The sequence below is a fragment of the Lemur catta genome, chromosome 11 (genome assembly GCF_020740605.2).
Source record: "Lemur catta isolate mLemCat1 chromosome 11, mLemCat1.pri, whole genome shotgun sequence".
NCBI classification, from domain to species: Eukaryota; Metazoa; Chordata; class Mammalia; order Primates; family Lemuridae; genus Lemur; species Lemur catta.
In genome coordinates this window covers 87,776,210-87,897,397 of record NC_059138.1, presented here as the reverse complement: position 1 = coordinate 87,897,397, position 121,188 = coordinate 87,776,210, and the positions used below count along the sequence as shown (strand labels likewise).

The following is a 121,188-nucleotide window of genomic DNA, read 5'->3' as shown; positions in this document are numbered from 1 at the left end:
CTCCAGGCCACAGGGGAGACAGATATGGTCTGCCACCGAATGTTTACTAAGCTCTGTGACCAGCTATGAGGGAACAGGGACGTCAGAGCAAGTGAGGCACAAGGATAGGAGGATACTTGGGAAGGAAGGGATCACAGCCAAAGAAGACAGGATGCAGGCAAGCCAGGTAGGAGCTCTTGGAAGTAGTGAGGCAGGTGCCCTTGTTTTGAGACTGCCTCCCCTGCAGGGGCTTCCCAGAAGCTTTACTTGTCCTAGAGATACCCTTGCCCAGCTAGAGGGCTAGAGATGGATATGTAACCACTATAGCCAAATGCCAGGAATTGGGAATTGGGACACATGGTGATTTAGGCCAGTGGCTTGTCCTGTTGGTAGCATCTTTATGGCCATGTCATTACCTTGTAGAGAAAACAGGAGAGGCCGGGCGTGGTGGCTCACGCCTGTAATCCTAGCACTCTGGGAGGCCGAGGCGGGTGGATCATTTGTGCTCAGGAGCTCGAGACCAGCCTGAGCAAGAGTGAGACCCCGTCTCTACTAAAAAAATAGAAAGAAATTAGCCAAACAACTAAAAATATATAGAAAAAATTAGCTGAGTGTAGGGGCGCATGCCTGTAGTCCCAGCTACTTGGGAGGCTGAGGCAGTAGGATCGCTTAAGCCCAGGAGTTTGAGGTTGCTGTAAGCTAGGCTGAAGCCACGGCACTCACTCTAGCCCGGGCAACAGAGTGAGACTCTGTCTCAAAAAAAAAATAAAACGGGAGAAAGTCTCCAGAGGTGGTGAACAGTGGCACACAGGACAGCCTGGGAAGGAGTCTCTGCTTCAAGACCAGCATGCACCTCCAACGGCCTCAGGGATCTGGGCCCCATGTGAGAGCAGAAAGGAGGTTGCAGAGGAAGGGCGAGAAGAGGAGGTGAGCCTTCAGAATGGCTGCACGCATCAAACACAACCTAGCAAACCATGGCAGTGAGCACAAAGGGAAAGCCCTAACAAGGATACCACATCGCAGGGCCGCAAGGCTGAGCCCACACCCAGCCACATGGTGCCCCAGGTCTGAGCCAATGAACCAGTTGTCCCTATTGCCACAGTGATTGGTTTATGGGTGGGCACGTGGCCCATGAACCAATCAATGCAGGCTACCTGCCCGCCATCAGTAGGCTATCCAATCAGAGCAAGGCCCAGGACTTTGACATTTGAGAAGAGAGAAGCAAAGAAGGTCAGTGAACCCCAAACAGGATAAATACAACATTTGGTTAAACATGGAAGAGCAAATACAGACGTTACATGAACTCCTTCCCAAATATCCTCCACTATAATGACAGAAGACAAAGAGCAGGAGGAGAACAATTACAAGGGGGAGTGAAAGCTGCTGGGTGGGGGGAGGTATGAGGTGAGGAGGTGCTGCAGGCTGTGGGGAGGGGTTGGGGGAGGGGTGGGGACCAGTGATCAAGAGTCCAGAAGGACCAAAAGAGGCAGGGGTGTCCTGAAGAGGCTCATACCTGGAGAGGGCAGCTCCCTCCCACCTGCTTCCCGGATCCTTCAGCCAGGAACGTACCACTATCTACCCCACACCAGGGAAAATGGAGGACCTTCCTTTGGGAGAACTGAATGGCTCAGAGACACTGCCACTTTGCAGTCCCCAACTAAACCACTCATTGTTTCAAGTAGTCCCTGTTGGGCAAATGTCCCCCCCGCCCCATGAGGCCACCCCAGAAGGCTCTGGTAGTGTGTAGTTTGGCTGCCCTTGGTCAGGTGACATTCCAATCAACTGTGGCCAGGGAGGGCAGAACCACATGGCAGAACCTGGGACTTCTGCATGAAGGACTGTGGTAAGGAACCCTTAGGGGGATGGTGAGTGCAGAAGGCCCTACAGCCAATCCTTTAACCTCCTGGGCCTCAGTGACCTCATTTGGAAAGTGGTGATAATACCACCCCTGCCTGCTGACCCAGGTTGTCTGATCATAAAGTGACAGAATGAATGCAGAAATACTTTGTGAATTGTAAATGTTTTCACCAATATTTGTTATAATGACAATTTCTCCTTCTAATAAATATATTGCCTTTTTTAAGGAATAAATCTAACAAGAAATGTACAAGATCTATATGAGAAAAATAATAAAGCTCACCTGACGGACACAAAAGAAGACCTAAATAAATGGAATAACATATCATATTTTTAAATGAGAAGACTCAATATTATAAAGATGTTAGTTCTCTAAAATGAATCCCCAAATCCACAAATTCAATACATTTCCCATGAAATTATCAACAGCATATTTTCTGAAATGGGATAAGTAGATGCTAAGATTTATATGAAAGATAAAAGGTACATGGTAGAAAAACATTTGTAGGAAAAAAAGGGGATTCTTGCCCCACTAGATAATAAAAAAAATTAAAAAGTTTTACAGATGGGAAGACTGCAGTATTGGCAGAGCCATGAAAAAACTACCTAGCAAACAAGGCAAAGACAAGGCCAAGGCCCACCTGACTCGGCAGGTAAAGTGCAAGGAGTCTGTTTTACATACTGACAAGTTATTACTGACACAGGAAGAGAAGAAAGAGTGCCCAGGAGTGCAACTCCCTGAGTCCTGTTCCATACTCCAAAAAGTAAGACACTAAAACAAAAGGGGCTGGATGCTTACAACATCTCCTCTTGCTAAGGAGCCAATTCCAGACTGCAGCTGTACCCTGAGAGGGATGGGAGGAAAGCCTCATGCTATTCCATCAGAACCGGGAGACAACGAGAAACTCTCCTGAGCCTCCCAGGGGCATGGGGAAGGGAATGGGATATGGCCTTGTAGCAGGTCCCCACAGTCTCCCAGAGGATCACAGAGTGTTCTGTCAAGACTCAGATCAGCTGTGGTTCCAGTCTTTGCTCTCGTGGCCTGAAAGGTGGCCAGAGCAGAGTTGGTTCCATACAACACAGAAATAAAACAATGGAATACAAACTGTGGGTACAGTCAACATTACAAATCAATGGGGAAAGGATAGCTTCCCCAACAAACAGCCATATTGGACTCCTGCCTCACACCATACACAAAAAGCTGCCTGAGGCCCATTGAGAGCAGAAAGGAGGATTTGGAAGAAAGGTGAGAATGTGAAGTGTGCCCTCGAAATGGCTGGGCACATCCAACACAGACAATTTCAGAAAGATTAAAGTGCTGAATGTATTTTTAAAATGTAAAAATAATAGGAGGAAATGTGAGAGAACATTTTTACAATGTGGGAGTGGGAAATGCTTTTCTTAACAAGACGTAAAGCTCCAAAGCAAGAAAGCAAAGATTGAAATTCATAAAAAGTAGATACTTCTGTATGATGAAAGACACTATTAATCAGGTTGTAAGTTTAACAATAGACTGGGGAGATATCACAGCATATTTAACAAACAAAGGATTAATATGATAGATATTATAGACAATATAAAAATGGTTTCTACAAATCAATAGGTAGAAGATAATTCAATAGCAATACAGTTTAATAATATAAGTGAATCATCCTTAAAAGAAGAAGTGCAATCACCAATAAATATATGAAAATGTGTCCAGCTTTTTGCAATTCAAACAACAATGAGATGACTGATCAGCAAAAATCCATAAAGATTTATCATCTCAAGGATCTGCCAGGATATAACCGAACTCCCAATGTTGGTGGAAGTACTAATAAACTGGCAAAGCCATTTGAGGAGGTGATGTAGTCCTATCTACCAAATGGTTAAATGTGTACAGCATTTGAACTTGCCATTCAGCCTCTTGGAGTCATCCAGAGGAAACACTGGCACATGTTTACTTAGATGAAATACAAAGATTTCTACTGCAGCCTTGTGAAAATAGGGAAAAACCCAAGTTGCCTCAATGATTATCAATAGGAAGTTGATTTTTTTTTTTTTTTGCCTGTTCCTCCATGGGTTGAACAGTTGATTTTTAAATGTCAGAGTATATCCATCTGGAAAGATCTCACTGGTCACTCCTCCTCACTCCCCCTGCTGACCTCTGGATGTCAGTGGCCCAGGGCTTGATGTGAGCCCTCTTTGGCCTACACCAACACTATCCAATATGGTAGCCACTAGGCACATTGAGCACTTGAAAAGTGGCCAGTCCTAACTGAGAAGCACTGTGAGTGTGAAATACACACCAGGTCTCAGGGTCTTAGGCCAGAAGCTCGTTTTGTTCCAGACTGTTGACTGAGCGTCTGGAGCCAGCAGCCGAGTCGGCTCCGTTCTCTGAGTCTCCCTACTGCGCAGGGCCAACCTCTCCAGGGGCGCTTGGACTGGGAGGATGAGAGAGGGCTGAGGCTCCCTGAGCAGGGCAATCGGAGGACCCAGTCCCTGTGGGCCCCTGTTCTGGCAGTGCCCACGTCAGCCTGGCCCACTATTCCGGTTCAGGTTTCCAGACAGTAGGCGGGGAAGGCAGTGACAAAGCCCTCTGGTGGTCCTGGCCCACACGGCTATGCCTGCGGCCAAGCTGCCTGCTCCCTTTCCTCTGGTTCCCAGACTCGTGGGCGTCTCTGCTCTCAGGACATGAGTGTGGGAGATCCTGAGACACTGCCCTGGGAACTGAACAGGTGGCAAAGTCTTAACAGGCTGGCAGTCACTGCAGTGACAAGGTGATTAAGCAGTCACCATGGTGATGGGGATGGAGGCCTTTTACCACCAGTCCCAGTTTTCTGCATGGCAGCAGCTCTAATGACAGGATGGTCAGCCCTGCTGAGGCCACTCCTGGTTGCCATGATAACCACAGGCCCTCTCTGGAGCACAGAAGCCCTGACTGGAGAATCCCCGCTCCACACCTGGCCAGAGCAGGCAGAGCGCTGGAGAAGCAGGCTGGGGTGTGAAAGATACAGTCGCCTGAGGCCTCATTACTCAAAAGCTGTCCCCAAGCCTCAGGAGGGGAGAGGACCTTTCCTGCTGAGTCTGTCTAAGGGCACCGAGCCCCACAGGCCAGCACAGCCCAGAGAAAGCTGACCAGTGCTGAGGACGCCGCCCCAGAGGCGAGCGATGGCCCTGCCTGGAGGACAGCCGGCCTGACAGGCCCCCGGGGGGAAGCGTGCCGAAGAGGCGCTTGCCGAATTGCTGGAGAACAATGAAATGGAGGACACCGTGACTGAGCCTCAACCCTGAAACCAGCCCGACGTGGGCCATATTCTCCCAGAGGCCCGGTGCGGGCCCAAGCCTTGGATATTTCTGCTTGAGAAACCTGTCGGGAAGCTGAGGGGCCCCAGCTCCCCGGGCTGGCCGTTGCGCAGATGCTGGACGACAGAGCCAGGATGGAGGCCTCCAAGAAGGAGAAGGTAGCCCGCCGCTTCGTTCGGTCTTCTGGAAGTGTTCGTTTGCATGTCCCCAACACTCAGTGGTTTGTTTTGCACCTCAGAATTTGATTTTATGCACAGGCTCTTTGAGAAGGATCTAGCTGGAGGCTCTTGTGGGGCAGGACAGCCCTCACTGCCTAGCAGACCTGTCCCCGCTTCAGACTCTGGCCCTGTGACCTGGAAGGCAGGCTGCCGGGAGGTCTGGGAAGCAGCCTCCACTGGGAAGAGGGTCTGGAGGGGGGCTGGGGAGTTTAGAGCCCCAGCTTGGGGGTTAGGGGGCTGGGGTCTCAGTGCAGAGCCTGATTTTGGGACAATGCTCAATAGACATGGTGACAGGGTGAGGACAACTGCACCTCCTCGCAGGAATCACTCCACGGGGAGCCTGAGGCTGCTGCTCCCTGGTGAAGAGAGAAGGGCAGTTACTTTTTCCAAAAACAAAGAGAAATCCAGGTGTCCTCTGAGCCATCCCTGGGCCCAGCAGTGAGTGAGGAAAGAGCTGAGGACAGAGGACATTTGCTGTGACACTTCAGGGTGGGGGGTTGTGTGCCCACATTGCCCACGCTGGGGGCGCAGGCAGAGTGGGGGAGACAGGAGTAAGTGGGCAGATCCAGTCACTTTGGGCATGTTTTCCTCTCGCCGCTGCGTGTGAAATGGCGAGGTCAGCACAAACACCGGCTGGGGCTGCTCTGGCCGCGCTAATGATGTTAGGCGGAAACAGCCAGCCCAAGCCGGAGGGAGGCACACGCGGCACGGGCAGCTGGACGAGCCACAGCCAAGTCCCCTGTCTGCCTGCCACTGGTTCTATGGCAGCGATCTGGAGAGAAATCCTGCCCAAAGGGGCCCCTTCAGGCCACCTGGGAAGGAAGGTGGAGTCTTTGATTGGCACAAGCGGAGCAGTGGCTCAGAGACAGAGGGACATGGACGTGTGGACTGCAGAGATCTGGCGCTTTCCCCAAATGGGGAGAGAAAGCACAGTCCATGTGCGTGCATGGGTGTGTGTGCTGCAGAGAACTGGTGCTTCCCCAGACAGGGACAGAAAGCACAGCATGCTTGTGTGTGCCACGCACTTGTGTGAGTACACTCTGTGTGCACGTTTGCACCTGTGCATGCATCTGTGTGCACATGCATACCTGCGTGTGTGCCTGTTTGTGCCGGCATGTGTGCACAATGAATCACTTTAATAAAGGCTGCAGCATAGCTGTCCCCAAGCTTCCTGCATCCACAGTGAGCCGCCTTCTTAGCTGGGTGTCCGTTCCCTGACGCTAGGGCTGCGCACCCCCATCCCATTTCTGCTCCACATGGGAGGAGCTGCTGTTCCCGCCAGGGCCAGCTACGGACCCCAGAGCCTTGTGGGGGGGAGCAGGGGTCTCTGACACCCTGGTCAGGGACAAGAGTAGAGCAAGGCACCGCCTTGGGCACAAACTTTAAGGGGGCACCAAAAACATCAGTCATTAAGATACATACCATTTTAATGCAATGTTTTAAAGAATTAATGCCAAATATTCATGATGCACAAAATACCAAATTCTCAATGAAGGCAGGGTGAGTATCACTGACTCCTCCACTTTCCTGGACACTGTGCCGGCCGCTCCTCCCCCGCCCGGGTAGCAGGGGGCCAGGGTCGGGTGAGGGAGCTGCAATATCCACTCCTCTCCTGCTTGCTCTGGCTGCACCCCTTGTCTTGGGGGAACCTGGAGTGGTTTAAAGGTCATCCTGAGGGTCTGATATTTTCCATGTGGGCCGGCTGCCCAGGCCCTCCCAGGTCCAGTTCTGTGTCCCCTGGGAAGTGAGGTGCTGCCCCCAAGCCGGCGTTTGACCTTGGAGCGAAGAGCAGAGCCCTCCTTACACTTTCAAAGTTGTCTCCAAGACGTCAGCTGTGGTTGTATCTGTGCAGACTCCCAGGGGAGATGTCTTCTTTCCGCTTTTGGTTGCTTTGGAGGGGACTAAAGCGTTGCTGGTTTCACTCTTTCCATTTTTGTGGTTGGGAGCAGCCATCTTGCCTATACTGACCTTCCAGATCTTACCCATGGTCACTCCTTTATAATCTGCAGGATCATGTGGCCTCAGTACTGTGTCCAGTGGCTTCCCCACGTGGATGTCCAGCTTCTTAGGGGCAGACTTTGCCCTACTGATGCCACCGCCACTGCAAAGCCACTTCCCACTAGCTGGGGCTGCTTCACTGTCACTGATTCGTGCCTTTGGCATTGAGCTCCATCCCTTAGTGTGGCACTACTTCTGGGTGGTCTGAAATTGGGCTCTGGGCATCCCTCTTGGGGACTTTCTGGTCTATACTTTCCCCTTCTTTCACGGTGGCTCTTCTGCTGGTCCAGAAAGCAATTGGATAGTCCACACGCTCCACAGAGCATTGGCGTCAGGATGGCTGAGGGCTCCACAACAAGAATGTTAGCTTCACATGACGGGTTCAGTGAGTGCTTTTCAGGAAGGAAGCTGGGAAAGTGACATTCTAGGTGTATTGGTCAGCTCAGGCCACCGTAACAGAATACCATAGACAGGTGGCTTATAAACAACAGAAATTTATTTCTCGCAGTTCTAGAGGCTAGAGGCTCAAGATCAAGGTGCTAGCACGGTCGGCTCCCAGGGAGGGCTCTCTTCCCGCCTTGCAGATGGCCACCTTCTCCATGTCCTCGTGTGGTGGACAGAGCAAAACCAAGCTCTGATGTCTCTTCTTATAACGACACTATCCCATCATGGGGGCTCCACCCTCCTGGCCTCCTCTAAACCTAATTATCTCTCAAAGGCATCACCTCCCAGTGTTGTCACACTGGGGCTTAGGACTTCATGGGGGGGACCGAATTCAGTCCATGACACCAAGAGGGCACCCGGGGAGAACCTGACTCCCTCCATCCAGGGAACCCGGCTGCCCTGGGCACCTTTGCCCCATTGAAGGCTCAGAAGTGGAATGAGGCTGTGTCATTCCCACATGCTTGCCCAGTTTCCCTGGCAGGAACTATTCTGGGGCCCCAGCTGGACAGATGACCCCACCTCCATGCTGCCGTGTCTCCTGCTCTAAGACAGAGGCTCAGGTGCACAGCTTCAGGTGGCCCCTGAAGCAAGTGTGCTGGGGACAGGTCGCAGTGTGGGGAGGAGCAGGCAGCCCCACCGGGCAGACCAGTGACAGGGCCCTGAGCTCGGGGTATGGCTCCCTGTGGGGTCTAGGGCTGGGGCTGTGCCTATGGGACAGGGCTGTGGCCTCAGCCCAAGCCTGGGCCACTCTCATCAGAGGCCCCAAGAAAGACCCACAGGAATCCAGGGTCACCCGGCAAGGCCAGGCTGGAGGCCATGGAAGTGGGGGCTGTCCCAGAAGCTCTCAGCTGCCTGTGGCTCGGACCTCTGGGGATAGGTTCCCCTCAGAAAGAGCATTAAAATATGGAACACGTCTTTGGGGCGGCAGCTGTGACTGGGAGTTCCCAGGGCAGGAGTGGGCCTAGGGGGTGCCAGCAGTGAGATCCAGGGGCTCGATGGGCCACAGCAGCCCCAGTGTGAGCCCCTCCAATGCGCACAGCCAGGCCCAGCGGGACCCCAGGGGGAGGGGACAGACGGAGAGAGGCACAAAGTGCTTTTGGCCTCTGCCCCGAGGCCACTCTGAGGCAAGAGAGATTAGAGCTCCTGTTTAAGGCCCTTCAGGGAATGTTCTGGCCCATGTGACAGCGTAAGCCCCCACTGAGGGAGATGTCCTCCCTCAGCCAGGCCACAGCCTTTGGGCGGCAGCCGGGCACATTCCCCATCCCAATGCTACTGTCCCTGTGTCGGGGCATCCTGGCCTGTGCCCTCCTTTCTGCCTCTCTCTTCCCTTCCTTCTTATGGGTACACACGCCTTCCTTCCAGCCCTCCCAGGAGGACGAATTCTCTGTCCCTCTCAGTCTCTGTCTCTGTGTCTCCCTGTCTTTCCCTTTCTATCTCTCTGTCTCCCTCTCTGTCTCTCTCTGTCCCTCTCTCTTAGTCTCTGTCTCTGTCTCTCCTTTCTCTGTCTCTGCCTCTGCCTCTGTCTCTCTCTCTTTCTCCCTTGTGGCCCTGGGCAGACAGGGAGCCCCACGCTGTGTACCCGTGGGCCGGCAGAAATAGCACTGTGGGAAAGTCCTTCAAGGAGAAAGATGAGGGAAGGAATGCACGCCAGTCATAACAGAACCCTTTCCAGGGGACACTGAGCCACCCTGCTTCCTGCCCCTCCCACTGTGACACTATTACCCACAGACAGGCTTGGGTTAAACCCACCGCATGGGTGCCCTGTGGCTCCCAGTCTGGCCTTGGCACTGCAGGTGCCCAGCCCTGCAGAAGGCCCCAGAGCAGCGCTGTCCCAGCTGGTGGGCCCCTTCACAGAACACATGGGAAGAAGCCCAATCCTGCAAATTCAGTCAAGGCAGGTGTGCCTACATCGGGGGGCCAGCCTGTTGCAGCCCTCAGGCTCACCTGCAGAGTGGAGCGTACCCTGACATACCCCAAAAAACATGACACATGAAGCTGTAAAGAGAAAGTAAGGAAAAGCTATGATAGGCGACTTCATCCTTATCAGTTATGGCCCACAAGAAGCCTACTGAGGAGTGGGGATGCCAGTTGATTACAAAGAAATGGCGGGTGCTTCTTTAATGACCCAAACACACACGCATGCGTGCACACACACTAACACAAATATAAACTCATATAATCAGTCCCATGCATCGCTTGCTAATTACTTAGGAACCATAATAATGGTGGTTTCCAATAACTGAGCCTTAGTCCCTGCCCAAGGGGAAGTTTATCAAACACACAGGGGCATTGCAGGGGGACAAGTGACCTGCTCCTGGGAGCCACCAGCCTGTCCCATCTGTAGTGAGACATGGTCTCACTGCTTCTACACCTGAGGCCACCCACCACCCTGTGTTCCAGTCGGAAACCTGCTCTGGGCAGCAGTGCAGCGGGCTGTCCTCCTGCGCCACCCCCAGAGCCTCACACAGCAGGGAAGGAGGAGCAGCTCCCTGGGAGGTCAGCAGGCAGGGAGAGGTGCAGGGGGCGGGGACACCGTGGCCCGGACAGCACTGTGAGCTCGCAGAGCCCACACCCCAGGGACTCACATTGCCAGTGACTCCCAGTGAGAGGTTCCTGTGCCCCCCACGCCCCCCCACCAAGACCCCTGGGGACGGTGGGGTCCGTGCACTGGCACAGGGAGCTTTGCCAGCTGCTGAGCTGACCCAGGGCTCGCCGCGCCTCTGTGTCCACACCACCTGGCCTCTCCTGGAAGCTCCCACTCCTGCTGCAGGAGCCTCAGACAAACTTTGATCTTCTCAGGAACCAAGTCCAACAGACTCTAGAATGCAGTGCAGGTAGGGCTGTTCGCCTGTCGGGGACAAGCCAGCAGCACATCGACATCTTTCCCAGCCACCTGTGGGTACTGGGCCCCTCCCTGACATCGCTCGTGGCCTGGGCCTTGCCCTCTGGAGAAAGATGGGTTTTCTTCTATTTTTCTTTATTCTTTTCTGTATATTCTTAATTCTTACCCTTCCTCCCCAAGACAACTGCAGACAGTGTCAACTTTCCCTGAAAGTCTGAGGGGCTCACCGGCCCCTCCGCAGCCGGCCCAGAGGTCAGCTCAGCCGCCGTCTCTGCTCTGGTTTCCCTGGGCTCCCCAGGGTGCCAGGGGTGTTGCTGAGGTGCGTGTGTGTTTGGGCGGCATGTGTGTCACCTGAGTCCCGTGAATGCGCGAGGTCTGGCACAAGAGAGGACTGGCCATGGCCAACGTAGCAAGGAGCTGCCGACAGGCACCGAGCCCGGTGACTGTCTCAAGAGCTTCTAGCTTCTCTGACACCCATCTGCCCTCCCACATCGACTTCCCTCTTCCTGCTTCTACCATCTACCAGGTGTGCAGACTCCTGGGTACCTGTGGCTTCTCCTAGGGCCTTGTCACCCCCCAGGCCCTGCCGGATGGAGCCCATGGTCCCCCCAGGCCCAGTCTGTGCAACACCCTCCTGCTCCCCTGGCCACACGCTGGTCTCTCCCTGAGCAGGTGAGCGCTGGGCCTCGGAGTGGACAGACAAGCTGCTAACACCTGGGCTCTTTGGGCCTGTGTGCTGGTCACTGATTGCGAGTGATAATGACGTTCACCTCCACCAGCTGCTGCAGAGGAAGGAGAGCCTTCCTGTCACAGTGATCAGCCACAGACAGAGGACATCGGCGTGAGAGGAGCTTAGATGAGGGGGAGGGGTGGACACATGAGAAGTCAGGGAACTTAGGCTTTCGGCCTCCACAGTGACCAAGGGCTGCACCCTCTGGTGCCTGCAGACTGGCAGGTGCAGGTGGCCCTCTCCTGCCCGGGCCTCTCCCACAGCTCAGCTCATTTGTGCTCACAAGCACTCTAAGAGGTGGCGTGAACATCTCCCTGTCTTACTGATGATGGAGTGGAAGCTGACAAACGTCATGCCTGAGGTCATACAGGTTGGAAAGTGCAGAGCTGGGACCACAGCCAGATGTCTGGATTTTGAAGCCACACGCTCTGCCCCATGGCCACCACGACTCGAGGGCTCGCTGTTGTGGCCGTGGGCAGTGACTCTGCCAGGTGGCAAATCTGGCCTTGAGGTGCCAGCTCCAGTGCGGGGCTCCCCGTCCCCCGTGACGGCACTGCGATTCCTTGCAGCACGTCCGGGAGCACAGTGCTCTAGGTCCGCATTTAGCCACCCAGACGCTCTGACGCAGTGGTAGCTGTGAGATAAAAGTGTACGTGCCTGTCCCTGTGGATGGGAGCCTCCTACTGCTGCCGTAACAAATCGCCACAGACTTGGTGGCTTAAAGCCACACACAGTTATTGTCCTACCATTCTGGAGTCTACAGTGGATGTCCTGGGGCTAAAACAGAGACGCCGGCCTTCTGGAGTTTCTTGAGGAGAACCCATTTTCATACCTTTTCCAGCTCCCAGAAGCTGCCCACATTCCTTGGCTCCTTGGCCCCTTCCTCCATCTCCAAAGCCACCCACTGCATCCTCTCACCCCCGCTTCCTCAGTCACACCTCCTCTGAGTCTCCTGCCTCCCTCTCCCACCTCATGGGGACCTTTGTGACGACACTGGCCCACCGGATAATCCAGGATAATCCCCCATTGCAAGTCCTTAACATGATCACATCTGCCAAACCCCTTTTGTCACAAAGGAGACACACTCATGGGTTCCAAGGGTTAGGACATCTTATGGGCCTGTGTCTCTGCCTCCCACACTGTCCCACCCCTACCTCGGAGGCCCCCTCAACAGTGAGCACCTCCTGGTTCTCTCCTGTGGTCCCGCCCCCCTCACACTTTGGCTGGCTGTATTTGAAGACGTTTTCTTTTCAGTAGATACACACACACTTTTAATCAAATCCTTACCCTGAAATATTACAGAAGGACCACTCAGAACTGTTCCCTTCTGGGCAGCACTGAGGGTAAAAGAGGAGACCTGGTCAAGCCCAGGTCAGCACGAGGTCACAGCCTGCATTGTCTGTGCCAGAGTCTCCTGCAAGGCCTGGGGTGGGTGGGGACAGGTGTGCAGTGGGCAGGAAGGGCCTGGTTGGGGGAGGAAGGACCATGAACAGCAGAAGGAAGGGTCAGAGAACGGGGAGGGCTCCTGGCGTGTGTGGATCTTAGACAGTTTGGAGCCATAACGGGATACACAGCCTCAGCCTCCCTTTCCAATCCTACCTTTCCGGGCACATTGGCTCAAGAAGGCTCTGCAGAAAGTGGTGTTGTCCCAGGGCCAGGGTGGCTCCATGAGGGCTCCGAGGCAGGAGGAGCACGCAGAAGTGGGCACGTGGGGTCTGGCAGGCCCTGAAGCGCAGGAGGGAGCCACTTCAGCTGGGGGAGGGGAGGAGGAGCCCACCCTTCTGGGTTGTGAAGGCGAAGAGATGGCACTGCAGGGATGACCGGGCAGGTGCCCACCTGTGCCTGTCACTGGTCCGTGGCCATGTCTCAGGGCTGGGCTGGTGTCATGGGAGGAGACTCCTTGAAGGTGTCAACAGTCCAGTGTAGGCACATGCTCTGCAGCAATGTTACCTGAAGGAAATTTAATATGAGCCACATATATAATTTTAAGATTTCTAGTAGCCAAATTAATAAGGTAAAAAGAAATCACTGAAATTTATTTTCATAATACTTCATTTAGCCCAGTATATCCAGAATATTATCATTTCAACATGTAATCAATATAAAAATTAGTACTGAGACGTTTTGCATGCTTTCATTCACATTGTCTTAAAAAGCAATATCCTAGTCTGCTCAGGCTGCCGTAACAAAACACTGCAGACTAGGTGGCTTAAATGATAGAAATTTATTTCTTTTTTTTTTTTTTTTTTTTATTTCAGCTCATCATGGGGGTACATAAGTTTAGGTTATATACATTTTCCATGTCCCACCCATCCCCCCGAGTCAGAGTCCCAAGCGCGTCCGTTCTCATTCTCCAGACAGTGCGCCTGGCACTCATCATGTAGTCATACCTCCATTCCCCTCCCCCCCCCCAACTCCCCGGGTCTGCACCTTCAAGCATGACCATTCCCCAGAGGGTGTGCAACGCACTCATCATGTAGGCATACACTCACCCCCTGCCCCCACCCCCCATCCCAGTCTGATATCCAATTGGTATCCTTCCCCGATGTACATTTAGGTGATGATCAGGGAAACCAGTTTTCTGGTGAGTACATGTGATGCTTGTTTTTCCATTCTTTGGATACTTCACTTAGTATAATGGGTTCCAGCTCTCTCCAGGAGAACCAAAGAGATGTCGTATCATCGTTATTTCTTATAGCTGAGTAGTACTCCATGGTATACATATACCACAGTTTACTAATCCATTCGTGGATCGATGGGCACTTGGGTTGTTTCCACATCCTTGCGATTGTAAATTGTGCTGCTATAAACATTCGGGTACAGGTGTCTTTGTTAAAGAATGACTTTTGTTCTTCTGGGTATATGCCCAATGATAGAAATTTATTTCCTCACAGTTCTTCTAAGACCAAAGTGCCAGCAGGGTTGGTGTCTGGTGAGGGCTCTCTTCCTGGCTTGCAGATGGCTGCCTTCGTGCTGTGTCCCCACATGGTCTTTTCCTGGTGTGTGCATGGGGAGAGGGAGAGAGAGACAGAGACTGAGACAGAGAAAGAGAGACAGAGAGCTCTCTGGTGTCTCTCCTTAGAAGGACACTAATCCTATCAGATCAGGGCCCCACCCTTGTGACCTAATTTAACCATAATTACTTCCTTAGAGGCCCGATCTCCTCAAACAGCCACACTGAGGTTCAGGGCTTCAGCCTATGAAGCAGTTAGTCCATAATCAGCAGTGGGTGTTGTGCACATACAGCATGTCTTCATCAGGACTTGCCACATTTCAAGTGCTTAAGAACCGCCATAGCCAGTGGCGTCCATGCTGGGCCCTGCCAGTGACAGCAAGTGTGGCAGGTGGAATTGGTCTGGAGTCCCTGGCCACAAACAGCACAGACTCAGTGGACCCAGGGGGTGCACAGCTCGACATGCGGCGTTGAGGCCGACACTGGGGAGCAGACCCTGAGACACAAAGGCACCCAAGACTTCTCCATTGTGCCTCCCTCTGGGGCTGCCTCACGCCCAGCTGACCGTGGGTTTTCTCTGCGTGGCAGGGACATGCTCCAGGCTCACGGCCTGACAGCCTTACGATCAGAAAGGAGAGCTCTTCCCCATGCGCTGCAGCCAGAAACATCCCCTGCAAGGATTCGGGGGTTCTGCTGGGGCCACACACCCACACAAGACCCAGCAGGGCCACCGAGGCACTGTGTTCAGCTGCCCCTCAGGAGGCGTAGGGCTGGCATGGGTCTGGCCACACTCGGCCCACACTCCTCTGTGCCCGTCTGGCCAGGCCTCCCAAAAAGCGCAATCAGGGAAGCAGGGCTTGCACGCATGAGCATTCACCTCTGCTCCGACTCCAGTCATGGTCCCGGCAGGTGTCTGCCCCAGAACAAGACAGGATGGGGCCACCCCATCTTCCTGCCAAGGCCATCATCACCAGAGCTATCCCTCAGCCAGCTTGTCAGAGTGACCCTGCCACCCTCCTGAGCTTACCGGCTCCTGCATGCTGTCCCGCCCCACCAACTCCCCTTGAAAGCGTGTCTTTCCCACACTTTCAGGGAAAGCAAATCCAGGCATGTCCTGCCCTGCACAGACCCTCCCTGGCCCCCACAGGCCCTCAGACCACAGCTGCACAGTCAGCCCACGGGCTGGCCTCTCAGGCTGACACTCACAGCCACGCTCTGGCCACCCAGACTCTGGGCCCTTTGCTCCCCTTGTCCAGCTTCTTGGCCTCAACTTCAGGTGGTGCCTTCCCTGGGACTCCCTTCCATGTCCTCTTCACCTCCCTCTAAAAGTGTGGGAACATGCTTGGGGAGGCTGGGGGACAGGAGAGAAAACAGAGGAAGGCGGTGTGGGGTGGGCAAGGCACTGCCCCTCAGAGGCTGAATTCCTGGGCCTCCTTGGTCTCCAGGGTCCCCTTGTCTACTGGGTCTCCTTGGCTTCCTTGGCCCCTGGGTCTCTTGGGTCTCTTGGCCCTCCTGGGCCTCCTGGATCTCTTGGGTCTCCTGGGCCTCCTGGGCCTCCTGGGTCTCCTGGGCCTCCTTGGCTTCCTTGGCCCCCTGGGTCTCTTGGGCCCCCTGGGTCTCCTGGGCCTCCTTGGCTTCCTTGGTCCCCTGGGTCTCCTGGGCCTCCTGGGTCTCCTGGATCTCTTGGGTTTCCTGGGTCTCCTGGGTCTCCTGGGCCTCCTGGATCTCCTGGATCTCTTGGGTTTCCTGGGCCTCCTGGGTCGTCAGGGTCCCCTTGGTCTACTGGGCCTCCTTGGCTTCCTTGGCCCCTGGGTCTCTTGGGTCTCCTGGGCCTCCTGGATCTCTTGGGTCTCCTGGGTCTCTGGGCCTCCTGGGCCTCCTGGGCCTCCTGAGCCTTCGGTTTCTTGAGCCTCCTGTGCCTGGATGGGGCAGGACTTGATTCACCCTTTCTTGATCCCGGGATGGAAGTCTCTGGCCTACGTCCTCCCTGTGTCTGGGCCAGCTCAGCTACAGGGTGGGCTAGGACCCCTCAATAGGTCCAAGCTTAGGAATGGGGCTGAGGAAGACAAAATTAGGTAACCTGAGGCAGGGGCTTAGTTCAAACAGTGCCTTCTTGGCGGAGCCTTCTCCTGACTCACGTACCCGCAAATGTTAGCCGAGGACCGTCGATACGCATGGTGCTGCTCCGGGCCTGGGACACAGAGGTAAACAGAGGTGCTCCCTGCTCTCAGCACGTGTATCCCCTGGGCTGGCAGATGACAGAGGGTGAATGAAAGGCCCCATAATTTCAGAAAATGGCTACTGTCATGAAGGAAATTACTCAGGAAGATACGATAACGAAAAACTAGGGAAGAAGCCAAGAGATCACACAGGCTGGCTGAGAGGGTCTCACTGGGCTTGACCTGAATGAAGGAAGTTGTTGACCACGTATGCGTCAGAAGGCACACGTCTTGTTTCAGGAGCAGAAGAGAAGGCTGTGTGGTTCAGCGTGAGGAGTGGGGAGAGCGGGGAGCACAGAGGCAGGGCAGGAGCTGGAGTCGGGCTGGAGGCACCAACCTAATGGATGGGCCATGTAGTTAGTCAGGCACCTAAGGAGTGAATATGGATGCAGAAGAGTCAAGCGTCAGGGGCCTCCCCAAGCAGACGTGGCTCCTCCCTCCTCTGTACGTCTAGAGCACTTTGCTGTGGCTGGAATGTTTGTTTGCGTTTTCCTGTCCCTAAGAAGTTGTGAGGGGCCGCAGAGGCCTTAGTCACCATGAGTACATAGTTGGTGCTCAATAAGTGCTTTTGGGTGAATGAATGAATGAATGTCATTCAATATGCCCGGGGGCACCATAGCAAATGTAAAATCTATGCTCTCTGTCCTCACAGGATGTTCAAGCCTAGCAAGAAAACCAGACACACAAGCAATTACAGAATTCCCTGTTCTACTTTTTTAAATTCTAGTTTAAAAAAAAAACGTATACAAATATGCAAGAATAACTGAAAGTTGTAACTATTGATATTGGGTACTGGGTTCATTATACTATTCTATTCAAGGTTCATTATACTATTCTACTTTTGAATATGTTTGAAGTTCTCCATTAAAAAAAATTGAACACTATGAAAGAAAGGAAAGGAAAAGCAAACGAGGCTAGGTTTGACACAATTTACTCTTACAGAACCCGTCTCGGGTCCAGGAGTCACCTTACACATGCACTTACAACCTGGAGTGACATTCCAGTATCCTCGCCAAGTAAGACCTGGGCATCGGCCCTCCTGATGGGATCTCTGCTGTACACAACCAGTGACTCTCAGCCCTGCTAATAGACGATTAGGAGAGGGGAGAGGTGCAGAGGCTGAGAAGTGGGATCCTCTGCCCTCCAGGGCTGTGACCCAGAGGGCAGAGCTGTGAGACCAATCTCAATGAAGACTCTGTCTTGGAAGGACAGGGATCCTCCTTTACCTGAACGCTTACTATCTGAATAGTCGCTCTAATGGCTTGCAAAGTCGTTTGTCCAAAATGCTTTCTCCAGATGAAAAGTGAATATGATGAATCAATGTCCAAGTTGCACCTGGGTCCCGAGAGAGGGTATGGGTGTCATATCCCAGCTGTTCCCCCAGGAGGACGTGCCTCGGGCTCGCTGTCTGCATGCATCATGTGTCTCTGCTGCCGGGCCTGTGCAGTGTGAAGGGAAGACATGATTTGTGTCTGTTTTAGGTCAGGTGTTCAAGAATTAGAGCCTGAAATTGGGATTCTTGGAAATGGCTTTTGAGGGAGTACTGTCAGCAGAAACAGTGAGGAAGCGTGGGGACAGAAAAGGGGAGGGATGAAGCCAGGTGTAGATGTAGGTCCAGCTTCAGTTGGCCTCCGTCTGCTCCTACTGGGGCTCTGATGCATGAAGAACCACAGGGTTGCCCCTCCTGGAAGGAAAGGGCCAACCTGTGGTACCTGTAGCAGAGTCATCAGCTGAGGGCCACAGCGAGGGACTGTCCTCCAGCACTTCCTGGGAAGTCTCAGAAGACGGGTGTGGCTGTGAGCAGTTAGCCCCTGGGGGCTGGGTGTACAGCCAGGTCAGGCAGAGGGTGCCAACAGCAGGCTACATACAGCCCACCCTTCGACTGCTCAGTCCCACCTGCTCCCCATAGTAAGCTTGTTCCGCCAGGCACAGCTTCTGGGGAAACTTACAATTGGAGGGACAGAGGGACGTCTTCTATTTCTGCGTGTGGTCCTGATACTGACTCTGATGCTCATCACCGCCCCCGTGCATTCTAGCATCCCCGTCTGCCTGTCTCATGCTGCGAGTCTAGGTGGTTCGCCTGGTGGGGCGACCCAAACCCTTATCCCTGGGTCATCTCAATCCTGGGTCCTCTTATCAGGCTGTGGTTGTTCTAAATTGTCTATTCCCAGTAACAGCTGGGTGTGGAAGTACCAAGAGACAGGCCAGAAAATCGTCTGAGTGCAAACCATATGCTTTCCTACTCCACTATGTGGCTGTAGTCCTACCTCCTCCTAATGACAAGGGTCATTTGCCACACATTTGCCACACTGTGTCCCTTATGCCAGGATGATGATATCTTCTCTACCTGCTTGGCTACTGTCACAGGAGCACAACATGACCAGGAGGCAATCATAGCTCTACACTTAGTAGCTCTACTGTATCCCCCGGTGGAAGCACCCCCCTTTTGAGAACTAGGACTTCTAGATCTATAAAACCTAAAGTTGTGGGTACAGGAAGCACAAGTTCCCCAGGTGGGTCATCAGGAGTGATGAAGAGCTCTCAGTTCCTAGATCTTCGCACGTCACCTTTTAGGAACACAGCACCATCCAGTGGCCATCAGAGTGTAATTGCATCTTGGAGGACAGTGGCCCCTCCGCATAGGGTGTCAGCTCAGTTGTGCCTTTAAGAGGATGTTCCACCACGCTGTCTGTGGTTCCTCAGCTAGTGGGACTGGCGGAGGCACTGGGGTAGGAAAGGCAAATCCACAGCTGGCTGGAATACGGAATGCATGTCAATCTGGCCAAGATGAATTGCTGCCCCTTCCACAGTGGAAAGGGGACAGTATAGTCACCTTATCACCAAGTAGTGGCTGGTTGTTCTCCTTGAGGGATGGTGCCATATTGCTGGCAGTTCATACATTCAACAGCAACAGAAGCTAGGTTGACCTTGGTAAGAGGGCACCTTTGCTTTTTTTTTGTTCCCAGCATACTGTGGGGGTATAAAAGTTTAGGTTACGTATATTTGCCTTGCCCCCCACCCCCCCGAGTCAGAGCTTCAAACGTGTCCATCCCCTAGACAGTGCACATCATACTCATTATGTATGTATACACCCATCCCCTCCCCCACCCACATCTGCCCGACACCCGATCAGTGTTATTCCTAAATGTGCTCTTAGGTGATGATCAGTGAAACCAATTTGATGATGAGTACATGTGGCACCTTTGCTTTTGGGCACATGCATAACTTCCTTCTCTGCCACTATGGTTATTCATTTCTGAGTGCATTGTGCAAACACGGAAGTAGCTGACTTTAGGAGCTTCCTAGCCACGCTGTCCACATGATTATGTATTGCCTCTTCTGCGGCAGTGGTTTCTGGTAGTCATTAACTCCTCACATGTTGCACCCACTCCCACAGATGTATTTGTCTGTATGCCTTCCTCCATAGCATTCCTTGCCCCCAGTCTTCTAGTCTTGCTTCGTCCGAGGCTCTGAACCACCAGCTAAGCTGTTCACCCCCGTCCACGAGTCTGTCTTTACCTTGGGTCACTTCTGTCTCCACGCAAAGTGAATAACCAGGTGTATGTCTCAAACCTCTATTGAGAGGATTTCTTCTCACCAATGCCTTTCAGAGCCACCCTGAATGGGGCTGTAGGGCAATAGAAGTCCATTTCCAGCTTGCGGCAGCGTGCCAAACCGGCTTATCCACCATGAAAGCATCGGTGGGATTTTTCCCTCCCTTAGCAGCTAGGCAAAAGGACTCCTCCCCCCACCAAGAGCCCATGCATATGAGCTGAAAGAGAGGCACAGGGCATTGGTGCAAGAGTGGTAGGTGACAGGTAGGTCTGGGCCACCTATCCTTGCAGCTTGCCTGTGCCCTCGACCTGCTCGAGACTGATTCCAGATGTTCCACTCCCATCTCATGATGGATGGCTGATCACCTGGTGGGTCTGACAGCACCTAGTTCTTAATGGGCAGTTATGGCCACATGGTCACCCAGTGTTCCGTGGTCAGATGCTCTGCCCAGTGGCATGCCAGGAAATGCTTTGCAAGTGGTGTTTGGTTCTCTGCTGCAGGTGGCATGACCTTGGTCCACAGCTGTAGGGTCTGGACAGTGACTCCTGTTGGGGCTTACCTCACATCCCATGCAGTGTATACCTCACGTGTCATGGGATCTGCCAGATGGCATAGCCCAGGTGTCAGGGCTGATTGTGGCACCATCTGGACCAGCTGCACCCTTTCTTTCTCTGGCCACACTTCTCAGCCTTCTGCATCACCCAATATACAGGTGGGAGCAATATTGCCAGGTGGGGAATAAGCTGCCTCTAAAACCTGAATAGGCCTATTGAGCACTATGCTCCTTTCTCAGTGATAAGAGAAACAAGACACGATAATTTGTTATTTACTTTAAAGAGATTGTCCTGGCAGATCACTTTACCCCTAAAAACTTCACTGCTGTGACAGGCCCCTGAATCTTTTCTGGAATGTATGTGTCCTACCAGGACATCCATGCCCCTCTTGCTCAATAGCATCAACAGCAGAATGTCCTCGATGTAGTGGACCAGTATAATGACCTGTGGAATGGCCAGATGCTCCAGTTCCTCCCAGACTACATTGCGACAAAGAGTAGGAGAATTCACATCACCTTGGAGCAAGACTGTAAATAACGTATATTGTTGTCCATCTCACATGAGTGCAGACTGCTTCTGATTTTCTTTCCTGAGGGACATTGAAAAAACTTAATTTGCCAAATCAGTAGCTGCCCACTACATACCTACCATAAGCTGTGTTAATCTGCTCTAGAAAAGATACTAGATCCAACACATCAGCTGCAATTGGGTCTGCTGTTTGGTTGAATTCGCAGGAGCCCACTGTTATCTGTCCTGAACCAGCCGTTTTTGTAGGGATCAGACCCAAGCATGAAGTGTTGATGTGATGTGACCACATCATCCGACATCCTTCAGGTCTTTGGGAATGGCAATAATTTCCACCACTCCCCCAGATTTGATGTTTTTCTATTTTGTCCGGGGTAGGGGTGCTGCATCTTAAACTTGGCCTTTGCTATAAATGTTCTTATTCTATAGGTCAAGGAACTACTGTGAGGGTTCTTCCAGTAGTTAAGTATGTCCATTCCAATGACTTCTTCAGGGTGCAGGGCAATGACCTCTGCATGGACACACGAAACCAGTGGATCCGATGTGAGACAGACCTGCGCCAGAACCTCACCCCAATAAGCTCCTCTAACGGGGGCACCATGATGGCACTTTGAGACCCTACATATCAGTGTCAGTTGCTATGAAATAGCCATGAAAAGATCTGACTACATACCTTTACCCAACGCAGTCAAATAAATAGCCACAGTTTCCTATTATATACACTTGCTGTGTTGTTATAAGGTCCTTTCTTATGGGAACCCAGTTCCTCTTTCAATCAGCAGGTTCTGGATCTGAGAACTGGCTCGGGTTTGGGAACTGTGCCTTTCCCCCAGAACTTTCCACTGGGGTGGTTGACCTCAGCCTTCTTCTCGCCCTTCCTGGCCCCTAAGAATCCAACACACTATTAACCTTCTCCTTAGATGCCTGTGGGCTAACGCCCTCTGGTTGTTAGTCGGACCTTGGTACCCCATGTGATAATTATCCCCACTTTACTTTTGATGTGCTTGGAAGTGCTGCCTTCTGGTCTCTGCCATTAAGGGATCTGTCCTCCCCATTGCCAGTGAGGAGAGCAGCTCTGAAACAGCAGTGCCTCCCACCAGCCCGGGTCTGCAGGGGACAGCCCTACTGAGCCTCTCGGCAATGTGCCCCTCACCAGCAGGTTCCTTACAGCCACGGAAACAGGGGCTCCTCCCCGCCTGCCCAAGAAACATAGCCAGCTCATGCGGTTTCTAATCTTAAATAGTGGATCAATTTTACTTTGCCCATTTCTTTTATCCTTTTGATCACTTCCTCTATGGCCCACCACATAAACTCAAGTGTCTCATTCAGCGTGGGCTGTTGTTTTTTCCAAGCTTCCAAGAGCCACCCCAGCAATGTATCAGAACCATCTCTTGGGCCCCTTGCCAGAGTCTAAATCCTGCACCGCAGTGGAATGTTCCCGCAGCAGCAAAGTCTGCCTCATCCTCTATATTCTACCTGCCTGGATCCAGCACCTTCAGGATCCAGCCTCCCACTTCCTACGAGTACACATCAGCCAGGGCCTGCTGTTCGTTTGGCACATCATTCTTTCCCTTCCTTAGCAGGTCCAACACTGCCCCAGTTGGGCCATGCTGAGATTTGACCCTCCTTATGTGGCCAGGAGGGGAGGTGGGGGCAAATCCGGAGGGCATGCACTGTGTCATAGGGCACAGGCCTCTTTGAGACATCTTCTCTTCAAGCCAGAGAAGTTCTTACAGCAAGACTACTTCCGTAGGCCCAGGGGGTTCATGGGAATCTGGGAATTCAAACTTCTCGACTGTGCACCTACCCACATGTCAGAAAGCCTGTTGTGCACGTCTCCTTCCAAGTCCTTGTTCAGTGACACCATGTTGGTAGCTGGAAATTGGCCATGGTGGGAATATTTACACCATGAAAATCAAAAACTGCTATAAACCAGGGCATCCCCATCTGCAGAGAGCCGGTTGTTCACCATTTGCCAATGGTGCGGCACACACTTCTGCCTCGTCGGGGCCCTGGCCCGCCTCGGTGGAGGACCCAGCCCTCGTCAGAGTTTCGCTGCTCTTACAGCCCTGCGCCTGGGCTCCAGCTCTGCCTGCCTTGCTGCAGGAGACAAGGGCTCCTTAAACCCTGCCAAGCAGACCTGCTGGCTCTCAGACTTGGCTTTAAACTGAGAGAACGGAGCCTGTCATTTTCTCTTCTCTTTGCATCACACCACTTACTGACAGCTGCTCGGGTGCACGGTCCTCAGGGTTAGCATCCCCCTACTTTCAGAGCCAGAGACATGGAGAGACCGAGTACCTCCCTGTCCACCACCCGGCCCAGCTCCCCACAGGCGGGGTCTTGGCGACACAACTGCTGCTGTGTGCCAGGGACTGTCAGTCTCCTTCCACCAGAGAAGGGTCCTTGTGTTGTCCACCAGGGAGGTGATTCAACTCCAGAATCCCACTGTCAGGGGCTGATTTTTGGGACCAGCCCTGGTACCAACTGTCTTGGGTCCTAGGAGCAGAGCCTGAGATGAGGATTTAGTGGGCGAGGCTCTCAGCATGAGGTAAGAGTAGAATTAGACAAAGGTATGGGTTCAGCAGAAGTCGACCCTCAGTCTGACCCCATAGGGAGCTCTGGAGCATGAATGACATCACAGTGTTGTCCCTCCGAGGCAGAGGCCGGCCTTTGTCCTCATACATCAGTCAGCCACTGGCTGGAAGTCCCTGGAGGGAGGCGAGGGCTGCCAGATTTAGCAAATAACAATTTAGGGTGCTCGGTTAAATTTTAATTTCAGATAAACAACAAATCACTTTCTAGAATATATCCCAAATACTGCATGACATATTGTATTTTCTCTGCCAACCCTAGGAAGAGCGTAACCTCCCAGGTATTTCTGGGTGAGGCGACTTCATAGATTAGGAGAAAGTCCCAGAAGAAGAGCCCAGCTGTGAGCTGGCAGCAGCCAGCCCTGGGCCGCGGGCGTAGGTGCAGGGCCCCAGCAGGCTCCTACAGCATCTGCTGCGGGTTCCTTACGTGCCACATACAAACATACCCACTACTGAGTTCTGTAGGGGGTAAACAGTTAGGTAGTTGGTGTTTTAAATGCTTTGTATTATGGGGAAATCCTTGGTGGATTGCTATAAGTAGAGAGAGTTCTAGTGATGTTTGGAGAACTAGATGGGGTTTTCAGATGAGCATCAGACTTTTTCTCATTTAAAACCACAGAGTGTTGTCACCCTAATTTACCGCTCCCAGTAAATTAGCTGTCCAGTACATTTTCAAAGTGGCTGCAAAGGTCGTGAATGAGGTTCACCCACCCGGGAAATGCACCCAGGCGGCGGCAGCCGGGTTCGGCTGGCAGGACAGCTAACGCGGGGCTGTCAGCGGTGGGAGGGACTGCTTCCCTCAACCCTTCCAGACACAGCCCAGCCCACCCTGCCAGGCCACACAGGTGTGTTCCCCATGTGAACTGTCGCCTCTCGAGGTGGGCTGGGAGGATCGGAAGTCAAGGAAATTCGTGAATTGGAGCAGGGAAGCCTCGGGGTGACTCTGTGACGGATCCCAGGGTCGGAGCTGCGGTTCAGGAGCCGGGTTAGCGTTTCAGATTCTCCGGACTGTCCCCTCGTGGCTGCCAGATGCTGCCACAGGCACCAGAGGTACAGGCAGACCCAACAATGTTCTGGAAGCAAGAAGGGGTGGGGCTGTTGTCAGCTGCTGGGTTGTTGTCAACTTCGTATTGAGTTGGAAGAATTCTCTATATGTTCTAGAACAAGGCATTTTATCAGGCATGTGTTTGCTGGGAGGTGAGAATGGTTCTACACCAGTCCTCCCAAGTCCCTGACTGTTTCTGTGAGCTGGGTCCCCACGCTCTGCCCCCTGCAGCCCGGCAGCTGCCCTCAGCCACTGCTGCTGCTCCTGCCAGGGCGCCTCAGCCTGTCTGTCCCTCCCCTCAGCTCCTCCAGAAGCAGGATAGCTCAGTGACGCAGACAGGGTGGGTCCTGAAGACAGAGTGCCAGGCTTGGACCTCGTATTAGCTAGGGCAACAAGGGAAAGCTACTTTCTCTCTCTGTGCCTCAGTGTCCCCGTTGAGTAAAATGAAGATGCCTCATAGGGCTGACATGAGGATTAAATTAATTAATCCATATAAAGAGCTTAGGACAGCACCTCGCACAGAGTATACATGAGCTATTATGATATCATTCCCCCAGCCCTGTCGTTGCTCTGTTGCCATAACCAGGACAACCTTCCACTGTGCAGGACTCAGTGTCCCAGCTCTGTGTCTCCCACGTCCATCCCCAGACAGCTGACAGGTCTGGTCTGTACCCACCTCATCAAATAAGCTGGGATTCAGCCTCTGCTGGGCCTTGCACTGGGCATTTCCATACCCACATTATTTCTTTTAAAACTAGCTGAGGCCGCTCGCAGCAGCTCAGACCTGTAATTCTAGCACTTTGGTAGGCCAAGGCAGGAGGATTGCTTGATGTCAGGAGTTTAAGACCAGCCTGAACAGCATAGCAAGACCCCATCTCTACAAAACATAGAAAACTTAGCCGGGTGTGGTGGCTCATGCCTATAGTCCAAACTACTTGGGAGGCTGAGGCAAGAGGATCACTTGAGCCCAGGAGTTTGAGGTTGCAGTGAGCTATGATGGTGCCACTGCACTCTAGCCCAGGCAACAGAGAGAGACCCTGTCTTAAAAACAAAACAAAACAAAACAACAAAAAACTAGCACAGGACTTGATATTCTTGTTAGGGGAAGGTTTTTCGACATCTATTAACTTTTCTTCTATTGTTATCCATTTGTTCAGGTTTTCTGTCCTTCTGAGTCATTTTGATTTATTTGTATTATTTTGAAAATCACCCATTTCCTTTAGACTTTAAAAATTTATTGAAGCGAGCCTTATATATAACTTGCATATGATTTTTCAGGCTCCCCTGTAATGAAGTCCCTTTCTTTTTCCTGAAGTTGTTTATTAGTGTATTCTCTGTTATCCTTGACCAGATTACCAAGTGATTGTCTATTTTATGGATCTTTCTAAAGAACTGGGTTTGGGATTTGTTAACTAAGTTTCCTGTTGCATTTGATTGTGTGTTTTTCTGTATAGTCTCTATTTGTGTCGTTATCAATTCCTTTATTCTGATTGTCCTTTTCCCTTACTGTGTCTTCTGTGTGCCAGAACCAGGCGCAACGACATCCTCCCAGATACACAGGAGGCTGAGATGAGAGAATCACTTGAATCCAGGAGTTTGACTCCAGCCTGGGCAACACAGTGATCCTCCATCTCAGAATAAACAAACAAATTTTAAGAAAAAGGTATTCATTCATTTATCTTCTGTATGCTGGAGTTTTGAGCATCTTGAGAGAAATACTTTGCTCATTGATTTCCCATTTATTTTCTAGTAAGTCCATTTAAGGGTGTAAATGTTTCTTTGAGTGCTGCTTTGGCCATTAGCTGTGCTTTTTATGTCTGGTACACTCATGGTTATTCATTTATAAAGGGTCTGTAATCCAATGCAGGTTTCCTCTTTGACAGAGGAACTTTTCTCTTTCCAAGCAGACGGAATTTTTCGGTTCCCTTCTGCTGCTCTTTTCTAGTCCACCTCAGCCTCCTTTGCTACATGAACCCTCAGTGCACTTTCAGTCTGAGCCACTGTGAAGTACTGTGTTTCTCCAAACACCCCTGACACTGCCCTGCTGGCCCCTCTGTCTGGAATGTCCTTCCCTACCTGGCCACTTGCCACTCAGGCATCAAGGGCTGCAGGAAAGAGTTAAGAAACCCTGTGCTGTTGCCTCCAGAAAAAACCTGCCAGTCTCGTTTATGTTCCCCAAAGACACCATAGCTTTGCCAGGATCCATTTGTTTGTCTCTTCTGCTAGATGGTAAACTCCTTAGGAAATTAAAATGAGTCACTCTTATAACCTCAGACTGAGCACAAATTAGGTACTCAATAAACACTGAATGAATGTGTGATCCAGAAGCTGCTTCCAACCCATCTTTGATCATTGATACCATCATTCTAAGTATCAATAGTAGCCAATACACCAAAACACAAAATAGGCCTACATTGTGGAATTTTATTTTTCATCCATATAATGACCAAATGCAGCTCTTCACCAGCTGGGAGGTTCTCCACATGGTCATTTAGGAATCCAGGCTTCTTCCATTCCTGGACTCCACCCACCCACTAAAACATCATCATTATCTGCATCTAGCCCATGGAAAGGTGAGAAAGTACATGGAAGAGCTACTCTCAGCTTAAGAGCCAGGACCTGGAACTGGTATGATGTGCCACTCTGCTCAAACTCCATGGAGACAGCTCAGTGCAAGGGAGGCTGAGAAATACAGGAGCACAGGCTAGCTGGGCACAGGCTCTGCTACGACAATGAAAAAAGAGGACCCGATTTGGGTCCATAGCTGGCAGCCTCTGCCACAATCCATTCCTCTGGCCTCCACATACCCACGTGCACCCTTCTTCTTACACGCGGAATACACGCTCATCCCTCCCCGAAAGAGATTACCCACTACCCCATGCAGTCCCTACCTCCAGGTCAAAGTCCAGGGTCTCAGGGCAGGAGACAGGAGGTTCAGGCCTCTCTATCCAGTTCCGATAATGCTGCTTGTGGTCCAGTGGTCGGTGAACTGAGGACGAGTTACCTGTCCATCATGGAAGAAGGGACAGTGCATAGGGTATCCTTAATAAAAATTCCTGTTTGGAAAGGGGAAGAACAGAAAACAAAGACATGTCCACAGCAGTGATGAAATCTCACCAGGTGGGGACTGGGAGATCTCCTTGCCCTGGGGGAGTTGTTGTTCCTTGATAGGACCCTGGCTCTGTCGTCTGGGGTAGACTCAATTGCCCACTGTCCTCAGCAGCCTCAGGCCCCCCTCTTCGGGAGATTCTTCTCTGACCACCATCCTTCGCGGCCACCTGAAGTGGGCAATACCCTTTAGCCACTCACTTCCTGCTGATAAAGGTAAGGGGTCCAAGGGTTATTTTTTGGCTTGAACACAAAGGCTTTTTCAAGCCAAGCTTGCAGGTTCTTTTCCTCTCAAAAACTAAATAGGCATCTCATCTATTTGCTTACTGGCAGCAAAATGTGCCAGTAACCGCAACCAAAATTCTCTCCTAGACATGGTTTTTATATCTACTTTATTTCTTTCTTCTTGGTCCTTATCCACCCCTTAACTTGATGGCAGGGACCTTGAGGTGTCTGGCACTACAAAGTGAGGTGGAGAGCCCCCATCAATCCATCTTTGCCACAGGCTGATCCCTTTGTTTATTGCGATGTCTGAACTGGCCTTTACCAAAATCTTCCTCCGTTTGTCTCCAATTCTGGAGACGTTCAGGAGTAGTTAATTCCTCTCACTCTCTCCTAATAGCCACATCGTGTCTACAGCTGTGCAAGGCACCTGCTGGTAAACAGTGTTGATTGAATGAACGAACAGTGTGATAGAGTGACGATTCGATTTGGGGAAGTAAAAGTCTTGCTTTTACTATGAAAACAGGCCAGCTTGTTAGTCATTCTCTCTCTTTCTTATTGTGGTAAAATATATATAAGAAAATTTTCCATTTTAACCATTTTAAAAGTACAATTCAGTGGCATTAGTTACATTCCCAACCTTGTGCAACTGTTACCACTATTTTCATAATAGTTTTATCACCGTATTCCGGAACTCGGTAACTCCCTATTCCCCATATCCCTAGTAGCCACTTATCCTAGCCTGTTTTGTGCTGCTATAACAGAATATCTGAGACAGGGTAATTTGTAAAGAACAGAGATTTATTTCTCACAGTTCTGGAGACTGGAAAGTCCAAAGTGGAGGGGCTGCAGCTGGTGAGGGCCTTCTTGCTGCATCGTCCCACGAGCAAGGCGGAAGGACAAGAGCACAAGAGAGAAAGGGAGGGAGGGAGGAAGAGAATGAGATTAGAGGCTGAAACTTATGTTTTATCAGGAACTCACTCCTGCAATAACTAAGATAACAGCATTAGTCCATAATCTTAATCACCTCTTAAAGGTCCCACCTCTCAACACTGTTGCATTGGAGATTAAGTTTCCAACGCATGACCTTAGAACAGACCATAGCACCATTATTCTATGTTCTGTCCCTATAAATTTGCCTATTTTATAACATGTAAGTGGAATCATACAATGAAGCTTATTTCATTTACCATAATGTTTTCAAGCTTCATCCGTGTTGTAGCATGTATCAGAACTTCATTTCTTTTCGTGGCTGAATAATATTCCATCGTATGTACATGCCCCATTTTTTTAATTCATTCACCTGTTAATACACAGGTTGTTTCCATCTTTTGGTTCTTGTGAATAATGCCGCTATGAACATTGACATACATGTATCTGTTTGAGTCTCTGTTTTCAATTCTTTAGGGGAATATACCTAGGAGTGCAATTGCTGGGTTATATGGTAATTGTATGTCTAACTTTTTGATGAACTGCTAAACTGTTTTCCACAGAAGCTGAACCATTTACATTCCTACCAGCAATGTGTGAGGGTTCCAATTTGTCTCCATCTTTGTGAACATTTGTTATTTTCTCGTTTGTTTGGTTTTTTTTTTCAAGATAGCCATCCTAGTAGGTGTGAAGTAGCATCTCATTGTGATTTTGATTTTGATTTGTATGTCCCTAATGACTAATGTTAAATGTTTTTTCATGGGCTTATTGTTCATTTCCATATCTTCTTTGGAGAAATGTCTGTTCAAATCCTTTGCCCATTTTTAAATTGGGTTGTTTGTCTTTTTGTTATTTAGTTGTGGGATTTTTATATTAAACCCTTGTCAGATCTAAGATTTGCAAATATTTTCTCCCATTCTGTGGGTTATCTTTTCACTGTCCTGATAGTGTCCTTTTGTGCACAACATTGTAAATTTTGATGAAATACAACTTATCTACTTTTTCTTTTGTTGTCTGTCCTTTTGGTTTCATATTTGAGAAGTCATTGCCAAATCCAAGGTCATGAAGATTTGCCACTATGTTTCCTTCTAAGAGTTTTATTAAAGTTTTAGCTCTTAAATTTAGGTCTTCAATCCCTTTTGAGTTAATTTTTGTGTGTGGTATAAAGTGAGGGTCCAAGTTCATTCTTTGCACAAGGATATTCAATTTTCCCAGCACCATTTGCCAAAGAGATTGCTCTTTCCCCATTAAATGATCTTGGCACCCCTGTCAAATATCAAATGGTCACATACGAGAGGGTTTATTTCTGAGCTCTCTATTATTCTATTCCATTGGTCTATGTGTCTTTCATCATTTTAATATCAAACTCTTTTGATTACTGCAATGTTGTAGTAAGTTTGAAATTGGAAAATGTGAATCCTCCAAATTTGTTGTTTTCTTTCAAGATTGTTTTGGTTGTTTGGGGTCCATTGAGATGCCATATTTTAGGATTTTCCACCTCTGCAAAAAACACCATTGGGGTTTTCATAGGGATTGCCTTGAATCTGTATATAGTTTTGGATAATATTGCCAACCTTACAATATTACGTATTCCAATCTCTAAACATAGGATGTCTTTCCATTTATTTAGGTCTCCTTTTATTTCTTTCAGTAATGTTTTGTAGGTTTTGTTTTGTTTTGTTTTGTTTGAGATGGTCTCACTCTGTTGCCCAGGCTGGAGTGCAGTGGCACAATCACAGCTCACTGCAACCTCAAACTCTTGGGCTCAAGCGATCCTCCTACCTCAGCCTCTCTAGTAGCTGCGACTACAGGTGCACAATACCACACCTGGCTGATTTTTAATTTTTTTTTAGGGTCAGGGGTCTCACTATGTTGCCCAGGCTGGTCTTGAACTCCTGGCCTCAAGCAATCTTCCTGCCTCAGCCTCCCCAAAGTGCTAGGATTATAGGCATGAGCCATCACACCCAGCCATATTTTGAAGTTTCTAGTGTATAAGTCTTTGATCTCCTTGATTAAATTATATAAAAATACAACTGATTTTGTGTGTTGCTGTTTGTATTCTGTAACTTTGCTGAATTAGCTTATTAGCTCAAACATTTTTGTGGATTGCTTATGGTTGTCTACAAATAAGTTCATGTCATCTGAAATAGAGAAAGTTTTATTGTTTCCTTCTGTCTTAGTCCATTGGGGTTGATATAACAAAATACCATAAACTGGGTAGCCTAAAAACAACAGAAATTTGTTTCTCACTGTTCTGGAGACTGAGAAGTCCAAGATCAAGGAGCCAGCTGATTCACTATCTGGTGAAGACCTGCTTTCTGGTTCATAGATGGCACCTGCTAGCTGTGTCCTTACAAGGTAGAAGGGGCAAGTTTGCTCTCTGGGGTCCTTTTAATAAGGCACTAATCCTACTTATGAGGGCTCCACCCTCATGACCTAATAACCTCCTAAAGGTACTGCTTCCTAATGTCATCACATCGGGGAGTAGGATTTAACATGTGAATTTTGAGGGGACACAAACATTCAGAGCACAGGACTTTCCAGTTTGGATACTTTATTTATTTTTCTTCCCAATTGCTCTACTTAGAAATTCCAGTATTCTTGTCTTATTCCCGATGTTAAGGGAAAAGCTTTAAGTCTTTCACCATTGAGGAGGATGTCAGCTGTGGGGTTTTCATATATGACTTTTATCATGTTGAAGAAATTCCTTTCTAGAGTGTTTTGATCATGACAGGGTGTTGGATTCTGTCAGATGCTTTTTCTGCATCAATTGATATGACCATGTAGTTTCTTTCCTTTATTCCATTAATGTGGTATATTATCTTGATTGATTTTTGTATGTTGAACCACTCTTGCACTCCTGGGATAAATACTGCTTGATCGTGGTGTATAATCCTTTTAACGTGCTGCAGAATTTTGTTTGCTGGTATTTTCTTGAGGATTTTTGCATCTGTATTCATAAGGGATATTGGTCTGTAGTTTTCTTTTCTTGTAGCATCTTTGTCTAACTTCAATATCAAGGCAATGCTGGCCTATTGAATGAGTCAGAAAGTGTTCCTTCCTCATCAGATTTTTAGAAGAGTTTGAGAGAATTGGTCTTAATTTTTCTTTAAATGTTCTGTAGAACTCACCAGTGTAGACATCTGGTCCTGGGATTTTCTTTGTTGGTAGGCTTTTAATTACTAGTGCAATTTCCTTACTACTTGCATTAGTCTAATCAGATTTTCTATTTCTTCCTGAGTTAGTTTTTCTGGTCCATGTGTTTCTAGGAATATTTGTATTTCATCTAAGTTATCCAGTTTGTTGACTAGTAGTTCATAGTATTCTCTTATAATCCTTTTTATTTCTATAAAGTTGGCAATCATGTTCATTCTTTCATTTTTTATTTCAGATTTTAGTAATTTGAGTTCTCTCTCTCTCTCCTCACCTCCACCCATTGGTTGTTTAAGAGTGTCTTGTTGAATCTTCACACATCTGTGAGTTTTCCAGTTTTCTTTCTGTTATTCATTTCAAGTTTTATTTTATGTGATCCAAAAAGATACTTTGTATGATTTCAATCTTTTAAAATTTATTAAGATGTGTTTTATGACTAAAATATGGTCTATCCTTGAGAATTTTTATGTACATGTGAGAAGAATGTATATTCTGCTGTTGTTGGGTTGAGTGTTCTGTATATGTCCGGTCAGCCTAACTGGTATTATTCAACTCCTCTTTCTTTATAGATCTTTTGTCTAGTTGTTCAATCCATTATTGAAAGTGACATATTGAAGTCTCCAACTATTATTGTAAAACTATCTATTTCTCCCTTCAATTCTATAAATTTTTGCTTCAGGTATTTTGGGGTTGTTTTGTTTATAATTTTAATATGTTCTAGATGGATCGAACCCTTTTTCAACATGTAATGTCCTTCTTTGTCTCTTGAGACCTTTTGTCACTTAAAATCTATTTTGTCTGATGATAATATAGCTATTACAGTTCTCTTTTGGCCACTATTTTCATGAAATATGTTTTTCCCTCTCTCTACTTTCAAACTCTTTGTGTCTTTATATCTAAAGTGAGTCTCCTATAGACAGCATATAGGTGGATTGTGTTCTTTTTATTCATTCTGCCAATCTCTACCTTTTAGAGTAGAGAGTTTAATCTATTTAATTATTAAGTAATTACTGATAAGAAAGGAATTACTTCTGCCATGTAGCTATTTTTTTCTGTACATCTTATATTTTTGTTGTTGTTCCTCAATTCCTCTATTACTGGATTATGTTTTATTTATTTGATTTTTCATTTTGTTACATTTTGATTCCCTTCTTCTTCCCTTGTCTGCATATTTTTTAGTTATTTTCCTAATGGTTGCCTTGGGATAACAATTAATATCTTATAACAAGCTAGTTTGAATCATACTAACTTAGTTCTAATAGTATACATTCTACTTCTGTATATCTCCATCCCTTTTCCTTCACATTATTATTCTGATAAATTACATTTTTATACATTGTGCATCCACTAACATAGATTTATAGTTACCGTTTTCTGCATTTGCCTTTTAAATTATATAGGAAAACAGGGGAGCTACAAACCAAAAGTATACTAATATTGGCTGTTATATTTACCTATGTAGTGACCTTTACCAATGTACTTTATTTATTCATCTGGCCTTGAGTCACTATCTAGTGTATTTTTATTTCTGCCTGAAGGTCCCCCTTTAGCCTTTTGTGTAGGGTAGACCTGCTTGCAATTAATTCCCTTAGGTTTTATTTACCTGATATGTCTTGATTTCTCCTTTATTCTTGAAGAATAGTTGTGCTGACTATAGAATTTTTGGTTGACAGGTTTTTTTCTTAAAGTAACGTTAAATATATCATTTCACTGCCTCCTTATTTCTCCACAGTTTCTAATGAGAAATCAGCTGTTAATCTTACCAAGGATACTTTGTATGCCATGTGTCACTTCTCTCTTGCTGCTTCCAAGATTCTGTATTTTTGTCTTTTGTCAACTTGACTATAAAGTGTTTCAGTATGGATTCCTTAGAGTTTATCCCACTTGGAGTTCATTGAGCTCCTTGGATGTGTATTTTCATGTTTTTCATCAAATATGGGAAATTATTTCACCATAATTTCTTCAAATATTTTTTTCTTCCCCTTTTCATCTCTCTTCTCCTTCTGGAATTCGGAATTCCCATTATACTTATGTTTGTATGTTTGATTGTGTCCTACAGGTCCCTCAGGTTCTGTTTATTTTACTTCTTTCTTTCTTTCTTTCTTTCTTTCTTTTTTTTTTTTTTTGTCTTGCTCTGTATACTGGTAATTTCAATTGCTTTATCTTCAAGTTTCCTGATTCTTACTTCCTCCTTCTCAAATTTGTCATTAAACCCCTCCAGTGACTTTTTCGTTTCAGTTATTGTACTTTTCAGCTCCAGAAATTCTATTTGGTTCCTTTTTAATAATTTATCTTTGTTGTCATTGCCTATCTATTCATACATTGCTCTCCTGATTTCCTTTAGTTCTTAGTCCCTGGTTTCCTTTAGCTCATTAAGCTTATTTAAGATAGTTGATTTAATGTATTTGATTAGTAATTCCAATGTCTGAACTTCCTTACAGATAGTTTCTTTTTAATTCTTTTTATCCTGTGATTGAGCCATATTTTCCTATTTTTTTGTATGCTTTGTAATATTTTGTTGAGAACTGGACATTTCGAGTAATATAATGTGGTAACTCTGGAAGTCAGCTTCTCCCTGTCCTTAGCAATTGGTTCTGTGGTTTGCTGAGGGCTGAAGTTGTCCATTTATCTGGTGATTTTTCCAAACTATTTTTGCAAAGTCTGTATTCCTTGTGTGTGGTCACTTATGAGCCATCAGCAGGCTCTCCCTTCATGAAGCACTCCCATGTTTGCTGTAAGTATCCAGTCAGGTTCTAGAGTTCTGAAATAGTTGACTTTTACAGGTTTTTTTTCCCTAACTTAATGGTTGTTTAGGTGGAGGGACCCAACCCTTGGAATTTCCTACTTTGCCATTTTTCATTACATCATCCTTTAGTCATTCTCTTTTCAAACAAAAAGCTCCATTGATTTAGGTAGAACTAGCCTCAAAGGGGCTGTACCACTTGGTGTGTCTCCTTAAAACAGTCTGAAATAATCAGTCAGCATTGGAGTGGAAGTTTGGCATTAGACCTTCCATAGATCAAGAGCTTGGGACAGCCTATGTCTTAAAATCTGATCCAGGAGCTAAAACATCCTTTGGTAGCAACAGTAGCTACATACTATTGAACAACTTGTATGTGCCAAGAGCCTGATGTGCATTATCCCACTGAATCCTCTCAACAGCCCTGTGAGGTAGGAAATTTGTTACTCCCCTTTACTGATGAGGAAACTGAGGCCTGGAAATATTAAGGGACTTGCCCAAGGCCCTAGAGACTGCAAGTGGCAAAGTCAGTCTTTGAAACCAGGCCGGGGGCCTCACACTCCTGTGTTACCCCAGTGTTATCCTGCCTCTCCTCATGGGGTCTTGGATGATTCTCCGGCCCCTCGGCCCCTCCCCAGGCAATGCACAGAACTACTCCCTGCTCCCTCACCCAGACTCTGCCCTTCTCGCCCTGTGGAGCTGACCTTAGGCTTCAGCCCTGACACCCTGCCCTGTCTGCTGTCAGAAGTAAACACTGAGGCAGAGCAGACTCTGTGGCTACCACTGTGCCTATCTCCACCAGCTTCAGCTGAAGCCTCTGAACATCTCCAGCATAGAAGCAACCCCAGAGAATATTTCCTGCTGCCAGCATCTGCTTGGCCCTGAAACATTCCCTACATAGTCAAGAAGACTAAACTGTTAACAATTCTGGAGTTGGGATGACCTGGGGGTGAATCCTGGCCAAGTCCCTTGGAGCTGTTGCATCCTAGTATGTCCCTGAACTCCCACAGACCTCAGTTTCCCCATATATAAAATGATAGGCCACAGCTTGCAGTCCTGTTGCAATCCATGTAAAAGGTCTGGCATAGCACCTGGCATGTGGAAGCCAGTGGGCATACACTAGTTGTGGTTGTTGGATCCTGGCATGCTCTGCTGTCTCTCAGCTCATCTTCCCCTTGCCTCTCTTCCTGACATCCTGGTCACAGGCCACCACCCACTGCCTGACACCCTCCCAGTCACCAGGCCCTTGGCTTGCCCCTTAGCACAAGAGTACAGCCAGTCTTGGGTCTACCCTGCTGTAAGCAAACACTTGCAACACCATACTGACCTCTAGGCCCTGTTGCATCAGTGTGCCCATACCTGGTGCCCAGCTGAAGCTGAGGGCAGTCAGGGAACAGGCCAGTTGGAGAGGGGCTGGCACTTTGGGCTCCCTGACTTCCTGGTCACCACTTCTTTCCCACTGGCATATGGGGGCTGGCAATTTGGCCCATTTAACTGTGAATCTCCATCCTTTAGAGTTTGGGACTCTGAGCTTCTGTGCAAACTAGCAGATGAGGCCCAACCTTACTTTTTTTTAACTTGATTTTTAAATATTACTTCATCAATACACATTTATTGCAGAAAATATAGGAAATACAGATAAGCAAAAAGGAAAATAAAGTCACTTGTATTTCCAACATTAATATAATTACTGTTACCATTTTGTTGCATTTCCTTCCATATGTATATTATCTATTAATATTATTAATATATCAAATATACATATATATGACAAAAATAGATCATACTATGTTTTCTGTTTGTCCCCTGTGTTAGTCATCTATTGCTATGTGACAAAGCTTAGAGGCTTGACCTTTCAAGCATGTACTATGGTGATAAGAATGTTGTATCATACTGTCCTATATCTGGAACATATGCTAAAAGATATAAAATGATTTCTAAACTGATAATAATAAAATTTTATTTTACTAAATGCTTTTTTAAAAAAAGTAGTGGCTTGAAACAACAAACCTTTATTATCTCACACAGTTTCTATAGGACAGGAATTCAGAAGCAGCTTGGCTGGGTGGTCTGGTTTGATCTCTCCTGAGGTTGCAGTCAAGGTGTTGGCTGGGGCTGCATCATCTGAAGGCTTGACTGGGGCTGGTGGATCTGCTTCCACTGTGGTCCACTCAGATGCCTGGCAAGTTGGAGCTGCCTATTGGCAGGAGGACTCACTTCTTGGTGGACCTTCCCAGAGGACTTGAGTGTCCTCACAGTATGGCAGTTGGCTTCCCCCAAAAGTAATAATCCAAGAGAGAGCACAGCAGAAATTGCAATGTCTTTTCTGGCTTATCTTCCAAAGTCACACTTTATCATTTCTGCATTATCCTATTAGTTACACAGGCTAGACCTACTCAGCGTGGGATGAATACCAGAAGCAGGGCTCATTGGAGGCCACTTTGGAGGATGGCCACCACGTTCCCTTTAAATAGCATGTCACGAATACCTTTCCATGCCAATAGAAGCAGATCAATTTTACCATTTTTAATGACTGCATATGAGTGTAGCATAATTTATTTGCCTGTCCCCTGCAGTAGGATATTGGGTTGTGTCTCATTTTTTGATATGAATAATGTTGAATATCTGTCACTGGACTTGTCATATTATTTTCTTGCAATAAATGAAAAAGAAAATCAAGTCATGCCTGTCGATCAGCTCCTTGAGCAAGGGGCAGGGATACCCCTGGGACAAAGAGTAGGATCCCTTCTGACTCTGCTCTTCTGTCTCCCCATTGAACAGGGAGCTCACTATCTTCTGAGACATGCTAGCCCATTGCCATTGTTTTTTTAAAGAAAGTTCTAAACAGAAGCAATGTTCACCCATCCTCCTCAGGACAGCCCTTGAGACAGCGAAGACTCGAGTATGTCCTGGGCATCCCTCACGAGCCATGGTCTCTGAGGCCCTCCTCTTCCTGGCCCCTCCTCTCGGGACAGGTTCTGGACGGACTTGTGTATCCAAAATTCCTTGAAAGCAGGAACGTCCCCCTGCCACGCTCTCAGCTCTAGTGCAGTGCCAACACATTGGCTTCAGCCCTTCACCTACAGAGGAAGCACTGAGACAGGATAGGGTGGGTGCACGGGAGGGCTGGCATGGTGTGAGAGTCTGGGCCTGCGGGGTTAGCCAGTGCGGGGGATATTGCACCCCTTTCTGCCCTCACAGGTGCCAGTGAGTGCAAGTAGGAAAGAACGCTGGGGAAGGATGCATGTTGCCTAAAGTACAAGTTAGGCCTAAGGAGAGGGCACTGAGGGTCCAACCAAACACAAAGGGGGCCCATTTGCCTCAGCCCCAGCCTACATCCTGGCCCTCTGCTTCCACTCCCAGAGCACAGAGCTGGAGGGTTTAGATTCTCCTCACCTGTGCTGTATGCTTGGCCCTGGGAAAGGTCAAGCCCCCTTGAGCAACTGCGTCTTGGTGTGGCTGGTCCAGAAGGTGGCTCCCACGCCTACTCCAAGGCTCATACCAAGAGGTACGAGCCCTGCCCCCACGAGCAAACAGTGGCTCGGAGCCCGGGGCTGGATAGGTCAGGGACCTGTCACACGGGGTCTGGCGAGGCCATCTTCGCTCTATTTTGGGAAAGGGATCAATCGTGTCAAGGGCTTCCTCAGGGGTGACCATGCTGGCCACTGGCAGGAGAACCTGGCATTCTGACAAGGCCCCTCTGTACCCTGACCCACTTGCCAGCTCCGGCTAATTTTAGCAGGGTTCGGCAGGTGCCAGAAAGTTCAGGGTATGTGGGCGTCACTCCCAGGTAAGCCCAACGAGGTGACAGGGCCAGAGCCTGGGAGACATGGTCTGTGTCTGGATGGACGTGCCCAAAGAGAGCCCTAGGCCTAGAATTTACAGTCACAAAACCTCAGGATGACCTCCCAGTTTTTTGTTTGTTTTTGGTTCAAGGCATTTTGAGACAAGTCGATGATTTACAGTTGAAGAGTGCGTCCTGACTTTACTTGGGGAGATGTGTTGGGCACAGCCCTGGGGACCTCCACCTGCTCACAGAGGCCCCATGTGGCCGTGTGTGCACCGCCGAGCTAATCCCTTGGCCCCATTGGCTGGAAGGTTTGGACCTGGCCTTCCTACTACTGGCCTGCCCCCACCCCCAAAGGCCATGCAGACCCCTGGATTGTATGAATGTGCATTGGACCTCCCCACAGATGAAAATCCACCAGGGATCCCCATGACCTCCAAGAGCAAGTCCAAACCCTCCCCGGCACAGGCCAGGCCCTGTCAGTACCCCTCCCTGTCTTTGGGCATTTCAATGAGCACTGCCCCCAAGGGCAGGCCAGTGACTTCCCACCTGCACAAGTCCGAGGAATGGAGGACACACTGGCTGGCCCCACACTCCCTCCCCTCCCCCTGGGCAGCAATCCCGACCGGGTATTCCACAGGCATGACAGCTTGCCCTGTGGCCCTGTCAACCCTGACCCCACGTGGACCTCCTCTGCCCTTCCAGCCCTGCCCCTGACCCCATGGCAGTGGGCAGAGTATTTCAGCAGCCACCTGCCGGGCCCCCTCAGCACAGAAGCTCTGTGCTGTCTGCCGTCAGCAACTCTCTGGCCAGGCAGCCCTCGCCTGCCACAGGTGAGCCTCAGACTTCAGCGTCACAAGCAGGAGCACCTCTACCTCCCAAAACACCTGCCTCTTGTCCCCTCGGAGAGATGGCAGTGGATGCCACAAGAAGTGAGTTCCAGATAGCCTTGACTCTGGTAAGCGTCACTCCAAAGCCAGGGACTCTACATTGGAAGAGAGGTCCCCAGGGTGGCACGCTTGGTTTTGGAGATTACCCAAACCAAGGTTGGGGCAGGGATGGTGAGTGGATGCCGGACCCCTTGGAAGAAAGCACACAGGCCTCAGGGGTCCTGGCTACGGCAGCTATGCCTGCCACCGGCCCCTCTCCCCACTGCCCACTCTTCACTGTAGCTGTCTACTGTCCAGCCTCTTGGGAGTTCTAGGGAACTTGCTCCTGGGGCTGACAGTGACCAAGGACAGCAGTGTCTGGTGCCGGGCTTGGAGCTTTTATGGGGGGCAGCTGGCTGCCCAGTGCTGTCGGCTCTCAGGAGTTCTGTACAACAGTTCCAGGGGTTGGTGGATCAGGGATTCTTTCTCTGGAGAATGTGGGTGGCTGGCCCAGGGTCACTCACTACTATGTACACAGCCACCTGAGAGCCCAGGAATGGAAGAGGCCAGGCTGCAGCTGGACACATGGCTCAGAAATGGGCTCTGGAGCCCACGGGCCTGCAGCACTTGCCCAGGGGCTGCGCTGGCCCTTGGTCATGTCCTCTAGGCTGGCCCCCCATGCCCTCGGGTCTGTCAAATGCAGCACTAGAAGGTGTCCTTCCTTTTCACCATGGTCTGGGGGTGGGATCTCAAAGCACCGTTCACTGCGTAAAGGGGCTGGCGTCCTCCCAGCCGACTCTGCAGCCCTGCCTCGCCCCTCCCACTTTGCTGTCCAACTGTGCGACCAGTGACCATGTTCAGGCCTGTGGCTTCAGGACTGTCTCCATACTGATGGCTTCCAAATTTATGTCTCCAGCCAGACCCTCCCCTGGACCCTGGCCTCACATAGCCAAGTGCTACTTGGGATGACCCTCCTGTTGGTCGGCCCCGGCCAAGTTCCCGACTCCCCCACCCACCCGACCACACCTCATGAGCAGAGCCCCTCCTTCCCGACTCTTCCTTTCCTCTCACCCCACCCCAATCTGTGGGCAAACGTCACTTGTCACCTCCCTTTGGAATAAATCTGGACTCTCACCGGCCTTGCGCCAGGATCGTTGGGGCAGCCTGGCGCCCCGCTTCCTCCCCAAGACACTCCACTGTGGATGCCTCCAGGCCTCACTCCCTCCTGACCTCAGCGCAGGCTCCTGCCCCTGTCCCTGCTTCGTGCGCCTCCCCTGACCTGCCCCCAGCTTGATGATTCTTTCCTGCTGCTCCCGCAAGAAGGGCTGCTCCTGCTCTTGCTCTCGCTCTGCCCCTGTGCCCCACACCCCACGTCGTGCCCAGGTCGAGGTGGCCATCTACCAGGGACACGGGGTTCAGTTGCCCTGCAGGGAATGTGAGGAGTCCTCAGGCAGGAAAAGCCCAACATTTGGTTGTCACTGTGGGCCCTGATTACGTGTCCTCAGCGAGAGAAACCTCTGCCTCCCGGAGGCCGTGGGGTAGGGTAGGTTCCCTCTGCACTTTCTCCTCCCGAGGCCGCACCTGGGGGACCAGGCGGCACTCACATTTCCTAAGCTGCTTGAGGAAGTCCTGTGAGCCGGCACAGACACCCAGCACGGGGCTCGTCAGACAGACACTGTAGCAGGGGTCTGGACTCCGGGAACGGCTGGGGCCAGGCCCCGGAACCAGACAGGAGGCGCCTCGCTGGGTGTGGGGGAGGCTCAGAGCTGGTGCCTGGGTTCGAGCCCCAGCTCGTGCCCCCTGGCTCTGGGGGTTTGGGAAGGGTTTGTTCCTCTGTGTTCAGTTTCCTCACTTGTGAGAAATAGAGATAATGACGGTACCCGTGTTCCTGGGTGACTGTAGGAATGACGAGGGGGTAGTGCCCAGAGTGGGCCTGGCCCACAGGAAGCGGGGGTCGGCTTCAGTCCCTGCTCCTGGAGGTGTCCAGGGGGTGTGTGAGGCAGACATGATGTGATCCCCAAGGCTGTGAGACCAAGCCAGGTCAGAGCTCCCGCCTGTGGGACTGCACACCCACCAAGCGCCAGGAGCGCGGGCGTCTGCAGGCCCCAGTGCGCCCTGAGGAAGAGGCTTGTGCCCCCACGGACAAGGCTCGCCTTGGGAGGACGCTCCCTTTGAGCGGTGAATCCCCAGGTCTGCCTGTGGTTGCAGCCTCAGAACCTTGCAGCACCTGTCCTCCCACCTGTGCCCACCGGGAAGCGTATGTGTGTGACGAGTCCCTACGGCCCCTGTGACGTGGACAGGGCAGGGGGACCCTGCAGCACCTGGCTAGGGCAGTGCACAGTATGAGGCGACTCCAGCCAGCTGCCACCAGTGCTGGGAACACGCTCCCCCACCCAACACACCCTGCCTCCCTATAGCTCCAGGGAGAACGCAGACCTATTTTTATAGAAATCCAGATTTTTCTATAAAAGTGTCTCTATTTTAAATAGATTTTAAATGTTGGCAGCAAATGTAAGCTTTTGAAAATGTTATACAGGACTAATCGGATCCACAGGCCAGATGCAACTTTATTTACAGAAATGGGATCAGGTCACCAGAGTAGGGCCAGCCAGGAAAAAACATAAAAAAGGAAGAAATGCGATCAGGTCCTGGCTAAGGTCCCATCCCACTCTGTCACTTACGCCCAGACAGGCCTCACGGGGCGGGCCCTACCTCCCTCACTGCACAGGCCCCTCAGGCCACACAGGCCTTGTGCTACGTGCTGGTGGCCCACTGGTGGATACAGGGTCCTCACTGTTGCAGTGGGGGCAGCCTCCTGTGAACCTTGTGAAATGCTTGCAGGACTCTTTCTGCAGAACAGATTCTTAGGAGAGAAATTGCTAGATCAAAATTAAATATTGATAGAAACTCCAAATTGCCCTCTGAACAGGTGGTATCAGCTTGACGTCATGCCATGCCCAGGATTCCTCAGGGGGCACTGTCTGGGCTAGAACCGGCAGAGCTGGGACATCATCCAATTGGTGGCAGGGCCCCACACGGGCCTGGGTGCAGACGGTGAAGACTGGAGCCTCCCCCGCAGTTTGTAGGGCCCTACGGGCCCCAGCGCCTGTGATAACAGAAACAACAGCCAGCATTTCTTTCGTTCTTACTGTGTCCCTGCAGGGGCTGGGCCAGCTCTCCCCACAGCCCTTCGAGGGAGGGCCACTCAAGGGCCCTCGTCTGACAATGTAGCCATGCTCTGCCTGGGCACAGGCTCCACACCATTGTCCTCCCCTGAGACCTCAGACTGAAGTGTTGGCTCCTCCCATGAAAAGCCTTGGGCCTAAGGCCATAGTCAAGGCCCATGGCCACCAGGTTGGCCTGCCAGGACAGAGGGCCAGGCATGGAGCCCAGTGGGCCTACGGGCTGGACTCTTGCAAGATCAGTGTCACTTTCGTTAAGAGCCCACAGATGTCTTATAATTGGGTCCCTCTGAACAGTTTCATCTTAGAAGAGATGCCAGGCAGGCTGGTGAGGACTTCCTGCCAGGAGTCCCCACGCATGTGGCCCTGGGCACTGGCCCCACCGCAGCATGCTGGCTGCATGTCCTGCACAAGTGACTTCTGTAAGCCTTTCCTTGTCTGCAAGATGGTGGCACCTCCTCCCCAGTGCTGCTGGGACAAGGGTGTAGGGTGCGAGGCAGCTGTGGACAGCACCCAGCTCGGGGCCTGACATATGGAGGAATTCAGCAAATGTTAAATGTTATTACACTTAGTTCCTGGCATATTCTATATTGGCAAGCGTAGGAAAGAAAGACAGGAGGCAAAGGTCACAGCTGTGGGCCTTTGAGGATGCTTGGATTGTTCTACAGAGCGCTGGGGATGTCCCCAGGGGTGTGTTCTGCAGGGACAGGTGGGGAGGGCTGCACTCCCACCCCACTGTCTGAACAGCTCCTGCTCGGACAACACGAGTGTTTGATTCTGTGTCTTCTGTCACAGACTTTGTCAGCCCCATCCCTTTCTGACCTTCCCTGGATTGAATTTTACATATGGGGCCTCGCCTCGTTAAGAGAAGTAGTTCTTAACTAAGGATCTATACCCATTAGGAATGCTTTGGACTGCAGGAAACCAAACAGCTGACGACCTGCGGCCTCAGCAGTTAGCATTTGCTCCCACACCTCGCACGTGGAGGCAGGTGGATCTGGCATCAATCTCTCTTCTCTGCCATCCATAGTTTGCTAACAGCTTTTTCCCTACAGCCTTGTCTCCTCGTGGTTGCAAGACGGCTGTTGCAGGGCCAGTCGTCACGTCCTTATACAGCTGTGTTTACAATTTAGGAGGCACTGAAGCTCCCCCACTACTAAAATCAGGCTTCCCTTCAGCTGCATTGGCCAGGACTGGGTCACATGCCCAGCTCTAGACCTACCACCAACAACAGAGGATAGAATTGCTGTGCTTGGCTTAGCACAGCCATAGTTTAATGTCCCCCCACTCTCTGCAAGGCAACAAAATCTGGGTTCTAAAAACTAAGTAGAGGCAGAAGGCTGTGCTGCCTCCCAGCTGGAATTCAGAGCATCTCCAACGCCCGAGCTTATGCGGGAGACTGTGGGCAAAAGAGTGTGAGTTTTTGTAAAGAGTGGATCCAGCAGCTTTTATCAGAGTATCTTTCATTTTCAAGAAATGAAATATGGGAAAAAAAAGAAATATGGTTCAAAAGGAAAATATCTTTATGATTATCTTTCTTACCAGTGCCCAGAGATAACCGGTGTATCAACACGGCCTTTTCTCCGTGCATATGCGCTGCTGTGCCAAGGGCACAGACACACGGCTGTCTACCTACAGGGTCCAGCTTGCTGGGGACACAGGGACAGAGCCACAGCTACATTCAAGGCCCGTTCTCACGCCACCATGTGCAGGGCAAGCTGCCACACCACAGGCCGTCCGTACTCATGGGAATGGCAGTATCAAAGCTAAACTTCGTGTGCACGGACCTCTCTCCCGTCAACGCATAGAGACCCTCCACCCTCTGCGGCCTCAGAGGGTCCACGCTATGGGTGGCCTTAGTTAGCAGACACCTCCTGATAGATGGCAGTGTTCATTCCTGGCTAGGCCCTTACGCACGCTTGTGCAGACTGGCCTGTTATTTCCTGGCATAGGTCCCAGTAGAATGACCGGATCTTTCAGACAGTGATGCCAGCTGCCCGGCGCCCTCCAGCCCCAGCTCACCAGCCTTCCCTGTGGGCCCCTTCCTCTCCCCTTGTCCCAGTGGGAGGGACAAATGGAGGCATTACAAGACATTGTGCCATAAGAATATTGACAGGGACAGAAGCCACTCTGCCCTCTGCCCCTCATCCCTCCAAATATATCCCAGGCTAAATTTGTTGAATTTTTGAATCTTGGAATTCAGCTCTTCTGACTTTTTAGCTGGTTTTAACTGTGGTGAATAGTTTGATGGGTCATCCTGAACTTGGAGTCAGAGGACAAAAGAAAACTCAAGGCTAGACTGGGCACGGTGGCTCACGCCTGTAATCCTAGCACTTTGGGAGGCCGAGGCGGGAGGATCGCTTGAGCTCAGGAGTTTGAGACCAGCCTGAGCAACAGTGAGACCCCAGTCTCTATCTTAAAAAAAAAAAAAAGAAAAGAAAAGAAAACCCAAGGTGCGTGGGAGAGACGCCCGTGAGACCCTTGGTGTGTGGGCGTCTGTGACAGCCCCACCCGGCCGCAGCTCCCATCGCCCTCCTGTGCAGGTGGAGCAGATCCTGGCGGAGTTCCAGCTGCAGGAGGAGGACCTGAAGAAAGTCATGAGGCGGATGCAGAAGGAGATGGACCGTGGCCTGAAGCTCGAGACCCACGAGGAGGCCAGTGTGAAGATGCTGCCCACCTATGTGCGCTCCACCCCAGAAGGCTCAGGTATGGCAGGGACAGGACCCACACAGGGACTGGCTCCTCATCCAAGGCAGCTGTGGGCCAGGCCCCACCCTGGGGCGGCACTCTAGGCACTTCCAAACCAGGCTGTCCCCAGCCTCCCTGGCATGGGATCCCTGGGGTGCGATAAAGTCTCACCCTTGGCTCCTGTGGTCCAGCCCTGGGGCACTCAGGCCCACCTAGAGCCGGCGAGCCTCAGGAAAAATGGCCTTCTTCATCTTGCTGCGCCCCTTGGTCACTTAGGGGACCCCTCCCCCAGCCCAGCCTGAGTCCGGGCCATTGCACCAGGTCTCAGTTGATCCCTGGACTCCAGGTGACCCAGTCCAAGGCCAGGATTTCCCATTGGCTTTTCCCCAGTTTCCTTTTGACCCCTTGACAGTTTGCTCTGGTGTCCCCCAGATGTCTGGCAATGGCAGCCCCTTGCCCACTTCCCTTGGTCCCCCCATACCTTCCCCTCCTCCTCTCTCTGGTCTCCCAGGGGCTGGCCACCCAGGTCCCACTCAGCCCAGGGCCTGTCAGTCAGTGCCCATGATGCACTTCTCCCTGTGCCTGCAGAAGTTGGGGACTTCCTCTCCCTGGACCTGGGCGGCACCAACTTCAGGGTGATGCTGGTTAAGGTGGGGGAGGGCGAGGCAGGGCAGTGGAGCGTGAAGACCAAGCACCAGATGTACTCCATCCCCGAGGACGCCATGACGGGCACCGCTGAGATGGTGAGCAGCTTAGTGGGCCAGGGACGAGGGGTGGGGGGCTGAGGCCGTCTAGGATCTCAGGGCTCGGCTAGTCCATCCACCAGAGGCAGGGGGAGCTGTGGGCAGGAGGACCCCCAGCCTCCAAGCACCCAGGAAGGCAGCTCAGAGGCCTAGGTGGGTAGGCCAGGTGTGGCTGATGTGCCCCAAGTCCCACAGTCACCATCTGGCCAGCACTGGGAGGGGTCAGTGGTAGAAGAAGCCCCAGCCAGTCACACCCTGTCCAATTTCCCAGAGGAAAAGCTGGGAGGTAAAGACAGAAATGTGACGGGGCAGCCAGGAGAATGTGCTCGTCCAGCCTCACGCAGCCCGTGCAGTCCACCCCTTCCTGGGGCTGCCCTTGCCCTCCGCCAGCATGGAAAGTGGGGTGGCAGCAATTGCAGGATGAGCGAGGCAGCAAGGACCCCTGACCATGGGGAGGACAGGAGGTGGAGGGCATAGAATGAACCCTGGGGGGAGGCCGGCAAGGCCGGAGTCCCAGCTGACTCCCAGAGGGGTAGAGTTTCAAGGCAGGAGGCTGGTGGTGCCGCCCGTCCCCACACACCTGCAGCTTGCTGGTCTGCCCGTCAGGCCGGGCAGGAATTAAGGCAGAGGAATGATGTGGGTCTCGATGCTCGGCAGGGAGCTTGGTCAATTGGCAGAGCACTCGGCAGTGGGCGTGGACAAGCACATGTGGGGGCAGTGGGGGCTGGACTTTGGCAGGGGTGGGGCAGCCAGGACACCTGGAAGTAGCAAAGCAGACCCCAGGTGCTGGAGACAGAAATTGCAGTTATGGCCACGGATGTGCGTCCAGCTGGAGCCTCAGGGACAGCCAGCCAGGCCTGAGGCTGGACCCCATCGGGCCAGCTGGGGGTGCTGGGGACCAGCCTACCCTGTGTCACTCTGTCCCTGGAGCTGCTGGCAGCAGGGCTCTGGCACCAGGGGAGGCTCAGGCCTGAGCCTCCAACAAGCAGCTGTGGAAGAGGAGAGGGGAACTGTGGACAGGCCGCCGTTCAGTGGTGGGCATAGAGGCCAGTGCTTTCCTGGGGCCTGGTGGCTCAGCAACTCCCCATCACCTCGGTCGTGGCCCCAGGGAGGGCTGCTGGCCGGCCCAGCCCCGTGGCCTAATGGCCACCTTGGTGTGCGTCTTCCAGCTTTTTGACTACATCTCTGAGTGCATCTCTGACTTCCTGGACAAGCATCAGATGAAGCACAAGAAGCTGCCCCTGGGCTTCACCTTCTCCTTTCCCGTGAGACACGAAGACATCGACAAGGTGGGCCAGGGAGAGGCACGGAAGGCAGACAAATGGAGGGAGGTGCACCCAGAGGAACCCCACCTTCAAGTGCAGCCCCCCACACACCGCGAGTGGAAGGAGCCCAAACTCCAAAGGGAGATCTGGATTCAGATTGTGGCCCATCACTGTGAGGCTTTGGAAAAAAGCATAATATTAGCTGCTTCTTACTGTGTGCCCCAAGCCTCCGCACAGCCCCGTGAGGCACGTGCTGTGGTCATCCCGCTACAGTGGGAAGTGGCAGCTCAAACTCAGGCAGCCGGGCTCAGGCTCACCCACAGACCACGGGGACACCACACTGCCTCTGGCTGAGTCAGAAATGCGAAAGGACTGCGATTGTACCCTACTTGCAAGCTAGCAAGGTAGCCTGCCACTTACATCTACATACATGCACAGGTACATTATACATGTGCATGCGTGACACGTGAGACCTCTGGGTCAGAGACAAAGCTAGGTCATCGCTCATGGCAAAAGCAGCAGCCCAAGCAACATCTGTGGTTTTCCAGGCCCCAGTGCTCACAGAGATGCCATGAGGGCAAAGTGGCACTTTCACATGCAGTGGGGTGTGTGCAGCAGAGAAACCCTGATCTTATGGAGAGCTTCTCCCCTTGGGACCTGTCTTTTTACTCTGCAATGACGTCTCAAATACTCTTAACTTGGCTGGGACTCAGCCCTGCAGAAACATGAAATATTCGCGGAGAATCGTCCCCAACACCTCTAAAAGCTATCAGCCTGCTCTGAGCGTGTTTCCTCAGCTGTAAAGTGGGCTGCATATTCCTGTGGCCCTACCCAGGAGCTGGTGAAGGGCCCTGCCCCAGTGTGAGTCGGCAGCCATAAGGCCCTCCTCTTCCCACAGGGCATCCTGCTCAACTGGACCAAGGGCTTCAAGGCCTCGGGAGCAGAAGGGAACAACATCGTAGGGCTTCTGCGAGACGCCATCAAACGGAGAGGGGTGAGGGGGTGCCTGTGTCTGCGCAGGGGCTTCCCTGGGCCCCCCACCCCAGTACTACCAGCCTTTCTCCCTACCCCCATCACTGCAGCCTCTATGCTTCTTGGCAGGACTTTGAGATGGACGTGGTGGCGATGGTCAACGACACAGTGGCCACAATGATCTCCTGCTACTACGAAGACCGCCAGTGCGAGGTCGGCATGATTGTGGGTAAGGGCTTCTTGCACCCCTGACCCTTCCAGACTGCTGAGGTTCCCCGTGTTCAGAAGGCTGCGCAGGGGCCCTGAGGGGTGAGGGCCAAAGTACCTAACAACTGGTGATGTCAGAGCAGGGCCTGGTACTGGAGCCCAGGTGGTCTTGGGGTGCTGAGATGCAGGCACTGCTCAGTGGTGGGAAGCATTCCGACGCGGATGCAGCATGACCGCATCAGATGGCACGCCAGCTGCATATCTGCCTGGCCCATCAGGATTTAACTAAAACACTTTATCTGGTAAATTGGCCAAACTGGAAAGACGTGTCCAAGTGGAAAAGAATATACAAAAATGGCGCCATCCCTTCCTGGATGGCCTTACCTGGACCTGCCCCTGCCCCTGCCCAAAGTGAAGGCAGGTAGCAGAAAAGGGAGCAGCATCCCTTCCCTCCCAGCAGAGGGGTCTCCCACACCAACGTCAGGCCTTTCTCAGAAGTTCCTGGGGTTGTCATAACGAGCCTCTACTGAGGAGCGATCCAGTTAGATCAGTTATCTGCTGTGCACACAGCATGTGGGTATTTTTCTGGACTCTGGGCCCTGGGTACCCAGAAAGTCAGTGTTAAAGCTGTTTGTTTTTATGGGCCCTTCAGAGCCAACTCTGAAAGTTTATCTATTTGTGTTCTTACCCATTCAGAATTGTATTCCACTCCCTAAAAAATAGAATATATGTGTTTTCTTAATATATTGTACACATGTATACCTATGCATACATGTAACACAAACATACATACACACACATCTTCTACGCTCCAGCCTGACCTTGCTTTGTTGCATGTCTTGTTTCCTACTTTTATTACTTCCATTCTCACCTTTCGGAGGGAAAGTTGTCTTTAAGTCCAACATCTAAACGTGAACCCCAGTGTCCCTAGCTGTGCTCCCTCTGCCCTCGCAGCCCTCTCCTCCGCAGCTGCCTGTGGCTCCCCAAGACACCTTGACATTGAATTCTCACCAGGCCATGTCACAGCCACTCGTCCCAGGCATACACCTCCAAGAGCAGAGGTGGCAAAGGGTGGCTCATGTTCACCCCAAACACTCTTGGTGACCCTGTTCAATGTTTAAAAACATGTTTCTAATAATTACCAAGATCTAAAATTTGGGAGAATTCACATCAAAGTCTGGATTTCTGGGGATTTTTGTGGGGTTTGTTGTTGTTGTTTTTGTTGTTCACAAAATGCTGGAAGGCTGGGCATCACTGGGCCCTGATTCCTACCCAGGAGCTTGACTGACTGGCATTTGAGTTGCTGTCCCTGATGGCTTCATGTGTATGCAGCCCATACAGGTGGCTGGTTTGATGCTCTGCTGTCACCATTTTGAAACTGTTAATAGTTTATGAACAAAGGACTCCACATTATCACTCTGCACAGAGCCCAGCAAATTATAAATTCCATATCTGGTCCTGCCTGCGGTAGCCTCTGGGCTGCTCCCAAGGGCCCACTCTATGCCTTAGTCACCTTGGGCTGCCCCCCAAACATGGCTCAGGACAAAGTAGCTCAAACACATGCATGGAAAGTGCCAGAAAACAAGGGTGGTGCATAGACAAGAAAAAACATAACATCCCACTCCCATCACTTTGATACATGCCGTCCCTGCATCCTCTCAACAGCCAGGTAACAGGTGGGGTAGGTGTTACCATCCTCTCTCAGGGAAGGGACCAGCCCGGAGAACTCGCCCATCTACCCCCAGCCACACAGCCAAACCAGGTGTTCCAGCCCCAGGGAGCGCCCCCTGTCCATTGCTCCAGGCAACACAGAGAGACCCTCCACACCAGCATTGGGGGGCGCAAGAGAAGGGGGGAAGGGGGCCTCCTGCCGGCAGGAACCGGGCCCTACGGGGGGCTCCCCAGGGAAGTGCAGCTCATGAGCGCCCCGCCCCCACCAGGCACAGGCTGCAACGCCTGCTACATGGAGGAGATGCAGAACGTGGAGCTGGTGGAAGGGGATGAGGGCCGCATGTGCGTCAACACCGAGTGGGGCGCCTTCGGGGACTCGGGAGAGCTGGACGAGTTCCTGCTGGAGTATGACCGCCTGGTGGACGAGAGCTCCGCGAACCCCGGTCAGCAGCTGTAAGGACCCCCCGCCCCCCCAGCCCGGGCCCTGGGCCGCTCTGGCACAGCAGCAGATGGGAGCCCAGCCCCCACAGATAATGGGCTTGTTTTTAAACAGCTCTGGAGAAAAGCAAACTGGCCTTTCGTAAGCTCTGTCCCCTTAGCTCTGTGAACGCTTAGTCCACGGTTGTTACAGCCTTTCCCCTTCCGACAGGTGATCTTGGGCAGAGAGCAGGCTCTGAGACGCCCCAGCAAGATGTCTGGGTTTAACCCGTAGGTCCCCAAAGTACGTATCTGTCCACGTTCCCAGAATACATATTAGTCTTTGTGGAATGCCGCGGGCTGGCAGACGCGGCTTGGGAACCAACAGGCACAGAGCTTGTCATTAATCCTGGCTGTCATGTGTTAACCATCTACTACGTGCTAGGCCTGTGTTAGTTAATTTATTAGTTTCCATTAGGTCAGTGGTATTAAATGTAAACGAAAATACAGAGGCTCACAGATTAAGCAAAAATGTGCCCACTCCGTGGTGCTCGCTTAGGCTGGGCACTAACCCTCGGAGCCTTAGTTTCCCCGACCATAACTGGCCGATGGGGACAGCAGCCCCTAACATGGCTGTAGGAAGACTAAAGATACAGGCCGCATGCTCAGCGCAGAGCCAGGTACGAGGATGGTTTCAGCGGAACTGGGCGGGGTCTTCGGACTCTCTGTCCCTTTCCTAAACTGGGCCCAGCTCCAGGCCGAACGTGCACGTTCCCAATCCCTGAAGTTTCAAAAGCCACGTTTTCTAAATGAGGGAAAAGACGTGAACCCAGGTCCTTGGGCAACGGGGGTGGGGGTTGGGGGTGGGAGTGGAGGTGGGGGTGAGGGCGGGGGTGAGGGGAGTCACAGCGCCCCACGTGGCCGCCTCGTGACCTCAAGGGGGCAGTGGGAGCCGGCTCCTGGCCTCCACCTGTGTGCGGGCCCTCCCCCGCGGGCCTGCTGGCATAACCCCGCGCCCTGTGTCCAGGTACGAGAAGCTCATCGGCGGCAAGTACATGGGCGAGCTGGTGCGGCTCGTGCTGCTCAGGCTAGCGGACGAGAACTTGCTCTTCCACGGGGAGGCCTCGGAGCAGCTTCGCACGCGCGGCGCCTTCGAGACGCGCTTCGTGTCGCAGGTGGAGAGGTGCGCAGGCGCGGGGCGGGCCTCGGGGCGAGGACGCCAAGGGCAGGGGCAGGGGCACAGGCCGATCCCAGGGCAAGGCGGAATCCCAGGCCCGGGACGCAGGGGCAGGAAACGAGGGACCCGGGCGGGCTCCGGGCTCAGGTGGCAGGGGGCGATGTCCCGGGTGGGAATGGTTCCATGGGCAGGGCGCAGGAGGCGGGGTCCTGGGCTGCGACGTAAAGGGCAGGGGCTAGGGGGAGCAGTCGTCCGAGAAGCAGACCCCATCCTCGCGTCCCCTCCCCAGCTTCCCACCTGGTGGGGACACAGTCTGACTTCATCCACGCACAGCCCCGAGGGCGGCATTGGGGAGACAGTGCTGATGTTAGAGCAGAGACCCTGGGCTTGGAGGGGGCAGTGCTAACCAGGTTACTGCTGGCCTCCCGCGGCAGCGGGACCCGCTCCCCTCCCGAGCCCGAGCCCCAAACGCTTTGGCTGGGTGAGGTGAGCAGGGTCGCCCGCATTTCTCCAGGGAGAGGCCCCGGCTCAGCCAGGGGAGGAGGCCGCGGCCGGGGGGACGGCTCGCCGGGGCCTCTCGCTGGAGAAGCGGAGGCCGTCGCTGGCGGGCACGGGCTGGAGGTGCGACCCTCAGCGCCGGCCCTATCCCCTCCCGCCCCGCAGCGACTCGGGCGACTGCAAGCAGATCCACAACATCCTGAGCACGCTGGGGCTGCGACCCTCGGCCGCGGACTGCGACATCGTGCGCCGCGTCTGTGAGAGCGTGTCCACGCGCGCCGCGCACATGTGCTCGGCCGGGCTGGCTGGCGTCATCAACCGCATGCGCGAGAGCCGCAGCGAGGACGTGATGCGCATCACCGTGGGCGTGGACGGCTCGGTGTACAAGCTGCACCCCAGGTGAGCCCCGCTCTGCCCGCCTGCCCTGCCCCTGCTACGCGAGGCCCACGCTCCGAGAGTCCCTGTGGCTCCCAGCTCTGGGGAGAGCGACCCTCTTCTCCTAGTCCCCCTTGGCCTAGATGCTGGGAAAGGGTCAGCTGCGTTCAAGGCTCCGGGTAATGGCTATGGAGTATGGGCAGGGGTGAGGTCTGGGAGGGCAGGGAGGAGGGACAGCAGCCCTTTTTCCCTGCTGCCCAGCTTCAAGGAGCGGTTCCACGCCAGCGTGCGCAGGTTGACGCCCAGCTGCGAGATCACCTTCATCGAGTCGGAGGAGGGCAGTGGCCGGGGCGCGGCCCTGGTCTCGGCGGTGGCCTGTAAGAAGGCCTGCATGCTGGGCCAGTAAGAGCAGAGGCCGCAGGGACAGGGAGGAGGCCACGGCCCACCCCATGGGGACAGCTCTCCCCACAGGTACTCCCAGCGTGGCAGGGGCAGGAGGAACCCTGGATGCTTCCATCCCGCTGGGGAACCCAGGAACCGAGCAGTCCGACAGCCCTAGGCCCTAACTGGGGCAGGGGGCTGGGAGCACAGGAACAGACTCCCCCCGCTCCTCTCCTTTCTTGCTGGAATCAACTAGCCAGAAGGGAGTTGCTCACTCAGGACATTTTTGCATCTCCACGCTGCCTGCCTCTCAGAGCTGCTGGCCTGGCCTGGGCCCTGGCTTTCGGAAGGTGGTGCCCTCTGGACCCTGCTGTGGCCTGATTTTCCTGGGAACTCTCCTGTGTGGGGAGGCAGCTCCAGCAGCTTGGCCAGACCTGGGCCCCACAGGACAGCCAGGGGCAGCTGATCACCCAGGCCTGGCTGTTTTCTTGCCCATGGCTCAGGAGGCCCAGGAAGCAATAGGAGAAGGCTCCATGGAGGAGGTGTCCCAGACTATGGGTACCCCTAGAGACCTTTTCCCTCGCATACCCCCCTCCCTGAGTGGTTTGTGCTTCTGGGATGAACCCTCACAGCAGGTGACAGAGATAGAGCCCCCAAGCTCCTGCCCCAAGGGGCCCATGACGGGGACGAGGACCAGCCCAGCACCAGCAGGAGCCCCCTACTTGCTTCCACAGGCCAGGTGGCATCTTCAGCTCCCACGGCACTGGCCCAGGAAGAAATCCTGAGCAGCATTCAGCACACCCCCAAGGGACCACCCAAGGCCCTCTCTCTTGTCCTCGCCAGACCTCTCCTATGCCATGCCACCTTCCCACAGTTGGGAATGGACTGTGTGGGTTTTTTAATTAAAAATTTTAAAAGTTTAAACATGGCCTGTCTACCATTCTTTGACCTCTATGCATAAGGGCTGTGGGGACAACATAGAAAGAGACATCCTCATGTGCATGCAGACACTTCTGTAGGCCAAGGTATGTCTTGGGATTTGCCATCCCTTCTGGCCAGCAGTACCCAGAAGACTGTGAAGAGTGACAGACCAGGCTATAGGAATAGGAATGGGGTGACATGGGGGTCAGAGGTACTGGACAGCACACTGCCTGGCCCAGGCCCCTGCTTGCCTGCCCATGGGATGTGTGCAGAGGGAGTGCCAGGTCAGGTGCTGCTGGGTGGTGGTGGGGAGGGTCCCCCTGCAGGTATGTCTCAGCAGGATCCTGTCCCCTCAGAGCCACTTAGGTTATGACAGTGAGTAGGGGGCCAGGGATACAAGATGTCACAGGATTTCTAAGTTCCCTCCACATGCTCCTGTAGGGGACATGCCTGTTTAGAGTTAGCCAAGCATAGGGCCTAATGCCATCTTTATGCAGCATAAACACCGTTAATATAAATGCATAGTTGTGTGATTATAATGCACATCCATTTTTCAATGAGAGAAAGTATGCCCAGCCAATCAGGAGCAACTGCATTTTCTTTCATTCAGAACTTAACCCAAAATTGTGATTTTGGAAAGTCCCTTCCCCCTTCAGACCTCTCATTTTCTGGTACTTCACATGTGGAATGGCTTCAGCTCTTCCCTGCACTCTTGAGTGTAATCATTGTAAGTTGGTGCAAGCGTCTTATTCATTGTCAGTACCGTTGTCCTCGTGTTGGAGCTTTCATATATTAGAGGACATTTCAATATAAACCGCTTTCTATTTCCTTTATATTACAATGTAGGGCATGGTATGGTTTTTTAAAAATTATTTGTATAGGTCTGAATGGGAATGAATGAGTTGAAATAAATGAAATGAATTTCTTTTCCAGACAGTAAAGGAGGTGTCATAAAACACTTGCTATACACATGGGGCTGAGGTTCTGACCGATGAGAGCCCCTGTGCAGCCAGCCGCTGGCAGCCGCGGGCCTGGCCGCTGTAGAGGGGCGGCAGGAGGGGGCAAACTTGCATATCTGGGTTGTGGGTGGCAGCCAGTGAGCCCAGCCTGGGAGCAGGGGGTCACTCCTGCTGTCTCCCCTGCTTCCCCAGCTCCTTAGGGGCCCATGTTCTAGAGGAGCTGCTCTAGAACAGCAGAGAGCGCCTGGGCTCTTGTTCTGTCATTCAGCACCATCTTCAGGGGGTCCAAGAGGATGCTTGGGGTTCAGGCTGCTTCAAAAGCTTCGTGCAAAACAGCATCACACAGGTCTGCCCGTTGGCCAGGGCACCAGGCCCTCTGTGGACACAGATGTCAAGCAGGCAAAGAGCCACCAAGCAAATGGGAAATGTGCCCCATGAGCTCACAGCTGGAAACAGCAGAGAGCTTTTCAAAGGAGGTGGAGTTGAGATGGGGCTGGAGGGACCACAAGGCTCCAAAGAGCAGAGGTGCAATGTCCACGAGAGGCGCCCCAGGCAGGGCAGAATGCATAGGGAAGGCAGCCAGGGGGTTTCCTTCTCCCTCCAGAATTGCCCCAAAGCCAAGCAAAGGGTTCTGCCTGGGGTCACAGCCAACTCAGGGCTGCCTTCTGCCCCTTAGTCAAAAGGGAAAGAGGCCAGAGCCTAGATTCGTCATCAAAGCCTCTGGGAGCCCCTGGGGGTCTCAGGCCAGAAACCATCCTCAGAACACCCACTGCCCCCCCGAAGTCTGCAAGAGCCCTGGGCCAGCCCTCCCCGGCTGGCCCTAGCACTGGCCAGGGCTCCGGCCGGACCTGCAGCACGGAGATGGGGGTAACCCTCATTCAGCACAGTGGTGAGAGACATTGCATCCTGAGCCATCTCCAGCATGTTACACACTGGGGATGTGAAGGTCACTAGGAAAGTGGCTGGAATCCGCCAGGGCCCTTGTCCCCCGGTCCCAGGCAGGGGCTGCCAAGATTGGGCCTGTCCTCTGCTCCTCTCCTTATTTGGTCCTCCAGGTGATAAGGCCGAGACATAAAAGAGGCTGGGCCCTGTGACGGCCGATGACAGCAGCCAGGCCGCTGTGGAGAGAGAATGGTGAGTGCCTGCTGGGGATAGAAAGGGTGGTGGCCCCCTAGGTGCCAGCCTTTGAGCTTGGGGAGCAGAGCCAGGGACCTCTGTGCCTGCATTGGGCCCAGAGAGGAGGTCTCCAGGGACAGGAAGAGGACCCTGCCCCAGGCTCTCCTGGCAGTGCTCCGGGACTGTGCATGGATGGGGAGGGGAGACTGTGGAGCTGGGAGAGGACCCCTCCCTACCTATGGAATTGTAGGCCAGCAGGAAGGCGGGGACCCGAGGCAAGGCTGCAGCCACCAAGCAGGCCCAACGTGGCTCTTCCAACGTCTTTTCCATGTTCGAACAAGCCCAGATCCAGGAGTTCAAAGAAGTGAGTGTCCCACCCCCCACAGCCTCAGGCCCCATCCTGGCACCCCCACCTGCCCCTCTCACACCACCCAAGACTCTCCCCCACCTCCCACCTCCCACCTCCCCTAGGGTGGAGGGCTGCACCCACCTGAGGGGCCCCCACCTCACAGGCCTTCAGCTGCATCGACCAGAATCGTGATGGCATCATCTGCAAGTCGGACCTGAGGGAGACCTACTCCCAGCTCGGTGCGTGCCCCCACCCGCCACAGCCTGCTCACCCCAGGGACCCTGCTCAGAGCGCTGGGCGGGTGGGAGCGGCTGAGACAGTGCCCTGCTTCCCTCCGGCACGCCCTGCGTCTCCTCACACTGCCTTCCCCCTCTTGTCACACCTTCTTTCCGTGTCCCCTCCCTCACCCAGAGCTGCTCTGCCTCTCCACCCACTGCGGCCACAAAGGAGGGGAGGGTGGCCTGGGTCCTTCTCAGGGACACCCAGGGTGCATCTCTTGCCCCACTCCCACCAGGGAAGGTGAGTGTCCCGGAGGAGGAGCTGGACGCCATGCTGCAGGAAGGCAAGGGCCCCATCAACTTCACCGTCTTCCTCACGCTCTTTGGGGAGAAGCTCAATGGTGAGCTGGGGCAAAGCTAGGCTCCCGCGGCCGGGCAGCAAGCCTGAGCCCCGCCTGAACCCCACCTGGACCCTGCCTAAACTCCCCCAAACTCTGCCTGATCCCTACCTGAACCCCACCTGAACCACACCCAGACCTCCCCTGAACCCCGCCTGGACCCCACCTGCCACGGCCCATCCAAAGGACTTGGGGCCCACCCCTGCACATCCTCTGCTTCAGCATCCCATGGACACTGTCACCCCAGTGTTAACTTGGGAACAGAAAATGTGCCTTCAGCCTCCACTCCCAAATCCCAGCCCCCCAGCCAGGCCTGCCCTGCCCAGCGGATAGGCATTGCCAGCCCCCCTGAGCCCCAGGGAATACTTTATATTAGAAAATGCCCCCCACCTCTTCTGGGCCACAGGTTCCTCCTGGGTGGGACCAGGGAGGCTGGAGACATGGGTGTTCACCTGGTGCCTTGGCTTCCAGGGACAGACCCCGAGGAAGCCATCCTGAGTGCCTTCCGCATGTTTGACCCCAGCGGCAAGGGGGTGGTGAACAAGGATGAGTAAGTTGAGCCCGGTCAGACGAGGGGCACCATGCTGGAAGCAGAGAGGGCAGTGGGGCCCCCTGTGAGGGGGGCTGTCTGTACTTTGGGGCCTTCACTGCTCTCTGTGGGGTGGAACCGCCCTTCCCTGGGCCATGGGAGCCTCTCTCCTCCTCTTCCCTGTGTGGTTACCCACCCCAGGTCACCCCGCTCAGGCCCTCTCACTTCCGCCAGGTTCAAGCAGCTTCTCCTGACCCAGGCAGACAAGTTCTCCCCAGCCGAGGTGAGCCTTCCCGGCCCCTTCAACCCTGTCCCCAGCACCTTCCCCAGGCCCTCCCCCGAGGCAGGGCACTGGGGAGGCCTTGGTGACCCACTGCCCACCAGGGCTCAGAGCCCAGCACCAGTGTGGCAGTTGCTGAAAGGGCGACCCAGGGGCCTTTCCGGAGGAGGTGCCATCTGTGTTGAGACCTGAGGGTGAAGACGTGGAGTCAGAAGAGAGGAAGGTTTGCCAGGCAGGGCAACTGTGTGAAGAGACCCGGGGGTGGGGGGGGCAGAGAGCTTCCGGAAGAGGCTTTGTACACATAGGGTGGCCTGTCCCTGTGGCCAGGGTAGGCCCTTTGACCCATGGCCCCCATTTGGGGCCATTCCCCAGTCTGCTCAAAGACAGCGGAAAAACTTTAACCCGGAGTTTTGGGTTTGGGGCTGAAAAGGCTCCAGCCCAAAGCACAGCCCCAGTAGGCAGGGTGAAGGGTCACAGGTCTCCCTCAGGTCACAGCTTTGTGGGCTGTGCCGGAAGCCAGGGGGCTGCCTCTGACCCGTGCCTCCACAGGTGGAGCAGATGTTCGCACTGACTCCCATGGACCTGGCAGGGAACATCGACTACAAGTCCCTGTGCTACATCATCACCCATGGGGACGAGAAAGAGGAGTGAAAGAGGGCAGGCCGTGGGGCACCTCAATAAACTCTGTTGTTGAATTAGAACTGCAGTGGTGACTTGTCTGGGACAGCTGGGGTGGGGCCCAGCTCAGGGGGTCCCAGGGGCCGAGCACAGGCATGGCTGTGATAGTGACCACCACACACAATCTGGGAGCCAGCCCCTCACCACCTCCCCTCAACTCAGCCCACACTGCCAAGTGCGGTATCAACCGTGATCACGCCCAGTTTACAGATGAGAACACTGAGGCCCAGTGAGGGCCCAAGGCCACGCCTCTAGGAGAGAAAACGGTGGGCTTTGCACCCCCCTCCACCAGGCCCAGGAATGAGCCAGGAGTGTGTGCACTGCTCAGCCCCTCCAGGCTGTGCAGAGAAGAGGCTGCTTGCTGTGCACTCAGCAAACTCTCTGCCCAACAGCCTGACTGGGGGGCAGCGGCCCTGGGACCCTCCAACAGCACAGACCCCCTGGCCACTGCCCACACCCCTCTGGGCGCACTGGATGGGCCTCCCTGCACGCCAGCGTGCGCTTTGCTGGGTCCTGTGTGCAAGGCACAGAGGAACCCATTTGAAAATATGACCAACTTCTTGTGCAAAATACAAGTGAGGCACTGTGACATGACGGAATGGACACCCAAGGGAGGGGTCAGAGTCCACACAGACTTTTAGAGGAAATACCCAGAGACTGGCTTCGTCCTCGTGCATAGCCAAGGGTGAAAGTGTCAGACAGCTGGAAGGCAGGGAGGGGACTTCTCGGGAGAGAATTGTTAGTGTCCCTGTCCCCCACCTCCTCTGCAGAAACCAGGGGCTGGAGGAGGAGGTGACCCCTGTCATGAGTACTCGAGGAGCAGCAGGAGACCTCCAAAGCTCCAGAAAGAGACAGAGACAGAGAGAGCAGAGACAGGCCCAGAGGGCACAAAGCCTCCTGCAGGCACAGAGGAGGGGCACTGCCCAGTGCAATCCCTGCAGCTGGGGGAGTGGGGAGAGGTGAGCAAGAAAGGAGAAGCTGACCACATCCCCTTCCTGAAGATCCCAGGAGGAAAGGTGTTTTTACCTGGAGAGCTGCTCAGTTTTGATTTTTACCCAGGACCTGGAAATTTAATCACCAAATTGAGATTTGAGATTTTAGGTAATCATAGGATTTTCTACTGCTTATAAGGGATCACAAAAGTCATGAAACTGCCTGAGTGTTCATCCTAAGAGCAGGCCGCCAGCCCTCTCATGCTGAGCATGCATAAAGAAAGGGACAGTGGGTGAACAAAATCAAGCAGCTGTAGACCCATGTGATTCTATCACCTGTGTCTGCTGTTCAACAAACTGATTTCATAAAGTAGTAATAATCTTATAAGCCAAGCCTCTACAGGGAAAAATTGTGAAAGACTGAAATGAACCAAAAAGATTGGAAGTGTCTGGTTATCTGATTTGTTGGGGTGGCTGCACCTTTCATTGTTTTTGAGCTATTTCACAACTCTGTAAGTTGTAGGTAACTATTAATAATAGCAAAGCAATGGTCCTTGTCCATAGACATGCAAATAAATGTTGTCCCGTGAGAGCACATTGATTTTCCCCTCTCCTCTGTAAAAGAAGCCAATTTGGCATCTATGAAGCAAATTCATCTCAGCATTCCTGACTCTGCATGCACCTGCTCTTTGGTTTCTCTTCTGAACCAGTCATAACATCTCATTGGTTCCCTCGTGAATTAACAAATAAAGTCTTTTGGGAGGTGTTCACTTCATTTCCTATGTGAGTACATGATTTTGCTTTTAAAAAGTTATCTTTTACACTCCTGGTGTAGCTATCTGGGAAGGTTAGTCATTTCTGCACCAAAACTGCCTGTACTCGTGTTAGCATGGACTAAACTGAGGGCAGAGAGAGAGAGTGTGTGTGTTATAGAGAGACAGAAGAGACAGGAGGACAGAGAGAAACAGAGACGGGCACAGACCTAGGACGTGAGTTCAGCCTGTGCTGTCCAATAGGGCAGCCTCAGGCCCCCAGGGCTGCTGAGCACTTGGAATGTGGGGGGTGCTACCAATGTAAAACGCACACCATAGTTTGAAGATTTAGTACAAAAAACAATGCAAATATCTCCATAACTTTTGTATTGATTATGTGTTGAAATGGTAATATTTTGGGTACATTGGGTATGAACTCAAAATAAAATCCTAAGCCCCTGCTAACTGAATGCACCCCTCTTGGCCAAGAGGAACCCAGAAAAACCCTAAAGCTGAGTTCCCAGCCATGACAGGATGGGAGGCATAAAGCACAATTACACATGCCCATGTTTTCTGTTTTCATGAATATTCATGACTCCTCCTATAGCTTGTTAAACATGTATATCTGGCCACCCACTCAGTGTAAAATCCTGCTCCTTTTGTCTCTCTCTTGAAGCACGTGTTCCTGGCTCGTGGCTGGGAGCTTGTTTCCCAGCTTTCTGGAATGGCCACTGCCAGCTTAAAACCCTTTACAAGAAATAAACCTCTCCTTTTTCTAAAGTATAAACCTCATTATTGTTTTTTTAGTTAACATGGGTTAAATTAAAATATTGCTACAATTAATTTCATCTATTTTTCATTTTTTAAATGCGGCTACTCAAGAATTTTGCATTCCCCATGTGGCCGGCATTCCTGGTCTTCATTGCCGTTGCACAACACTGAGCTAGACTGTGTAACGTGTCTGTTTGAGCCTGTGGTTTCCGGGAGGCTCTGGGGCAATCACTGGGTTCAAACACGCAGCCTGCTCTGCAGATAGTGTTCCCTGTAGGGAGCAGCGCTTTCTGATGTCCTCAAAAGAAGCCAGTTTCATTTGGGTGGAGTTGCCTGTGCGTGTCCGGCAGCAGGGGCAGAGGGGAGAGAAGACTGTTTCCAGACAGCTGAGATCAAACAAACTCATCTGTAGAGGCCAGACTTTGTCCTGCGGTGAAGCTCAAGGCATCCCTGATGTCGAGTGTACAATGGTTTATGCCCGAGGATGTTGGAGGGCAGGGGGTGTGAGGTGGGCATGGCTGGGGAGAGCCCCGGGAGGGGCCTGGCCAGCTCGGTGTTGTCCACCTGCTGAGAGGGGAGCTCCCTCCAGGGGTGGGGGTGGATGCCCCTGGCCAGGCCCTCAGGTCCCTGCTGTGAGCCCTGCATGGTCCAGGCCTGGGTCCCACCCACCATTGCCATGCAGTAGCTCCTATTTGGAAACCAGCCAGAAGAAATGCAACAGCACCCGAGGGGCCTAGGAGCCTCCGACAGTGGCTAGAGTTCTGTGTGACTTGGGGACAGGCCTCCTCCACACTCCCACCACCCATCACCCTGTACCCCAAGGGAGTCTCATCAGGAGGCTGCATGCAAATCCACCTCCTCCCGTCCTTCCTGTCTTTCTAGAAGCCCCAGAAGCCTCTGTGTTCTAAGGTGCTCGCTCTAGATGTCCCAGAGCTCCTGGTCCTTGGGGTCCCCGCTCCACATCCCCACATGGAGCCCTGCTCAGGCCCAAGCCCCCTGACTGTGCATGAGGAGGTTCCCAGGCCTCTTGCCCTCACTGGGACTGTGTCCAGAGCCTCCTGGTCTCTCTGGAGGAACTTCATCAGCTTCTGCCCCTCCTCCTCCTCTGCCAGGGGCTCACGTTCAGTCTGAGAGCAGAAGCGCCATCCCATGTGCCCGGCCTTCCCCCACCCCCGCCCGCCCACCCGACATCCCTACAGACCCTGGACGCAAAGGCCTCACCGGGGGCTCTGAGGCTGACTCCTGCAGCCAGGACAGACCCAGCTGTGCTGCCCAGCTGCCCCCACTGGGCTTTGAGGCATCAGGCAGCGGTGGCCATAGGGGCAAATACAAACTAGAGATGAGAAAGAGCTAATACTCCCTGATACAAAAATAGGATACTTTCCCCACTCCCTTTTCTTAGAGCATTTTCTTTAGAAAACTTATAATTGTAAGTTTTTTCTTGGCCTCTTTTCATGTAAATCTGTTAAAAAGCTATTATATATACGCCTCTTGCCAATTTCACAACCCAGGAATGTCTCCTTAAGGACCTGGGCCACGTTTGAAATGGAATCTCCAAGGGAGATACAACTTATGTCCCAGCTTCCGTGGGAGGGCAGGGGCCTAAGCAGCAAACATGCTTTCAGTCTTAAAAGTGTGAGTTTATTTTTTCCTTGGGATAAAGGCAATTAGCAAACCCAGGTGGCCGCCCCAATTACCTGGGATTGAGGGAGAATCTGTGCGGCCACTGGGGCTGCGAGTCCTCTTACCTGAGGACTTGCCACGTCTCTCTGGAGGACGCGGATGGAATGAGCTGCACCTGGCTTCCCCCAGGGCGAGGGGGGTCTTTGCAGTCTCTTAGCAGATTGCCCGAGATGAGCGCTGCCATCTGTTTAATGCTTATTCAATAATTAAACCGTTTGCTTTCTCATTTATTTTTGTGGAAAGGTTTTCTGGGTTGGCAGGAGACTTTGTTTTTCATTCTCTCTCCAACATGGCTTCGTGTTCCATCCCTCAAGAGCCTCAGCCTTGCCCAGGGAGGGCGTGGGAAGAATGGTTCCTCCCGGGGACAGTGCTGGCCAAGCTGGCCCAGGCGCACAGCACGGGCTGCTCCCCAAAGGCCCTTCCCAGGCAGCGGGGGTCAGGCCCCTGTCGTGTTCTATTTTCTGATCTTACCCTGCGACCCCTTTAGCCCCCAGCCTGGGCCCCAATCCCTGCCCTGCCCAGACCCCAGCCCTCCCTCTCTGCACATTCTTTCTGTAGCCGACTTAACACCACTGATAAGACTAGAGACAGGCTCTTAAATTCCTGCCCTGACACGAGAAGTATGTGACCCGCATGCTTCCCCAGCTCAACTGTCCAGTGTAACTGTCAGGCCTGGCAGGCGCCTGCCGTCCCGCAGCCCACCTCGCCACCCCCAGTGCAGACCCTCCCCGCTAGGGTGAGAGGCCCCAGCCCGAACCTCAGCTCCCTCAAGTTCTGATTTTCCTGCGCCCGCTGGAGAAACAGCAAAGAATAGGAAGGTCTGCAAATACAAACTAAAAATGAGCAAATCTTCTAGACTCTTCCAGATTGAAAGGTCGGGGGTGTGGAGGTGCAGAGGGAGGCCTTGGCTGAAGTAAAGAGCAGGCACAGTCCCCCCACCCCCCACTGTGTGCCTGTCTATAAAGCAGGGCTGGGCTGGGTACTGATGGCAAATGGCAGGTGGCACCTGACGGTCGCGGAGCTCCTCTGCCCCAGGGCCTTGGCGCTGCTCGGGTGGCAATCCGCTCTCCCCAGCCACTGCCTTCTCATGCCCTGTGGGCACCGAGTTTGTAGTTGTGTCCCTGGCTCCAGAATAAAGACTACGCTTTTGGCCTGTCTCGCTGGCAGGTGTGACCAGGTGTGGTGGAAGTTTTCTCCTTAAGAGACAGATGTGTATGCCTACTTCCCACCTGCTGCCCAGCTCCCGGCTGGCGCACGGCCCTCTGGGGTTGCAACGACAAGAGCCATGGCCACAGGATGGGGCAGCTGTGAGCTGGGTCCCGCTGGGTCCCCGACACGTGGAGCATGACACACTACCTCAGTCTCCCGTCATATCTTACATGAATAGAACGAGCTCCATCTGATGGAAGCCCCTGTTTGGAGTTTTTTATACTTACAACAGAACCTAATCCTAACCAACACAGGACTTCCAGACAGGGAAACTGAGGCACCATGTGGTTAAGCAACCTGTCTAAATTCACACACAGCTTGGAGATGACAGAGCCGGGTTTGAATCTACTACTCACCTTTGTGCAGACGGACCTCAGCAGCGAGGATACAGGTCCGGGGCTCCCTCTCGAGGGGAACAAATTGGCCTCGCACAGCCCCAGAGAGCCTGTGGGCAAGCTGAGTCCTTGCACCTGGAAGTTTCTGTGTCCCACACATATCCAGCGTCTTAAAATGAAGATGTCTGAATTCCATGAGCTCTTGACAGCACCTGCCCAACCCTCTCAGCCTCTCCTCTGCGGTCCGCCCAGAGCAGGCCCTCCCCAATGCTGACTTCACTGCAGAATCACAGGGCACACCCCCGGCTCAGGGCCCCAGCACACGATGAGATGTGCAGACGGAGGGACGAGCAGATGGACTGGGGTGGGCTTGCGCCCCAAACAGCCTCGTCCTGTCGAGGTGGCAGAGCCCCGGGAAGCCACAGCCCTCTGTGCACATCACTGAGGGGGAACCACAGGGCAGCTGAAGGGCTCAGTGTACTGTCTAGGGTGAGCCGTTTCCACCCAGAGGATGGGGCTGCTTCTCCATCCCCTGGATCCAGGTGGCCTGTGGCTTGTGGACCTCCAGGCTTGCAGTTCTGACCTCACTTTCCTGGGACCCAAAGGCCACCATGCTGAGACAAAGCCCCGGACAAAAGATCACTTGGAGAGAGAGGCCTGGCCTGCCCTTGAGGCTGGACAGTTGGGCCGGAGACTCTAGTGGACCCTTCACCCCAGTCAAATGGCACGTCCAACCTCAGGCAGGGTGACAGGAAGAGCTGCCTGCTCAACCCACAGCATTATGGGAAATAAGAAACCATTGGTTTTCTGAGCCAGTAAGGTCTGGCATGGCTTGTTTTGCAGCAATAGATAAGTAGTACATCATCTTAGCCTATATCCAGATGAAGACGAAGTTTTAAGAAAGAACCAAAAATTGAGATTCTTTTCTTTGTTTTGACCTTTGGTTACAAGAAACAGAAGCCCACCCCAAATGGCTCACCACTCACCTGTACCCGAGCACCCGTGGGTCTCTGGTTGGAGTCACCTGAGACCAGCCCCTCCGAGTGGAGGGCACGGGTGCTGAGGGCAAGCAGAGGTCAGTCCAGGTTGGAGGGGCACAGCCAGAAGGTTCTAGAACAGCTCTGGCCAGGTTGTCAGGGCCCTCCTGAGAGCCTCCCTAACCCAGAGTGACCCCCTCCTTGGGTTCTGTTGCCGTGGCCGTGGCCTCAGCCTCATGACAAGAGTCACCTGGTCCTGGCCGTCTGGCCCCTTGCTCCCAGCCCCTACCCTGCCTCCACGGGCTTCAGGCCTCAGTCCAGGGTCACCTTCTCCAGGAGGCTGTCCGCTGACTCTGGTCTGGGCGATGTTCCTCCCAGGCTCACGCAGCCCACCCTGCTCAGCCCTAGGCAAGGCTTCCTGTGAGTGAAGCAAGGGCAGGGACACCTCTGTCCTCAGCATAGAGCAGATGCTCTGGAAGTGTCATGAATGAGTGAAGTGACACTATGAACCTCCAGACCTGTGGAGGCCGAGCTGAGAGCCTTTATAGATGCTGTAGGTCCACAGAGTTTGCTACTTGAGGCATTTTATGCCTGGAGATTGCTCTCTAGGTAGCAAAGCCTGTCTTCCACCAAAGGCCATTGGCGTGGGACCCTGCTGACCGGAGGCAGCACACAGCAGAGGCTGGCTGCAGTGGGAGGGGGCCCTCGGCTGCCTGCTGCCGGCCTGTGTATGTGTGTGCATGTGTTTGGGGGGCAGGATAGGGAGCGTGGTGTGGGGGGGGAGGTGTGTATGTGCGTGTGTGTGGTATATGTGTGTGCATGTGGGGGATATGCAGGCATGTGCACATGTATGTGTGCCTGTGTGTGGTATGGCGGCTGGTGGGGGTGGGGCAGGGTGTGTGCATGTGTGTGCACGCATGTACAGTGTGTGTGAAGAAGGGAGACCCCTCTTGCTGGTCCCTCTCCCAGCTATCCCCCTCCCTCCCACTGCCCACACACTCTGCCCTTCTCTGCCCCTTTCCTCCGGGACTCATTGCCCTGTCTCTACCACCCCAGGTGTCTGGAGCAGCCTTTGACCTTCCATCTGCCAACCTCCCTCAGCCCTGTCCCTCCCATCTGTAGAACATCCCCCAGGATGTGCCGCTGACGTGCAGAGCCCACAGCACCAAAATAGAACCTTATCTCCTCGCCTGCCGCTCTGCCGTCAGGAACACCTCCACCGTCCTTCTTCCAGGAGCCCTCGCTCCCTGGACTCTCCGCTTCCTCCTCCACCTCCACCCCACCCTGGGCCAAGCAGCCAAGGCGTCCTGGCCAGCCCTTCTGACTCCCCATAGCCAGATCCACTTGTGGTCCCGCTGCCAACTGCCCCAGCACTGCCTGGTCCCCGCCAGGGCTCCACCCACAGCCCCCTTGCCCCTCTCCCTACTTTGCCCACAGGGACAGGCAGTGACAACCCTTGGGAAATGCCCCCCTGTCCTTGGATCATAGGTGACTGGACTGGGTGGCCGCATGGCCCAGTGGGGCCATCAGAGATGCTCCAGAGAAGAGGCCAGGTGGCACTGAGCAGAGGGGTGGCCACTGTCTTCAGAGGGACACAGAGCAGAGGCCACAGTTCTGTAGGAGAGCGGGGCAGAGGCTAAGAACCTGAGGCCAAGGGAAAGACGGGAAAGGGGCCACCCTTCCTGCCCTTGGGTCCCACGGGGACATGTTCTTGCAGCAAAATCCAATTTTTGCTTGAGTTGGATCCAGTTAGTTTCTGTGGCTTGCAGTCAAGACCATTCCCCACCTCAGGCCTGCCTCTGGGGAGTAGACCCTCCTTTATGCCTGGCCTGGGCCTGCCTGGCACCTGCCAGGGTCCCAGCCTCTGAGTCAGCCCACCTTGCTGGCATCTGTGCCACCTCCAGGCAGCCGTCCACAGCACAAGCTCCAGCTGCTGCCTTGGCCTGGCCCTTGGACCTGCAGCTGTCTGCTTCCATCCTACATGGATGGTATCTTGAAGTAGACAGGGTTGTCCAGCCCAGCATCTTTCCCCTTCCCAATAACACTGATTCCATGGGAGGTTGCTTTTCTCAGACTATGGATGGGTTCGGTGGGAGGATAGTCCCTGGTAGCCAACCCTGCAGAGGTGTAGGAACTCAGACTCTCAGTGACACAACAGGCAGCAGGCTCTCAAGCTAAGACCGGCCAGCTAGACCTCCTCTCCCACATTCTGTCTCATGAGCACATAATCCAAGGGCAGCGGGAACACTGGGGACCTCGGTCCCAATATTCGGGTGTCGATCAGAGAACCCAGCTAGGAGGTCATTGCTATGCTCCCAGCTTCGTGGCCCTCTAGAGCACCCATACGTCCCACCTGCTGCCAAACCTGGTCCTCCAACCTCCCACCACATCTGTGCATCCCTGATATCCAGTGAGTCAGCTGCCTTTCATTTACCTTGGCCATAACCAAATGATACATCTCCCTTCACCCACCACTGAACTGCAGCTGGGTCTGCCCTACTGCAGGACCCAGATGTCATTTCAAGCCTTAGTCTTGAATAGTGTACCCCATCCCACAATGTGAAGATGGCCACCACCTTGGTCTTCTGTCCACGTGTGTCCTGAGCCACATTTCTTATAATCACAAATAAAGCACCCTGATTTTCATAGCCCTCCTCTTTACCTCCCGGGGTTTCCCTACGTGAGCCCTCCACTCCCCAAGTTTAGCGGCCCTGGCCCATGCCTGCCTTCACAGACATGGGGCTCAGGCCCCACCCCTGCTCTGCTCTGTTCCACCTGTGGCCCCTGGACTGCCCCACCCTGGCGATGTGGCCCCCATAGCACAAGCCTTCCCTTAGGCTCGACCAGTTCCAACTAGCCCATCTTGAACTGTGGCCTGTCCCCTCATCTAAGGGATACTCCTAACTCTTTGGGAAGCCAAGGGCCGCCTACTCTGCCTTGCCTCTTTGTATATTCAGTTCTCCTCCTACTTCACACCTTAAATGAACAAGAAATATTTTGAGGTAATGGTGATAACTTTTCTTCATGTCACACTAATTTATAAATTTATCATTAGGTCTATGGAAGAAATAACTTTCAGAAACTCAAGTATCATTGTCAAGAAATTCAGGCTGGGCTCATGCCTGTAATCCCAGCACTTTGGGAGGCCAAAGTGAGAGGATCACTTGAGACCAGCCTGGGAAATACAATGAAACCCGCCTCTAAAAACAATAAGAAAAATTAGCCAAGATGGTAGCACAGGCCTGTAGTCCTAGCTGCTTGAGAGGCTGAGCCAGGAGGATCACTTGAGACCAGAAGTTTGAGACCAGCCTGGGCAACATAGCAAAACCCAGTCTCTGCAAAAAATAAGAAACATTAGCAAGGTTTTATGTTTATCTGGCTAGGAGTTTGGCTGTGTTTACTGCCTGCTGTAGCTATAGGTGTTAGAGGCTAAAATCCCCTCTGGTGTTCTTGTTTTTGTCTCCTCTGTTGTTTGGGGTTGCAGTTCTTTCCATTGTAATCCCCTGTTGTTTATCATACAGGAGCCCTGTTGATGTGGGTATGGAAGGAGGGGAAGTGTTCACGGTCCTGTGATGAGTCTCAGTGTGTCAGAGAGCCTATTCCTCTGGGCCGCGAGCCTCACAAGGACTTCTCCAGCTTTTTCCCTCCACCGTCCCCAGCCCACGGAGACAGGAGGGCTAGAGGGGGCTAGAGTTAGACATTTCTCTTTCCCTAAGTCAGTTAGGCTCTGATAAAGCCCCAGTTGGTTAAACTCTGGTAAAACAGTTTCCCTTGTGGTCAGGTTAAGAACAGAATGCTGTGGTATATTTCAAAATGGCTAGTTCTCCCCTCCCATGCTATAAACATGTGGGGATTTTTCTCACATTGAAACCTCCCTTCAATAATGGGGTATAAGGCAAGAACTATGGTAAAGGCCTAGCTAAAAATAATGAAAATGTCCCTGTATGCTTCTCTGTAATTGCCACTCTAAAGCCACAAAGCTGGTGGTCATAAAGATTCTTAACTCCTCCCCATAGCTGGTGTCCATAAAGATTCTTAACTTTCTCTGCAGATAACATCACCTTTCTGGCCAGGCGCGGTGGCTCACGCCTGTAATCCTAGCACTTGGGGAGGCTGAGGCAAGAGGATTGGTTGAGCTCAGGAGTTCCAGACCAGCCTGAGCAAGAGCAAGACGCCGTCTCTACTAAAAATGGAAAGAAATTAGCCAAACAACTAAAATTAGAAAAAATTAGCTGGGCATGGTGGCATGTGTCTGTAGTCCCAGCTACCCGGGAGGCTGGGGCAGGAGGATCGCTTGAGCCCAGGAGTTTGAGGTTACTGTGAGCTAGACTGATGCCACGGCACTCTAGCCCAGGCAAGAGAGTGAGACTCTGTCTCAAAAAAAAAAAGTAAAAAAAAAAAAAAAAAATCACCTTTCTGAAACCTAAAGGTAGTTTTTAAGATATCTTCCAGGCCTCGCATTCCAGTGATTGGTTGGCCATCCCCAGACCAATGGCCTATATCAAGAAACTGACTCAATTGGAATTGTGACCCCAGGGATTCCTACACCCCTATAATTTTGCCCCAATTAACAAACCTAATTGCCTAATCCCTTGCCTGCCAAACTATCCTTAAAAACCCTGTCTCCCAAATTCTCAGGGAGGTGGATTTGAGAAATTTTTCCCATCTCCCCGTGTAGCACTATGTGGAATAAAACTCTTTGTCTGCCTTGTAAACCCTACCGTCTCAGCACATTGGCTTCCTCTTGGGCAGCGGGCAAATGAACTTGGTTGGGCGGCAACAACATCTTCACTATGACAACATTGTGGGGCTCTTGGAGGTAGAAGTCATGAAAGTGTGGGGTCTCCCTAAGGCTTCCCTGGAGTTTTTAACTCTCAAGATTGTTCATGTCGATGTAAACTAAAAATAAAATCCTAAGCCCCTAATAGAATGGACCCCCTTTTGGCCAAGGGGACCCCAGAAAAACCTGAAAACTGAATTCCTGGCCATGAAGGGAAGGATGTTTGGACATGCCTCGTTATGCCCCCTCCCTTTTGGAGTTTAACTACAGCAATTGACCAGCATTGCTGTTAAAACAGAGATCATAAGACTGACAAAAGACTCTTTGTGACAATAAGATACTAAATTATTAACAGGACCTAAGGCCACACAAAGCAAATGTAAAATCACACCTGTAGGCCATTAATTTGCTAACACATCACTTGAGTCTATATATTGTGGCGTCTCTGATTAACAGACTTCCTTAACTTAAAACATTTCAAGCTTTTAGATAAAGCTTCATTTTTTTAACCAATTACAAATCAAAGAATCTCTGAACCCACCTATAACCTGTAAGCACCCCCCTTCAAGATGTCCCACCTTTTCCAGTCAAACCAATGTATGCCTTCCATGTATTGATTTATGATTTTACCTGCACCTCCTATCTCCCTCAAATGTATGAAACCAAACTGTAACCTAACTGCCTCGGGACTGCTTACTCAAGGCTTCTTGAGTATGGCTCCCCAGGCCAACAGTCACTCATGTTCAGCTCTGAATAAACTCTTTAAGTTATTTTAGAGTGTTTGGGTTTTTCCTGTTAGCATTGAGCCTCCAGCAATTTTTCAATTACAGTTTCAGTTCTCCTAACCCAGCACTGGCTCTAGCTGTGGGTTTCTGCTCCGGTACACTGTGATTCCCTGCGTCTGCCTGCCTGTCTCTGGTTTTAGGGACAGCAGTTTGCCCAGACCTCAATTCTCTGACGGATCTAAGAGAAGTTGCTGATCTTGCAGTTTGTTCAGCTTTCTCCTTATTGTGAGGACAGAGTGGTGACTTCAATCTCCTTACATGCTGGAAAATATGACCTATTCAAAAGAAACAGGATATCAAAGCTGGTATTTAAAGAAAATAATTCAGCATCTCTTCAGATTTTTTTTTTTAATATTAGGGAGCAATTGAGGAGTGATGTGAGGGAAAATGGTGGAACAGGAGGCACTAGGACTCTCTCTCCCCACCTGGACAAAAACTGTCCTCACAGAATCTGTCTAACGTAATGTTCTGTGTTTTCTTAGATGCTATATTTGTCTATTTGGCATCTCTTCATCACAATGCCAACTATATTAGCTATATTTTGTTATTTTTGAATGCCCTGGCATTGGTGACGTCACTAACTGGGGACAGACTGCCCCTCCCAGGCTAGCCAATTCTTAGAGATAGCAAAGGGCTTGGTGGGTCACGGGTGCACCTTTTATATGCAAACCAACAAATCCAGAGTCTGTACCTTCAATAACCCCTCATCTAACTGTCACATACCAAGGCAATATTCCCTCCTCCCTAAACCAATCCAGGACCAGGTACCAGGCAACTAGAGACTTGGCCTATGCCCCAAAGCTTGTTGGAATTATTCAAACTAGCTAATCCCAAATTGTTTATTCTACCCTGTTTTGCCATTCCCATGGAAACCTCAAAAAAAAAAAGCTCCAGCCTAGACTTTCCCCTTGTTCTTATCTTCTGCCTCCTGACAGACACCGGTGCTTTCCCCTGTGACTCTGTGTGGCATGTGGTGACCCTCTCTCTGGGACCTGTGAGAATAATAAACTTCTTCCTTTGAAGCTTCATTCTCTTTTCCTCCTGTGGTGGCACTGAATTTACCATGCCATAACAAACAGCAACATTTTTAGAACATGTAACTATTTCAGAATTCTGGAGTCTATTCAAAGATTTGCATGGGAAGGCAAATTGCAGCCAATTTTGGTCAATTTCAGCCTGCAGCACCATAGGGGCTACCCATGTCCACCCCCACCCCACGGCAGGCAGCTGGACCAGTGTTCTTAAAGTGGCTTCCAGGAGCCAGGGTAGGCAACAAAGACCTGGTCCTCCACAACTCAGGGATCTAAGTTCTGATCCCTGATTGCTACTTCTGTTCATGGAAGTGCAACACAGAAGTGGGCAGGGCTTGAAGTAACCTCCATCACCATTATTTCAAACTCCACCAACTACAGTGGCTTCAAGAGGATTTAAAGGGCCAGCACCTGTTTGGAGTTTTTTTTCTTTTGTCCTTCACTGTTCCTTTTTTCCCCTTTTGGGAGCCAGACATTTCAGGATTAGGACATTTAAAAGCAACTGCATACACAGGGAAATTTAGGAAGTCATTGCACATGCCCAAGGAAGGATGCAGACACAGAAAAGACCTGAGACATTAAGCTTTCACCTCAGGCTAATCCCCAGCATAGAGACAGCCAACAACAATTTTAAAAGGAAAAAAACAGCAACTTGACGAAAAGGAGAGCATGATTTCCAGAATTTCCACACTGTAAGATTCAAATGTCCAGTTTTCAACAAAAAAAATCACAAGGCATACAAAGAAATAGGAAAATATGACCTATTCAAAGAAAAATAAATCAATCAATAGAAACCATGCCAGAAAAAGACTAGATGGCTGACTTACTAGACAAAGCCTTTTTTTTTTTTTTGGTAGAGACAGGGTCTTGCTATGTTGCCTAGGTTGGTCTCAAACTCCTGGCCTCAAGTGATCCTCTCACCTCAGCCTGCCAAAGTGCTGGGATTACAGGTGTGAGCCACCACACTTAACCTAGACAAACGATGTATGAACAAATGGGAATATCAATAAAGGATAGAAAACATTTTTAGTTTTTTATTGTTTTAGGTAGCAAAAAAGAAATTCTGGAACTGAAAAGTACAATAACTAAAATGAAAAAATTCACTAGAGGGATTCAAAGGCAGATTTAAGCAGGGAGAGGAAAGAATCAGCAAACTTGAAGATTGGACATTGAAATTATCAAATCTGAGGAACAGAAAGAAAAAAAATGGAAGAAAAATGAACAGAGCTTAAGGGACTTGTGGGGACGTCATCAAGCAGACCAACATAGCCACTGTGGGAGTCCCAGAGAGAGAAGAGAGCAAAAGTACAGGGAGATTATTTGAAGAAATAATAGCTGGAGACTCCCCAAATTTGCTGAATAACATGAACACAAACATCCAAAAAGCTCAATAAACTCCAAGTAGGATAAACTTGAAGATACCCACACGGAGATATAATCAGATTGCTGAAAGCCAAAGAAAAGGAGACAATCTTGAAAGCTACAAGGGAGAAGTGACTCATCACAACAGGGGATCCTCAAAAAGATGATCAGATTTCCCATCAGAAACCTAGGAGGCCAACAGACAGTGAGTTGATATATTCAAAGTGCTGAAAGAAAAAAAAAAAAGTTAACTGAGAATCCTATATCTGACAAAGCTGTCCTTTAAAAATGAGTGGAAAATGAAGACATTCCCAGATAAACAAAAGCTGAGGGAGTTCATTATCACTAGACCTGCCCTGCAAGAAATGCTAAAGGGAATCTTTCACGTTGAAATGAAAGGACACTAGACAGTAACTCAAAGCTGAATAAAGAAATAAAGATCTCTGGTAAAGGAAAATACAGGAGCAATTATAAAAGCTAGTATTACTGTAACTTTGGTTTGTAACCCCACCAAGTGGTTTGTAAATCCACCAAGTGGGATTTGTTCCTGAAATGCTAGAATGATTCAATATAACAAAATCAATAAGTATAATCAATCCATGAATAGAAGACAAAAAAAAGTGATCATCTCAATTGATACCAAAAAAGTATTTGACAAAATTCAATACTTTTTCATGATAAAAAAAAAAAACGACCAAAACTTAAACTAGGAATAGAAGGAAACTACCTCAAATTATAAAGTCCATATATTGAAAAACCCAAAATTCACAGCTAACATCATATTCAATGCTGAAAGACTGAAAGCTTTTCCTTTAAGATCAGAAACAAGACAAGGATGTCCACATTCATCACTTCTATTCACAATAGTTTTGAGAGTTCTCGCCATATTAATTAGGCAAGAAAAAGAAATAAAAAAGGTGACTAAATTGGAAAGGAAGAAGTAAAATTATGTTTGCCCAATGCATGTACGATAAAGGGACCCTGGGCCTTCACTTCTTACTGCTAACAGTCCAGCTGCCTTTGTGTTAATCGAGCTATTGCTATCTATATGACTTTTCTGCCTCAGTTTCCTCCCCTGTAAAATGGGAGAATAATTGTTCATGCTTCAGAAGGTTATGTGAGGAGATGAATTAACGTGTCAGGACCTCAGAACAGTGCCAAGTCCACTGCAAGGGCTTTTAATAATTAAAATATTAAATTTTAAATTATATCAAATAATAATAATTAACGAGGGTTTATATCCTCTCGTCGTGGAGACAAGACCTGGCCTTAGGAACACGCCCAGTGACGGAGCGGAACAGTATGCGCTGAGGGGCGCCAGAGAGCGCCGGCACGGTGGGCGTGGCCAAGAAAGCTTCCCCGGGAGGGCACCTGGGATCGGTGAGTTCTAGGCATCAGTGGAGATGCCAAACAGCATTCTCAAAGTGAGGGACGGCGCCAAGGAAGACGTGGTGGGTAAGCAAGAGTACGAATAACGGCGCGACGACGACACCGGAGACTGGGGAGTGTTGGGAGGCGCAGCTGTGGGCAGGGGGGAGGACCCTGAAACAGCCCTTGTCCGTTCCCGGGCGCAGATGCTGGCAGGACGAGAGCGTTCTGGAAGAACCTTGAGTTCCCGCGCTGTCCCCTCGGGCAGAGTAATTGCTTTCCTGGCAGGGGGTTGTGCCCTTGGACCTCCTTCCTTCTGTCAGGATCCTCCCTGAGTGTCGCCATCACTTCAGGGAAGCAGCTCTGCCGGGAAAGCGGGGATGCGGCGGGCACCAGGAGGAGCGACGCGGTCAGCGCGCTCGCACCCCGAGCCACCGCGCAAGCTGTAGCCAACCCAAGAACGTTGGCGCCGGCCCCACCCCCGCGTTGCCCGGGAAATCGGGGGCGTGGCTCTGCGCTCGCCGGCGGCGTCCAGGGGCGGGGCGCACAGTGGTTGGCGGGATGCGGCGTGTGTTGATGGATGGGCGGGGAGGGCGGCTATTGGCGAGATGCGGCAATGGGCGGGACAGGCACGCAGGGATTGGCGGGATGTAGCGAGGGGCGGGGCGGGCGCGCGGGGATTGGCGGGATGCTGCGAGGGGCGGGGCGGGCGCGCGGGGATTGGCGGGATGCGGCGCGCCGCGCGGTGAGTGGGGTCCGGTGGAGCAGGGTCCGCGGGGGACTGCAGATCCAGGCCGCGGAGCCGGGCTCCTGGGACCGTGGGCTCGTGTCTCGGCGGGCGTTCCGCAGCGGCCGCGTGGAGCCGAGCTGGAGGGCCGGCCGCGGTCCCATCCTGGACAGCGAGGCCTGGCTGCTGCCGCCATCAAGCAGGTTTGGGCTGAAAGCTCATTCACAGTCACTCTTTCGACACGTGTGCAGAGCCTGTGTCCTAGGCCAGTCCTAAGCCAACTACGGAATTTTAAACTTGCTAATAGGTGTACTAAAAAAGTAAAAAGAAACAGCAGAAATCAATTTTGGTAACCCAATAAATATATCCAAACGTACTACTCTGCGAAATCTGGTGTGTGTCCTACCCGTACATCGCAGTTGGACTTGCCATGTCGCCACTACTCGGTAGCCCCAGGCTCCTAGTGGCTACATATAGGACAGTACAGTTCCAGGTGCTGGCAATACCTCCAGGAATAAGACACAAAAATCTCTGCCCTCCTGGAACTTATGGTCTAGTCGGTGGAGGCAGACAACAAAGTTTACAGTTTATTAGAAGGTAAATACTGTAAACAGCAATCCCACTGGAGAAGCAGAAGTACCAGGGAGGGCTGCAGATGTAAATCAGATGGTCAGGGCCAAAGGTGAGTAAATTAGTAAGGACTTGAAGGAGATGAGCAAGTGAGCTGTGTAGGCACATGGGAGAGGAGCCAACAAGAGTGCGGAGGTCCTCTGCTGTGGGGAGGAAGAGGTGGGACAGATCTCATAGGCCATTGTAAGGACTTGGGGCTTTATTCAGTGAAATGGAGACACTTTGGAGAGTTTTGAGCAGAGCAGTGACTGTTTCATGTTTTTAGTTTTATTTTTATAATTTGGTAATAGGCATATTGTTGCGTGGTAGGCTTTTTTAATAAGGCAGGCCTCATGCCTGGAAGTGGGCAGGTGCTGGAGAGCTAGATGGAGACGGATCAGGAATTCCATTTGGGGCTTGCTGAACTTGAGACCCTGGTAGTTGTCAAGAATGGAGCAGCCAGTAGACGCCTGAGTATGGGATTCAGAGAGAGCTCCAGGTGGGACAAAGGCTCCTAGCTGTCCTTTTCTCCCTTTTTGGATGAAGGTTACAGGGTAAGACATGGTATCCGGCCACAATAAATTTCCAGTTGGACATATTTGATGTTGACTACAGCTTTCCCCTTCTTTCCTGGTGTCCTTTGGGTGCAGTGAGGTCAGCTTGGCTGAGACACCAGGAAAGCTGCTGTTTTGGGGATGGGCTGGGTCAGGAATGCCTTTGTGTTCTCACAGTGACCCTTCTTGGCCTTGGTGAAGCTGTCCGGACAAAGCAAGCCAGGAGCACGACCATGTTTTCCGAGCAGGCTGCCCAGAGGGCCCACACTCTACTGTCCCCCACCATCAGCCAACAATGCCACCTTTGCTCGGGTGCCTGTGGCAACCTACACCAACTCCTCGCAACCTTTCCGGCTGGGGGAGCGCAGCTTTAGCCGGCAGTATGCCCACATTTATGCCACCCGCCTCATCCAGATGAGACCCTTCCTGGTGAACCGGGCCCAGCAGCACTGGGGTAAGTGAGAGTTTGGGGAGGTGCTTCTGCCCCACCAGCCCAGAACTTAGAAATGTTGTGCGAGAACTGGGACATTTCCCTGATTTATCCCACTTCCCATTACCTCGGGAAAATTAACTTCTTTTTCCTTTAGTTTCAAGGATTAAATTAAGTGATTTGTGGGTTTAAAGTTAGGTTTAGTTCGGAGGCTGGTCCAAGGTAAGGGCTTTGTTCTGGCAGTGACAGTGATTATTTTATTGGCAGAGGAAAATGTTTTTCCTACCTTCAGTGCAAATTATTCAACCATTTGCCCACACTGTAACTAGAGAGGCTCTCAGCGTGGCAGGCTGGCTGGCACCAAGAGCCAAGGTTGGTGAAGATGCACCCCCCTGGTCTCGAGGGGACCCCCTCTGTTTACTGATGTCTGTTTGCTCCTCCTCTGGTCCCTCCATATTTGTTGGCCATGAAATTCTCTGTCCCTTGGGCTCACTGTCTTTCCTAATAAAGTAGCCTAATGAACACAGTACTTTTTCTTTTTCCCACTTCTTCCTTGGTGACCTCTCCTGCAGTTAGATTGTTCTTGTGGTGAAGCAGGGCCCCCCATCTACCATCTTTGACTATTGAGTGATGCTGTATTACCCCATTCTTATCATTTGCATGAGAGTGGCTTTCCATGTAGTTTCAAATTCATCTCCTGTTAAGATTTTAAACTGAGGTCTTTGTAGATGAGACCATGCCTTGTTCATTTTTATTATCCCGGGCACCAGGCTTAATGGGTCTCAGCTCTGGTTGCACGTTGTGTAAGGTTTTTTGGATTGGCCAGCGCCAGAGAAAGAAAGACGAGCAGAGTTGAAAGGGATAAGTAAAGAGGCTTTATTGGAGCACTCCTGGGTGAGGGTAACAAGTCCCAAGAGAGGGACCCGGGAGAGATTTTCGGGTCCCGGGAGAGAGAGAGACCCGAAAAGTCGCATTGCCCAGAAGTCTGAGTGGGTTTATATATGTTTTTAGGACTAGGGGTAGGGGGTTTTTTGGCAGGAAGATTTATGGTGGGGAGAGCAAGGAATTGTCCCTTGCAGTTTTAGGGCGGGTATTGAGAAATAGGAGGGGCCGGTGGTATGTGTGGTCTCTAGGAACGGAGACTCTATCAGGGTAACCATCCAGGTGTGGTCGTCCTTTAACTTAGCTGGGCCTTGCAGGCATTGTCCTTGGCAGGTCTCGTGGGCTTCTTCTTTTTCCATTAGGGAGGAGAGGGGTGCCCACCACCAGCTTTACATGTTGAACCACCCGGGGAGCTTTGGAAGCCCATCCCTTCCCACACCAGGCCCCTGGATCCACTCTCATGTTATTACAGGCAGCCAGGAGAACACCGCCCAGAAATCTCCTCTCGAGGTCATCAAATTCATTAGGAGTGTTTCTGTTTTCTTTACCTCAGGCAGAAGCGCTATTCACCGCTGTACCATGTAACAAGGGACTCCTTCCTCTGGCTCCCAGTAGCCCTTCTTTACAGCAGCACCCTCCTCTGAGAGCAGTTTCCCTTCCAGTTGCTATAGCTGCTAACAACCCCCCAGTGACGGGCAACAGCCACTCCCCTCTGCTCACAGACTGTGCTCCGGAATCAGGCAGCTGCCACAGTGAATGCGGTGATTCGTGGTAGGGCAGCAGCGTTACTTGCTCACAGGCCTGGTGGTGGATGCTGGCTGTCACCCAGAATACCTACACGTGGCTTCTCCACGTGGCCTGGGCATCCTCACTAAGGCTCAGCCTGCTTCTCAGAATTGGTTTCTCTACTTACCTGTTCCCTGAATGTGCCAAGCCCTTCCTGCCATGGCGTTTTCCCTTTGCCTGGCACACTCTTCCCATGGTTCCTTGCGATCTTAGCCGAAGCAAAGTGTCATGTCCTTCAAGAGGCCACCTGTGGCCACCATGACCGGCCAGGGCCTCTTTTTCCTCCTCAGCTCCCCATTTGTTTGTAGCAGTTGTCACGGTGGCTAATTATTAATACTTGTTTATCATCCGTTGTCTCTCTCCCTCCTAGACAGTAGGCTCAGCGGGGGCAATGCTGGCCTTTGTGTCCAGTTTCTACATTGATGCCAGCACATTGCATGGGCGGAAGGGTGTCTTTCTTGCCCTCAGTTACAAGGATATGTCATTCCACATAGTGCTCAGGACACATATTTGGATCCCAACTGTGTGACCTTGGACACGTTACTTAACCTCTCTGTGCCTCAGTGGGGGTGATAATATCCACTCGTGGCATGTTTTCAGGGTTGGCTGAGTTACATGTACATTGCTTAGGCAGGGCCACCTGGAGCAGAGTAAGAGTGAGAGAGGCGGGGATTGGGGTCTGTTGTTTCTGTTGGTGTCTGGCATTTCTATCCAGTGCTCGCGCCCTCCTTATCTTGTTTTGAGTTACTCCCCTGTGGTGGTGTAGATCTGAGGAATGTTCTTGCTTATTCCAGGCAGCAGGGGTCTGGGCTGTGCTGGAGTCAGCTGGGCTGGTCTGGCATCCGCCTTACGGCCCAGCTGGGTCTGTACTTTTTGGGGACTCGTGTTCCTCCCTCCTGCCGGCCCTGACTCTCATCACACCTTTCTTCCTGAGAGTGCCAGACCCTTCCCGTGTGTCCTTGTTTGCCCCCAGGATCCTGGGAAGGTGCTGAGAAGACGGCACCCAGGCGCTCTGGGTAAACAGGGCCACCTGACTCCACAGGGAACAGAACGGGTGGAGGGGTGTAAGGTCTGCGTTTGGGTATCTCTGGTTTCAAGGGATGAAGCATTTGGTGGGGGTGGAGGGCAGAGTGGAAGAATCCAACCTCTTAAAGAAAACCATAATATTTTTAGGGCAGGGCTATGCTGAGACTTGGGTATGTCTTCCTAAGACTCAGTGTTACGGGTGTGAGTGAAGTAATGCTCTGTGTGAGCTTCCTGTGGCCACTCTAATAAAGCACCGTGAACAGGCTGACTTAAAACAGCAGACATTTATTCTCTCACAGTTCTGGAGGCTGGAAGTTGAAGTCCAGGTGTCAGCAGGGCTGGTTCCTTCCAGAGGCCCTAGAGGAGGGTCCTTCCTGTCCTCTTCCAGCTTCTGGTAGCTGCCCTGGCATCTCGGGGCTTGTGGCCACATCACTGCAATCTCTGCCCCGTCTTCACGTGCCCTCTTCTCTGTGTGTCTGTCTCTCTCTGCCTCTTATGAGGACACTTGGCATCCAGGGCCCAACCATACCCAAAGTCCCTTGTCTCCTGTGACTGACTCACCCTGTACTGTCACCCTGAGGTACAGGGGGTCCCTGCACTTGATGTTCTCTCCCTCCTGGCAAAGGCCAGGGCCCCAGGCTGCAGTGCTCCAGTGAGGCCATACGGTGCCCCATGCTGGAGGCCTGGGCTTTGTCCGGGTGGGGGCCGCCTAGGGTCTGAGTCTGTGCCCCTCGTGCCCAGGCAGTGGAGTCGGAGTGAAGAAGCTGTGTGAGCTGCAGCCTGGGGAGAAGTGCTGTGTGGTGGGGACTCTGTTCAAGGCCATGCCGCTCCAGCCATCCATCCTGCGAGAGATCAGTGAGGAGGTGAGTTGGGGCAGCTGGGCAGACTGGGCCTCCCACTAAAACGCTTCCCTGATGCGCCACCCGTTGTAGAACCAGGGGATTGGGGATGATCCCCTGCCCATGGCGGGCAGGGGAAACAGGTCCAGAGACAACGGGCTCCAGAGGGGTGGGGACTGCAGTGTCACCTCACTAACAGGAGCCTTGGTTGGCTCTGGCCAAGACTACCTCCCATCTCTGCATTCCAGCACAACCTGCTCCCCCAGCCTCCTCGGAGCAAATACATCCACCCAGATGACGAGCTGGTCTTGGAAGATGAATTACAGCGTATCAAACTGAAAGGCACCATTGATGTATCAAAGTTGGTCACAGGTAGGGAGCCCAGTGACGGGTGAGGAGTGGTGTGGATGGGGAGCCCCGAGGGTGGGGTAGCAGGTGGCCTGTGTGTCGAGGGAACTGCACACCTGTATGTCCCTGGGGAGGCAGTGAGGGTTCAGGCAGTAGGAAGCCATCAGAGTGGGTGACACCTGGTGGAGAGACCTGTCTCCCAAAGGCAGTGACCCCCGAAGTAGGAATCAGTCCTGAAGTCCTATGTGAGAATTCGCCAGTGTGGCTGAGGGAGACTGGCTGGTTCTGCCTGTTTGGGTGACAGGAAGAAGGTGGTAGCACCTGGGTTGCCACCTTGGGCTGACACTGCTGCTTCCCAGGAACGGTCCTGGCCGTGTTTGGCTCCGTAAAAGACGATGGGAAGTTTCTAGTGGAGGACCACTGCTTCGCCGACCTTGCTCCACAGAAGCCCATGCCCCTCCTCAACACCGACAGGTGAGGAGCCGCACTCAGGAGCCAGACCTGGCCACAGCGCAGGGGAGGGAATCTGCGAGGCCCCGTCTGCAAGCAGCTGCCTGCTTTCTCAGCACCCTGGGCGACCCCACCTTCTCCCACAGGTTTGTGCTGCTGGTGTCCGGTCTGGGCCTGGGTGGAGGGGGAGGCGAGAGCCTGCTGGGCACCCAGCTGCTGGTGGACGTGGTGACGGGACAGCTCGGGGACGAAGGGGAGCAGTGCAGCGCCGCCCACGTCTCCCGGGTCATCCTCGCCGGCAACCTCCTCAGTCACAACACCCAGAGCAGAGATTCTATCAATAAGGTATGGAGCCCACCCGGCCGCATTCAGCCCCAGCACGGGAGAGGCCCATAAGCCCCTCCTTCCCCAGGGAGAGCGCATGCCCTGCAGGGTCTCGCAGGTCGGTGAGCAGCGCCCTGCCGACTCTGGGGCCTTCTGCACTGGGGGTCATCCTCCTGCCCAGGCTCTCTCTGAGGGTGGTGGGAGGCTAAGGGAGTGAGGGTCTGTGGGACAACTCCTACGTCTTCCTGCGGCGGGGGCTTCGCTCTGCTCTCCTCTGAGCCCAGGACTCTGAGTGTTCCTCTGATCTGAGCCCCAGTCAGGGCCTGACAGCTTCCTGGGCTTCTACTCCAGGCCAAGTACCTCACCAAGAAAACCCAGGCGGCCAGCGTGGAGGCAGTGAAGATGCTGGATGAGATCCTCCTGCAGCTGAGCGTGAGCGGGCTGGGGGCCGGGGACCGATGGACATTCCAGTCTTGAATCTGCCACTGGGCAACAGAGCAGGGAAAGGAGGTAGAGTGGCCTCCCTCGGGGCCCTTCGAACTCTCCCTGCCCTGTGCCTTCCAGGCCTCGGTGCCCGTGGACGTGATGCCAGGTGAATTTGATCCCACCAACTACACGCTCCCCCAGCAGCCCCTCCACCCCTGTATGTTCCCGCTGGCCACTGCCTACTCCACACTCCAGCTGGTCACCAACCCCTACCAGGCCACCATCGATGGAGTCAGGTAGCCAGTGCAGCCATGCTTCGCTCTGCCCCAGCCTTTTGCCTAAGGAGGCAGCCCCCTCCTTCTCCCTTCCCCCTACCCACCCCAGCCAGGAGTCAGCTGAACCTTGACTTACAGATTCCTAGGGACATCAGGACAGAATGTGAGTGACATTTTCCGATACAGCAGCATGGAAGATCACTTGGAGATCCTGGAGTGGACCCTGCGGGTCCGTCACATCAGCCCCACAGCCCCTGACACCCTAGGTAACAGGCTCAGCCACAGGGGTGGGAGCAAAGGGCCAGGGAGGCCTGGCAGGGCCCTCGTGTGCACAAGGTCCCCACTGCGTGCTTGCACTTGCCAACCTTGCTGAGACCTAAGAAGCTCAGAAGCTTGATGTCTGCTCTGGAAGCTACTCTGGAATTGTGATTCTGTCTGTGGCCAAGGCGTGCTCAGGGCTGAAGGCCGTGGGAGCGTATGGGAAGCCTAGGTGGCCAGAGCACAGCACCCTCACCCAGGGCCCACCTCGAAGGGCACAGGTAGCAGGGGTGAGCTGACCTGCCCCTGGGGGCATGTGGCAATGTCTAGAGGTCCTTTTGTTGTCACAACTGGGGGTGCTGCTACTGGCACTTAGTGGGAGAGGCAGGGATGCTGGTCCACATCCTGTGCAGGGTTGCCCCCCCGGCAGGACCACCTGGCCCAGGTGTCCTGGGGCTGAGGCTGCAGAGCCCTGCTCAGCAGTAGGCCCTTCTCCTCCAGGTTGCTACCCCTTCTACAAAACTGACCCGTTCATCTTTCCGGAGTGCCCCCACGTCTACTTTTGTGGCAACACCCCCAGCTTTGGCTCCAAAATCATCCGAGGTAATTTTTGTCTTCTGGGGGCCCCCAGCCTGGGCTGTCATGTGGGATTTGCTCTCACCTGGGGACAAGGATCATAGAGAAGAAAACCTACATTGTGGAGTCCCAGGCCCCCCTGTTGGATGGACAGCCCTGAGGCTGCTGAGTGGCCGTCATTATATTGTGGGGAGCCAAGCTGAGTGCCAATGGGCAGGGGTGAAATGGCTCCAAGCCTGTGTGCTTCTGTCAGGGCTGATTTCTGGTCTTCTACTGTCACTGCCCCCGTGTGCCAGTGAAGACTCCTGTTTACTTCTGGTAGCTTCTCTTTGAGGCAGGCCTCACCCAGAACCTAAGGGGGTCCTATGTGGCTTCTTTGCAGGCCCTGAGGACCAGACAGTGCTGTTGGTGACTGTCCCTGACTTCAGTGCCACGCAGACCGCCTGCCTCGTGAACCTGCGCAGCCTGGCCTGTCAGCCCATCAGCTTCTCAGGCTTTGGGGCAGAGGACGATGACCTGGGAGGCCTGGGGCTGGGCCTCTGACTCAGAAAGGCAGCCCTGTTCAGAGACCGGATGGAGGCTGCTCATTCCCTGCAGTGTTAGCGTTGTAAATAAAGCCTGAACACCTGCTGCTGCCAGCTGGGAGCTCCTGGCACTTTTGGTACTGGACTCTCACAGGGGAGCCCACGGTAACGGGAAGCCTGCACACACTAGCCAGTCTCCCTCCTTCCTTCCCTCTCCCTGAGCTGGTCAGAACATGAGAGGTCAGTGCCATGAGCTTGTTTTATTTGAGTGACCTTGGCTCCCTCGACCTGCCCCCACCCCAGTGCTGCAGCAACCCTGTCCTTTACCAGCAGGCAGAGCTGGAGCCTCTGCACAGACAGACTCTGGCTCTTAGGTCCTGGTCACATTTATGCCCCCTCAAAGGGGCAGGACTGGCCCTTCCTGCAGGGTCCACACTGGGGGGCATTCCATGTGCTGATGTGTGACGTGAATGCAGGTGGCAGGCTCGGGAAGTGCTGCTGGAGCTGGAGCTGGGCCAGGGCCTTGGTGGGACTCTGATCTCAGAAGTCCCCAAAGTTCACTGTGTAGGTCTCGACTGTTGTGAAGGGGAATGCCTGTCCGGTGGCCATCTCCTCCTCTATCTCCACCTCCTCTTCCTCCTCCTCCTCCTCTACCTCCGTCCACCTTGGCTCCAGCTCAGTCCCAAACTCTGTCACTACCTCTGTGTAGGTCTCGGTCTCCGACTCCTCCCAGCCAGCAGTGGTGGTGGGTAGCGGGCCCCAGGGCTCCAGGGTAGTGCTCAGGGTGGTGGCAGGGGCGGGGGGCAGCGTGGGGGGCACAGTGGGGGGGCTCGCGGTGGTGGTGGCATTGAGGCGCCGCAGCCGCATCTGTGCTCGCAGCCGCAGCCGGTACTGTAGGCGCCTCTGCTGCAGGCGCCGCTGCTGGGGGGTCATGGGGCGCGATGGGTCGATGTGTGGGATAGGCCGGTTCCCGTTCATGGCCAGGATCTCCCGGATGCGCTTCCAGTTGGAGCGAGCCAGGATGAAGTTGCACTGGGTCGCCCCAATGTCATAGTCCACGTTGCAGGTCTTGGCGCTCGGGGTGTATCCCTCTGCATGGGCTGTCACGCGGTACTCACCCGGATTCAAGATGCGCCAGTAATCACCACCACTTGCTGCAGAGGGAGGACGTGCTGGCTGCCCCAGAGCGCAACCCCCCCGCCCCGCCCTCCCTCTCTGAGTCCAGCAGTCAGGCTCCCCAGACCTCACCCTCCGATCCGCCCCCACGTTTCCCCGACCCTGCCCTGAGTCCTGCCCCAGGCCCCGCCTTCCCCTTCCGAGTCTTGCCCCCAGGCTCCCCAAACCCTGCCCTCGGAGTCCCGCCCTAGGCCCCGCCTTCCCGCTCTGAACCCCGCCCCCAGGTTCCCCACCCTACCCTGTACCACCCCAGGCCCCGTCCCCAGACCCGGCCCTTCCTCTCTGAGTACACCTCCCGACTCCTGTCCACCCTCTCTGGTGCGTTCCTCTTGGCAAGGCGGGGTAAAGGTGTGCACACAAGGTACCTGTCTTCACACCGTGGTTAATGCCACTCACGGAGATGGTGGCGTTGGCAATGGGGATGCCTTGCTCGTCCGTCACCACCCCCTTAATGCCGCGGTGCACCTGGGGAAGCAGGCAGGGCTGGTGGTCCTCACGGAGACACCCCCCACCCCGTGGCCTCCTGCTGCTTCCTCCCTCCCGGGCAGGGCCCAGTCCCAGAGCACCGGCCTCCTCTCCCCCATGCTGCCTAGGCCACCCCACCTGCTCCATGAAGGTGAGCAGCGCTTCCTTGTTGTTCTCCCACTCGCGGGCCAGCTCACTCTCATGAGGGAACTTGTCACAGCCCAGATAGATGGAGAGCTCCAGGCAGTTGGTATGCAGGTAACTGAAGTCATTGATAGCTGGCCAGGGACAGACAGACCTGCAGTCACCCCCTCCTCAGGCCAGGCACCCGCCCACAGCCCCTCCCAGGCCGACTCACTCCCAGACCGGGGGTTCCACTTGGCCCCGTTGACGATGCCCATGCCACCGGTGTAGTCCTGCGCCTGGCAGCCTCCCCGGTAGGGCTCAGTCATGGTGAGGTGAGTGGAGGCAAAGGAGATGGCCAGCCAGCGGAAGATGGCATGGTCTGGGGTCTCCTGGGTCTCAGATAGTTCGTCCTCGTCTTCCCCTCGGGCGGCTGCCAGGGCTGCGGCCCTCAGCTGCTCCTCGGTCGGCGGGCGGGCCATGTCATAGGGGTAGGACACGAGCCGCTCACCACCATTCAGATTTGCTCCCAGCACGAAGGGGTTCTTCTCCATCCAGGCAATGATGGCCCTGACCTCTGTGGACACCTGGGGTGGCCAGGGCCTGTGAGGCCAGGGCTGCAGCCTCAAGTACCCATGTCCCCCCTACATCATCCTCCACAAAGTCCCACACCAGTGCTCACACTCCCCTCTGTGCCCCCAGATCCCAGGGTCCAAGCTGCTCCCCCACCCCTGCCACGTCACCCAGACTGTGGCCTCACCGTGGAGTCTGGGGAAAGGTAGTGTTCAGGGATGGGCAGATTATTGTTGGGGACCCGGTAGGGGACCCATTTCCTCTCTTCAGCTCCCCAGAGCACAGAGTTGAGATCCGGAAAGTCCTCAAAGATGTCAAAGCCCTCCTCGGTCCACAGTCCCAGTGCCCAGTTCCCAAACTCTGAGCCCTGCAGGGATCCAACAGAGTGGGCATTGGCTGCCCCCACAACCCCCCCAGCCCTGCCTGGGTGGCCCTTGGCCACCCCGCCACACCCACCCACCCACCATTTGCGCTGCCACTTCGTAGCCATCAGGGTTCAGCGAAGGCACCAGATGGATGCGCGTGTCTTGCACCAGGCTGCGCACACGGGGGTTGCCATCGCGGTACTCGCGGCACAGGTACTGCATGAGGAGCAGCAGCAGCTCTCGGCCCAGCACCTCGTTGCCGTGGATCCCAGCTGTGTAGCGGAACTCGGGCTCCCCTGCAAGGGCAGGAGCATTAGCAATTGCTCAGTCTCCTGAGGCCCAGGGTGTCTGAGGAAGGACCCAGACCCACCTCATACCCGAGGGGCTGGGAGGCTGGGGGGATGGGGTACAGCTGAGGCTTGTAGGGCCCAGCAAGACAGGCTTGAGCCCCCAGGGGCCCCAGGAACAGGGAGGAGATGGTGATCTCTGCATGTCAGCAGCACAGGCCCGGCTGCAGTGCCAGGGCCTTGCCTCCAACCGCAGGGGAGGGGAAGCTGAGCCCTGTCCTGAGAGCACCCAGGCCGTGCCTCCAGGGCACAAGGCAGATAATGCCCCACAGACCCTCACCCAGCTCATGCTCCCCAGGGTTGTCTGAGATCTCCATGGCATAGATCTTGAGCCCTCGTGAGCTCTTGCCCAGGCTGTACGTGCGGGTGATGGTGGGGCACTCCTCGTTCACCACCTTCATGAGCTAGAGGGGGCAGAGGACCCCAAATCACAAAACTCACCCCTACTGACCATGCCTTGATCTGCTTTATGGGGAGGGCTAGGCATGGCCCCTGCAGGTAACCCCTGCCCCCTCAGGCAGCCCCCCGCTACTAGCCTCCTTCCTAAGGTAAGGGGTGGCCAACGTCCCTCTCAGGGAGCCTGTGCAGTTGGAACCAGCAGGGACTGGGCCAGGTGCTGGAAGCACCAGGCACACACTCCTCCGTCAGCCCACGGACAGGTCCCACCCCTGGCCCTGGGACAAGTGCTCCCAACCTGGCGCATGTCCTTGTAGCTGTGGTGCCGGAAGTCCAGGTCATCAGTAGCCACCACCTCGTTCTGTGTGTAGTAGCTATGGATGGCTGCGGAGGGTAGGCAGGCAGGGCTCTGAGCCAGCTGCCTGCCAGCCCACCCCCAGGTCACCACAGCCTCCCCTCTGAGCCCCTGCCAACCCCTCTGCACTCACGGGACACGGGGCACCCCAGCACCTCCAGGCGCATGCACAGGCTGCCATTCCAGGTGAGTGGGTAGATGCGGATGAAACGGGCCACCACTGGCTCCGGGAGCTCACTCAGCACAGGTGTGTCCTTGTCCACGTTCCCGTGGAAGGTCTGGGGGGAGGCAGGCCTCAATGTGGCACCCCCACTCCCTCCAAGAGCCCTCCCCAGCCCAGACAATGGGAGCAGAGTTGAGGGCTCAGGCACCCACCATTTCCTCATAGCCATTGGTGTACATCACCCACGTTTGGCTGTCGTTGCTGAAGCCCACGAAGAAGGTGGTCACAAAGTCGTCACTGTGGAACAGATGGCAGTCACGGCAAGGCTGCTCTGCTCTCCTGTCCCAGGCCCTCAGACAACCTCAGCCCCCTCTTCTGGGCCCAAGAAATGAAGAGCTAGCCTGGCTGTGGAGCATGGCCGGGGTCAGGAGCCTGGGTGCAATGCCCACAGGGTGGCTGTGGGCACGTGCTCTGTCCCTGACCTCGGGTCCTTATCTGGACACAGGGGCTGACGGGCCTGGCTGAGGAGTGGGGCTGGGCAGTGTCAGCCCCTCACTGATCTTTCTGACCTTCCTGAGCCAGCTCGAGGGCCTACTGTAACGTCCCAAATGGGACACAGAACTGTGCCCGGAGCTACTGGCCTCTGCCAACAGCCTGTGAGCATACTGGATGCTGGAGTCTCGGCCCTGGGTGATGACGCCTGTGAACTGGGTGGTCCTCCTGGTGTCCACTTCGATCCACTGAGTCCTTGCATCGTCCTCGGCACACCACGCCCCATCATAGTAGTCGTCCTCGTTGGTGCCGGCCTGTCCGGGGGCAGCAGGAGGCTGAATATGGGCGGTGGAGCCCCTTGCCTGGCTGGGAGATGGCCCCGTCCCGATGCCCACCTGCATGTTGAGCCGGCCGCGCTGTGCCCCCAGGCCGTGGCGCAGCATGGAGGAGGCTCGGATCTGGTTGTCCTCAATACGATGTGACTCCATCCCAATGGGGGGGCACTCTGTGGACATGAACCCCAAGCTGGTGTCTCACTAGCTTTATCCCTCCCTCCACCAAGCCTAGAACCAAGGAGCCCTGGGCCCACGCCCCAAACACCAGGGGGCGCCAGTCAGAGGGCAGTTCTGGGTGGCCAGTGGCTCCCTGGTGCCCCGCACCAGCCCACCTCAAAGTGACTCAAACCCAGGCCAGGAACTGCTTCCAATCCCAGCCTGTGCTTCCCCTCCCTGGGCCTCAGCTGCCCCATCTCGAGAATGGGCTGACCATGCCTGGCTCTCAGGGGACAAGGGGCTCACACGAAATCACAGGCAGAGCCACCCCGGCGCCTGGGCAGTCACAGACATCGTCTGCACACTGGCCCTGCAGGGACAACTGCAAAGGCAGCCGAGGCTCTGCTCCCCACCCAAGGGCCCAGGTCCTCCCGCACCTGCTGCTAGGGGCCTAGAGAGCCACCGCCCTCCTGAAGCAGGCCAGCCTCGGGCCCAGAGTAGGGACAGCCCAGCAAGGCTGTGCTTGGCTCCCAGGGCCCCCGCTTCTGGGCCTGAGAGCATGAGAGCAGGAAAGAGTTCTGGGGGCCTGGAGCCCCATCAGGAAATCCAGGTTCAGGTCCCATCTGTGCCCTTGGGCAGGTCATTTATCCCCGTACCCCCATCCTGTGGCCCCCTGACCCCCACCCCCACTCCCCTGGATCCCCACTCACTGACTTTCTCCTTAGGAATCCATTCCTCCTCCGACTCCTCACCCTTACGGGGCCCTGGGGACAATGAAGGGAGAGGCGGGTGCTGAGAGTCTGGGAGGCAAGCAGGAGTCCAGATGCCACCCCACGGAAACCCGGGCCCCGGCCCGGCCACACACCTTTGTGGTCCTTGCCCTTCTCCACAGCCCACTTGTCAGTCTCGTCCTCCTTGGGGCTGCCCTCCTTTTTGGGTTTCTCTGGAGAGTGCAAGGTAGGAAGGGCCCGTCAGCCTGGGCTTCCGGCACGCTGGTGGGGTCGGGCTGAGCTAGGGGCGGGCGGGCGGGCAGGCCCGAGCTGGGGCCGGGGGTAGGCCTGGTGTGGGAGCCCCTTGCCCCACTCACTCAGCTCGTCCTTCTCTTCGTCCGGCTGGCGCTCAGCGTCGGGCTTCTGGGGCGGGAAAGGCCGAAAGTAATAGTCCACTGCGGGTGGGGGAGAGCCGGGCTGAGGCAGCCTGACCTGCCGCGGGCCCCAGCTCCCGGGCAGAGGGGAGGAGGACCAGGGTGGGGGACGGCAGAGAGGGGAGGGAGGGTCCCGCGGGGGTGGGGAGGCAGCCGGCACTCAGCGGGCAGCAGAGCAACACTTTGCTGAAGTCACCAGCCTGGCCCCCGGCAGCTTTGGCCTGAGGAAGGGACGAGTCGAGGCCGGGCAGAGAGTAGTGCCCAAAGCATGGGACAGGCCTCAGGTGACAGCTGGCCCCTGTGGTCAGGAGTGGAGAGGGGGTGTCTCATGGGCTGAGCTGGGGCCCAGGGTTGGAGGGACTGGTGGGGACACGAATGAGAGGGCAGTGACAGCCCATCGGGCGCTCTGAAGGGCGTGAGGCAGGGGCAGCACACGGCAGCAGGAAGCCGACCAGAGCACAGGTCGGGGGAGGGCTGGGGCCCACGGGAGTGACAAGGCTGAGGGCGAGGACTAGGGACACCCCACCAGGGGCCAGAGGAATGTCAGGAACCAGGAAGTGGAGAAGGGGCAGCACGGCCGGGCGGGCACGCCGGGGCCCAGGTGAGGGGTGGCGAGGTAGCTGCGGCAGGTGGAGTTGCAAGGTGGGTCGGTCACCGCGGCCATCTCCAAAGCGCACCCCTGGCCCTGAGGTCCACCCTGCCCGCGTCCCTCGGGCTCTGGGGCTCTCGGTACTCACTGTCATCGTAGGTGGGGATCACGTAGCCATCTCCATAGTCAGGGGGCATCGGGGGCAGCACAGGCTTCAGAGGGGGCTCTGTGGAGGTGGGGAGGTGAGGAGTGGGGGGCCTGGAGGCCCTGTACCCGCGCCCCTCCTCTCCTGCCCTCCTACCTGTCCTCTCCTCCGGGGCCTCCGCCTTCTCCTCAGGGCGCTGTGGCCAGAGCCGCTCGGGCCTCCTCCTGCTCGGGGGCGGCCTGGGCTGCTTCTGGCGCCGAATGTACTCAACTGAGGGGGAGGCGGGCTCTGAGTGGGGCCCGAGGCTGGGACGAGGCCTCAGGTAGGACCCTCAGTGGGCCCCCCGGGCCAGGGTCCGACCCAGGCTGGGGCGGCAGGGTCCTACTCACAGTCCTCGTAGTCCTCCCTCTCTATCTGGTCGTTGTAGTCCAGTGTGGGCAGCTCAGTCTCCTCCTCCGGCTCTGAGAGGAAAGTGCTGGTAGCCGCCCGACAACCCCACCCAGGCCCACTCTGGGAAACCCCTCGGTCCAGCACACCAGGGCGGTTGGCCACCCTGAGGCCAGGCAGGTGCTGGCCACTCACCAGGCTGCTGCTCCCTGGCCTCCACACGGGTCTCCTCATCCGGACCCTGCCAGCTATTTGGAAGGGCCCCCCCTGCAACACAGGAGCCGCAGGAGCAGGTGGGCAGCAGGCCTGCTGTCACCACCTAGAGAGCCTGAGGCCACCAGCCACCCATGGAGCCCCCACAGACCCTCCAGACACCCTCCTGAAGCCGAGCTCTCTCCAAAGGGGCCTGGGCTCCTGTGGCCCTTGGCACCCTGCTGGGGTCCCTCAGGGCCTGAGAGCTAGTGGCCTTCTGGGAAACCCACCCTGCTGCCTGGGAGGCCCTGCTGCAAAGCCACCCCCAGCAGGGAAACGCAGGAGGCAACCTCGAAGGCTCAGAGCCCGGGGACACATGGCTGGGGCCCAGGGGACAGAGATCTCCACCCACAGGCTGCCAAGTCTTTTCCCTACCAAGGAGATGCAGCAGCACTGAGAGAAGTCACTAAATTGTTAAGTTCATGACAAAAATAAAGCCCCAGGGCCCATCCCATCCAGGGGGGACCTGAGGGTCTATAGGAAGCAGGGACCCACCTTCACCCCTCCCTGCCTCCACCCCAGCAGGAGGTCAGAGCCCCATAACCCTGGAAGAGCCTGGCACAAACCTCTCTCCTGGGGTAGCTCCTCGGGGCCAGGGCTGGGGGGCGGGGGCAGTGGCCACTCCAGGGTTTCTGAGGGGACCAGGGTGGGGGGCTTCTTCCCTGCCAGTGGTTTCTTGGTGGCCTTGGGTGGCTTCTCCTTGGGCTTCTTGGTGGCCTTGGGTGGCTTCTCCTTGGGCTTCTTGGTGGCCTTGGGTGGCTTCTCCTTGGGCTTCTTAGTAGCCTTCGGTGGCTTCTCCTTCCCCTTCTTGGGTGGCCTGGGGGACCCCTCCAGGGACTGTTTGGCTGCCTTGGGGCCTTTGTCTTTCTTGCCTTTCTTCCCTTTGTCTTTGGCCTTTTCTGGAGCTGCTGCCCAAGATGCAGACTCAAGTCAAACTAAAGGAGCCCACCCTGTGCCCGCACGTGGCTCCCCACCCAAGATGCACACAACCTGGGCACAGCAAAGGGGAATCTTGTCAGTTCCTGGTGCAGATCAGGAAACTGAGTGGTCCACGCAGGGGAACACTTGGCCGTGTGGCAGAGCTGGGATTTGGACCCAGGCTTTCTGTCTGCAAGTCTGGGGCTGTCACCAGCAATCTCAGCCTCTCTAAAGACTAAGCATGGGGCACTCAGCTCCCAGGGAGAGGCCCTCATCCCCCCACCTGTCAAAATCTCAAGAGGGGCCCCTCACAATCCACTCATTCACCAAATGTCCACTATTCTGTGCTGGGCAGGAAAGGGGCAGAGAGGTGGCCGAGCCATCCAAGCCTGGAGGAGCACTTGGTCATCCCTGCCAACCACCATACAAGGTAAAGGACATGGGCCCAGGGCTCTCCCTGAGTCTGCCTGCAGGGGCAAGAAAAGCTTCAAAGGAAAGAGATACTCGGTGGGCCTTGCAGCCCGAAGAGGAGGAAGTGATCCCACTTCAAGAAGTAAGGAGTTTGGAGTGGGTTGGAAGGATAGGGGTCCTGAGGAGCACGCAGAGGACAGAAGGGACAGCCAAGCAGCTTGTGGCTGCTCTTTTCAGAGAGCTTGGGAGAGGGAGCAGGGGCTGGGCGTGTGTCTGCTCCGTGGGAATCTTCCCTGGACCCTAAGCAGGAGCTGCAAATGCTGTTGAGAACTTAATGGGAGGTAGGGGAGCAAGAGGGGAGTTTGGCAGAAACACAGGAAAAGCTACAAAATGCAGACAGCCAGGAGAAGCAGGGCTGCTACAGCAGCATCCCAGCGACGGACGGACGGCAAGCCTGGAACAGGAGCTAGAGGCAGGAGGGGCCACAGGCAGCGGGTGGGGTGGAACAGCCAGCAAAGACCCAGCGCTGGGGCTGCAGGGGAGGGGCTGCTGACATCAGGAATGACAGAGTCTCCTAGGAGAGAGGGATCACAAGACCCTCTGCCACCCTCCAGCGGGCCACAATAAACAGCTAAGATTTATTGACAACCGATTATGTAAGAGACCCTGGGTTAAATGCTTTGGTGATGCATCACCTCATCTAATTTCCATAGTAACCCCAGACTACCCACTGCCACCTGGAAGCCTTGAGCGGGGAGGGGGTCTTCTGCAAACCCATCACCTGCCTGTGTGCTCCTGGCCTAGGAGGCAAGGGCAAGAGGGAGGGAAGCCTGAAGCTGTGCCACCATCAGGCAGTGTGGCCCCAGTAGGATGGTAGGGTAGTGACACAGCACAGCCCCCCTTGGGGACACAGCATAGTCCCCAGTGGCTCAAGCCTAGTCCCTCTTGGGGCCTGGAGGACTGAGGATGAGGGACTAGGACAACCAGAGCCACTGGGCCCCAAAAGCAGCCCTGCTGCCCAGTCCTGGATGTGCCTCCAAGCCCACGGGCCTCAGGCCAGCACTGACCTCGGCCTGGCACAGTGTCCCGCCAGGCATCTGGGCTGGCGGGTGCATCAGTGAGCCATCCCTCCCCTGCGCAGGCTGGGGAGTGGCCAGACTCTGCCGAGTGCCTCTGTTCTCACCTGAGATGCCAGCCCCCCCCACACCCCAGGGGCGTCCGCCCCCGCAAGGCTCTTACCTTCTGCGGCCGCCCCCGCCCGCGTCCCTGACTTGTCCCGGGTCTGGGCTTTTCGGACGCGCAGGGTGGGCTCGGGAGGCGGCGGGGCCTCCACATCGTCCTCCCGGGGCTCTGGCTCCAGCTCCGACAGGAAGCCCTCGAGGAACTCCTCGATCTCGTCGTCGGTCAGCACCGTCTGCGGGCGCCCCCCGGGGCACAGGGCCAGCAACGCCAGGAGGCAGCCGAGCAGGGGCGCCCCGCGCACGGCCATGGCGGCCGCGGCACGCGCGGGGGGCTCCCGGGAGGGCGTCGGGGGCGAGGGCAGGGGCAGAAGAGGGGACGGGTGGGCGAGGGGACGGGGCGGGGCGGGCGAGGGGAATGGGTGGGCGAGGGGATCGGGTTGGGCAAGGGGATCAGGGAGAGGCGCTGGGGGTCTCCGAGGCCGGCGGGGCTCAGGCCTGGCGGGGGCTCCGAGGCGCTGGCGGCGACTGGGCGCTCCGGCCCCGCGTGGCGCGCTCCCGCACGGACTGCCCTCTCCCAAGCGCTCGCGGGGGCCGGGGCGGGGTCCCGGGGCTTCCGGAGCCGGCTCCCCACCCCCCGGGGGAGGAGTAGGAGGAGGGGAGGAGCCGGGAGTGGACCGAGGGGCTGCGGGCAAGGCGGGGGCCGCCTAGCAGTCCCGGCGCCGCGCGCTTGGCACTTTCCGAAGCCGAAACTGCGGGCGGCGTCCCGGTCGGAGACCTGTGCCCAGGACTGGGGATCTGGCGACGGGGCGACTGGGGGGACAGAGGACTTGGAGGGAGGAAAGGTAGCGGGGAGGACCTAGGGGTGCGGGTCTGAGAGGCCCATGCCCCTGTCCCGCTCTGCCGTGGACACCACCGCGGTTAAGCTGGGACCCTGAGACCGCCAGAGGGGACCCTGATAGGAGAGCCGCAGCCTCAGACCTCGGGGACCCTTCACCCCATCCTTTCCACACTCTGGAGCCTCTGCTGGTGGGCCCTGCCGCACCCCAGTGTTAACTTCCAACCAACCTCTCCTGGTCTGTGTGGGGCCAGGCCCTGTGCTGAGCCCCAGGGAGGGACAGCACTGTGGAAACTCACTTTCTATCAGGGAGGCAGGTGCAAACCTGCCCTCAGAGTGGCCACCTGCTCTGCTGGGGGTAGGAGTCCCGTGCTAGGGCATGTTGTCCCTAGCACCCCACCACCACCACCACCACCACGTTCCAACAGGGATAAATAGCCATTTCTCCTCCTTCCCAGAACCCATTTTTTAAAAAGGGTTTACAATAGCTATAGCTATCACACGGACACAGGGGCACATAGATCCTCAGAGGATCGCAGGATTCATTAGGGACGTCCCTCATGGGGCCTGGTGTTTGCCATAGGCTTCTCGAGGGGCAAGTAAGTGATGGCTGGCCCCAAATGGCCATCGCTGAGGCCAGAGTTCCAGAACATTCCCACTGGAAGGAGTGAAGACGCAAGAGAAAGCACACAGGGTGCCCCTGGGCCCGGTTCAGCAGCAGTCGGCCCCAAGCCTGGCTGGCTGTGGGGGCCTGACCCCAGGGAAGCAGTCAGGAAGGAAAGCACAGGACCCCTTGGGTGACTGACAGGGCAGAGTTTGGACCTTGGGTCAAAAGGAAAGAAGAAAAGCAGGTCAGGAGGCACCTGGGTCCCCAGGGCGGCCCTGAGCCAGTGAGTCTGAGCAGCCGGCAGCCAGCGAGGCCGCCGTGAGCACTGCTGGGCGCAGGACCCAGCTGCCTGCTGGGAGAAGGACTACAGGGGGCCTCGTGTCCTCTCACATCTCTGCCCTTCCATGGTCCGTCCTTTGCTTGCTTGCTGGCTCTCCTTAAAAGGACAGCGTGACTGTGTCAAGTCCCAGCCCTGCCCCTCCTGGCCATGTCATCTCAGCAAGCAGCCTCGGTGCTGTCCACCTGCTTCCCCATGCCCTCACATGTGGACGTGCTGTGCCCAGCATGCGGTTTGAGCATTCACAGCCCTCGGGCTCTTAGTCCTCATCATCTCCCCTCAGAGACCAACCTGGGCTCTCAGAGCAGCCCCCAACAGCCAGCCGACCATGTGCTCCTGAGCCAGCCTCTGCCTGCCATGTATCCCCAGGCCAGCCCTGGCAGCAGCAAGGATGAAGCAAGCTCTTACCCTTCACTGTCCTCTGCAAACCTCTGAATCATCATTCTCAAAACGTTTTCTGGGAATTTGCTCTGTTGCCCCAAGATGAGTGTGTCAGGCCAGGAGGCCCGAGGCTGGGTGAGGGGCTGTGGAACGTCACTTCCCTGGGAACAGCTCACACATGGATTGGATTTGGGCCCCACATCCTCTGCCAGGGAAAACAGAAGCCATAAGAAAACGAAAAAGGAGTAGAAAGAGCCTTTTCCTCAGCCACAGTGAGTCACCAACAAAACATGAGCAAAAGGCATAGTGGGGACCTGGGCCCCAGGGAGTTCCAAGGGGTCAGGGGCTCTCTCCCCTCAAGGGTCTGGGCAGGTGGAGTGAGCGTAACTGCTCTCCATGCTAGCCTGGTGTTCCTCCCCTTGGGTGGGGGGCTGGTACCCCCACTCAGCCTGAAGACCTGCACCCAGGAAGTCCTTTAGCCCTGGACCTGTGCCCTGCCTGGGGGCACAGGGACAGCCACAGGGCCGGAGAGGGGGCTGGTCAAGTCTAAAGGTTGCAGCAGAAATCCACCCAATGCGGTCGGCACCCAGAAACACACGTCTCAGCTTCCCGAACTCGTGAAAAGATGCCCCTGGGCCATCATGCCAGGATCTGCAGCATTGTATCAGCAGGAGATTGAATGAAATGTCACCCACCCCACGTCACTGTGACCAGAAAGTTGTGGTCTCATCTGCTCCATGCCACAGGCCTCTGGGGTGGGCTGGGCACGACACTATCCTTCAACCACCCAATCCCAACCTGACATGCCCTGTCACCTCTAGGTGCCTAGGCAACTTGTACACACCTCCTCAGGGTGTGTGTCTTTGTGTGTGGTCCTTTGGTTCATTCCGAAGGTGTCTACGGAGCTTCCAACAACGTGCCAGCCTGGGCGTAGCCCAGAGACGCAGCAGTCACAGGTGCGTAATCTGCCTCTGAGAAGCTGAGGCTGGAGGGTGCCAGGGGACGGGAGACAGGAAGTCAGCAACTGGAGCCCCCTGGATGGAAGGGCACAGGTGAGGGCACTGAACTTCTTGGGAGAAAGGGAAGGAGGGAAAGAAAGCGGGAGCCCCAGCAGAGGCCAGACTCTGCCCCCAGGCTCCTCAAAGCACCTCAGGTCCTGGCGCACCCTGAATTAATCCTTGCCGAGTAAGTGTGTGTTTCCCAGTTCTATAAAAAATGAGGAAACTGAGGCCCAGGGAGAAGAAGTCACTTGTTCGGGTCACAAGCATGTAAGTGTTGGAGAAGGTCCAACCTAGAACCTCTGAGGCTTAACCAAATGCTCTTTCCACAAGGGCTTCACAGCCTCTGGCCTTCAGGCAAGGACGGGCTGGCCTCCTCCCCTTAGGCCCAGGCTGCTCCTCCCCCTGAGCACCGCGTGAGCTGCCCTGGTTGCCCAGCCTGGCCAGAGACGGAAACTCACCTGCCAGCAGGGCCCAGCATGCCTGAGTTCTAAGCCGGGTGGCCATCAGGACCCGGGAGGCCAGGAGCAGACCCTCCCCGCCGGCCCCAGTGGCCACTGTGACAGCAGCTCAGACACACAAGGAAGGTCGGGAGGAAGGAAGGCTGTGCGTACCTAGCAAGAGACAGCCCAGCAAACCCTTTCTGTGTGAACTTCCTCTGTGCTGGTGTGTGCGTTTGGTCTGGGGCTAAGCAGAAGGCACAGGAAGCCTGGGCTCTGGCACCAGGCCACCAGGATCACAGGCACGAGCCCCTCCCTGTCTTTCCTGGAGTCCTGGATCTGCCTCCAGGGACCAAAGGAGAGGGAACCAGGCCTGGCTTCTTCCCTCTTGTTCCTCCTTCTTGGGAGAGGCCCTTAGAAATGCCCCCTTCTCTGCAGCCCAGGTACCTGGGTGTTAGCAGTGGGGTCAGCCTGCTCGGGCCCACAGGAGGGGCGGTTCCCAGAGCCATGGGGACCTAAGGTCTCCCAGACAGTGTCTAGCCACCCTCACAACTGGCAGAACAATTTCCTTGGTTTTCAACAACTTGAAAACCACATGTGATTTTCCACAGTTCCGCACTCCTGGGGCCTGGCTGCTGAGTGAGCAGGGTTCATGCCGAATTCCTTCCACTCACCGCAGGGCAGACAGCGGGCCCAGCTGTGGGAGCCTTGCTGGGGTGGGGGTCACCACAGCAAGGCGGGGGCGGTGGGGGGGGGTCAGGCTTGCAGCTCTGATGAGTAATTCTGCAGCTCGAAGAGCTGGGAAGAGGACACGTGACAACTTAGTGCAACAATCAGCCCAGTGTTAAATCAGAGGAAAACGGGGTGTTCAAAATGGGGTCTAGTGGAAAAAATCATGTTTGATCCTACATCACAGCTTCATCAAAACTAACTCCAGACAGATGAAAGATGCAGATGTTAGAAGAAAAACCATGAAAGTATTAAAAGAAAGTATAGGAGTCTGTCTTTGTATTCTTGGTGGGGGAAGTGTTCTAAGGAAGGATAGAGAACTTTGGTTGCATAAAAGTTTTTGCCTTCTGTATATCAATATACTGAAAATGAAATTTAAAGGCAAACAAAATACTGGGAAAGGATCTGCAACCCCTGGGTCAGAGAGTGAACACTCTTAGCCTCCTGTAGTTTTAGGAACCTGCTATGGTCTCAGAAAAACCTGCTATGAATCTCCACCCTGCACTCACTGTACTTTCTCTGAGCCTCCGTACAATGGGATAATAATGACACTACCATGCCTTCTAAAAACGGTGCAAGGATTCATTGAGATGAATCTGGAAAGTTGTGCCTGCAAACTTGTCTTTCATAAAGGGAAGCTGCTAAATAAAGTTCTTTACATTTGTAAAGCTAATTTGACTTTGTTTCCACTTTTAAAAGTGAGCTAATTGGGGGGTAGAGACTAAAAAAAAAAAAGATAAAAGTGAGCTAAGGGTCTGGGTGTGGTGGTTTACTTATGCCTGTAATCCTAGCCCTTGGGAGTTCCAGGAGGGAGGATCACTTGAGCCCAGGAGTTAGAGACTAGCCTGAGCAACATAGGGAGACCCCTTCTCTACAAAATATAAAAAAAATATTAGCTGGGTGTGGTTCCACATGCCTGTAGTTCCAACTACTCAGGTGTCCGAGGCAGGAGAATCACTTGAGCCTAGGAGTTTGAGGTTGCAGTGAGCTATGATGATGCCACAGCACTCTAGCCCAGGCAAAGTAGCAAGACACTGTCTCTAAAAATAATAATAATAATTTAAAAAGTGAGATAAGAGAAATAAGTAGGCAATTCACAAAAGAAGAAACATAAGTGGCCAATAAGCATATGCCAAAATGTTTGACCTCACTAAAAATTATAAAAATGCAAATAAGATATACCAAGTACTATTCTTTCTATATCAAAGATTAAAAACCTCCCAGTGTAGGCATTACTGGGAGATTGCTGTCTGAGTGCTACTGGTGTCAGGGAACTTCACACCATTCAGTAGGCTGCAAAGAACAGAAGCCCACCAAAGTAGCTGAGCCCCAAGAAGCCTTCTGTTGTGAGTGATGGAAAACCCAATGTAACAATGACAAAAATAAGATAAAAATTTATTTCTTGCTCACATAAACAAAATCCAGATGTAAGCAGTCCAGAGCTGGTATGGTAGCCTAACAATTATCAGAGAGCTGGCTTTCCATTTTGTTCCTCTCCCAGCCTCAACATATGGCTTCTGTCTTGTGGTACAAAGTAGCTGCTTGAGATCCAGCCATCATTGCATCATCCCAGCCAGCAGAAAGAAGGAAAGGGGATAGTAGAGCACAATTTCTTCCTTTAAGAACACTTCCCAGAAACTCATACAAGTCTCCATGCTGATTGCATTAGCCTTGGCCAGAACTCAGTCACCGGCCACACCCAGCTACAAGAGAAGCTGGGAAGTCCAGTCTTTTTCAGATGGTCTATGCCAGCCAAGTGTCAGTTCTGCTACTAAAGAATGAGATAGGCCGGGCGTGGTGGCTCACGCCTGTAATCCTAGCACTCTGGGAGGCCGAGGTGGGCGGATCGTTTGAGCTCAGGAGTTCAAGACCAGCCTGAGCAAGAGCAAGGCCCCATCTCTACTAAAAATAGAAAGAAATTACACAGACAGCTAAAAATATATAGAGAAAAAATTAGCCAGGCATGGTGGCACATGCCTGTAGTCCCAGCTACTCGGGAGGCTGAGGCAGTAGGATCGCTTGAGCCCAGGAGTTTGAGGTTGCTGTGAGCTAGGCTGACGCCACGGCACTCACTCTAGCCCGGGCAACAGAGTGAGACTCTTGTCTCAAAAAAAAAAAAAAAAGAATGAGATAATAGATACTGCAGAATAATTAACAGTCTTTGCTACAGATGATATTCTTTTTGCTTTTGTGTCTGTTGAGTTACTATTATAAAATCTTAGGAATGAGTTAAAAAAGAAATCAGTATCTGGTAGAGGAAGGTGTAAAAGCTGAAATGCCAGGAAAGTATAAGAAACCAATAGGGGTATTAGCAATTTCGTAGCCAGTTTGTGTGGGAGGTATCCACATTCTTGCCTATTTGTCTGCAGACCTGGCCAAACCCAGCCCAGGAAAACAAGAAGCTGGTGACCAGCCCCTTGCGGGGAAGAGGCCCCCCGGCAGGCACTCATCCTCAGTGACCCAGCTATTGCCACAGAGGGGGCTGCCAGATCCCCCCAGGCCACTGAGGGGCTCAGCCTGTTCAGTGCTAAAACCTGTAGCTGCTGGGTCTCTATCTCACCTCCCCTTTAACTGCCAGGCTTCTCAAAGGAGTTGTTCACACTCGAAGTTTCCACTCCCTCAGCCCCAGGCAGCTGTTCCTGCACTTGGCACTCTGACCAGGCCTCCCGGGATCCCCCAGGGCCAACGGTCCCTGCCCGGCACTGCAGCAACTTTTGTGAGTTCCTCCCCCTGCTCAGGGTTAGGGTTAGGGTTCCTCAGAATTCCAGGCTGGCTCTGGTTCCTCCTCCCTGGCTTTCATGGTGGGGTCCCAAGGATGTCACCTCTCTCTCCTCACTCTGCCTTGGCTCCCTGGGAGCCTGGTGTGTCCCTGCTGCAGAGACCCCACCTGCCCAAAGGGCACCTGTGTCTCCATCCCTAGCCTGGCCCTCCCTCCCACATCCCACCCAGGTCTGGCTGCCCTGTCGCTGTGAACATCTGCAGGTGCTCGCAAGATCTGTGCCCTCCCTGGGCCCCCCGGGCTGCCACTAGCCTGCTCACCACTGCCTGACCCGCCAGCCTTGTTCCAGGTCTCCTCCTCACACCGCCAGGTCACCACCCACAGGCCACCCCAGCGGGCCTGTGTTCCTCCAGCAGGAAGTCCCGCCCTCCGCGTGGCCCATCAGACCCTCACCCCCTCAGCTCCCCCTCCTCCCTCTGGCCCTGGGGTGAGCCTGGAACCCAAGGCCCCGGCACCTCACTTCTGGGCCTCAGCAGCGCTCCTTCCCGCCCAGCCACACCACGGCCGACCCTCACCCATGGCAGGCCTGGGTGTCCCCCTTCGTAAACCACCCAATCATAGTCCTGCAGGCAAACACCTCCCCAAAGGGTGAGGAGGTCAGACTCGGTTACTCTGAGACCACGAGCTTAGAGCTCACGGCCCCGGACCTGAAAAGAACCAGCGTTCTGGGAGATCACCGTCCCCTGTGTGCCCTAGAGGGGCCCCGGGGGCTCCTGTGAGGCCATCCCCTAGCAAGACGCACTTCCCGAGGGCAGCGAGAGTCAGACGCAGACGCACATGCTTAGCACAAGGACGACTTGCCCCGTCAGAAGCGTTCACAGACTGACTCCGCGTGCCAGGACTACCCCGAGCCCGCACAGGGAGGGCCCTGCCCCTGGGAGCCTTCTCTCCAGCGGGAGATGATGCTACAGCCCAGTGGGCTGCGGGTCACACGAGGGGCCCTGCCTGGGCTTGGGGACCAGCACACTTCTCTGGAGGAAAGGGCAAGTGGGATGAAGCAGGTTCGTCCCTGGCGGGAAGGGACAGGTGGCACAGAAAGGGCAGGGTGTAGAGCAGGGGTGAGGACAGTGGGAGGCCTGGGTAGGTGAGCAGGTCCTTAGAGGCCACCTGTCCTGTGGGCAGAGGGGCTTCATGCAGCCGACTGGAGGCAGCAGGGCCACCTGGGGCCGATGCTGAGGCACAGCCCACAAGACCTGGGCCCGGGATATGATAAGGAAGGAGCCAGTGAGGCTTCTGGCTGGGAACTGGGGGGTGGGGATCCAAGAGGGGCCCCATTGAAGAGCAGTGACAGGGGAGAGAAGAGATGCGCCACATGGGGCCTGCCTGCCAATTGGTCACAGGTTCCCGAGACCCTGATGGGGCAGGGGTGGGCCAGACAACCAGAGAGTAGGGGACAGTGACCCCACCCATCCAGGTTTGATGGCAGAATCAGGGGTGAGGCAGTGGTGGCCACTTTGATGCCACTTCCAAAATGAGTTTGTGCTTGTGGGACCTGCAGGGCCACAGGCTCACAGCTGTGTGGCCCCAAGTGCCTGCTGGACACCAGGTGGTGCAGCTGACCTCCCTCCGGGTCTGGGTGCCGCCAGCTGTGCCCCATCATGTGGCACCAGCACCTCCCTGGCAGGAAACAGGGGTGGGGACTGGGACTCTCAGAGTGGCTGGTGCGTACCCACCCTCCCCTGCACTGCGGGATCCAGGCAGCGCCTCCACCCACCTCAGCCGGTGGCCGCGCTCGGCTGCCACCACTCAAGCCAGAGGGAGCCTTGGGCTTAGCACCCACACCTGGCAGAAGCCCCTCTGTGGCCCGTGCCGGTCACAGCTTCTGGCTGTGGGCATGTTAAATATTCTTCCTTCTTAAAAATTCTTTATTATATAAGTAATGTGTGCTTGTTGTAGAAAAATTCAGAAACAGAAATAGGTGAAATAACAAAACTATTATGATAAGTTTTATTAAACTCCAGACAATCCCACCTCCCAGAGAGAACAATAACAGTTTGTTACATAATCTTCCAGACATTTTTGGAAGCAGAGACCAAGAGAAGCATCCTGGAGCCAGGTGGCCTGGGTTCACATCCCAACACTGCAGCTCACCAGCTGTGCCAGCTCGGGCAAGTTGCTTGCCCTCTCTGTGTCTCCATCTCCTCCCCTGCAAGATGGGGACATCGATGTCACCCCCCTGACAGGGGAGTCTACGACATCAAAGAGTTGACACATGTAAAGTGCTTAGAACAGTCTGGCAGAGAGCACAGGGCAAGGCTGTCCCTCATTATGCACATGTGCACATACTTAACACTTTATTGAAATTTCAAATGTGCAAAAGCAGAGAGATGACACACTGAACTACGGGCTCCTACAGTCAACTCATGGCCCATCTTGTTTCATCTGTGTTCCACCCTTGCCTCCACCCCAAGATAATTTTGAAGCAAATCCCAGACATCATATGATTTCTCCAGGAAATACTTTATTGTGCATTTCTAAAAAGAAGGACTCTCTCTCTCTCTCTCATAACTTATCATTCTTGGAAATCTCAACCACAATTCCTTAATGTCCAGTACCCACTCAGAGTGCACACTTCCCCAATGGCTTCATACAGTTGTTTATTTGTTTGAATCAGGAGCCATGTAAGGCCTATGTGCTGCAATTGGTCTTAAATCTCTTACATCTGCTTTGGCCTACAGGCTCTCCCTCTTTCTCTCTCTTTTGTTCCTACAATTTATCTGTTGAAACTAGGTTATTTGTCCTTTGGAGTTTCCTAAGATCTGGATTTTGCTGGTTGCGTTCTGTGCTAAATATTTTCAACTTAAGTGAAGCTATTATATTTGTTGTGGGTGTGATTTCAGTCCAAAAAGTCAGAATGCCAAAAATGCAACTTAATTTTTCCTTGAGTGGTTTCATTTCCATTTTGAGCACCCCATTCCACTGTAATCATGGGGGGTCCTTCTTCCTTTTTCCAAGATTTCCCAGGGCACCAGGAGGGGAGGTTGGGGCTGGAACATCTGGTCCTCAAGGTCACCTGTATACTTGGGCACCTGCCCAGCCATCCAGGTCTGGCTGCAGAGCCACCAGGAGTAACCAAGAAATGTCCAGGTGGCAGAGAGGGTGCAATCTGGCATCTGTCAGTTCACATTGAGTTTGCACATCAGCCCTTTGCAGTAGCCTCATTATTTTTGTTTTACAAATGAGGAAAGTGGGGTTTGGGTTGGTTAAGTGACTTGAATAACTGGGACACAAGCCAAGCAACACCTTCAAGAGGACAGAAGAAGGGCCATGCTCCATGAAGTCACTGCTCAAATGTCATCTTCTTAGTGAGCCCTGGGCACTCTCCCTTCCCTTGCCTGACTTTACCCATGGCACTCGGCACTTCTCACCATTGTTTCAGTGATCTATTGCTGCACAACAAACCACCCCAAAATGGAATGGCTTAAAACAGCAGTGATATGCACCAGGCTCATTCCTATAATCCCAGCACTTTGGGAGGCCAAGGCAGGAGGATCACTTGAGACCAGGAGTTTGAGACCAGCCTGGGCAATATAGCAAGACCCTACCTCTACAAAAACAAAATTAAAAATTAGCCAGGTAGTCCCAGCTATTTGAGAGGCTGAGGCAGGACGATCTCATGAGACTAGGAGTTTGAGGTTACAATGACCACGATGATCTTGCCACTGTGCTCCAGCCTGGGTGGCAGAAAAGACGTAGTCTCTTAAAAAAAAAAAATCAGCAATGATATAGTAGTCCTCCTCTGAGGTTTGACAGCCAGTGTTGAAATCATAGTTCTGCCTCTTATGAGCATGGCAACTTTGGAAACATGATTTTAGCTCCAAACCTCAGTTTCCCTGTCTGTAAAATGGGGGAAATGACAGTAGTGCCAACCCCATACAATCAGAAAGGAATAAAAATATTAGGTCATTAACTAGGAAATGTCCGATTTCAAATCAAAAGTTTAGTTTATTATGTCTTTTTATTTTTTATCTTATTTTATTTATTTATTTTTTTGAGATACAGTCTCGCTCTGTTGCCCGGGCTAGAGTGCCGTGGCATCAGTCTAGCTCACAGCAACCTCAAACTCCTGGGCTCAAGTGATCCTCCTGCCTCAGCCTCCCAAGTAGCTGGGACTACAGGCATGCGCCACCATGCCCAGCTAATTTTTTCTATATATTTTTAGTTGTCCAGCTAATTTCTTTCTATTTTTAGTAGAGATGGGGTCTCGCTCTTGCTCAGGCTGGTCTCAAACTCCTGAGCTCAAACGATCCGCCTGCCTCGGCCTCCCAGAGTGCTGGGATTACAGGCATGAGCCACCACGCCCAGCCAAGCATTTCTTTTTGTTACATAACCAGCCAGACCCTGGGCAAGCCACGTCCCCAACACTAGCACATCTACTGTCAAAAATCCAAATCCTGCAGCTCTGACGGATCTGTACAGATAAAGAAAAGCTGCCACTTGCTCCAGTCACAGAATCCAGAGGTGAGCCCAGAGCAAAGTCGGGCCCAGGAGTAGTGGGTTAAATGGTAGCCCCCAAAATTCATGTCTACGCAGAACCTCAGAATGTGACCTTATTTGGCATAAGGGCCTTTGCAGATGTATTTAAGAATCTTGAGATAATATCATCCTGAGTTAGGGTGGGCTGAAATCCAATGACTAGTGTCTTTTTAAGACTAGGACACCGGAAACCCAGACAGAAGGTGGCCATTGCAAGCAGGGGTGGAGGGGGTAGGGGGCAGAAGCCACCAGAAGCTGGAAGAGGCCAGGAAGGATCCTCCTCTAGGGAGGGAGTGTGGCTCTGCTGCCACCTGGATTTTGGACTTCTGGCCTCCAGAACTGACAATACATTTCTATTGTTTTAAGCTGCCTAGTTTGTGCTAAATTGCTATAGCAGTCACAGGATAGGAATATACCAGGCTCCCCGCACCCACAGCAACGCGACAGACACAAGAGCTCAGGGGAGGCCCAGGGCCAGCACTGCTCGGGCCAGCAGGCCTTGGGAGCTGGAGTCCAGCGGCATCAGCAGTTTGGCTGCACGCGCTCCCCAGTGCTGCTGGCCAGCGCCGGGGGAGGGAGTAACCAAGAAGGGGGAGGGCCCCAGAGCCAGGGCAGAGTCCCGGCCCCACAGGCCTCCCGACAGGCCAAGCACAGGTGGAAACACCAAAGTGAAGTTCAAGGGAGGTGGGTCTGCCACAGGGAGGTTTTGGGAATGTTGGGGATACAGAAGACTCACCCCCAGGGCCCTCTCCTAGCTGGAAGTGGGAACAGGAAATAAGCTGGATGAGATTCATCTTGGAAAAATGCAAACTCATACATCTGGGCAGAAATAATTCAAAACATAAGTGAGGGATGGGCAGGCATAGCCATGGTCCGAGACAGGGGAGAGGGTGGCAGAAACGGCCCAGCGGGGAGGTTGTTTGTGTAGCCTCTCTGACTTCTTGGGAGGCGGTCTGAAAGGAGGGAGCAGGGGCTGGGGACCTGGACTTCCGGGAACCCCTGAGCCGAGTTTATTGGAACAGCCCACTCAAAACAGAGGGCTGAGGTCTCTACTTCCTGACAGTAGCCTGGGGGTCCAGGGAGGGGGGAGGAGCACCCCACCCACCCATCTATGCCTGGGCCCTGCCCACTGCTGCCAGGCCTGCCTTCGCCCTGCACTGTCTCACAGCACCCCTGGGGGACTGGGGGACCACGTGGAGCAGGCAGAGCAGGCATCTGGGACATCTCCAAAGACAATCTCTGGACTCCGAGCCAGGAGGCTAAGTGTGTGTCTTGACACTGCCACTCAGAGGCTCCTCATCCACAAAATGAGAATGGAAACTTGTTTCCCCTCCCTCCTTCCCTTCCTTCCAAGTAATCTATGCCCTTTGCAGAAATTTTAGAAAGTACAAACAGAATGAAAAAATGTTAAAGGATTTACAATTCCACTAACCACAGCAAACATCTTCTTAGCCATGTTGCTACTGTATTTTCCATGCATATCATATATATGAAAACATGTTTTTACAAAAACAACTTCACATTATATACACAGCCCTCTGGTCTCATCAGCTTTAAAAATGTTGATGCCTCCTTTGAGCTGAAGCTGCAAAGAAAAATAAAGAATAATTATGAAAGATAAAAAATAAAAAATGCCAATGCCAATGCCTAGGCCATACTCAGGCCAATTAAATCAGACTCTGTGGGGAGGGGCCCAGGAATCAGTATTATTCGGAGCTTTTGGGTGCACCCTGCTCTATTGTACACAGGAGAGGGGAGCTACCTCACTGCTGCCGGCCAATTCTGATGGTCTGGGCCTGGGGTGTTGGCCATCGCTGCCCTTGTGGCAGCCCCCTCCGTCCCCAGACCCACTCCTTATTGCCTCCACAGTGATCACTACAGACCACAGGACAGTGAGGATGGAAACCCAAAGACAGTTTCCAAATGTGCTGGAGATAACCTAAAAGTCTACATTCAGTAACTCCTTCCAGGTGCCTCCTGGGCACACCCAAGTCCTCACTTGTCGCAGGGGCTCTGCCTCCTGCTGCCAGGCCTGCTGCAAAAGCCACCTCCAGCCCCAGGAATACTCTCAGCCCTAGCATATCTCCCCCTGTGCCACACCCCAGTCCTCCTGCGAGGACACTGTCCCCTCCACATCCTCCAGGAGGAACATCCCTCCAGGTCCTCCAGAGGTGACCACCCCTGACCCAGTTGCAGACCAAGCCCTTTATTCTGCTCATTCTCCCAGGACACACCCTGGACTCCCACACACACCACACATACCACGCTCACAGTGCACTCAGAGCAGATGCTCACAAGAAAATTGTGTTCCTAACTTCCCCTCCCCGCTTGGCAGGCCACCTCTCCCCAAAGCACACCTTCGTCTGCAGAGGAGGCAAGCTCCTCTCTCATCACTACCCACCACAGCCACATCAATCCCGTCTGGCCAATCTTCCTGATGACTCCCTTGGCCCCATGGGGTCTTCACAGACACTTTGCAGCAACCACCCAGATTTCTAAGCCAGGCAATTTCTTCCAGTGTCACTTGATGAAATTCCTTGCACAAATATATTTGCACAGCTGCCCCGTGTATTAAGTATTCATGTCTGATGGGTCATTAAAAGCTACTTCTGCCTTCCCAGGAGAGAATGAGGGCTCCAAGGGGAAAGAGGAGCCCAGAAACCCTGGCCAGAGAGAGAGGAACATTAAGGGGAAAGGAAATGGTTTTAGGGAATAGACAGCTAGAGGTGCCATTCAGGCAGAGCTACTCCCTGAGGAGCGCTCACAGATGAAGAACATAGGCTCTAACTCTGGGCGCTCCCTACCTCTGCTGTCCCTTCTGGCACGAGGAGATGGTAGGGAGAGAGGGACCACACACTGGTCTCCTGGCTTCTTTGTGGGGTCATGAGACCCAGGAAGCCCTAAAGGCCTAGAGGGGTGGATGGGTGGTCGGGAGGTTGTGCGAAGGTGCAGGAGGTCAAGAGGATGGCTGGGCTGGCTGCCTGCATCCCTCCTCTCAGCCCTGGGCCCACTGAAGACGGTGGGAAAGGACAAGAGGAGAAGAGGATAGGTACCCAGAGAGTATGGGGCTCTAGAGTGAGGAAGGACAGACCATGGAGCTGTGATGAAAGCTATGAGAAAGGAGGTCACATCTGATCTGGCTTGGCCCATCAGTTAGACTGAGCAGGGCGACACCGCTGTGACAGAGATCCCATTAATGTAGCATATCCAAATGAGACAGATCGACAAAAGACTCCGTATCATCAAGGCATCAGTTCTTCCCAATCCATACATTCAGTGCAATCTCACTTGGAAAAGGAATTGCTAGATCAATGTGTATGATTTTGTTTCCATTTTGTTGGCTACAATTGCCAAATTGGCTTCCAAAAAGTCCCTCCTTACAGATTGCTAATTCCCTCACACTTTCAACATACACGTTCAACTTTTTAAATGTTTAATTCAACAGCTGAAGATAGTCTCATTTAAATTTGCTCTTCTCTAATGACTGGACAGGTTGGGGTCCTCTGGCCATAAATGGATTGACTAGGATTTCTTCTGAGAATCACCTACAGAAGTTTCCTTGCCAATTTTTCTATTAGATCAATGTTTTTTTCTTATTTATCTCTGGACAATTTTATGATTACGAGAATTAGTTTTAATTCCAAAATACGTCACACTTTATCCCAGTTTGTCTTTTGACTTTAATTTCTAAACATATTTCAATTTGTGTGTAGTCCAGCTTATCATTCTTTTCCTTTAGTGTTTCCAAGTTTATTGTGATACTTAAATCTTCAAAGCATTCATTGACTTTTTTCCAGTAAGTTTTTGGTTCCTTTTTTAGATTTAAATGTTTGATCCATCTGGAATTTATTTTGGTGTTAAGGAGTAAGGGAGGGCGCCAACTTCTATTTTTCCAAATGGCCAGCCAGTTGTCCCAAAGCCACTGGGCTGGAAAACCTTCCCCGTGTGGCTGAAGCGACCGCTCCACCAGTGCATTCGAAACTCGCGTGTCTGTCCCGCTCCGCGGACCACGGGTCCCCGCGCCCGCGGGCTTCCTGTGACCATCCCGAGCGCAGAGGGACGGGGGAGAGCCCACATGCGTCCTTCCCAAGCCGTCCGGCTCAGCCCCAGGTCCAGTCCCCGCGCCGAGGACGAAGCCCACCCATCCCCGCCCAGGCCGAGGTCGAAGTCCACCCCGCCGGCTGAGGACTTCGAATCACCCCCATGCCGCCCTCTCTCTCCCCGGGGCCGCCGGAGACCAGCAGGCTTGGATTTCCGCGGGCCCAACAGCGCTTCCGCGAGGGTAATTTAAATGGAAGGCGTGTCCTACATTATTTACATAGAGGCGGGGCTTCCGAAGAGGCCAGGACACCCAATCCCGTAGGAGCCCGGAACCTCCCCAACGCTCCGATCGGCCGTAGGGGCGAATCCCTCGGAGAGGCCTCATTTGCATAGGGCGGGGCCTAGCGTGCAGCCGCACTCCACTTCCTCTTCCAGCATTCTTCTGCCAGCCTCCTTCCGGCTTCCTCCCGCCTTCCTTCCGGCTTCCGCCTGCTTTCATTCCGCCTTCGCTCTGCTGTAGTCCCGATGCTCCCCCAACGGCGGCGAATGCGGGTCCGGTCCCCTGGCGGCGCTGCCGCCTCCTCCGCGCCGCCCTCGACGCGCTTCCCTGGCGTTGCCATCTACTTGGTCGAGCGGCGCATGGGTCGCAGCCGCCGGGCCTTCCTCACTCGCCTGGCGCGCTCCAAAGGCTTCCGCGTCCTCGAAGCCTGCAGGTACGGGGCGGCGCGGCCAAGGGCTTCAGTGGGCAGCCCCGCCGCGGGCGTGGGAGGCCTGTGTTCAGAGTTCAGAACCGCAGGAGATGACCTAGTGGGGATGATGACCTGAGGCCAGCCGCTTTATTTTCGCCTGGCCCGTGAGTCCTCTTGGCAGTGGGAGATGTTGAGGCTGTAAATCGGAAATGATTCCCATTCAGCCGACAGCCACAGCGGCACCTGCGGTTTTAGTTCTGGCACTTTGTGGTCGTGTGACTTTACCTTGAGCCTGGATTTCCTCTTCTGGAGAGGGAGCTACTAATTAGGGCCAGGAGTGTTGTGCAGGATCACAGTGAGAATCAAAACCAGGGGCTTTTAAAGAGCCATGCGCGGGGGTCAGGGGTAATTAGTAAGTGCTAGTAGTTGCTAACAGCCCTTCTGCTTTGGGTAAGTCCCACCTCACCCTGTGAGCCAGAATGACTTCTCAGGAGGCGCTGACCTTGCGGTTTCCCCTGTCCTCAGGCCTGAGGAAGTCACCTGAGTGAGGCTCTCCTGTAGGGAGGAGACCAAAAGGAGCAAAAACTGGCAACTACAGAGACAATGCCCAGAGTAAGAGATCTGAGAGTTTCCATAATTTTGAGGTTGAGAGCAAACGAACTAGAGGCCAGTGTCCCCCTGCAGCTTTTTTTTGGGGGGGGGGGCCATTCTCAGAAATCATTAGTGCACCAAACCCACTCAGGAGAGGATGATGATAGCAGCTTAGAATGTAGGGAGCACTATCTCATTTGCACAACAAGCCTGCAAGTTAGGTACGTTATTATCTCTGCTTTACAGACAGGGAAATCAAAGTATAGAGGTGTGACTTTCCCAAGAGCATGAAGCAAGTATGTGGCAGAGCTGGGATTCAGAACTAAGCAGTCAAGCTCCAGCATCTGTGCTTAAACCTCAACACTTAGATGAAGAACACCTGGTCCTGGCTGTGAAGGAATTCCTTTGCCTGAGGTGGAGAGGGAGACAGACAACAGAAAATCGGGATGGGCTTGTGAGCATAGCTAGAGTAAAGAACTACAGTTCCGAGGACACTGGCATGGTAGAGGTGTTTCTCCACCAGGAGAAGGGGCTGGGAAGGCTTCCTGGAGGAGGTGACATTTGCAGGATGAATGGGCACTCACCATGCAGAGGGGACAGCAAGAGCAAAGGCTTGGAGGTATGGAGCCAAACAGGAAGGGTTCTGGGCCTCACTCTCCTCCCCACCCCTCTGTCCAGCTCCGAGGTGACACATATTGTGATGGAGCAGACCTCAGCGGAGGAGGCTGTTTGTTGGCAGGAGCGCAGAGCAGTGGCTGCACCCCTAGGATGCACCCCTGCAGCTCTGCTGGACATAAGCTGGTTCACAGAGAGCCTGGCAGCTGGGCAGCCTGTACCCGTGGAGTGCCGGCACCGCCTAGAGGTGAGCCTGGTGGAGGATTAGAGTTGGAGCCACAGAGAAAGCCCCTGCAACAGGTGACATGGCAGCAGTGCCTCAGTGCTCTTCGGAGGAGGTGGGCAGTGAGGGCTGTGCCCAGACTACCAGTAGGCCCTGAGAAGCCAGTAGAGGGACCGTAGCAGGGTCTGGGGGGCAAGGCCATCCCAGATTCTGTTCTTACCACTGGCACAAATTTTCTTGGTATCCGCTTATTATAAGCTTCTTCAGGCCTTTCTTCTTCACCAAGTAGGTGACACTGCAACCCCAAGTGGGATGACCTGTGGGTCGTCAAGAGCCCGTCAGGATGCTGTGAGGTTCATGGCCTATGACAGGTGTGGGCTCACAGGCTGCCTGTGTTTGAATCCTCACTCTGCCTCCGAGCCATGAGACGGGGGGCAAGCTCCCTGGCCTCTGAGGCCTCAGTGTCCCCAGCCCACTTGGTTGTGAGGATTTGGGGAGATGGAGCACATGCAGCATGTGCAGCAACAGGAGAAGTGCCCCACCAGGACTGGCAGATGTCACTGCTGCTACTCTGGCCTGAGGAGCCCTGTCCTCCCCTGTCCTGCAGGCCAGCGCCTCCCTCTGCCCCATGCCTCTGGAGTTTTGTTTCCCACCTCTGTCCTGTGATCCCCAGAGGACCTGAGTTGAATGCCCCAGGACAGACAAGGCTCCAGGTGTGGTCTGGCTCTCCTGTGGGCCTTGTAGCCTCATCGTGGCCTGTACATTGCCCATCCCCAGGTGGCAGAACCCAGAAAGGGGCCCCCAAGCCCAGCATGGATGCCAGCCTATGCCTGCCAGCGCCCCACGCCCCTCATACACCATAACATCAGCCTCACGGTGAGCCGCTTCTGTGAGCCTGGGGCCAGCCCTGGGGGTTGGGGATGCGGGTACACATGAGTGGTAGCTGGCCGGTTGGAGTGGGGCACCCTGCCCACCCTGCCCCTTACCAAGAGCCCCTCCCTGCAGGAGGCTCTGGAGACACTGGCAGAGGCGGCGGGCTTCGAAGGCAGTGAGGGCCGCTGCCTCACCTTCCAGAGGGCGGCATCGGTGCTCAGGGCCCTCCCCAGACCTGTCATAGCTCTCAGCCAGCTGCGGGGGCTGCCCCACTTTGGAGAACATTCCTCCAGGGTTGTGCAGGTAGGTGCTGGCCACACAGCTGGGCGAGTGGGCGGGGTGCAGGGGCCTGGGAGGACAGCAGAGGGCGCTGTGGGGTCACACAGCCATGGTGTAGCTGCTGCTCCAAGGCCACAGCGGGCCACCCTCTGCACTCAGACTCTTCTTGTGTAAATCATCCACCTGCCTCAGGTGGCTGGGAGGATTCAATGAAGGGTGCTGCAGGGGGCCTGGCAGGGCTGGGGCTGGCATTGTTGTCATTGTCCCAAACTGCCCAGGACAGTAGAAGAGAGCACCCTGAGCATGAGCATCCCTTTTTGAGGGCCCAACATGTTGAGTTGTCCTTTTGTGCACTTTCATCGAGAGAATACATAGTGACACAAGATGCTCTGGAATGAAGTCATATTGAGTTCACACACATTTTGAAAAGAAAGTGTTGCTACATCTTGGGACCTGTTATCCCTCTGAGAGATGGTCCATGTTACCTGGGGCCCGAGGGGCATTGAGGCTGGAGCCCTTACCCCCAGCTGTGTGACAGCAGCTTTGGTCACCTCCCTGGGCACAGTCTTCATTTCCAAGTCCCGCCAGGTGCTGACCCCACAAAGCTCTCTCTGCAGGGTGTTGGGAGGATTGCCCCGGTCCTTGGGCCCCCAGCCCCGACCCTCACTCCCTGCACCTCTTTCTCTCCACACCCTCAGGCTTAGAGTTCCGCCTTGTTCCCTCCCGCAGGAGCTGCTGGAGCACGGAGTGTGTGAGGAGGTGGAGAGAGTCCGGCGTTCCGAGAGATACCAGACCATGAAGGTGCGAGGGGCAGGGCGGGGACCCCAGCGGGGGCCATGGCAGCACAGTTCATGCCACATATGGGGGGCATGTGGGGGCAGCTGACCCATCACAGGGGTCAGGGAAGGTCTCGCCAAGGAAGCAGCAGTTAAGCTGACACCTGATATCCACAAGGCAGCCAAGTGGAGACAGGCGAGGGAGAAACTTGTTTTGAGCATGGAATTATGTAGATCGCTGAGCGCTGTCATTTTTTTTATTTGACTATTTTTGGTGGAATATTTTCAAGTATATTACAGTATATGACATCTTAAACAGAGCACAATTAACAAAATGTAACCTTTTCTTCGGTGCCAGTGAGTGCGAGGGGCTTCATGCCCTTGCGTGGCTGGCTGCAGGATCTTGCGTGCTCACGTCTCAGTGTTGTCAGTCTGCCTGTCTCCATGGCACACTTTCCCTCTGTTCCCCCTCGCTCCCAATCTTACAGGGAAACACCAGCCCAGGCTCTTTTGGATGCCTAGGTTGTGGCTGCTCTGACACCGCCTGCCATGTGGTTTGGTAGCTGGCGACTGTCGCAGTGCTGGCCGTTTGCATAAGCGTCGGTGAAGTGTGGCTTCCTGGGAGGGTGGGGCTGTTGGTGCAGTGGGAGGTCACAGAATGTTGTCAGGATTGACAGGGCTTCGAAGAGGGGGACTCCAGTCATGTGTGAAGGATAGATGGGCTCAAATGGGCAAGAGCATGGCTGGGCGCGATGGCTCGTGCCTTTAATTCCAGGGCTTTGGGAGGCCAAAGCAGGAGGATCAAGCGCTTGAGCCCAGGAGTCTGAGGCTGCAGTGAGCTTCGAGCACCACTGCACTCCAGCCTGGGTGACAGAGCAAGACCTTGTCTCAAGAAGAAAAAAAAAAATGGGCAGAGAACAAGGCAGGGGCCACTGGTGGGGACAGGGGCTAGATGAGCAGGATCACCACAGTGAGTGTGGGACTGGGGTGACACACCCTCGAAGTTGAGGGGGTTAGTGATTGGCTTCCCCAGCAGCTCCAGCCCCAGCAAGGGTTTCCTGCGGAGGAGGGGGAGGTGCTGAGAGGGGTGGAAACCTTCTCCCCCACTCCCCTGCCCTGCCTCCTCCTCACACCCAGAGTCCCAGAAGACATCCAGGCTGGCAGAAGATTATGTTACTAATTAAAAGATTTTCTTTTTTTTATTAAAAATATAATTGGATTAATTTCCTCATTTTTTTAGTCGGGATTCTGTTGGTTGCAAGTGGCAGTGACCCACCTCATACTTGGTTCAGAGAATCAAGGAAAGGCTGGGCCAGCAAAGCCCCGGCAGGGAGGGCCGCAGCCAGTCTGCAGGAGGCCTGGGCTCAGATCTGAGTGTCGGCAGGCCGCCCTTTCTCCTCCCTGCAGTGGCTTCACCCTCACTTGCACCAGCTTCCTCCTCCAGTTACAGACATGGCCACAGAAGGTGCCCTGGAATTACAGCCTCTGCCACCGGTGGGCCTGACTTCAGTCTCGGTTCCAGAATTCCTGGGGAGGGACTGTGGTGGACCTGGGGCAAGTGACATGCTTGTGGCAAGGCTGTGCAGGGAGACGTGTGAGGGCTCCAGCCAGCCTCTCTAGCTCTTCTGCTAGCACCACCGTCTTGTTTGGTCACTCCTCGTTGTTTTTGCTGTTTGTTAAGGAGAAGAACCACAGAAACAAGCTGCAGCTGCTGTTAGGTGGGAGCAGCATGGTTTTGCCAGTGACCTAAGGGCCCCTCGTACTGCTTTGTCAGGACGACTACTTTGGTTATGTTGGCATCATGGGCTAGAGCTGTGCAAGTTGCGGGGAGGCAGCTCGCTGAGGTCTTCTGGCAAGCAGGCAGGAGAGCCCCCAAGTCCAGCCCCTGACTTGCTGCCCCTAGGGCTGCTGCCAGGGTGTAGGTGGGTTCACTCCCTGGGAGGGTGGGCAGGGCAAGCCAGGCCCTGAGTCGGAATCCTTGCCCTGTGGCCTTGGGCAGGTTGCAAGTGGGGGTGGTGCCTGCCGGGTGCTGGTGAGTCCTTGTGGCTGCACTGTGGTGGCACAGCCCAAGACACACCCTCCCGGAGCCGGTGTTCTGCGTTGCTGTGAGAGCTCTGCCCCGACCATGCTGCGCTTCCTCTGTGCAGCTCTTCACTCAGATCTTTGGGGTCGGTGTGCGAACCGCTGACCGCTGGTACCAGGAAGGGCTGCGAACCCTGGATGACCTCCGAGAGCAGCCCCAGAGACTGACCCAACAGCAGAAAGTAGGTGAGCCCTCCAGAGAGGCCGGGCCCTGGGTTTCCCAAAGCAACCTGGACCTGAAAGCCCTCACACTGACACACAGGATGTGCCCATTCCCTAGAGAGCTGGGTGTGGGCTGGTGCAGAGGGCTTGGTGGCAGGAAGGGCAGCCTTGTTTGGTGGTCTTCCTGGGGTCTCTACTCAGTGGAGTCAGGGAGCTGTTGTAGCTTTTTCTCAGTGAATGACAATGGTCATAGCAACTGCCATAACATTCCCAGGGCTCACGTCAGTGCCTCCTGGTTAGACTGTGACCAGGGGACAGGGACAGTCTGAGCCTTGGGCACACCTTCCCAGTGTGGTGCCTGGTGCTCAGAGGCCTGCAGGGGGAGATGGCACCGTGTAGTGGAAAGATCATCAACTTTAGAGTCGTTAGGCCCAGGTTTGAGTCCCGTCTACCATTTACCAGGTAAGTGACCATAGCCTGAAACTTTTTTTTTTTTTTTGAAACAGAGTCTCACTTTGTTGCCCGGGCCAGAGTGCCGTGGCATCAGCCTAGCTCACAGCAACCTCAAACTCCTGGGCTCAAGCTATCCTCCTGCCTCAGCCTCCCGAGTAGCTGGGACTACAGGCATGCGCCACCATGCCCAGCTAAGTTTTCTATATATTTTTTTTTAGCTGTCCATATAATTTCTTTCTATTTTTAGTAGAGACGGGGTCTCACTCTTGCTCAGGCTGGTCTCAAACTCCTGAGCTCAAACAATCCACCCGCCTCGGCCTCACAGTTGCTAGGATTATAGGCGTGAGCCACCGCACCCGGCCCATAGCCTGAAACTTAACCTCTGTGAGTCTGTTATGTTCTCTGTAAAATGGGGAAGAAATGACAGCATGGAATTTGTAAGCTCCTCCGCGAGAGCTGGCAAGTGGCAGGTGTTCTCTTCACATAGCCTACCTGGTCGCTCCAGCCGTATTCGGTGACTTCCCGTGGGTTGAGGGCTCTGCTGAAGGAGCCCCCACGGCCCAGCAGGCACAGCCAGGTCACTGCCTCTGCGCATCTTCCCTGGGGCTGCTGCCTGGTATAGTTGACAGGAAGTGAGACCTGCGGAGCTGGTTCCATTTGGTTGCTTCTCCCCATGACAAAGGTAGAGAGGAATGGCCAGCACTCTGCTGAGAGCTCACCCTGTGCCAGCTGCTGCTGTTCCTCACATCTAAACCTCTTTTTGGCTGGGTGCAGTGGCTCACGCCTATAACCCCAATACTTTTGTGAGGCCAAGACGAGAGGATTGCTTGAGGCTAATTTGAGACCAGCCTGGGCAACATAGGGAGACCCCATCTCTACAAAAAATAAGAACAATTAGCCAGGCATGTTGGCACATGCCTGTAGTACCAGCTACTCAGGAGGCTGAGGGCAGGAAGATCACTTGAGCCTCAGGAGTTCAAGGCTGCTGTGAACTAGGCTGATGCCACTACACTCTAGCCTGGGCCACAGAGTGACACCCTATCTCAAAACAAAAAAAACCTCTTAACTGTGTGGAAGGTAGAATGATACCTCTTTGACAGGCGAGGGGACAGAAGTAGGCCAGAGTGAGCTGTTCCTACTTGGCAGAGCCATTTCCTTCACATCTTTTTCCCACCTTAGTCCCCTTTTATGAATGGGAAAACCGAGCAGTAAAAGGGATAGTCTGTGTTGTGACTGGGTCAACATCGTATCCTTATATTTGGTCAGACTGTAGTTTGGGAAGATGCAACGTTTGGGGGAGCTGGGTGGAAGGCACGTGGAATCTCTGGTATTCTTTCAGTTGCATGTGAATCTACAGTTATCTCAATAAAAGTTTAATATTTAAAAGGGGAAAGGGGAGAGCGTCGTGCTTAGATCGGGATCTCATTCTGCTCCCTGCCCCAGGCTCGCCCGCCCTAGAGGCCTCTCGCAGTCCTGCAGCCACGGGCCGCGGGGCGGAGGCCAGGCCGGGTGAGTCAGGAGAGCCGGTGCTGCCCGCAGGGCTCCAGCACCACCGGGACCTGAGCAGCCCCGTCCTGCGGCCCGACGTAGAGGCCCTGCGGCAGCTGGTGGAGGCGGCCGTGGAGCAGGCCCTGCCCGGGGCTACTGTCACGCTGACTGGTGGCTTCCGGAGGTAAGAGGACCTGATGTGCCCTTCTGGCTCTTCTCCAGACCCCTCCCCAGTGACGGGACCTGACCTGGGGACACTGAGGCAGGCCTTTCCACTCACGGGAAGGAATGTGGCCTGAGGTTGGAGGGAGGGCCCTATCCTGGTGTCGGGGCCAGGGAGTCAAACCGGCCCCCTCAGGGGGAAGTTGCAGGGCCACGACGTGGACTTCCTAATTACCCACCCCGAGGAGGGCCAGGAGGCGGGGCTGCTGCCCAGAGCGATGCGCTGCCTGCAGGACCAGGTGAGGGCCTGCCCGCTCTCCTGCCCAAGGGTGACCGCTGGCCGGTGCTGCCGCCACCCGGCCTGCGGCTCCCCTGCGCCACGTGGCAGTCCTGGCCACACCTGCCTCTTCCCACAGGGCCTTGTCCTGTACGACCAGTACCAGCAGAGCCACTATGGGGACCCTGCCCGGCAGAGCCACACCATGGATGCCTTCGAGAGGAGTTTCTGCATTTTCCGCCTGCCACAGCCCCCGGGGGCTTCTGTCAGGGAGGCCCCAAGGCCCCGCCCGGCGTGGAAGGCCGTGAGGGTGGACTTGGTGGTGGCTCCCATCAGCCAGTTCCCTTTTGCTCTGCTTGGCTGGACTGGCTCCAAGGTAGGGAGGGAACCCCTGGGCCAGCCAGGGCTGAGGGCTGGGCCAGCCCTGCTGAGGCTGTCGCTTCCCCCTAGCTTTTCCAGCGGGAGCTGCGCCGCTTCAGCCGGAAGGAGAAGGGGCTGTGGCTGAATAGCCACGGGCTGTTTGACCCAGAGCAGGTATGTTGCTGGGGACTAAGGGCAGGAGACAGCCCCACAGCCTGCTCCCTGGGCCGCAATCTGAAATGGCCCCAGACCTCTACAGCCTAGAACCCGCAGGACCCAAATCTGGGTCTCCATGCCCAGATCCTGGCCCTTGAGAGTGTACCCCACCTCGGGGCTGGCTCTGCCTCCCTTCCAGCCTCTTCCAGGGGAGCAGCCCTGGCTAGGCTCCTGCACAGTGCTGTGGCGGTGGCCCTGGGCATGGCTCCCGGGCCTCTGAAGCCCCTGTTCTGTTGCAGAAGACATTTTTCCACGTGGCTTCAGAGGAAGACATCTTCAGACACCTGGGCCTCGAGTACCTTCCCCCAGAGCAGAGAAATGCCTGAGCCTGCCTGTGGCCCCAACTTCCATTCTTAGGAAATGAGGGGCTGCCCCTGCCTTGGCCACTGAGTGTCCCCAGGCAGAAGATGTGCCGCTGCCCACTGTCTTCACCCTCCCAGGTGGAGAAACCCCGCCTGCGGGGGCCTGGCTCTGCTGGAAGCCAGTTGTGTCTGAGCTGTCGGCCCCCATCAGCTGTGGGCGCCTGCGAGGTGGGAGCCTCCATGCTGGCCTTGTCACTGTGTGACCCTGGGTCAGCCCTCAGCCTCCCCATGCCTCAGGTTCCTGCCCTGGACGGGGGTCTGAGCGGTGCCCACTGCACGGAGCCGTGGCGGAGCCCGTAGTCACGAATGCCAAGTGCTCTGCCTGGTGCACAGCGATTGATCCGTCAGTCGCAGTTACTGTGAGCCTGCAGGGCACCCTGCTCACAAGTGCTTGGAGGAGAACCACATGTCCCTGCCCTGCGTTTGAGCTGCGAGGTGGAGGCTACAGTTCTTGCGCCGGGGTGCTGAGGGGTACGCTGTGGGCATCCAGAGAGGGAGAAGACGGGAGGGAGTGTGAGGAAGAGAACTTCCAGCAAGCCCGCAGCCAGGCTTTCTGTTTCCACCTTTAGGGCCTGTTGTCAGCACAGATTTTTAAAAATAGGTCATATCCTGCCACTCCTTGCTCAGAACCCTCCCCTCGGGTGGTTCCAAACCCAAACTCCTCCTGTGGCCCCCAGGGCTCTGGTATTTCTTCCTGCCCTGCCAGCCCCTGCTCCCTTCTCTCCAGCCCCACTGGCCCCAGCTGCTGCCTGTGTGGCTGCTTTCCTTCTTGGTGGGCCCCAGGCCCCGGGTGGCCGACTCCCTCCCCGTCTCACTGAGGCAGAAGCAGTGAGGTGGGCTGTACACATGGTCCCCTCTGCGTTCCTCACCTGCCCCCAGCACGCTCCAGCCTCAGGGGCTTTGCTGTTGCCCCACCATCCATCTGCGGTTTGCTCTCCTCCAGGCCTCGACTCAAAAGTCCCTTTGGCCGGGGAGGACTCCCGCACCACTTAAAAACATTAAAATATATTTTTAAAATGAACATGTAGTAAAACAGACTCTTTTGGGGTGCAGTTTGATGAATTTTCACGTGTAGACTCGTCCGTCTGCATCCATTCCCATTTGGACACACCAGGTCCAACCCCAGAATCTTCCCTAGTGCTGTCCCAGCATGAGGTCACATGCTTCCCCACCCCTCACCCACTCATCTGGTGCTCTGTCCCTATAGTTTGCTTTCTCTAGAGTGTCATAAATGGAACCAAACTAGATGTAACCTTTTGACTGACCTCTGTCCCCCAGCGTGATGCCGTTGAGATTCTAGTGGGTTGTCGTGTGTACGGCTAGTGTATCCCTCTTTGTTGCTGCGTGGTTGCCGTGCCGGGAGATTCCACGGTTTATCCGTTCAGCTGTTGAACACTGGGGATGTTTCCAGGGTTTGGTGATTATGAACAGAGCTACTGTAGAGGTGCAGGTACAGGTTTTTGTGTAAAAAGGATTTGATTTGTTTCTCTTGGGTAAACAGCAAGACATAGGATTATTTATGGGATAATATGGTAAGTATATGCTTAAGTTTATAAGAAGAGCCAAATCGTTGTCCAGAGTGCCTCTGTCATTTTGCAGTCCAGTGGCACTACGAGCCACCCATGTAAGTTAAACATTTCGCAGTAGCCAGTGGCTCTGTATCCTCGCCAGTGCTTGGTGTTTTCAGTATTTGCTTATTTTAGCTGTTCTAGTAGGTATGTAGCAGTAGCTCACTATGGTTTTAATTTGCATTTCCCTAATGTCTGACAACGTCAAGCATCTTTTCACAGGCTTATTTGCCACCTGTATATCTTCTCTGATGAAGTGCCTATTCAAGTTTTTTGCTCATTTTAAAAAGTTGTTGGTTTTCTTACTGTTGAATTTTGAGAGTTCTTTATGTGCGAGTTATATATTGGTAAATATATATTTAAATATGATATATATTTTATATATATTGCCTGATATTGGTAAATATTTTTTCCCAGTGTATAGACTGTCTTTTCATTCTTCTATCACTGTATATTTCAGAGTAATATACAGTGTTTAATTTTGATGAATTACCAGTTTAACAGTTTATTCAATTTACCAGTTTTTTCTCATGGTTTTGGGATCGTATCTCTGACTCCAAATGACCCTGAGTTACAATGATTTTTCTCTGTTTTCTTCTGTAGTTTTATAGTTTGCATTTATTTATTTATTTATTTATTTTTGAGACAGAGTCTCACTCTGTTGCCTGGGCTGGAGTGCCGTGGCGTCAGCCTAGCTCACAGCAACCTCAAACTCCTGGGCTCAAGCGATCTTCCTGCCTCAGCCTCCCAAGTAGCTGGGACAACAGGC

The 121,188-nt window shown here is 53.7% G+C and overlaps 5 protein-coding genes across 10 annotated transcripts; 4 read left to right on the top strand and 1 right to left on the bottom strand.

Moving 5' to 3' along the window:
* The first annotated feature begins 39,645 nt into the window (after nt 1-39,645).
* On the top strand, nt 39,646-54,094 carry GCK (glucokinase). 2 transcript variants are annotated; one of them, XM_045565190.1, is made up of 10 exons: nt 39,646-39,693; nt 45,330-45,492; nt 46,063-46,217; nt 47,387-47,506; nt 48,381-48,476; nt 48,584-48,683; nt 50,602-50,785; nt 51,777-51,932; nt 52,590-52,823; nt 53,061-54,094. In XM_045565190.1, the coding sequence occupies exons 1-10, from the start codon at nt 39,646-39,648 to the stop codon at nt 53,203-53,205; spliced, it is 1,401 nt and encodes a 466-aa protein (XP_045421146.1). In that variant the 3' UTR covers nt 53,206-54,094. The 2 variants fall into 2 exon arrangements, with proteins under 2 accessions (XP_045421146.1, XP_045421147.1); XM_045565191.1 differs by lacking the exons at nt 39,646-39,693; nt 45,330-45,492; nt 46,063-46,217; ... (1 more) ...; nt 48,381-48,476; nt 48,584-48,683 and having other exon boundaries at nt 50,710-50,775.
* Nucleotides 54,095-56,094: 2,000 nt separating this feature from the next.
* MYL7 (myosin light chain 7) lies at nt 56,095-58,651 on the top strand. The gene is made up of 7 exons (XM_045565189.1): nt 56,095-56,194; nt 56,427-56,540; nt 56,689-56,764; nt 57,040-57,144; nt 57,613-57,691; nt 57,905-57,953; nt 58,500-58,651. The coding sequence occupies exons 1-7, from the start codon at nt 56,192-56,194 to the stop codon at nt 58,599-58,601; spliced, it is 528 nt and encodes a 175-aa protein (XP_045421145.1). The 5' UTR covers nt 56,095-56,191; the 3' UTR covers nt 58,602-58,651.
* Nucleotides 58,652-74,599: 15,948 nt separating this feature from the next.
* POLD2 (DNA polymerase delta 2, accessory subunit) lies at nt 74,600-83,759 on the top strand. Its single transcript, XM_045565188.1, is given in 12 exon segments — nt 74,600-74,700; nt 76,681-76,781; nt 76,783-76,957; nt 80,369-80,490; nt 80,715-80,838; nt 81,174-81,288; nt 81,411-81,609; nt 81,940-82,020; nt 82,153-82,310; nt 82,428-82,555; nt 83,049-83,150; nt 83,506-83,759. Coding segments are annotated over 12 exon segments (1,518 nt in total). The 5' UTR covers nt 74,600-74,648; the 3' UTR covers nt 83,667-83,759.
* A 133-nt stretch (nt 83,760-83,892) lies between these two features.
* AEBP1 (AE binding protein 1) lies at nt 83,893-93,947 on the bottom strand. The gene is made up of 21 exons (XM_045565187.1): nt 93,679-93,947; nt 91,677-92,015; nt 91,054-91,125; nt 90,861-90,932; nt 90,628-90,741; nt 90,475-90,552; nt 89,681-89,758; nt 89,459-89,536; nt 89,304-89,357; nt 88,498-88,607; nt 88,277-88,416; nt 87,823-87,907; nt 87,581-87,725; nt 87,391-87,476; nt 86,977-87,100; nt 86,449-86,645; nt 86,172-86,351; nt 85,647-85,998; nt 85,427-85,566; nt 85,189-85,288; nt 83,893-84,801 (listed from the first exon to the last, which is right to left on the bottom strand). The coding sequence occupies exons 1-21, from the start codon at nt 93,926-93,928 to the stop codon at nt 84,188-84,190; spliced, it is 3,408 nt and encodes a 1,135-aa protein (XP_045421143.1). The 5' UTR covers nt 93,929-93,947; the 3' UTR covers nt 83,893-84,187.
* Nucleotides 93,948-109,646: 15,699 nt separating this feature from the next.
* Nucleotides 109,647-119,872, top strand: POLM (DNA polymerase mu). 5 transcript variants are annotated; one of them, XM_045564768.1, is made up of 11 exons: nt 109,647-109,956; nt 111,202-111,385; nt 112,139-112,237; nt 112,367-112,537; nt 113,243-113,314; nt 115,437-115,557; nt 117,526-117,658; nt 117,833-117,935; nt 118,053-118,289; nt 118,364-118,447; nt 118,729-119,872. In XM_045564768.1, exons 1-11 carry the CDS (start codon nt 109,769-109,771, stop codon nt 118,813-118,815), a joined length of 1,479 nt encoding a protein of 492 aa, XP_045420724.1. In that variant the 5' UTR covers nt 109,647-109,768; the 3' UTR covers nt 118,816-119,872. The 5 variants fall into 5 exon arrangements, 4 of the variants coding, with proteins under 4 accessions (XP_045420724.1, XP_045420722.1, XP_045420725.1 ...); XM_045564766.1 differs by having other exon boundaries at nt 117,430-117,658; XM_045564767.1 differs by lacking the exon at nt 109,647-109,956 and adding an exon at nt 110,802-110,937 and having other exon boundaries at nt 117,430-117,658.
* Nucleotides 119,873-121,188: the final 1,316 nt, after the last annotated feature.

Bases quoted from the DNA above. Each gene is read 5' to 3' on its own strand.
- MYL7 (XM_045565189.1), top strand. The intron at 56,541-56,688 runs GTGAGTGTCCCA...CCCACCTCACAG, and splicing joins AGATCCAGGAGTTCAAAGAA to GCCTTCAGCTGCATCGACCA. The intron at 57,954-58,499 runs GTGAGCCTTCCC...GTGCCTCCACAG, and splicing joins ACAAGTTCTCCCCAGCCGAG to GTGGAGCAGATGTTCGCACT.
- POLM (XM_045564766.1), top strand. From the start codon at position 109,769: ATGCTCCCCCAACGGCGGCGAATGCGGGTCCGGTCCCCTGGCGGCGCT. The intron at 112,538-113,242 runs GTAGGTGCTGGC...TCCCTCCCGCAG, and splicing joins ATTCCTCCAGGGTTGTGCAG to GAGCTGCTGGAGCACGGAGT. The intron at 117,659-117,832 runs GTAAGAGGACCT...CGGCCCCCTCAG, and splicing joins CTGACTGGTGGCTTCCGGAG to GGGGAAGTTGCAGGGCCACG.
- AEBP1 (XM_045565187.1), bottom strand. From the start codon at position 93,928: ATGGCCGTGCGCGGGGCGCCCCTGCTCGGCTGCCTCCTGGCGTTGCTG. The intron at 90,742-90,860 runs GTGAGTAGGACC...CCTCCCCCTCAG, and splicing joins GAGGGAGGACTACGAGGACT to TTGAGTACATTCGGCGCCAG. The intron at 87,726-87,822 runs GTGGGTGCCTGA...GCCTCCCCCCAG, and splicing joins CCAATGGCTATGAGGAAATG to ACCTTCCACGGGAACGTGGA.
- GCK (XM_045565190.1), top strand. From the start codon at position 39,646: ATGGCAGTGGATGCCACAAGAAGTGAGTTCCAGATAGCCTTGACTCTG. The intron at 47,507-48,380 runs GTGGGCCAGGGA...CTCTTCCCACAG, and splicing joins GACACGAAGACATCGACAAG to GGCATCCTGCTCAACTGGAC. The intron at 48,477-48,583 runs GTGAGGGGGTGC...GCTTCTTGGCAG, and splicing joins ACGCCATCAAACGGAGAGGG to GACTTTGAGATGGACGTGGT.